General features: G+C 36.5%; 3 protein-coding genes across 8 annotated transcripts in view; 1 reads left to right on the forward strand and 2 right to left on the reverse strand.

Moving 5' to 3' along the window:
* The window catches only part of LOC134534886 (zinc finger protein jing), a 334,798-nt gene extending 318,545 nt beyond the window's left edge, over nt 1-16,253 (reverse strand). Inside the window, exon 1 of the mRNA XM_063373553.1 lies at nt 15,918-16,253. Within this exon, the coding sequence (XP_063229623.1) occupies nt 15,918-16,234 (317 nt within the window). The 5' untranslated portion in view covers nt 16,235-16,253. The remainder of the gene's footprint in view (nt 1-15,917) is intronic.
* Nucleotides 16,254-29,620: 13,367 nt separating this feature from the next.
* LOC134534887 (phospholipase D1) lies at nt 29,621-105,855 on the reverse strand. 4 transcript variants are annotated; one of them, XM_063373558.1, is made up of 23 exons: nt 105,565-105,855; nt 104,466-104,670; nt 84,907-85,057; nt 83,475-83,690; nt 82,014-82,134; nt 79,580-79,731; nt 78,084-78,281; nt 77,298-77,377; nt 73,535-73,776; nt 71,950-72,060; nt 66,009-66,148; nt 64,612-64,794; nt 61,311-61,709; nt 56,274-56,578; nt 53,141-53,259; nt 51,891-52,022; nt 44,350-44,561; nt 42,738-42,863; nt 40,487-40,595; nt 37,227-37,358; nt 35,642-35,863; nt 30,923-31,045; nt 29,621-30,688 (listed from the first exon to the last, which is right to left on the reverse strand). In XM_063373558.1, the coding sequence occupies exons 2-23, from the start codon at nt 104,632-104,634 to the stop codon at nt 30,587-30,589; spliced, it is 3,744 nt and encodes a 1,247-aa protein (XP_063229628.1). In that variant the 5' UTR covers nt 104,635-104,670; nt 105,565-105,855; the 3' UTR covers nt 29,621-30,586. The 4 variants fall into 4 exon arrangements, with proteins under 4 accessions (XP_063229628.1, XP_063229625.1, XP_063229626.1 ...); XM_063373555.1 differs by having other exon boundaries at nt 105,129-105,855; XM_063373556.1 differs by lacking the exon at nt 105,565-105,855 and adding an exon at nt 105,100-105,552.
* Nucleotides 105,856-106,433: 578 nt separating this feature from the next.
* LOC134534888 (uncharacterized) lies at nt 106,434-121,636 on the forward strand. 3 transcript variants are annotated; one of them, XM_063373561.1, is made up of 3 exons: nt 106,434-106,674; nt 111,078-114,043; nt 118,922-121,636. In XM_063373561.1, the coding sequence occupies exons 2-3, from the start codon at nt 111,090-111,092 to the stop codon at nt 118,959-118,961; spliced, it is 2,994 nt and encodes a 997-aa protein (XP_063229631.1). In that variant the 5' UTR covers nt 106,434-106,674; nt 111,078-111,089; the 3' UTR covers nt 118,962-121,636. The 3 variants fall into 3 exon arrangements, with proteins under 3 accessions (XP_063229631.1, XP_063229632.1, XP_063229630.1); XM_063373562.1 differs by having other exon boundaries at nt 111,078-113,841; XM_063373560.1 differs by having other exon boundaries at nt 111,078-121,636.
* The last annotated feature ends 13,781 nt before the right edge of the window (nt 121,637-135,417 follow it).

Consider the following 135,417-nt stretch of genomic DNA (forward strand, 5'->3'; position numbering starts at 1 on the left):
GGCTTCCCCCGGAACAAGCGCGGGAGCCGTAAATAACATCGCACAACGCGCACTACGGGCGAAAATGTTTGTTCTCTGAAAAAAAGTGGCGCGCCGAGAGATTCTCCCAGGATAAGGTAGGCAGGAAGGTGGGTGAAGGAGGGAGGGAGGGAATGATTTGGAATTAATGAATGAATTACCGTTGGACGTCCCGTCATCAACATCGAGTACATCACGGGAGGACGGCGGGGCGGGAATGCTCACGGGGATAACCCCGAGGAAACCCGCGCTCGCGAGGAGAATCCCGGAAATGAGCACCGTCCGCGACCTCAGAGGTTACAGGCACCGTGCACTGGTGGCGCTGCGTAGCGAGTGTTTCACTTACGAGCAACTTGCAGGACTGTCGCGACCCACCGAGCCCCGTGTGACTGACAAATACCTTTCTACAATCACGTTAATTACCATCCACGCGTGTTCACACACAGATGCATGCTTTAGCTAAGCCGCGAAATGATCATGCTAAGTAGTACCTAGGTGTACATTTTGCCGAGCTCGATGACTTTAGAATTACTTTAAAATATAACTATATATATATAACTATATATATATATATATATATATATATATATACCTTCCCAAACCACACGTTTACGAAATATGAACGACAGAGAAATAAACAAGTCACGTTATTTACGTTCAACTGTGCAATGCAAAAAACAATCTGGACATTTTTCTTTTCAAGGTAAAAAAAAGTAGGAATGACCATTTCCAGCTAGGGTGGGTTAGCCCTTCTGAACCACAATCAAATATCGATCGAATGCATGCATGTTACGTTAGCAACGACTATCTGCACACTTCCGAAATTCCTTTCCTGGACAGGAGTGTCCGATGTCCGAAAATGGTCAGGTATGTAGGTTCCAGTCGGCTTTAGTCTTTTTTTTTTTCGCACAAGCAACTGAACTGAGATCAGTGCACAGTTCTGTGTAAGTACATCAGCTAGCATCGCAATTCGTCCTGACGTCACGCGTAAACCTACGCACATTTCCGCCGTTCAAGTAGAAATGACATTCAGCGTGAAATATTGATTTAAGTCATAGTGTTGTCCAAGGTAGTTTTATGACGTGACAACGTCTAATGAATCGATGAACGCCGGCTGCACGCACGAAAAAGTGTCCCGTAACGCACATTGTCCCGTTACGCTGTGTCCCGTTACGCTCATTGTACTCTTGCGCCGCATCTATCTCTCTTCCACTCGATTGGAACAACCATCGATTTGACTTTTTCGAGGCACATTAAACTTGAAACACTCCCATTTGTTTCCTACTTTTCCTATCATCGCGCCCTATCCTTAACAGAATAACACAGATTGGAAGAAGTTAAATAGCAAACATGTATAAAAGTTATAGTTAAAATAATCTCTTCGTTAAAGTAATACAAATATTTGAATTAATGAGTGCAAATAAAAGTAAATTTATCAATTAAATTGTAGATTTCATTTCACTCCTTCTTTGTATCCATACGAAAGAGTGATAATTCAATAAAAATGATTCAATTTTATTCATAAAAGTGTGCAATCATTTCATCAATGTTTTGTTATGACGTTGTCACGTTAAACTATCGTCCGTAAACCGACTTTACAGACAACCAATTTTTTTTTGTTCGTATTAACTGTTCTCGCTGAAACTGGCTCGTCGTTGCCAAGCCCATTGCTTCTCGTCTGTGCCGTGATATTTTTAACTACTGCCTTCCACGGGATTATACACATATCGTCTATACATTGAACGTTTGTCATCGGCACATTTTGGCTCGTTTTCCTTTGTGTTTGTGTTACTCGTTTCTTTCTTCTTCTTTTCTTTTGTCATAATTCATTGGGTATTCTCTAATGACACGTAGTGTAAACCAGTAACGGCGTACGCCCAAATGGTTTTAAATCAATGAAGGATCTCGATTTTGAAAAGAAAAAAAACCTGCGCAGTGTCTGCAATATTCCTTAGTCATCTACATAGAACGCCCCACTCCTGAGAGTTGAACTTATCTTTACGCGCTAAGATGAGTCATCGCATGTTCACTCAGGAACATGTATTAAAAAAGGTGGCGGTTCTAACACCGCGGAGCTGGTCATCTCCATCGAACGCCCCACTCCTGAGAGTTAAACTTATCTTCACGCTAAGATGAGTCATCGCGTGTTCGCTCAGGAACGTGTATTAAGGGGCCCGCCTACCTGGGCACACATACGGTGTGCAGAGCTTCAGGAAAAACAACGCGATTTCAAAACTACTCATGATATCCGAGAGGGGCCTATTTACGAATAGCATTTAAGAGTTCGCTGAGGGCCGAAAAGTACTTTTAATTTCGGATTAAGTTTTTAAACTGTATTTTTATAAGCGTTAAAATGCCTAAAACGCGTGTTTTCAGAGTAATTTTTAGGCATAAAACAATCAGTACAGATTCTTGAAAGCACTTAAGGGGCTTGCATAACACCTTAATCTTCATTTCTCCGCCATATAATGTTACGGTCACCGCTCAAATTTCACAGTTATCCTGTGACGACGAGACGAATGCACCAGTTCTGAGCCTTGCGCTTAGAGGCTATACCGCGTTGGAAGCACCAGCGAGCGTCGCGCTTATCATCCCGCCTCACTAACACACATACACCCCTGACGAGGCGAGCGGTTCTAACACCGCGGAGCTGTCCCGGACAGCTGGGGCGGCGGCAGCCAACCCCCGGAGGCCCCCGCCAAACAACACGTCGTCTTCGTAAACGACGTCTCGCAGCACATGTCGGGGGGTCCCGCAGCTGGCGGGGAGAGAGGGTTGCGCGCGGCGGCAGGTGGTGCGCGTCGAACAAAGACACGCCGGCGAAAACCACGAAACCTCCCCGTGAGAGACCCCTTAACCACACGTAACATTATTTGTCCCCAACCGTGTTCGGACAAAAGGTAACGGAACGGCGATGCTGAACGAGGCACGGCTTCCAACTGTCTTACCGTCAAATTGAATCGGACAGATAACCTCAAACGTGTTTCATATCGTGCCAAAATATTAAAAGTTCATTTTTTTTTTTTGCCTGAGCTATGTCAAACGTTTTATTTCTGGTAACTTTTTAAAATTAAAAAAAAACTGTCAATTTCTTGCATTTTTAAAACATCTATGAATTTAACACACATTAATACTTGTCACATCAAAAAAAAAAAATGTTCCATGGATTTTCACATTTAAATTATTACAATCATGATGTACGAAACTAAGGCAGAGAGGCTTTCTCACTCTTGCGCGCACTTCACCGAGTCGTGGTTAAAGCGTGGCAGGGAGGGAAACATCAGACACACGACGGAAACTGCATCGGGGAGTTGTAAAGAGAGGGTCAGGAAGAGGAGAGGGGGGGGGGGGGGGGGGGGGGGGGAACGAGAGCCTTAATCGACGGTCATCAAGGACCATGTCGCCGAATTAAACACGCATTAGCGACCGGCGACAGATGTCACGTCATAACCCGCGAGGGTGGTACTCGCGCACTTAAGCCCACTAGGAAGTTCCTCCCTCCCTCCCATCCACCCCCCCCCCCCCCCACCTTTTTCAACTCCCGACCGATGCGTCATGAGAACCGGTAAACTCCGTACCAAACGAACCCGCGAACTCACCGCTGATACGAACACTTTTTAGAACTACACATTGAAAATAAAACTCCAGGACACTTATCACTCACCCCCCCCCCCCCAAAAAAAAAGAACCTTGATATCGCCTGATGTGCTTTTATATTTCAATACTTTCTCACATATTACGTAAAATGTAACCCTTAACAAAAATTTTCGCTAACAAAGCGAATCCTGGTGTAAAGCAGAATGATACATGCTCAAATTAATAAAGTAGGTCTTACACTCATTTACCATTTACCGAACACAGACGAATAACTCTCAGAAATGTTACGGAAAAATGAAAGGTCAAGGTTGAAGGCTATCGCAGCCATTTGTCTAATAAATTATCTTGGCTTTCAAGGGTGAGTTGCCTACTTGTGGTATATTGAACCGACGTTTCGCTAAGCATTGCAGCAAGCATCTTCAGGGTCGGGATATAAACTGTCCAGGTTAAGTTCCGTTAGCGATGCCACGCGCACTCATTCACAAACTATACGGTCCCATTCCCATCACACAATAGATTCTGTTAAAAATTATTGATGTGAAACCTTTTTTATTTTACAGCCGGTCGAATAATATCAGAATCACAGGGTAACGGAAGTAAGTAGATAACTGAGTTAACGAATATTGCTCAATGGCGCGGGGTTTTAAAAAGAAAGCTTCTTGAGTTGAAACAGCCGGTTAAAGATATGATTTCGTAAACTTTCCTAAACTTATGAAAACGTTTACATACTTTCACGACTCATAATTGTCAACTCTATTCTCAACTCTGAGGATGGGTCCAATGTTACCATCAGAAAGGTGGCAATTTGTATACAAATTTCAAATAGGGTTATGTATCATATTTGAGCTATCATAAACACATTAATTCATTCTTATATTCCATTGAAGACATGGACAGACAATAGTAAATTAAGGTCTATTATCAACACATGACCAAACAAATTCCTATCACTCTTATAATATCGTTTAATCATATCTTATCTTTTAATCAGATCTTATCTTTTCATTTTTAACGCGCATCATGTTGTTATTTATTTAAAGTTGTATATTGATACAGTAACGACATACGACATATCAAACATTTAAAACATTGAAATTGAAGTCATACGCAGTGATGTTATTTCATTCAGCAGTGCCCTGAAACAACGAGACATTTCTTTTTAAACTGGAAAAAAAATTTCAATTTCGGGGCATATAGATGTAAACATAAACACACGTATATATAGGCATGTGCTTACATTGAAAAGGAGGGGGGGGGGAATTAAGATGTCCCTTTCTGAGGGGGTCCGCTTGCGCTTGCAAAATCGTGACTGTGAAACGGGGTTGACAAAAGTTTTATCGAAAACTTTCTTTTAATTTTAACGTTTTCTGCTTATTGAGTGCATATAGGCCAACATAAGGGCAGTACACAACACAAAAACATCCTATCCAGGGGATGACTTGTGTTGGTTAAAACCCAACACGCGTAAATCTCGAACCCCCCCCCCCCCCCCCCGCGAAAATCCGCGTGCCCCTGCCGAATCCGACAGATTTGTGCCCCTGTACATGTATATGCATATATGTATATAAATATACTGCGCAACTTGTGTGCGCGAAGTCTGCCATATCATTAGTCTGCGGACGGACAGCTGCACACGGGTCCACACAAAGGCACAAGGCGAAGCACGCGCGCAAGACACACCTACCTAGCGGACGACGACGTGGACCACCTGTTAGGCCTAGTTTACAAACTACGCAAGAACGTAAGGTGTGAAATTGCATAGCTCACTCTGAAATCTATTCCTGCACAATATAGCTACTGTCCCTGCACTACCAATTCCATCGTCAACAGCCTGAAACCAACTTCGCTAGTCTGAAAAAAAGTAAACAAAATTTGTTTTCGTCAACTATTTTGAAACGATTCGTTATGGGACTAGCCGCGTGCCCGGTGGACTGAGTCGCGCTTATCATCCCGCCCGTCTAGTCAGGGGTGTATCTGTGTTAGTGAGGCGGGATGATAAGCGCGACGCTCGCTGGTGCTTCTAGCGCTTTATCGCCTCTAAGCGCGAGGCTTTGTTTGAACTGACGCGCAGTCTTATAGTCGTCCATAGGAAAACTGTGACATTTGAGCGGTGACCGTGCCATTATATGGCATAGAAATAAAGTTAAAGATGTAATTAAGTCCCTTAAGTACTTTCAAGAATCTGTTCCGGTTGTTTTTATGCCTATAAATTACTCTGAAAACACGCCTTTTAACCATATTTTAACTCTTATAAAAATACAGTTTAAAAACTTAATCCCGAAAAAAAAAAATCCGAAATCAAAAGTACTTTTCGGCCTTCAGCGAATTTTTAAATGTTATTAATAAACAGGCCCCACTCGGATAACATGAGTAGTTTTGAAAACGTGTTCCTTTTAGCACTGAGCACCCATAAAATTCTAACATTTTAATTTTTTTCTTGATAGGTAGGTTTGTTAAAGTTAGATCAGTTACGTTTAAAATACTCTAAATTTGTAATATATATAATATTTGTGCGTATACACACAATGTATATATTAGACTGCCACTTTTAGTTTGAAAAATACACAAAATATGACACCACAAAATATTAAATATCTTTGATGCCATGTTTGTTCCAACACATTTTTTTTTTTTTTGGCTAGTACGTTATTGGTATTTTTAAATTTGCGTTATGTCTTATGACTAATCAAGTTTACAAAGTGCATTACAGTTCCATTTGGCCCACCAGTACGCTTAGTACGTCCCCCGATGTTCACGAAGGAGAATACATACGGCTGCATGTTGCCACGCGCGGGTCCGCCATCTTGACGACTTCGGCTCGTGGCTAACAGCTGACACGCGCATTGGACTTTCAACTTGTTAAATTTCCGTTGTCTGACGCGCGAATATTTCACTGATTTTCCGTTGCACACCAAACAATTTCACCATCAACGCGCCTAAAGAAGTATAACTTTACAGTTATGACTTCTCGCAATTTTTTTTTTTAAAATTCCGATTGCGAAGTTTCACGAGCGAGCGGCAAACCTGAAATGTTAGGGAGACTGATCGGGGATCAATGAATAGTAGACTTCCCGTCAGTTCGATGCGTCATGTTTATAAATGTCAAATCAATTAGGCACAACGAAATTACTAGTTAACAAGTCTTGAAACAGGACTGGATCAACATTTTTAGAATCATAAAGCGGCACCCTATTCAGACATGCACAATATATCGTTTCTTATCGTTGTTTTACTAGTCGTACATGCGCTATTAAGAAAATACTGTGGTTTTAAGAGTTGACTACGATTAAAAACAATCCTGAAAAAAAGGTCTCCACGTACACTAACATTGGTTTCAACCCACTATAGTACACTACTACTTCCTTTGTTGTATACACGAAGAAGTAAATTAAATATTACGTTGGATTGCAAAATCATTTCCACTATCATGTAGGTAACAATATTTAGCTACTGTCCGCTATGATATTTAGACGGAAAGAAGCTCGCTCAGTTTTAACAAGAAATTAAACCATTTACATCATTCCTACTGTACTCCTAACAGGATTGAGACACAGTATAAAGAATTACTGATTTACGTTTTTTTTTTCTTTTGCTTATTTCATCAAAGACAAGTTTTTCTTTTACTTAGAAACATATTTAAAAAACATAAATTTTATAGAATGAAAAAATAATTAAAAATGAAGGGAACTGACAGGAAAAATTCAATCCATGAAGAGGGAGATAGGGAGAGAGGGGGAGAGATAGAGAGAGAGAGAGAGAGAGAGAGAGAGAGAACCTTGTCTGTTTATCGGATGTGGATCGGTGTGTTGACAAGTCAACCGATGACGTGAGTTAGGATCGACCCACACTCGCGACCTTGAAACATCCGTCCGGGTGTTCTCGGAACGAAGGTTACGAATATGTCTCCCCCCCCCCCCCTTCCCAATGAAACACACACCCAAAGACTGATGTGCTGGCGCTTCGGCGCCTACCTCAGCTGGGGTAGGATGTCAGTCCTAGAGGCGGCACGGAGACAGCGTGGCCCAAGGATCTTTTGGTTGCTACCTCGGCCATGGAGTGTTTCCCCGAACCAGTTTGGGGATACTTGAATAACACCAAACACACTGTGGACCTTATAATTGTGTTCGGCACGCAAGGACAACCATGCCCCTGTATGGTTTGGAAAAGGAAGATGGAGGGAAACAGGAGGGGGAATGTTAAAATGAGGCGCGTGTATGTGTGTGTGTATATATATATGTATGTATATATATGTATGTATATATACATATATATCTTATAAAAAAATTTTTATAAAATATAATTGCTTACAACTAATAATAACACTATTTTTTATGATTGGAAGAATGCAAATTCCTAAAATAAAAATAATTTAGGTGAATTATATTCTTTGAAATTTTTAACACACACTTATAAGTAGAAAATTAAAAATATGTTTGACTAATGTATTAGAGAGATTTTTTTTTCTATTTAATACAAATTATCTTACGAAATATAGTATGTATACATAATTCACATTGAGCTTTACTTTGAAAAAAGATCAATCTTTCCACTAGGAGATAATCCAGTTGCTGTTACCAATTATTTTTAACATATCTTCAGTACGTACATTGAGAGAAATTAAATTTCAAAGTCCAGTACAGTTGCGTGGGCTCAACGCATTTTAAAATTCACTGACATTTTTAAATATAATTTACCTATTTTGATATTTTCTAAAAGATATAACGAAAATAGAGCTACTAATATTATCACCCCAGATGTCCTAGCATTATAAAACAAAAATAACAATTCAAACAGAACTTATCGAGATCCATTTAATATTGCATATGATTATGCACTAAGGCAGATATTCCAAGATATTTTAGGTTTTGAATATGCTAAACCTTCACCCTAATCATATTCATAGTGGAAGAAATGACACGGCCAGTCTTTAGGCAACGAATTTTTGTGTCCTATCCGTTGCCGTTCTGTTGTTCAAATTCAACTCGTGTATAGTCATTTTTGTTATAATCGAGGGACGTACTAAGCGTGTTGGTGTGCCAAATGAAACTTTGTGTAAGCGAAACTATCCTGGAATACATTTTGTACACATTAATGGTCATAAAAGAAACAAATAATCGCAACTTAAAAAAATACACGAGAAAATTAAAAGCACACATTTTTAATTCGCGCGGTAGTGCAGCTACCTGTAGGATATTCGGCGTAGCAAATGTATCGGTGGTTGCCAAACGTCCGCTAGAATTCACTGATATCAGTTTCTAGCTTCGGGCAGGGCACAGTTTATTAAAACTGTTGCTTTTTCGTTAACAACAGGGATTGGGTTTGGAAACGTTCTGGAAAAAAGGTCTGCGAAGTTAGGTTACGGTTTTATCTCCAACATTATAGTGCTCATTTGCTGCATTTCCCCCCGAATGTCTTGGAATACAGCCTTAAAACACCATCTGGGGGGGGGGGGGGGATACTTTCTCGGTCTGGACGACGGCCGACGCGCATGAAATTTTTGTCAAAAAATACTAACACTGGCGAATTTGCATCGCTTTTCCAAGATTTTGAGCAAATTTCCTGACTTCCCAGAATGTGGACGCACTGCGGCAGAATACGGCGGCGACACGGGCTGTGTTGATTGTGCTGCGTGACGGTTAGCGAAGATAAGCCCGCTCTCAATGGGCCGGTATCTCCCATCTCTGCGGTCCGAAGTTCGCCTACCGGCAGCGGGGGAAAAATAATTCAGGCCCACGACTTGAGGTCAGAGTCAAGTTCAGGCGACACTTGTGTTAAGTTATCTGGCCCGATAAAAAAAAAATGCCACGAGTTGGCTCGTCAACGTCTTCCAAGAGGCAACCGCGAAGGCGAAATCTTTGTCGTCGCTCGAAGAATTAAAAACGCGTAACCCACAGGCGCAAAATGTTAAAAAGTATTCGCCGGGGATGTGGAAAGAGACGAATGTGCAGCCCAAGGGTTGTAGCACGTGAGGGTTAATGGACCCTCTATAGTCCTGGGTGTACGTGTGTCAGTGAGGCAGGACGGTAAGTGCGACGCTCGCTGGTGCTCCTAGCGCGGCGTCGCCTCTAAGAGCAAGACTGTGGACTGGCGCGCAGTCTTCTCGCCGCGAACACCAGCCCCGTCGTTTTAGACGCAAAAGTGGTCTGAATAATAATAATAAAAAATCTTAGGTTTCTGCAAATTGTTTCAAAATGTATTTTAGGTCTTCCAAACGAACACACTAAAAAAACCGGTGGTGGGAGATCGACAACATGCCGCCATTTTGGATTTTATTCCCATTTTTTCAGTTTTTTCTCAAAAATCCCCTCAAAAATATTTTTTGGGTACCACATAAAAAAAATATTAAATTTACAATTTTAGCGCCAACCATTTACGAGGTAATTGACGTTTATTTTGACAAAATATGGACTTGTAACTTCCGGAGCTTCAAACAGTTTCTAGTAGCTTGATAATTACTTGCGAGTGATATGGGTATCATTATTATAGTGGCATGATAAAAAAAAGGGGGGGGGGGAAGAGGTGTAAAGATCCAATATACATTTTGTTTAAATTCTAATGGAGGATTTATTTGTCGCGGTGAATGAAAATGGAAGAAACAAGTAATTTGAAGAGTTTTGTTTGTGCAGACGACGTTAAAACATAGGATGTGATGATGTGATGGATTTAACGTTGGCCTGAAAAATTGAAAGAGTGTGGCTTGTTAAGAAAGATGTACGAGAGAGGGAACTTTGAAGGGCTCACGAGTTAGCTCATGCACGCTTCCTGCAAAAATCTTACATCACGAAGACCTCTAAAAAGATCAGCAGTCAAAAAGTTTAATGGACCATCAATATCAGGGGCTCCAACTGCCCTTTTTATGGCGAGTCGATGTGCACTTGACTTCAAATTTAAATTCTTGCACTGTTTTGAGACTATCAACGTTCCGTTTTATGCAAAATAACGAGAGAGAGAAAAAGAACCTCGGAACAGGGATCGCAGTGGGTTACCAGAGGGTGAAGGAAGGGAAGTTACGTTTGGCTCACAAACGATTTAGTAGCAGGCGAGGAAATTTATCATCATGAGTGCTACCTCTCATTTTTACACACTTAAACCATGGAACTTCTAGAAAACAGAGGCCAACCTTCACCTGGCTATACTGAGGCCATGGAAGAGATATCTTTCTTTATTAGGAAACAGTAATGACTGCCAATTCTCACTTGCAAATTACACGAGAAAGACAGCATGAGCGTGCTGTTAAGTCCAAGTTACAAGAAAAATATGGGGATGGTAACCTATAACCATCACAGAAACTAAAAATTGAATTACTGTAGTCTTGTTCTGTGGAACTAGGAATAAAATGAGGATTTGGCTGTCTGCTTCAATTACGAGTTTCCCAAGTTTCTTTTTATGACTATGACACGAGGAAAACTAAATCCTCCCCCCTTCTCACTCTCCCTCTCTACGATGATAATTTCACTTACTTCAGAGTATTGTGGTATTGGCCGGATTTAACGTGTAAAGTGGACCGAGGCTACGATAGGTTCATAAAGCACACCAGGAAAACGCTATGGAAACAGGTGTATTGTAGTGTTTGATGATTACAAGGATTCTCACATACCGTTAAAAAAAATTTGTAAAACAAAACAGAAAAGCACCACTAAAAGATACACCACTTAGATATCTTGAGCAATTTTAAAATCGCGTGATTTTCCCTGAAGCTCTGCAAACCGTGCGTGTGTGCCCAAGTAGCCAACGGTGAGGAGGGGGACTTAACCGACACAAGGCATCTCACTAGGTGGTATATGCCTATACGAAAGCAATAAGCGGAAAACTATATAACCCCGTACATTCGTCCAAATTTGTATCGGGTAAAGTAAGTTAGCAAAGTTTGAAACTAACTGCGCCAGGCAACAATACAATTCAATAGCCCAGCTACGTTCAAACAAAGGCTGAAAAAAATACAACTGATAAAACCCAGGTCATAATAATTGGTTCTGCTCTTAACGATATCAAAAGCCATTTCTTACAAACCTAACAACTTATCACTTGGAGGAGTTGATATTTGTTCTCAAACGTGGTAAGAAATCCGGGAGCTCTGATAAACTCAACCTTAACTTGGAAGCAGCAGGTAATGCAAATTAGCAAGAAAGTCCAGTTCTCCGTACACTGCTTACGAAGATTTAAAAAATGTTCTCTCTCGCAGTATTAAAACCACCCTTGTTCAGACCTTAATTATGCCTCGTTCTGATTACTGCGATTTCCTGATATGACAGATAAAACTGGCAAATCGGCTTCAGATGCTCCAAAACTGTGAAAGATTTATATTTTCAAACTTAAGTCACGAGACAATCTAATTCAGAACTATTAGCAGTTGGGATGGTTGCAACTCGCCCAAAGACGAAATAAGCACACACTGGTTCCTACTTACAATGTGCACTGCAGTCGGGATTCCCTCGCTATCTGACGGGCGATTTAAATTAACCGCACAGCTACCATAGCCACGAGACACGATCCACAAACAACTCTATGCTGGACATTCCCGCACATTCGTCCCAAAGCTTATCAGGATCTCTTGCAGCCACGAGCAGCAGGCTCTGGAACGAATTGGACCAGGCGACAAAGCAATCTAATAGCCCATCAACCTTCACGCAACATCTCTGGAAAACCTCAGCATGATCACTTCGCGACTTACCTGCTGTAAGAATGTGTGTGTGTGTGTGGGACAATGGTAATGTAATACTATATCATATTGGCAACACATGACTCTTAACCTTTAATCACATTTCAGCAGGTGTGTATGCCAATCTCGAGTTAAATACAAATTAGTTTTCTGTTTATCTTTGTATATGTAGTTTACATTAAGTTAGTTTTGTATAACTATTATTTTGCTATGCTTAATTATTTTATTGTCAATATGCAATGTTCGTCTAGAGAAATGTAAATATTTTATGTGGTTAAGTGTAAGAAAAGGCGTACCCATAGCCTTAACTTCCCCACCAATAAGGACGATAAATAAATAAAGTAAGAATATCTAAGAAAAAATAAAATTCTTACAAATCTTTCAATAAAAAATTTCGAATAAAAATTATTATATACCCTTAAGGAATAGTTATGACTTTTGACATAAGCCCAAATCAAAATTATATATAATCTTATTGCATAGTTATGTCCATAACATGTGCCTTTTTATTCGCATATGTAACTGATTTTATTAAAATATTATCTTTGAAAGATTTGTGCAATGGGAGTGCATGACTTGATGTAAGCCTTAGACATACGTCATTGCATACATGTGCTTAGCAATAGCATATGTCCAAAAGCTTACATCAAGTTTATTAAAATACTTTAATAAAATGTTAATATAACTAATATCTCATGACATAGGTATGTCTTTAGGCTACGCCCCTTTACCCATAATGTAAATAACATAACAATAAAATAGTTTTAAAATGTTTTTAAATAAAATGCTAATGTAACTATATTATCTAAAACACAGACGTGTTTATCCTTAACATATTTCAAAACAACTGCTTTTAAAATGTTTTAAAACGTTTTTAAATAAAATGTTAATATAACTATAATCATATTACATTGGTATGTCTTCAACAATGGCCCTTTCTTCATTCGTGCCCAATCTAGTAAGATATGGTATAAATACTTTTAAAAAGTATTTCAATTATATATTTATATTCTTATGTATCCCATACCCTTTCGTTTGTTCCATATATAACACAATGGCTATAAAAGACATTAAATGCTCTGTAAATAAAACTTGAGTGCATTTTATGTTCATATATAGGTATACCTACAATAATAATACATACAATATATCATTATTTATGCTAAAAAAATACATAAGAAACTTTAAAGATAATTTAATATATATAAATTAAAAAAAAAAAAAACATCGCATGTCCTTGAACTTAAACACGATCTGCACTACAACTGTTCAAAAACTTCTCGAAGCGCATTAAGTGCACTAACTTTACTGCCTATAATGGCGGACCAAAATGAATCATAACTATTCTGAAACTACCTGAAGCACATAAAATACACAGACTTTGAGAAAAATCGTAGGCAATAAATAAAAATTAGCCTAGCCTACGCTGGGTTGGGTTCTTGTTAACAGAATTTAAGTTAGGTTTTAAAAAGAGGAAAAAATGTTAACGTTTTACCCTAAAATGAATACTTTTCGTATATTTAAGTTTATTTGACACATGAGAACACATGAACCTGTTCGTTGCTGAGTTCAGGTGTTTATAATTTTCAGGCGAGTAGGCTACTGAAAGACTAGCTCACTTGATTTTTTGTTATTTTCCACTTGTCTAAAACAAAATTCAGTTTAGAAAATCTGCATTTCGGCGTCTACTTTATTTTTTACAAGCCTTAGGATGATAATACAAATTCTGTGCGTCTATGCTGAGCGCGTGCTGTAGCGAATAAGTCTGATGGTCTAAATACCAACGCAGCTACACAATATGAGAATATTACGAACACTAAGGAATTATTACCAAATTAACAGCACTGATATTTTCCACAAAACAAGTTTGTTTAAAAAAAAAAAAAGGCTGCGAATGTGGTACGGCAGTTTTCTCGGCAAACAGTATCTATATACGAAAGGCTGTTATGTGATGTCAAAAACCACGAAGACCCAGGAAAATCTACAGAAGAAAAGTATATTTTAAATGTTTTATCGAAATTTGCCAGCAAAACATTTTTTTCAACAAAATGCGTCCGTTCACGCCAATAGTTAATAAACGCATGTTAACTACTATATATTAAAAAATAAAAATGAACCCGGTTAAAATTTAATACAAACTAATTGCATTAGCCTACAATTTTTTTTTTTTTTTGGTCACGTAAGACGAAAATTGTAATGTTAAAAACCAATGAAAAGTCAACAGTTTTAAAAAAAAAATTCCATTGTTCAGATTTTTAATATGCGGATTCCAACATTTTCAGTTTATTTTCTCTTGTCAATACCTCTTGTCTGTTACAAGCACATGTATTACATTAAAAACATATCAGATATCTGCATACGTGTATATTAAACAAAGAAAGATTTGCAATATTTAATTTCTTTTGTTATTACTGTGCTTCTTGAATAGTTACTACAGTAAAAACAGCAATTGTTGAATATTTTAGGGTAACAAAAACTCATAAAATAAATGTTATTGTTAATCAGCCAAGGACCACGCAAAACAGAACCAGTAATTGAAACCGACAGTTAATGACACATTAGCCACTTCACGAAAAGCGAGCATTCTTTTTTTGTCTTCAAATCCAACCCCCCGAAGGGACTGGGGCAAGCCAAAATGGTGGACGTGAAACGCGTTTGGGAGCAAGAGGTCGTCCTGTTTCCTTCGGGAAAAGGGCCGACTACCTTGAGAGGCCTGGAGGGAGGGGGAGACCCACCCCGGACAAAGGACGAAGGAAAAAGAAGAGAAGGGTGGAAGGGTACGTTTTGTGTGCAGAGAGATGACGGTGGAAAAGGAAGAAAGGAAGAAGGGGGGGCTGGCAGATGGCAGGCCCTGGGCAGCTGCCTCTGCCCTCGCTCATCAGCTGCACGCACGTCAGCCAGCCCCATCGGGGCCGGCCAATAGCTGTACACACAGCAAGGTGCCGCCTCACCGCAGCTAACGTACAGCTGGAAACTACGCTGGACAGGTACCCCCCTACCCAGCCCAGCGAACTGTACGATAAAACAAACAATCGTATCCAACCCCCACCAATACATTTCACAATTGATTTAAATCACAGTAAGGAAACAGTCGATAAAATACAAAACGAAAGCCAGATTTACTGTGGCTTTAACGTGAGAATTCAAAACCACTGTGTTTACTGAGTAACCTTGAAAAAAAACCTATATAATGGGCCGTACAAACGAACAAAACTCCCGCGCGGCAATTGAAAAACGAAAAGTGTCCCGCGAAAGTGACAAAACATTCCCCTCTCCCCTTCACGAAACATTTTCGCTTTCTATTGGCCGAATTCCCCGGGTGGGGCTGCCTGCCGGCCCCGACACTGGCTGGCCATGACATTCGGGCCCGACCGGATAAAGTTACATTGCTCTCTGGCCCAAGCGAAGGAAGGGAGAAACAGAGAGAAGAGGAAAAAAAACCCAGCCAAAGTGGGATTTAAAAAATTATTATCGTCTATGATTTTACTTTGTCCTTGAAAGAGGCAACTCAGCTGAGAAGACTAAAATATCGATAAAAGGATGCACGCGAGAGCATCCCTTTGTGTGCTCGTGCGTGCGTGCCGGGACGCAACGCACCATTTTACAAGAAAATCCTGAGTGAAACAACTACAGCACGGCTTACCTGTCAGAACTCTCGGAGCTGTCGTATCTGTCTGAGCATCTCTTCTTCCTGCAGTTGTCCTCGCCTTTCGCGCAAAGGGCCGAAAACTGAGTACCACCAAGCATTGCGGTCGCGGCGCGCACACCCAAGCCATTCACTCTGAAATTCGAACACAATTCCCCACTGTCGCCGCTAATGTAGAATGACGCCTTAACGGCTTTCAGTCCGTCGGCATCCCGGCTGCCTTCCTGCGAAATACTCCCCACATTCACGCCAACTTTCTGTAAGCTTTCCTCGCCGCCGTTTGCCGTCCCATCCACACACATACCGTCTGCCATTTTGTTTGGTACGCACAGCAACACTGCCCGTGACGTCACGGCCCTTCCCCTCCTCCGCCGGCGGTGGAGGGGAATGGCCGTGACGTCACACCTCCCCTCTGCTCTCGCCGTTCATTGGCCGAAGATCAATTACATAATTTACTAGGCAGGAGTAATTACTTGACGCTGACATATCAAATATGAATGGTTAACCCATTGACCCCATGCTAGGTTTTTAAGACGTTAATAGTTACTTGTCAGTTATTTATATGATTCTGGTTATTTAAGCACCTACCAAAATATGCCCGCCTCAAACACATAACTGAAATTAAATTTATACTTTAGGAACTACATAATAAATAATGGATAAAACATTACAAAAAAATTACACGTACAATTTGTACAAAATTTCAGTTAAAACTGAAGGAAAATTGTATTTTATAACACCTGTTTTGATTTACAAATGTACTTCTGAATTTTGCAACCTCAAATGCAAAGCTAGTTTATCATCTCACACTGAAGTTGTGAATTAAAGAGGAAAGAAGCCCCCCTTCATGGAATTATCAGTTTTTATCCCTACTACATTAAATAGGCATTGTTATTAATTTTTAAAAAAATTAACTTGGCAAAGTATAGCATCAAGAACTGTCCTGAAAATTTTAATAGGTAGTAATATTACTATTAGCAGTCTCAGAATTTGTATTAATTTGTGCCCTATGCCTCAAACTATATTTTTAAATATTTTTCTTTGATGAAAATTTCAGAAAAAAGATCTACATTCAAAATTACTAAAAAACTTTCACCTTCAAAATTGCTTATCTTCTCAGGTTGTAGGCAGCTTACATTTATCTCTTTGAGACAGCATAAGCAGATAAATTGGCATAGGTACCCATTACAACACTACAGTGGTTGATGGTTGATTCGATTCTTTATTTATTTTAAATAATAAAGTTGTTGGCTTCATTATGAACATGTGTACAGAAGGGCTTTACTTAATGGCAGAGTAACTATAGTTGGATTTGATTGCAATGAGACAATTTTCAATCCAGCATTCATTATCATTTATCTCAGAATGTCATTAAATATGCAATTAATAAAAAAGAAGAAAGAATAAGGCAAATAGCATAACCCCACCCTAAACAAGTTTTTGAATCCACTTAAGAGCTGCAGGTTTTTGAAATACCATCATACTAATGCACTGGTTATAAGTTATATTAGCAATGCTTGCCAACTTACGAAAAAAAAAATATATATATATTTACAGTGAATAGGTACTAGAATTAGGATTGATCAGCACAATCCTGTAAGAACACTTTAGTTACTTAACTGTCGAATATGTAACTGTTATAACGTTAAGTAGTACGTAGAAAGTGAAATGATAATGCCATCTGTCAATGTCTAAAGAAAATAACACTTGCTTACAGAGTATTCTAAACAAAATGTATGCATAAAATAGGTTTTTTTTAAAAATATATTTGTCAATACTGAGTTTATTATACAGATGAGGGTGAAAATATGACATGAATCAGTGATGTACCGGTAATGCATAGGTTTGAGGAAGGAGGGGGGGTAAGATTCCACACAGAGCAAATCCATCCACTTTCTGCAATGTTTCCCAACCTGCAAAAAATCAAGTTTTTACCCATCAAGAATCGAAGCCAGGTCATCCTTGGCAGGAGGCAAGTAATATTAGCACTCAACCCCTGTCACCCCTTATGTACATATTTAAGTCATGTTAGGGATCAAACCCACACCACTCATGACATGAGACAATGGGTTGACGAAGATGATCACATTGGTGTCATTGCAAGATAAAGAAATATGATGTAACAGAATGCAACTTGAATATAAGTGGAAGCAGTGGCCAACTCAGCTTAGAATTTTGGGAGGGATTCTAAAAGGCAGTGAATACCTCTCGCAAAAATGGAAAATAGATGTGTATGTGTGTGTGTGTATATATATATATATATATATATATATATATATATAAAATCCCATTATAAGACTATTTGAACTAATTTCTGACATTGCGTTAACAGACTTAAAATAAACCAGTAGGTAGCACTAACAAAATGTAAAATAATAATTTTTTACAATGAACTGACTTAAATCAGGTGCTACCTTAAGTATTTTTGTTATCACTCTAGTTTTTATGTTTTATTTTTAGTAGTTATTTGGGAGGGGGGGAGGCAATTACCCCCATCACATGCATGCCCAGTTCAACAAATAATTTGGGGGAGGGGGATAATTATTCAGAATCTAGCAGAATAAAAAGGGGGGAAGGGGAATTGTCGTGAATTCAACCTCTTTCATGGGGGAGGCGGATCTATGGGGCAATATAATAAAAAACTAAGAACATAAACTTCATTTATTGTAATTTATTTTTAAAGTTATTTTTTGTAAATTAGTAACAAAATTTTTTTTCTAACTAACTCCTAGTTTTATTTGTTTTACTCGCTTCAGGAGGTACCTTCCTTGATACATCCATGGGTGGAAGTACTGTGCACACACACTCACACACAAAGGCATACTAGCATAGAAAAAATGTCAATAATTATCACATATTGGTTGTTTCCAAACAGTGGTAAACTTGTAGGAAAAAAGAGGTGGTCAATATATTTTTTTAATAAATTTTGCAGTTGCATTGAACAAAATTTTTAAAATTGAGAGGGAATAATAGGCTAGTCTCTATTGCAATGAAACATCTGAACATTTGCTTTGTTAGTTTCTGGGGGGGGAAAAAACGGGTGCATCCGGAAACCCAGATCCTAACTAAGTAAAAGTCCAAAGTCTTTCCATTTAACCATATCCGTACATTGATGCAGTGCGTTAAAACACGCCTGCCCTGATAAGAAGTAGACCTAGAACTTTCAGCCTGCCAGAGTGGAGCAGCAATGAAAAGTAGAGTAGGGGGGAGAAAAGATAATGGAAGTAGCCTTAGAAAATGCACCGGCTTCCTCAGCTCCCACATTTTCCCACTGAGGTACAGCCAGGTCAGATCCAAGAAACATTTTTTTTTACATAGATCTCTTAGAGAAAAAAAAAAGAATGATTTAAATAAATAAACAAATGGGTGGTTTTTCATCTCTTCAACACAGAGGTCACATTAAACAGACACAAAGTAAAAACTATGAAATGAAGTTTTGGTGGAAAATGAGTGGCCTGGTTGCTCAGAGGTATAACACACATTATTTGAGTGTTGATGTGTTCAGCTCAATTTTGTGTGCATTAAATTATAAGCAATGCAATCCTCAGTAAGATATTATTTTCCAGCATTGCAAAATGTACGCATAAAAATGGCACTCTCGTACTTTGATGCAATGGTTAAGACGAACCGCCTCCGTTCCTCTGTATGTGATGAGCTCAAACTCTCCACACTGCTTATCTTCTATGCCGAGGCATTTATGGATTGACCAAAATCGAACATGACTTAGCTCGAGTGTTTGGTCCACCAAGCATCCCTGGTCATGCCCTAAAACCCTCGGCCAACTTCACTGGGGAAGGTGGTTTTCTCTTAAAGTAGTTGCCACCCTCGTTCAGGCAAATGCTGGTGCAGCTCCTTTGCATTAGCTTTCCCTCTTATCTACCCTTAGCTCCAATAAAAAAATGAGATCGCTTTAGAAAAAATTGGTAATATAATACAAAGAAAATGTGTAATGAAATGACTACCTAAAAATAATTTGCTACAGAGAAATTAAGTCTGTTATGTATGCCAGCAGTTATGTCATAGGCCTTAACACACAACACCAGATGAATGCAATAACTTGAAGAATTGAATTGTCAACTTTCAGGCACACAATCAGTAATCACACATGCATACTGTTCCAAGTGGAAAAAACCAGGTTTGAAAAAGATAGCCCAGTTAATTAAATACAGTTATATTTATTAACTATTTATACTATTAAATGAATTATGCCTGTCCACAAATTATTCACTCTTTCATTTAGTCCACGATTCACTTCCCCCACTAGAGCTAGGCTCTCCCTACTCCCCCCTTCTGGAATGGTCTCGCAACCCCTTTGAAGTGTCGCGTCATCATGGTCCCCCGAAGCTCCCAGAACAATGGCATCCTAGTTATTCTACTTCACGCAGACGGGGATCTGGAATTGTGCCGAACCCTCCAGAGCCGCAGTGTGTTCGATGAGACAGCTTCAAGTAGGAGAAAGAGGAGGGGGGGAAGATAGCAAGGCGACCTTGCTTATCTGTAGTGCTAATGGACTGGCCCCCACCCACAGGCTAACAGGTCAGCTGAATGGCTAGCCGGACTACTGGGCTGTCTCATGGCCTTGCCTCTATTATACTCAACATACATAAAGTATATATGATAAAGTTTATGCAAAATATTAGAAAACCACAAAATAATTAACACACTTGTACAGTAGTGAGCCAATCCAACCATTAGAAAGTTTTAAAAATAAGGTCTGAAAACAAGTAGGGATAAAAAATATGTAAGTATAAGAATATAATTTTATATACTTAACGAAGGTCTACCTTATAATTATCACCTGACAAACTTGGATTCTTGAATATCTTTAGGACTGAATTGTTTTTACAACACATTTAATAAGCTGAATTACATTTAACCAAACCAAATCATACTAAAATTGTGCCATTATGCAGCCTACACCCAACCGGCTGTGTATGCAAGAAACAGTATGAAATACTGATGAACATACTATTTCTGACGCACCATTAAGTTTCTGTTTCCATAATAATTAAATATATAAATAAAAATCTTAATTCCGTAACTGGATGCTTCAATCGGTACTAATTACAGAAGAACCCGCAATACTGGGCAACACTGCCATATTAATTGCTTAACTTACCTCCAAGAATAAAAATACTGAACAATTTTTTTTTTGTAACACAACATTACAAGTTTACTTTCACCTAAAATGAATTCAATGGTTCTTTTGAGACTGGTCATAGAACATTGTTGCAATGACAACAATAAGTTTTAATAGTCGGGTAATGTTATGGATATTAAACTTATTTAGTAGTAACTTGTAGCTTTGTAGCAATTGTCAATTAAAAGTTAGTGTGCTGAGAATGCGGGTCCCCAAACAAACTGGGGTCTCCCATGATAAAGCATGATTTGTATGTCAAGTGCATATTAAATCAAGAATATTTGTTTGCTATACATTTTGAAAAAGCTCTTTAAAGAATTTAAAATAGAGTTCTAGGTATATCTTCTTCACAATTTTTGTAGGTGTAGTCAGTGGCGTCACGCAGTGGTCACGCATAATCTGGCAATCTGCCGGCTTGGGTTCGATACCCACCGTTACTTTTTCATTTTTTTCTCTCGCAATATTAAAATTAATTATAGAATTTAAATATGTTTAAACAGTTAAATTACAGAATTGCGTGAGGTTTTGAATAAAATAAACATTTACGAAAATTCTAGCAAGTAATTATCAACTTAGCTTTTTATTTATCAGACAAAACATTACATTACTTTTTATTTATTTTCCAATAAAATAATACGCTTTTAAGCCAAATCACCGCAAAAACTTGGCGAGATGCTATTTACAACTGTGAAGACTGTTGCAGACTGTAGGAAAAAAAGGTGTAGTAATGGTAGACTATAGAGGATTTGAAACAGCTACCAGAGCCATGTGTTAACGCACAAAAAATAATTATGAAAAATAATCAAATGGGGATACAACAGAAACGTTGCTATTGAAGGACAAAAGTTAAAATCACAAATAACGCTCTACAGTAAATAAAATTCAAAAATGTATCATTAAAAACAGGTCCTGTTAAATATATTAACTAAATTACAGTAAACTTTACTAAATTAAATATATTAATTTTAAATTTATACAGGTAACTGTTTACATATATTAAATTCCCATAATTAATAGTTTAATAATATTGCAACAAATAAAAAAAACGGGTACTAGTCGGTAACCCAAGCCAGCAGATTGACAGGCCAAGCGTTTGACCACTGTACCACACAGCTTACTTGACAACTTGTAACAAATTTACTGTTAAATTATAATTTAAAATTTTTAAAAAGCTTTTTCTTGCTTCCTAGGGCCCACTCAGGCGAAATATTTCAGGACCTTGAAAGGAGCACCTGCCTGCTTCTACTCTCTCAGCTTAAGCCAAGTCGGTTAGCCTAGATTTGAACCCTCCTCTTAGCAATTTCAAATCTAAATTTTCCTGGTATTGCAGCTTGCCATTTTTTTCTTTTAACTGGGTCTTTAGGTAGGTATAAAAACAAAAAAACTCAACAATTTAAAGCCATAACCTTCAGTACAGCCAGGCGCAATACAAGAGCGAGGCATTCTCTCTCACCACTTTAACTTAACAAATGCAGAAAAATTTGAAGGCATTGGTACAGATTAGGCATTTACTAAGCACCCCCAACGAATAAAAATAAAAAATTCAAAAATTGAGACGGAATTTGGAATAATTTCATATTTTACACGAAACTCCCATTTAACACAATGTTAAAGATGGGTTCCACTGCTACTAGCGCCGTTAGTTCCCAGGCAGCCGTGAGCTTCACTAGCAGACGAGACATAAAAAGGTAAAAGATAGGAAGTTGCCAGACTTATTTATATGACTGTGGTTACTAGTAACAACACGACATTCCTTTCATTTAATCAAGTACTATGATCAAAATAAGCCAATATTTTTGATGTTGGATAATATAAAAAATTTGATGACAAATACAGTTGAAACCAAGATGGCATCTTTCAGTTACTTTTTTTATTTTATTAAAACTACAAATTGAATATTATCAGATGAAAAGCAAGCAAATTTATTTCCAAAATTCTCATTCCAAAATTTTCCTTGTTTAAAATAAATTTATTTGTACATTATTAGAATTATTTATTAAGTTATACAGCTGTATCTAAAAATTTGGTGAATGTGTTTATCTGGCGAATGTACACACAGAAACAAGGACAGTGCCAGTAGCAGATATTTTGCATTGGAAAAAGAGAGTACGCACATTAGGCTGAGCCCTGCACAACACGACGCAACATTTTGTCCGATAGTAGTAGACTTCCGTGTGTTTACATAAAAAGCATTGCACACAGAATGAAACGCAGCATGACGCCACAAAACTGTCGTGATCAGACAAGAGGCGACAACATTGAATGCCTGCTCCAACTTCGTCGCGAGTAGACTTTCTGATGGCTGCAGTGTACTGCGCATGCGCAAGTACTATCATTTTGTCAACAAAAGCATGTCGTAGTGTGCATAACCTTATTTAATACATGGTAGTGTGTTTCTAACTGACAAGTTGAATACTGTTTTTCAAATTTACTTAAATTTAAGTAAATAATCACTTGTAAAGTATTTTTGACATGACATCTAATAAATCAATGAACGCCGGCTGCACGCACGAAAAAGTGTCCCATTATGCTGTGTCCCGTTATGCTCATTGTATGCTCGCGCCGCATCTATCTCTCTTCCACTCGATTGGAACAACCATCGATTTGACTTTTTCGAGGCACATTAAACTTGAAACACTCCCATTCGTTTCCTACTTTTCCTATCATCGTCCTATCCTTAACAGAATAACACAGATTGGAAGAAGTTAAATAGCAAACATGTATAAAAGTTATTGTTAAAATAATCTCTTCATTAAAGTAATAAAAATATTTGAATTAATGAGTGCAAATAAAAGTAAATGTATCAATTAAATTGTAGATTTCATTTCACTCCTCCTTTGTATCCATTCAAAATAGTGATAATTCAATAAAAATGATTGAATTTTATTTATAAAAGTATACAATCATTTCATCAATGTTTTGTTATGACATCACGTTAAACTATCGTCCATAAACCGACTTTACTGATAACCAATTTTTTAATGTTTTTTTTTTCTCTCTCTATGGAGCTGGATACAGATTGATTAGTATGTTTATTAGAGGGATTCAGTAATCCATCCTTTAAGAAGTATAAAAACAATTTGAATTCCAGAATGAGGGAAATAAATTGTAACGAAAATACCATGTTTATCTGTCGCAACAAGGCTGTGTTAACCTGTCACAGTGCATCATGTGTGATGTGTTGCGTTTAACTGCGCCTTGTCCGATTCTATGTGTGCCCATCCTTAAAATGTACACTGCAATGTACAGACGAGACATCAATATCCACACAGTTTTCCACATTATTCAGTAACATAATATTTCTCGCAACATATCCAATTTGCTTGCCGCGTAAAAAAAAATTGTGGAAAACAGACAATTAGCTCTGTAGAAAACAGGACTGCTACAACATAAGAATCAACTGAAGAAAGAAAACTTGATAACGAAAACTGTAAATGAGAGAGCCAACGCAATGCCAGTTAGTGTGTGTACTTATTCTGCCAAATCCAAGTAGCCAATTACTTGAATTTTCTTCTTGTGTGGTAAACTTAAGCATGCTAATGCTATTGTTATTATTTATTTACTGAAATATGTTTAATTATGTAAATATTAACAATATTACTAAATGTTTTCTAATTGACCTTGAAAACACAGTACAATATAAACTGCATGCTCAGCATATTTGCAATTTTTTTTTTCCTTCCAAATTTAACATTGTTTCAAGTTAAAATAAAGTGGCTGTTGTATTAGTGTGTTACAATTATTTCTGCTTATTTTGACAATTTGTATTGATATATCCACATCTTGTAAACCAATGGCTGGTCATTATATTACCATTTAGTTTTCAAACATCAAATTTTTCTGTAATCATTTAAATTTTACCTACCCATCTCAAGAGGCACTGCATGTTTTTCCAATTCAATTTAACATTTTTTAATATTTTTTTACCAAATATTTATTTATAACATAACTCCTAGAATATAATACTATCTTTGATTTGAAGTAACTTAACTTTAAAGTAGCAGACAGTTTCAGTTAAAATAACATTTCTTTAGTAACCATGATAGCCAAGAGCAAAAACAGTGGCTTGTGAGCTTATCCAAGGTCGAATCGCAGCCCCCCCCCCTTTTTTTTTTTTTTACAAATTTTGACATACTTCTCTGCACTTACCTTATTTACTTAGAACATACCAGCACTTTAAATAAAATTATATTATGATCAATAAAACAATTAGTTTTTGTGCAGGAAAAAAATAAGTACAACTGTTTTAAATCTTAGAAAATAAATAACTCTATCAAGATTAAAATTTTGCACTTAATGGCCAAAATGGTTAAAAACATTTTAGTGTATCTAATAACTACTTTCATAAGTAAAAGTTATACTGTGTGGAGAAACTAGTCACACCAATTTTTAATAAATTAAATTTCTTAAAACATGGAATGGAGCTTTGATTGTTTAACCCATTGAACACAAACATTTGAAAATACAATACAATTCAATTTTTCTGAGTGATGTTTAAAAAGAGATAAATAGTCAAACACGAGAATTTGTTTTTGTTCAAGTTTACGGCTATTCAACATTATAGGTGCCAAAAACTCCTTTTTGTCAATAATTCATTTTATAGAGAATTACCAAAAATTTAACTTGAGTTTCTACTTGTTTGAATATAAATCACATAAAATTATAACTGAATAGTGTAAATAATTAATAGTATACAATATTTAATTTAAACATGCCTTGAATTTTTTTAAATTTTGCAGACAGAATCAAAATGCAACATGTTTAAAATTATATATTTTAAAATAATTACGTATCACAATATTTGACATAAATATGATATAATTGTGTGAAAAATACAAGACAGCAAGAATTTAACAGCACCTTAACAAAAATAAGTACAGTAAAAACAAAGCTACAGATTCTGGACATGTATACAACACAGAGTTAAAAAAAGAACTTACGAGGAACATCAGTATGCAAGTAGTAGGCCTACACTCAATGTTCCTCAAAATGCTAATGTGCTAATGGGAGGTTTCACAAAATATTTTTATATTAGTTTTGCTTTTGATATTGATTTTGAGTTCACATTACTGACTGTCTTATCATTTACTAACATGCATTACATTTGAAGGGTTACAGGATAAATCTAGTGTCGAAAGGGTATTTTCCCTTCGGTTATTTTCCACATGTACTTCACAAAAATACTGACACTGTGAGCAACCCACTTAGTTAAAGAAAGAAAGAATTTGGTTAAATTTAAATTTACTACCTGGAATAAAAATTATAAGTATTTTATAAGTATTACTATCATCATATATTAAATCATTTGTAAAATGTATGCCTCAAAATTCAACAAAAAAAGATTTCACTACAGCTTCTAATAATTGTAAAGAATAAATGTTTAGTAGCAGCATGCAGTTTTGGTGAATGCTGTACATGAGCTAGTGTACTACAGATTTGTTGTTGTCAGTGTAGTACGCGAGCAGTTTTTTTTTGTTGATGGAGTGGACCCAGCGCCTGACTGACGGATTCCTCAGCCCGGCTAGGGAAGAAAAAGTACAGCGACCATCAAGAGCAATCATACTGCAAACTTAGGCTGCAAAATGTTTTAAACAGTGAAGTTTAAGTGCTGTTCCAAGTGTCACGAGAGTCCAAAGTCAGTACATAAAACCAGTTAAAACATTCCCTTGGTGTCAATCATGCTTTTCGCACACCTCCCAACCTCTCTATCCAAAGAACTGTGGTATTTCCTTCATAGGATTCCATATGCAATTAATTAATTTTACTCACAAAGTTCCAAAGGTTTTTCAAGTATTCAATATATATGTTCTGTGAAAACTGGAACAATTGTTTTGCCAATAAATACTGAAAATAATATTTGATTTAAATTTAAGTCGTAACCAAAATATTTTGTTTAGTTTATGCGAAATAATTATAAAAGTTAGAAGTAAACTACATTCTAGGAATAAGAAATGAAAAGCCCTAATTGTAATACGTATACAAATGCCAATTTTTTTAAAATTTTAATTATTACATTACTCCAACCATATAGTGAAAGTCTGAATGTAAGACAGCCTCCTGTATAATTTTCTTGGATGAATAAATGTATTAAGAGCTTAACATCTCATTTAAATTGACGTCAATGAGGACAATGAACGGTAACGAGAATCGAGCGAGAAAACCAGCCGGATCACAGCACGTCAGTTGTGTTTCCCACTTGCGAAAAATCAATTTTCGACTCCAACGAGAATCAAACCCAGACCAACAAATCCGATTGCTCGACCATCAAGGTCAACTGATGTTCTTGAATACAGGACCACATCTAATATAAGGTAACCCTGCGTGTATATAACCACTTTGAATGCGAGATGATCTAGAATATGAAATGTTCTGGAATGTTAAACTTCTAGAATGTGAGAGGATCTGGAATGTGAAACAATCTGGAATAAGTGATGATCTCAAATGTGAATGTGAGACCATTTGAATGTGAAGATGACCTAGAACAGGGGTCTCCAAATTGCAGCCCAAGGGCTAACACCAGTCTCCAAGCACCACCGATGCCAGGTATCTGGCCGACCTTAGTTTTACAGTACAATGGAAAAGATGAGTTAGTTAGGTCTTGGCCCTTAGGACTTAGTGGAGGAGTCAGTGTGACACTTAGGCTAAAAAGTTTGGAGAACCCTGATATAGAATGTGAAGCAATTTCGAATGAAATAAAATTCCTAATGTAATAAAATCTGAAACGCAATTCTACCAATAACTCTGTAGGATACTGTAAATTTTAAAATTTTATTTTAAAAAATTGTAGCATATTCCAAGAATATAGGACTTTTCATAGTTCTGTACACAATTTTCGAAAAAAATAAAATTTTAACAAAGAATTTTAGTTTTCATTTTATTTTCACGTAAAGACAATATTAATGCTTTGTTTTCATTTCCTTAAAAAATTCAAACATTTGTAAAACCTATGAAAAACTCTTTCAATGGGCCCAACTAGTAGAGTGAAAAACATTTGGCCATTCAACCAGATTTAAATTTGAAGTTTCCAAGGTCCCCGGCTTTCCTTCCCCCCCCCCCCCCCCCCCAACCCAAAAAAAAAAAAAAAAAAAAAAATTAACGAGGCACATCCTTTCGTGTCTATATTATCGTGTGTTGTGTATAAAATATTTCAACCCTACATCACATTTTTTTTTAATTACCTCATATTGAGGCATTGTTCATGTATGATGCTAAATGTAATCTACAATTTAAATATGATGACTTAAGTTAAGTATGTAAATTTTAGGGTGTTGTATTAATGAAAATAGACTTAAGATGTGGATACTTATTTTTACTGTCTTGCCAGTAACGAATCCGGAGATGGCTCATGTGTGAAGCCACCTTCCAGATAATGCCCCCAGCAGCTACAGAGTCCAGAAATACGTTAATCACACAATGAATTCCACATCTATCAAACACTGCACTTAAGAAGCCCACCTCATTAGGGGTGTATCTGTGTTAGTGAGGCGGGATGATATCGATTGTTTTATGCCTAAAAATTAGTCTGAAAACACTCCTTTTTGCCAATTTAACTCTTCTAAACAGACAGTTAAAAAAACTTAATCTGGAAACAAAACTACTTATCGGCCCTCAGCGAACTCTTAAATGCTCTTTGTAAACAGACACCACTTGGGTATCGTGTAGTTTTTCCTGAAGCTTTGCACACCATTTGTGTGACCAGGTAGGTGGGGCCCTTAACGTTTCTAAGTCTTCATATTATTAGTACTTACTATTACAACCAAAATTCTAAATTAAATTACAAAATAAGTAACATAAGCATAATGAGTGATCGTGAATAAATATTTTAAGGAGGTCAAGCTTAAACCAAGACAATTCTTTTTCAATAACAAAGAGTTTGGTCTGCTTTAAATAACTGGACGTTTGCATTGTCATTATATCTATGTATCATATGGCACAGGGGTGAAGAAGGGTATAAGTGGACATCACTTTGGTTTAATATTTTTACAATCATACCCCCAGTTACGATATGCACCTTAAGAAGATTTGTATTAAGGGATCGTCCATTAATCACGTGAGGCTCGAAAAAGGGGGGGGGGGGGGGGGGGGGGGGAGAGTCGGGAAAAATCACGAAATATCACAAGGGGGGAGGGGGGGTGTAGAGAGATATCACGTGTATTTATTGTTTTCGCGCGATTTCTACTAAACCGAAAAGCGATGCGTGACCTTGACTCGCCGTAGCCAGGCAACAATATCCCCGCCCGCGAAACAATGCAACCACCCGCGTCGGCTTGCCAGTCGCCAGTAAGACTGTGATTTTGGCGCCGAATACATGCGTAAATCACATATAAGCCTTTCCTTTAATATTTTTTATGCCAGTGAGAATAAACTGCAACCTTAATGTGTGTCTGGACATTTTTATCACTGTGTTTAATTTTCCAGAATTAAATTAGATTATACCTATATATTTAAAGATAATATTCTTAAATTTTTAAAAAAAAATATTTTGTACCAAAAAATACACGTGATTTATTGGGTGGGGGGGGGGGGGGGGGGGGGGGGGGGGGGGGGGGGGTGTAGTCTGAAACCTCACCACAAATCACTAGGGGGGAGGAATGTTAAAAATTTGCTAAAAAAACATCACGTGATTAATGGACGACCCCTAAGTAGCATTTAAATTTTGTCAGTAAAATGTTCGCAGATGGTTCAACCTATATTTCTGGCTAATACACCAAAATCAATTCCAATTTTACATGAACAATGAACAAAAAAAAAAAAATAGTTCAAACACTCCAAGATAAAGTGAAACCTCCCTTCAGCTGTAATACTTATATAAATATTCTCTTCCTGCTATTTGTATTTACTCTAAAACACAATTGTTCATATCATAGATTTCACATCATACTTTCACGTACATGTAAATAATGCTACCAACAGCTCACATAAACCTTCAGTAAAATTACCTAATAAACTATCATAACATTAAAAACCATGTTCATTAACAATATTGAAACTGTTTAAAGATTTAAAAAAAATATCAAAATGTAATAACATTTATAAACGTTTTGTGAATAATTAAAACATAAACTGACATACTGATTGCCTTTCAGCCACATTAAAACACATTTTAAAAAGTGTTTCATGAAATATGGCAAGCAATGCATACTTACTTCTCTGTGTAAAGTTTGTCATATGAACAACAATTCTAGTTATACAGAATGAGTATTTAAAATCTGCAAGTGTACTACTTGATACCATGACAATAAAAAATATTCCTGTAAAAGAAGGCAGTTAAAATATATCACTAAAAAAAGTTTTCAAAGATTTTGGTTTGACTTAATAAAATACTTTGGTGTAGAATTACAACTCACTAACCACATAACAAAATACTTTTAAAATGTGTTTATAAAATACACATGATTCTTTGGACCACAACACATAAAACCAAATTCTATGAGCCGTCAACTTGGCCACGAGTTAACTTAAAAAAAAGTCTTTAGACTCTCTCGACATAACCCAAAAATCATCTCGGTGAACCGTAGGCACTGCACTATGTCCAGAGCACTGTTGGCATCATACCGTGGACCGAACTTGCGTGAGGTGTCAGAACTTCATCTCGCAGAAACTCCAATGGCAACTTCACCAAATGACCCTGAGAACATTATAAAGTGTGTTACATTTCCTTTTTCCCAACAAAAAAAATATATTTTCGATTTTTTTTATTTACATAATAAAAAATGCTTCATTGTTGTGGATATTATTTGCCTGCATGCTTTGACTATTTTCCGAGGTAAAAATAATACTAAATATATGTCTGAAAACTACATTTGTGAAAGTGCACTAATATGACACTGAAAAGATTGGTCATTAGCACTAGTTTACTTACCTTTATTTTGTCCAGCATTTTAGAAGCCAATACTGGGTCCGTGTAGGACATTGTTTCCTCCTGTTGATATTTCCTGAGTGATTGAAAATCCAGTACTTTGTCGGTGGGAATGCAATGGAACACCTGCAACAAGCATGTCATGCTACTAACTATGCGACAGGAAAACATGCTAGTATACCTAAAATCAATAACCAATTTTTATTTTATTTTACACTAAACCTTACAATAATTTTTTTAATCATCAAACTTTTACGACATCTGCTTAGTAGTAATTTTTTCTTCTTTCTACTATCTAGTGTTGCTTAAGAAATATAATTTCTTCTGCCTTATACTGCCTAACGTTACTTTAAAAATATTTTTTTTTTGCAGAGCTTTTGATGGGCAATATTTTGATTCAGCTCTGGAATCTTGAATAGAACACTATACAGACTCACAAATTATAATATTTATACAATTAAGTCACAGCAAAAATTTTGCCAGTAATTTTTAAACCTTCCAAAAAATACTGAAAGTTATTTTATTCATTACATAACAAAAATTACGGAGAATTTTATTTTGGGAGCATTTTGGCTGTCTTTTAAATCAGTAATTTGCGATGTATTTTTACCAATTTATTTTAAAATGATCCTGAAAGTTTTCAAAAACAAGTATAGCTTACTGTAAAATACTAAAAAATAACTACAGTAGACTCCAGACTATCCGGGTGCGGGTTACCCAGTTTTCGGATTAACCGTGCCATATTTCCACTTTCATTACTTTGAGGGGCAGGTGTTACAGTGTTTGTCTAAATAGTTGGAATGATAATACTTCAATCAGTTTTTTTTTGACATTGCTTTAACAGTATTTTTCAATTTATCGTTGGACCCCTTGCCATTCATTACCCCAGATAAACAGGAGTCCACTGTATTACCAAATAACCTGAAAGATAAACATTTAGATTGGTGTTTCTGTTTAATAATACTTGTTTAAAATAAATTTGTATTTTAATTGTTCCAATAGTCAGGCTTCAAAAGGAATGAATACTGTTACATTAAAAAATTTGGTTAGCTACTGATAAAGGAATTTTAAAACGCAATAAGAAAGATTTGATAAATCCGTAGATATTTTCAATACGCAAAAAAAATAATTGAAGTGTTTCTTTTTTGGTTTTTAATTTGATGGATGTGCGTGTGTGTATATATTTATACACACACACACACACATTATTTATATTATTATATATACATTCAGGGTGTCTACCAAATCTAGTAAATGAAATTCCCTGATTTTTCCAGGTTTTCCAGGTCTAAAACTGAATTTTTCCAGGTTTTCTTTAACACAATTACGACATTCCACGAAACTGAAAAACTGCATAACAATACATTGACAGGTTTCAAAGTATTTCAACTTACTTAAATTAGTAAAAAAATTACCTTCTTCCAGACGTGGCCAAAGTGACTCAATTGATGGAAAATAAAACATGCTGCTACAAATATTTCACACAATTACTTTTGCAAAAAGCATTAGTAAAAGGAAGCTCCGGTCAATTTCGCAGTGACTCAACTTTTGCGTCTATTGCACTTGCTTCAGAACGAGCCAAATCCAACACTCGAGCCTTCTTAAACTACAATGCCTTGATCTCCTCTTCAACTCTTCTTTTTTCTGCCTTCTTCCTGCCTACAGCTTCCTTTTCTTTTTGTTTTGTTTGCAGGGCTTCCTTACGCCTACAACTAGCATTTCTTACATACTGTAACATGGACTTGGTGATATCAACATGCTCTACACATCCAGAACGTTGAACAAAGTCGTACACTTGTCTTTGTGCAATCAGTGTTTCTTCCTGCAAGTTTTCAGTCAGCAGATTAGAATTCACTGAAAATCATCTTTCCAAAGATGCATTTCCATGGGAAAGTACCAACATCCCCCTTACAAACTTTATAAGGCCTGTTTTAGCAGCTACTGTATGTGCCTTAAGAATGAGCATCCACAAGTGATCAAGGTGCCTGTCTTCTCGAGAAAACGACGAGAACAGTGCTTCAGAATCTTGCGAGGAACATACCAACTGATATGATCACTCAATGTATCAGCTTCTTGTCCTGATAGCCACCTGTTTCGAAGACAACATTAAAAACTGTACTTCACACGCTGTTTCCTCACACCCGAATTTAAAGCCACAGACAGACTTTAAGCAGGAAATTTCCTCGGTATGTTTGTACTTCCGGGGAATTTTGTCTTGAAGTTTTTTTTACCATAACCTTTGGACAAGTCCTAACATCATTTTTCAGTAACAGGACAGCATTTTCTGGTACTTTCTCTTTCTTGATGGCATGGCGTACTGCATAACCCAACTTGATATTGTTAGCAGTCAATAGATTTTCCTGGTTATCTACATCCAATCGAGATACATTGCGTTTGTCCCTAAAGCTCTTCAGTACCTCTGGTTTCACAAACTTTCCTGCCAAAGTTAATAAAATGTCTACCAGTGAATCATAGAGAAAAAGTGCCATGGGTGCTTCACTTTGGAACATTGTAAGAAACAATTCCAGCTTTGATGCTAAAGAGTGGAAGAATGTCAATTTTACTTCTAGAAGACTATCTTCAAGAGCACTTTTCACTACATTGAAAGAGACAGATGAAATAGAAACTTCACTAACAAATTTCTTTGGGTGGGGTAACGTTTTCATGGCACGCTCAGCAACTGCAGTATTTTCTAACCATCTGATTGCACAAAATTTCTTGGGAAAAAGCTCTGATCCAGTTATTCTAATGTAATCTGCCCTCCATGCAGGTACATGCTTAAACAAAAAGTAACCGTGCCTCAAAAAACTAACAACGTCCCATTGTGTAACAGAAATTCCAGTTTTGAAAGAATCATGGACCGTATGAAGCCCACAGCTACCAATTTCTAGCAATTATGTCGAATCTTCACCAAAAGTGTCTGTAATACGTATTTTCAAAACTAACAAAAATGCCCAGTTTACGATGGGAGCATCCATAGATACTTAAAATTAAATACACCTGTCCGTATAATCCGAACATGGGAAGCATATGCCACAGCACGTCACGTCAGCAGGATAACAGACCGGCTTGAACCAGTTTGTATCACGTGATTTGACACCACTTCCGAATCCGAAAATGGATGTGGGAACTGTTCATTATTTGCCATTCAAAAATAAAAATGGGAGGGGATACACTTGATGCTACGTTAATGAAACCTGATCAATAAACAAAAAAAATTGCCAACTACAACCTACCAAACAAAAATTTCCTGATTTTTGGAAAAATTCCGTGATTTTTCCCTAATTACAATATTCCCTGATTTTTCCAGGTTTTCCAGGTTTTCCAGGGTCGGTAGACACCCTGTACATTGTTTATTAATGTTTCTATATATCTATATATGTATATATACTAGGAATGGGGCAACCGAATCCAATATCCGCCGAATCCGCCGAATCCTAGGGATTCGAAGCTTCGGCGGGTCTGATTTGGATTCGTCAAAGGATTCGGTTTTTTACTATTTACGGGAAAAAAATACAGTAAAACTCGTTTACGAGGTCCCGCATGATAGGTTTTTTTTTCTGCAAGTGTAAATTGAATGAAGTAAAATGCTTTTATTTTTATTACTTTCAATGATTAAAATTTAATGACCAGTTACAGATATTTGTGACACTAATTTTGAGGTTAAGCAATTTTACTAAAGCATTCCTGCCAAGTAGGTTGCCAGTGAGAGACGCTTCTCTTCTGCTGGAAACACTATCTCCAATCATAGAGCTAATTTAACTCCTGAACGTGAAGAACAAATTATTGTTCTACATGATAGATTAAAGAACAGAATTTAATACTCTGTGACAATCTCTCTCAGAATTATTGTGCTGACAAGTAGAAAAGTTGAAACAATGTGAATGTACTTTTCAAACAACATGATTTTTGGTGCTAAGTTTGTTGAAGCTCAGTAAGGACTCCAGAAAAATTGACAAGGATGAATTTTTTCCAAAGATATGATACATTTACACAAACATATACTTGATTATGTTAGTTGGATAATATCAGTTACTAATGAACCAATGGAAACAGGTAAGATTCAATGGAAAAAAATGTTATTTTTTTCTAGCAGTGCAAAATGTAAACACACACTGTAAATAGTTACCCAAAATTAATAAGCCCACTTCAATTTAATATTTTATTTAAACATTATACTAAGTTTAAGATAAAAATAATTTCCCAAAAGTGTAACTGTACCACAAAAGCTCGAGCTCGCTCGAGCTCGGCTCGAAGTAAAATTATTAGGCTCGCAGACCTCTAGCTTATTTATAGAAAAAATCCTAACCGCTAATCTGTACTAAAACTGAAATTTCTCAAGAAAAAATTTTTGTCTTTATATACACTTATACCAGAAATGTACCAAACTACATGTGATAAAGTCAAGGGACTTTTAGTGCAAGCAGAATACATCTCACTTACATTAGATATGTGGACATCATCTACTAAAAGATTCGGGTTTGGGTTCGAGATTCGGCAATTCCAGTCCAGGATTTGAGTTAGGATACGGATTCGAGGAAATCAGGACTCGCCCCATCCCTAATATATACACATATATATGTATATGTATGTGTATATATGCATATATAGATATATAGAAACATTAATAAATCATGTAAATATTGGCAAAGGAATGCCATGGTACAAGAATCCTGAAAACAATGAGATTCCTTGCTACCGGGAAACAAAACACGGGCTCACATCCTCGTAAATGGCGGTGTTCTCGGCTGCCCTCGCCATCCACACGTCCCGGTAGAAGTGGGCGCACACCGGGTCGCTGATGTCGGGGGCGTCGCCGTCCCCGCTCGCGGAGGCCAGCAGCAGCCCCAGGTGCTCCCGGAACAACTGTCGCCTGAGGCCCCCCGCGTAGCGGCCGCACTGGTACGCTCTGCCGTCCATCACGCCCTCCTCAAACTCCCTGTCCTGTCCCGTCCCGCAACACACGTGCATTTCACAACCCCTGAAATGTTACTCTCTCTCTATATCTATCTATACATGTATGTATGTATATACACGCACATATATACACACACACACATATATACACACACACACATATATATACACATACATATATATACACACATATATATATACAATATACATACATATATATATATACACACACATATATATATACACACACACATATATATACATATATATACACACACACATATATATACATATATATATACACACATATGGACGTAGTTATGCAAAAAGGAACCTACCCACAATTTTATTATATTTTATTTGAAAATAAATTAAAATAGTACAAGGTTGATCGTACCGTCGTTGCTATTATTATATCAGTATTTATACTAGACCATTAAAATTATACCCACATTATATTATCACTAGGAGAATTACAATTTATAATGAACTTTAACTTCAAAATACTCAGAATAGGTTTCATGTGGGTAGGTTCCTTTTTTGCATAACTACGTCCATATATAGACACACACACATATATACATACACACACACATGTGTGTGTGTGTGTGTGTGTGTGTGTGTGCACGTGTGCGTGGAGTCAACAAGCGAAAGAAGTGAAACTTCTTGCTTATTTGGTACAGATAGAGATAAATTAGTTACATTTTCAATCATACTATTCAACTAAAAATTAATGGAAAAAAAAAATGTTTAATAACTATTTTGTGTATATTAAATTAAAGTGTTTGTTACATTCATCACTTTCCAGTGTGTGCCTTAGGTGCCTAACAAACTAGTAATGGAGTAGTGATGATAAGAAAAACAAATAAAGGAAAGTATATTATGTGGTATTTTTTAATAAATAACTGAAAAGAATTGAGGTACAATAAATATCTTGAATAAATAACTACTTAAGTTGTTTTGGATAGAAGACTTCATTGAAAAAAATTAATAGCAAAAATCACACACAAGCTGTCTTAAATAACTAAGTGTTAAAAAAACACACTCACACCCAGATCATTCATTGTAAAAATATGAACCAACTCTTCCACTCATTCCTAACATAAATGGATTTAAAGTTACACATCGCCTCACCATTTGCAACAAGCATGGTTCACTTTAATATTACTTTAAATCTGCCTCCATCAACGAATAATCATAAACCAGAAAGAAGAAAAACAGCTATAGTAATATTTGGTTACTGCTGCCATTTAATTAAATAATTAATTGATCTTCACCACTAGTAAGTAAAGTGGCTTCATGAAGACAGCTTTAAACAAAGTTTTTTTTTTAATTATTATGTTTATAAACTTGAAAGAACACACATATTTTATGCTTTGGGATTGCTTACATGTATGATAACGGCTATCTCAGAGTCTCTTCGACCCAGCATGCTACGATCATTGATGTTAGCGGACCCACAGATAACTGTCACGTCATCCACAATCAGTAGCTTGGAGTGAACGTAGATCAACTCTGTTACCTTCGCATTTAGCCACAGGAAAGAAAAAAAAAATTAGTAACATCAACATGTCATTAAACAAAATAATGTCAATCTTTACATCATGCACAATTTCCTCTCACAAATTGGAGGAGGAAAAAAATTCTTACATTATATTTCAGTAGTCAACTATTGCATGGTTCGTACATTCTAGTGCAATAGAAAATTGAGAACTTTTAAGACCCCATTACATCATTGCCTCCACCACAATCAAGAGGAAGAAAACCCGTCAAGAAAATAACAATGTTAATTGTTAATGCACAAAAAATAATTTACTTGGTTACTGTAGTTCAATTCTTACACATATGCCCCTGTTGTCCATAATTATCTCTGGAACAAATATCTAACCCAAGCATAGAATCTAACTGAAATTGGAAGCCCTAACATTTAATTTTATCACATTAACATATACTTCATTAGTTCAAAGTAAGACAGTAAAACACACATTTTCAGTCTAAAAGTGCGATACAAAATACAAATAATGAATTCAGAATGTTTTTTTATACATATAATCTAATCACGTGGCCCAAAATTCACCTACTGTTTTGCGCATGCGTTAAGCACTGTTTTCTGCCGAGTCAGAAACAAAAGAACATTAAAATACCTGCATTTATCCATTACTTGCATGCTATCACTCTTTATTAAGGAATGTTTACGTATTTTTTGTGAAATTTAAGAACTTTTAAGGGCTCTTATACAAGACAAATAATGGACTTTTTTTTAAGGATATTGAGGCGTATGAAACCTGTATTGTAAGATAATTTTGTGCAGAATTTCTGCCCTATAAAAATTTTTGTCAACTTCTTGGAATACGGGTAACAAAAAACCCTTTTAAGGATCCGTCCCACACACCACGTTCATTTTTTTTTTAATTTTCTCATTATTACTTTTATTTAAGGGTTGTGCCGTTTATTGGTATGATTGGCACAGATTTTAATTTTTAGGCTCAAATTTTCATTTTTAAATTTTTTGCATTTTTATTCTTATTTAATTTTTGTCAGACTTCTGTACACTCATATCAAACCTTTTTTATCCTAGTTCTCTTTCCCTGGTTTTCGGCGCACACTAGTGGCCGTGTCCTTAAGTCTCTCCCTCTCTCTTTTCTTTGGCCGCCAGAGAGCACACTTGTCCCCCACCCCTTTAGCCCCATGCTGGTTGCAAGTCACCTAGCGCGAGATTTGCGAGTCGAAGTTAAACTTAGTTCAACTGCGCCTCCATAGAGCGCGCGGCGCTCGACGGCTATAGAGGTTTTTACCAAGCAACAGACCTTCGTTTTACCTTGCCTCGGACGTCTTCGGCTCCTTTCGGCGCTGAGCCATGTCTCCCCCCCCCCCCCCCCCCCCCCCCCCTTTTTCGGCCAACCGGGTCCCAGCGTCTTTTTTTTTTTTGACGATCTAGCCGCCATGATGAATTAATGCGCGGGCTGTTGGTCTGACTACATCGGCGTCTCTGTCGAACTGCTTCTTGAATAATAAATCGCGTGCAGATCTGCCTTCTTCTGCGCTATAGGATGTAATCGTCTTGGCCGAGGGAATTTTTCCCTAAAACTTTTCTTTGTCTTCTGTTAGTTAGTCAGTCAACCCGAATAGCTACGTTTTAGTATAATTATTTTAAATTCTTTTCTTTGTGCTTCCGCGACATCTCCGCGATGCGCGTCCTAACTGGCGATCGCACAACATGAATGGAATCATCTGTCATCACCCTGCTTCGGTGAGTCTTTTGCATTCAATATATCCCCCAATTCGCTCCCTTTTAGCGGGCTTTTGCCTGATTGATGGTCTGTCTGCTACTTGGTCTAATCTCTGTCGATATTGGACCTTGTTGCAGGCAGGGTGCAAGAGATACCTACCGATTGAAGAAACACCCCCGTCATCCGAGAGTCACCCCTCCACAAATGGTCTTGATTGAAAGTCAATTGAGTGAACCCCAACCAAATTTATTCTGCTCTTCCCGCCGAATTTTACCTGGTCGTGAGTTCTGAACGACCAAATTTCATTAATCTTGGTGTGCCAGTGTACAGGGGAGAAGTTTTTGTGAACTATGTAAAGTTATATCTTCAGTAATTATGACTCAAGAAGAATTAACCCTTATTGGACATGGTGATATTGTAATTTTTTTGCATAAGATTCAAAACCAAGGCAATATATTCTAACTATTTTTGTAAACATTTCACTATGGCTATAACCTTGTTAAATTTTCGCTAGATTCGCGGTCCGGACTCGCTAGCACTATAAATTGTGTTCATGTTTTCTTCATTAATGATTGCTAAGATGTTAAAATGCTAATTGGTTGATCAATGGTTAATCTGCCTTCATCTTTTCTGGTAAAATCTAATTAAAGAAAGATTATGCACTACATAAAAGAATATTAATATAAATAAACCAGCAAGCCTATAGATCACATGACTTATTTTGTTGTTTTTATTTAATTGAGTACCTATATGTATATTTCTACCGATCCACTGACTCCCAAATGGATTGTTTGTAGGGAGTTTCTAAATTATTTTGTTCCCCGCCTCGTGCCACCTCTGGTGATGTTCGAATTTTATGTGAATTTTGTAGCTTGTTGCTCAGCTGTTTCCTAGGACTTTTAAGAGGTGTTATAACACTAAAAATCAAGGGCACGAGGGGCGTTACAGGGTTAAGCCTAAAATTTTGAGCTCGATAACTCCTTTGCATTTGTTGTTATGCCACAAATATTTTCAACAGATATTCACTTAGTTTAATATCACGAGAGTAAAATGTCACAAAGTAATGATATTACGACTACTTGCACACCTTCTTACACTCGTCGTGGTATAACAATTATGTGGATATCTGTTAAAAATATTTGTGGCAGGACAACAAATGTAAGAGAGGTACAGAGTTAAATTTTTTTTATAAATAACTAGTAAACTTTATAATTTGATTAGAACTCAATAGCCAGTGGCAGTACATAATTTTGTAAAAACAAACAAATCAAATTAGGTTGTGAGACCAAGCCATAAGAAGTAAAGCGAGAAGCAAAATAAAAGAAATTATTTTTTAACAAAATCAAAACATCAATGCCAAATAAATACGTAGTCAAGTATGAATGTGAATGCATGTTAAGTTTGCCTGAAAGCTACTCACCAAGTCTCCATCAAGGACAGAATATGTGCGCAGGCCATAGAAGGATATGTACTCTGATGGATCTGACACACCTGCCTCTTTCAACCTGTTTAATACTGCATTCTTACCTCTGCAAACACATGGCCCAAGGTATACAAGCAACAGTTAGCATTTACCAGTGTATTACAATTCAGTGTTCATCAAGGTTGTTTGGAACATAAGTCATTGATAAGAAAAAAATTTTTATGGTGTTATTTTTAAGCCAATTACATTTTTTAAATATAAGATACCGATGATATGTTTTTTTATTTCTAATGTTTTATTTGCTTATAACGATAGTGATTTATTAAACAAATATAATACTCAAATGTTTCTTAGAGTTATTTTTATTGTGATAAGTGATGTATTTTAACAATAAAATAATTTGTGTTAAGGGTTTAAAGAAAGAATTACACAGAACAATAAAAATAAAGTAGCATGCATTTGTGTGGTTGAAAAATGTATCAACACTAGTAATTTAAAAACACAAGTTAATAAGAGATGCAAGATCAAACAAAGCAAAGTTTATTATTTACTTATCCATTTGGTCCCAAATTTTGATACAAATTTCAAGCTACAAAGATGATTCATTGACCTTAATATGAAACAGGATGAAGCAATTCACTATGAATTCCTTTCCTGTCCCTACTCATTCTTATGATTATTGTCCTCGATTCAAGGTACCAGGCATAACTAGATTCCACAAATTATGCATAGTCAAATGTAATTATTTGAAAAAAGATAAATCTGAATATGGCTAAAAGAATAATTTAATATAATAATTTACAAATTATTTTTGAAATACACTTTGTTTCACTAATTGAAACATGTACAGCAAAGTCCCTCAACATGTCGCCTTTCAACTGGTCAACACCACACCAAATCAGGAGCTAGACACTAGGGACCTGTCGGAACATGTCCGTGAGTCATCATATTATCGAAATCATTAAAAGGTGGCTGGTTAAGGAGTCAACTGTAGTTTATTTGTGTTTCTTAAAAAAATCTGAAACTTTTCTATTGAAAACATAACATTTTTCCCCCACATAAACTTCAAACCTTTGTCCCACTGAAAGTAGTTTGTGCACACATCATCCATATGGCCCAACAAACAGTATGCCAAGTAGTATATTACTTCCACGGTAGTTCTAAGTTAAGTCAGTTACGAAATAGTTATTCGAGGTACAGGCTACAAAGTGAAACACAGTGGAACCCTGTTATAAAATTACTCTTGTTTAAACACACAAAATTTTCCTGTTTAATATATCATTTTGTCCTCCAACCTAATTTGCAATGTAATTTTTACCCTGTTATGAAGTTTTCACTAACAATGTAAAACCTTTATTCCTTAGGAATGATATAACAATGTTTCACTGTACTAGCAACAAAAGAAAACACAGCTTTATCTAATCAAAGGTTACAAAGGCAAGAGGAAGCTTAAAAGTGTTTCTGATTTGACATGACTGTGTCCACTCCACCTGATCATCTCATAATATATTTTTCATCCTGGATGACTGACTAAGATGATGATGATGATGATGATGATGATGATGATGATGATGATGATGATGATGATGATGATGATGATGATGATGATGATGATGATGATGATGATGATGATGATATCCCACAGACTGGTTAAAATCCAGCCATTGTCATGGGGAGATGGCCATAGCATGAATGGAGCATATTAAGCGAGCTGAATATGCAGGGGTTCACCATTGCCTTCTGCATTATGGAGTTGAAGGCACAACACAACACCATAACTTTGCAACTTGGTCAGGAATTGACCCCAAGGAAGACCAACGATGCGGTGGAAAGAGCAGATAGTTAAAGAAGTTCAGAAGAAGGAGAGAGGATAGTGAAGGAGGAGGAATGGTTGAGGGACAGAGAAAGATGGAGGCATTCAACATTACTGACCCGACCACAAGCGGCAGCAGTTGATGGATTTTTTGTTTGTTTTGGGATTTGGTATTTGGGATTGATGATTGAAGAATGATGATTGATGGATGATAAATGATGGATGAAGCAAAATGATGAATGAAGATTGATGAAGAGTGGAGATAAAGAATGATGGTTGATGATCATGATGACTGTGATAACATATGATGACAAGTCAGATGATTTTGAACATTACTGAAATAAAATTGCTACTGTAGTAATTAGGCATTGGACAGCAGGGGAAAGGAAATTGAGCACAGTTAAACTGCTATGTCAAGAACGATAGTGCTTCTACCTAGATATTGAAGCGTAGTTCCAGTGAGTGATGGCGTGCAGAGCAGTTCCCGTCGCACTGCCCACCTCCCCTTCAAAGCCCGGTAGCAACGGCATCACCACGTAGACTCGAAACACAGCTCCTTCCCTGCGAAGCCACCACGTAAAGTCACCCCCGTTAGCATCTGCTACCTTTTAGCTCACTGGATTGTGTGTGAGCTGTAGGGACATTTTTTTTATTACAAAACATGTCTCTGAAATGTTATATTTTGAGTGCGGTTACTGATAATATACACATCATCCAAGTCACTGCAAAACCAAGTTGTTTTCCACTATTAAAAGTTATTGCTAAAGCAAAAAAAAAAAGGCATGAAATAATGTAGTAGTGTAAATACTGATATTCTTTAAGAAAATGAAAACAAAATGATAGTTACTCAACATTTTAGATGATGAATCACGAGTGAAATGGCTTTGAAAAGGTTCACTTATTAAAGATTTTTTTCAGAACTATTATAAGTTCTTTTTAGTATTAGAAAGAAAAAAAATTAAGTACATTCATAAAACACTTGCAGCAAAACATTACATAAAATGGAAACTAAAACACTATGTAATTTATAACAAATCTTTTCTTAACTATAATTTACAAATTATGAAATTTCACTAGAATGAAACAAAAAGTAAACTACAATTTAAATAAGATTTTTGATTATGATTGGTCTTATATTTATGACATTCTTTTATTTAAGGTTATCTTTCAATCGAGGTCACCTTGTTTTTGTTTGTGTTTAACATTAAATGTTCTAATAGAGATAAATTATATTCAAGATCCTTTTATTCCACATCTTCCTTATATTCAAAGTATTATATTTGAGATCATTTTACATTCCTGTTTGTCTTACATTCAAGGTCGTATTAATTGGTGGAAATATTATATTTCAGTTCGTTATATATCCTACAGAGCCTTAAATTCTAAGTCGTTCTTAATTCAAGAGCATCTTATATTTTAGGCCATTTTCACATTGGTGGAGGCAAGAACTCAACTAATCAACCACAATGGTGGCAGTGGTTTAACAATTTTTTGTACAGTCTGATGAAGGGGCTGCATAATATCCCCAAATAAAGTAGAGTCTCGTAAATGTGGCAACCTCGGATAAGTAAAACCTCTGATAAGGATGCAATGAGAAAATCATCTTGGTTTTCGCTAGTCCAGAAGTACTATAACCTTTCAGGTTTATATTTTTCCAGCTTTTCTTCAGTGTAGATTTGTCCAACAAGTAGATGTAATTTTTGAGGTTAACTTTCTTTAGGCTTTTGAAAATGGTTACATCACTTTTTTAGGTCCATAACCAAACATTTCAATAATCTTTCTAGGTCCTTAAGCAAAAATTTCAACAATTGCTATCGGTAATGGCAATTTAGGTCAGCTCAGATAATAAGGTAACTCCGTTAATCAAAACTCGGTTATGAAGACACTACTGTATTGGAAAAAATTTTTTGAAGGCATACTTGACTGGGGATCGAACCCAGAACCCTTTAAACTGTCAGTCTTCCTGACTGCCGGACGAAACAGCTGGGTCTGAAGCGACATTTTAGTTTAATTTAAAAAAAAAAGTTGAAAAGCAGATAGTACTCACCTGTGAGCACGCAATATTCGCTTGAAGAGAGCCTCGCCGATCTGGTTGCGGACGGTGTGGCTTTGCATGCCCAGCGTGATGAAGAACTGGTTCTCAATGTACACGTAGTGCTTGGCGTTGTTGATTGTGTTTATGTACGCTTCGTGTATGCTCTCCTCCCATATCTCGGGGTCCAGGAACCCAGCACTCCACGACGAGACACTGCGCAGCACCTACGGGGGCGGGGAAAAACCAATCACATTCATGCTTGAACGCCCAGGCACTAGCGCTAATGTAAACGGGCACACTGTCAACTATCTTTTGTAAAATATTGACGCATACCTGTAAAAATAACATTTTGAGAAATATATCAATAGTCGATACCCAACCTCTGATCGATGATGTGTGCGTTAAAAGACGTAACTTAAAAAAAATTTTTAAAGTTTTTCCACACTAACGTCAAGTTTCCAAGTAATTTGTTACTATTTTGGATTGTTTAGCCGGGCCAACCTGGAATGTATCAGTGTACTCTTAATAAAGATAAAACATTAGTGACATCCTTCAAAAGGAAATATTTTTAATAAGGTATGATTATAAGCTAGATAATAGAAATATAGAAAAAAATTATGTATTAAATACCTAGGCATTACACTTGTCTAAATATTATATTTCCATCAACATTTTAAAACTTTGGTATCTAGCTCACACATAACCCTAGCTTTGATTAATTACATTACTTACCTTGCATCAGAAAATTACTAATTACTTACACTTTACTTTTCATTAATTAGAACCAAACTATAATATGATTCCGCAATCTGGAATAACATCAACTCTTCTGACAGTGAAAAACTTCAAAATATACAAAGTGAAATTCTAAAAATTATAAAACAAAAGTATTGTCTAACACCCTTAATCAAAAGTAGAAAGCTATTTGTATTAATTCACTTTTTGTTCACAAATGCTATTGTTCCAAAAAAAGCTGTAATTATTTACTTGATAACTATGGGCTTAGTTACTCAATATAATTACTCTGTACTCTAGCAATATTAATTATATACAAAAATTGTAATATATGCCTATTTTTATATAAATGTTTACAACTTACCTCCATATTGTATCAAATATTAACCTAGTTGTCTTGCAATTATCTTTTATTCTTTTGTTCTAAGCCTTGTTCATTTCCCCCTCCTTGTTTTTTGTGATTTATGTCCTTTATTATGTATATTATATTTTGATAGTATATTAATTGCTTATATTTGTAACTGTAATTGTTTGTTCTTGTCTTTAAAGTACTGTACTTTGTGTCTTTTTTTTTGTGGTGTGACTTCTAGAGTCAGTTGGCTAGCTGCAGGTAGTACCTACCTGTTTTCTTCTTGCAAGTGGTACCTCCACTTAGTGCCTACCTAGGATCAGCATTTTGCATGCCTGTTGGGTCTACACAGTCCTGTGTGTCTTTTTTTTACGTCATGCCAACCTAAAAAGTTTAAACTTGTGCTGTTACATGACTGTCCCGTGCACAGAAAGTGTTTTGTTTTTATTATAAATAACATTTTTAATTATTTATTATTATTTGTTTACATTTTCATGTCTATGTTATATTGTTGTCCGTTGGACGTATCTACGAGTGCTAAACTCTATGGCGTAGCCCAAGTGACTTTGAGGCCTCAATTAGCAAGACCCCTCTAGGAGACAATTGACGTTAACAGCAAATTGAACTTTTTGCACGTATTTTTGCATAAAAGAATTTTCATTGTTGAAAACTCACATTTTGAATTTGAGACATTTTAGTGTTTTCAGATGTGTTGTTGAATGTCTGTATTTTGTTTTTATGTATTAATTAAGTCAACGATCTTTGTGTATCGGCCAATGAGAGGCCATGTTGCTTAAGTGAAGCGTTATTGTTGAAGTTAAGAAAAAGTTGGAATAATGACGGCGTCGGCTAGACAGCCTGGTATCAATCCCATTAAATATCTGAAATTTCTTCGAGCTAATGAGATCATCCAGTTGAAGGGATGTTTTAAATCACAGTATAAACATAATTATAAGTAATTTATATAGGGCACACCCTATATGGTGTGTAATTAGGAGTGAAATTAACGTGAGTAAAATTGACTCATAAGGCTGTTTTTGAACGGACCGTATTTCTACATAAACGTATTTGATCCTGCCAACATTTATATAAACATTGATTTTTGTGTTGAACTGAGTAAAGTCATGCCAAGATAAACAATTTATAAGCCAAATACTATTCTGACCTACACTTTCTTAGTTCTTACCCAGAAGTGAAATGAGACGGAGTTCTCATGATGTTCTACCATACATATATACTGAATTCAGCCGAGGTACACTAAATTTAAATTAAACGACGACGGTAATAAACTATATTTTAAAACACTAAATTTGATCTAAAGTGAGAGCAACAGAGACGATAATTTGAATTTGTGAACTTTTGTAGTATTTTCTCATGTGTGCAACATATATCCTGTTTGGTTAAAAACATAAGAGTATACCACTGGTCAAACCAATAATTATCTTTACATTTTGTTACGTTGTATGTTTTTGCCCGGCTAACCACACATAGAAACGTAACAATACAAAACAAACAATGTTCCTGAGGTTCTGCTTTATTTGGAAATAAAAGAGTTTATTAAATTATCTTTGTTTATTTCTTTAAAAAAAATGTTTTTTCTCATCGTTACATGGCTTCAATACACAATTTTACAAATGAATTTAATTAGAAAAACTTGGTTACTTGTACAGTTTTTGTCTTTTCTTATACGAATTTTAACGATATCTTTGAATTTTGATAGGATGAGGTCCAAATACATACCATACCAGACATTTTTCTGTTGATGGTCGTTGAGTCTTGTCGCTCACAAAAAAATAGAATTTATTACTGTCCCTTGGTTAGCGATGTAACTCAAGGTACGGTCGCGCACTGACCGAAGTCGCGCGAAGTTGGGCCGTTGCCGACGCCTAGGGCCTAAATTTCTAATACATTATTCCGGAAAAAAAAAATGAACTTAGTTTAAAAAATTACGGCCTGGCCCCAGCCCCTAGGCGTTAAATTGTCCCTTAGTGCAACTCCATAATATTGTGCGAGTTGCCGACGACGCGACCGGACTGGACGACAATCGAGCGACAACTGAGTTGGTAGACGAGATTACCTCCCTTGTATAGGTGAAGACAAGGGAAGCAACCCCGTGGGCCAACCGACCAATCACAGTACAGCATTCATCAACATGCCCAAATAAGGAATTTCGGCCGAGCGCATCACACCACGCCAGGACTCGCCCTGATTGGCTGGCTAGTGGTAGCCTCCAGAGACCCTTCCAGACGGTCGCTACAGCTGTGCGTACAACGTGACGCGTAAATCCCAAACACGCATTTACAAAGTGAAAAATAGCTTTCTGGCGCCAGAGTGTCGCGCCTGTCCGCTCTTCCTTCTGTACTTTCCAGACTATTCTCAAAATATTACACTAGCAATATCCAATAGAATACAAAATTACCCAAAAAATTCAAATACAATGTTAAAAATTTAGTAAACAAAGTTGAAATTCATATAAAAACTTTTGTTTAAAAATGATGTCCTGTAAAATTATAATATATACTGCTTTAATTACTGACATTAATTATCAAATGTCAACATTAATTATTATGAACTAGAGTTAACCCTCAAATTAATAATTAAGTATCTCAAGGAAATAAGTATTTTAAGGCTTTCCATGAAATTTAACCAAAGTAATTAATAACAATTCTTAACATATCTGAACTGTTTTCTATATCAACAAAAAAAAAAATATCCTTCACCTCAAATTTATTCTTAATATTCTTATGACCCATTTTGCAATGCTACAATTTGTCTGATTAAAGATTATTTATTTAATTGTATTTTATCCTGTTATTAATTCACAGTGAATATGTGTTTGTCTAATAACCCTAAACTACATGTTATCACTCTCATACCAATTCTAGATCTGCAGTGTTATATTATTTTATTTTTTTCTCTTATATATTACATAAGAGTGGCACCCAGAAACAATTCAAACTAATCAAAGAGTCTACACTTAACAGAGTGGTCATACTAAGGAGTAAAATAACTCAGTTTATTAATATTCTTATTCAGAGAATTATTTATATATATAATATAAATAAATCACATTACAACCACAAATAGATAGTACAAACTGTTGGTGAGCATGATACAAATTAAAAAAAAAACACTATTGTAAAAATGCCTCTGTTTTATTATAGCGATTTTATAATGGTTTATTTTATTTTGTTCCCAGCACACTTTTTGAATTGATCTGGAAATCACATATTATGGCAATCAAACTTTTTTTGGGCCATCGAGCGCTGCACTCACACCAGTCTCTTGAGGTCACCACTCAAGTTCAGTTGCACTCCTATGACTTCAACTCATCTTTTACTGAGCTGTTAGCATCCCCTGTACATTTTAATGATTCTAATCCTTTTCGTCTTCCCTCGGGATGTGCCTTGGTGGTAAACTGTTTCACCAAATGTATTTTTATTTCTGTATAAAGATTTTGAACTTAATCGATAACCACTGCAATTGGTCCCAGCCAAGTGGTGCCCTAGACCTCAATCAAAAGACACATCAAATTTTTATTTACACAATATTATTTATATAATTTTTTTATTTAGCTATAACAGCAAGGTGTTAAGAGATGGTTACACATAAATAATACTAAAAATATTGGGGACAAAATCGGACATGGTGAACAGAAAGGAACCGTCCCTGCATTTTCCTGGAGTGATTTTCGGGAGACCATGGAAACCCAAATTAGAATGACGACCAGAATTCGAACCCAGGTCCTCCGAGTACAGTCTCCTACCACTCAGGCACCTTGCTCCAGGTTAGATTAAAAAAAATAATGGCATAAAATTGGAATAATGCAGCATGGCTGTAAAAAATTAATATTTCTGATTTAAATTTAAACACCCTAATGTACCATAGCATGTTTTCATAGTTAATTTGCAGTTTGCATTTAAATGGGCATTTATTCTCTTTTTCCAATGCACAATTTCTGCCATAAGTGCTGTCTTTGTTTCCGTATGCTCTGTTGCCTTATCTATGCAATAGAGCAAAACAGTTTGAGACACAACTTTCTATTATGAAAATATTTTTAGCGTATCCGAAACATTGTATTATGTAAAGGAAAATTTGGAATGAAAATTCTGTAAATACATTTTCTTGTATTTTCTCACGAGCATCATCTGATAATAGTAAATTTTTACTTCTAAGGAGATATGATACAACTGAAAGACAGCATCTTGGTTTCAACCGTATACATCAACAAATTTATTTACATAATTTTATAATACATATTTTGGCTCCGATTGAGCATACTATATAATTTAATGGAATGCCTTGTTATTAATAGTGACTGACTGCAACAAAGGGTGAAATAATCATTTGTGTTCAGCATTGAGAAATATTTTCTTTCCGAATGACTACAACTGTAATAATACTGTCAATTAGACACTTTTTGCATCTTAGAAAGCTCAACAAATAGAATTTTTTTTAAAAATTATAAGTCTTATAGTTAATGATATAAAAAACAAGATTTTTAATGGTAACAAGCCTGGTAGTAGCAAAAATGGGTGCCATTTATTCTATGCTAGTTAATGACTGGCATGTGTAGCAATGCCTTTTTATAAATATACATATATATATTTTTAAAGTTCTTTCACACATACAAAGCACATAATCTCTATCTCTCTCCTTATCTCTGTAACTCTATATATTACTTAATACATCTTTATCTCTCTTACTCTTATTCATCTCTCCATATCATTTCATCTCTCTCAATCTCCCTATCTCTATCTATATATCTCTATATCTCACTATATATATATATATATATGTATCTTCATATATCTCTATATAAATATAGCCTTATAATTCTCTTTATCTCTAACCATTTATTTTTATTTCTTTATATATCTATCTCCTCTCCGCACGCACACACGTTCACACACACACACACACACACACACTATATCTCTCTCGCTTTATACTGTATATCTATATTAATATATCTCTCTCCATCACTCTGCCTCTCTTTATATCTATCTCTCTTTATATCTATCTCTCTTTATATCTATCTCTCTTTATCTCTCTCCCAACATATGCTACCATTATTATTTTGACCATAGAAACGAGCAACTGACAAAGTATTTAATGGTAATTATCCGATACTACTCACGCGCCACCTTAATTTTTGCTTTAAGGGTTGATATTATCAAAATATCACCTGAACAGTGACCTTCCTTGAGTTTTAAACAAGGAGGTAACAAGTAAGGGAGTTAGTGTATACAATCTTTGCCATTTGAATACTTGGAAGTCTGCATAGCAAAACAATTTTTGGTTATAATGAAGTTTAACCCTAATTCCTTGCATATGTGTTGGTATTGTTTTTTTTTTAGCAATATTCATGACATGATGGCATATTAACAATTCTTCCTAGCGAGTTCTTTTCAAGCTATTAAACAAATTTATAGAATATTAGCCTTTATACAGCTACTATATCAGGTACTTCAGAACAGACAACTATTCCACAGACTAACACTTCCATGGTTTCAAAGGTCAAGCGTGCAAAATTTCATAGAGATCGGATGAACAATGAGTTAATACATTATTTAATCAAGTTTAAGATGTTGCACATAAACTTCTTTTCCTGTATAAAACAATTAACTTTAAAGTTGAAAACCATTATTTGTTAGGATATTACCAGTTACTTATTTAATTAGCAAAAATACGAAGTTGGTGATGTGTAAAATTTCTTTCAAAGACGTTTTCAATCTTAAGTTTTTACCTGCAGCGCATTCATATTTGGTTAAGTTGATTACTGTATAAAGATTGCTTGCATAGTCCAATATCAGTATCGATAGCTTGCCGATTGCACCCAACACGCACGCTCTGTCTAGTGCCGAGTGAACTACATTTAATAGCTGACATTCTTTCATGGTTAGTCTGTACTACAACGATGGAATGGCAAGATTTTACCAAGAATAATTAAACTTTGCTTTAGGTTTTGTTTTATCAAAATCTCACCTAGACAGTGATCTTCCTTTTACTTCGAAGGTCAGGTGTGCAAAGTTTCAACTCAATCAGAAGAACGATGCGTGAGCGTATAGAAGACGAACACACAAAACATTCACTTTTATATACAAGATTGCAAAACAAGAGTAATAAACACTATATAGCAGCTGTAAATTCATTTAAATCTTTTTTTTGAGACACAAAACAAATTGATAGTTAATAAACTATACATTAAAAAAATGCAACAGATATTTTTTTTCTTTCATGGAAGTTAATTTCCTTGAAAAATCTATACATTTAATATTGTTTCACGAAAATATTAAACATTTTGTTTAAAAGTTAATGCACTCTCTTTAAACATGTTACAAACTCAAATTTAATTTACTTTAACTAACTAAATTACATTTAACATGATAAAACACAAAAAATGACGGTAATAAAAAAAACCACAGCTAAGTTTCCCAAATTTAAATACAACAATAAAGCTACTGACCTGGCAATTGACATTGTTCACAAACAGTTGTTCAATGATTGGAGGTAAATTGACACTACCACAGTCCAGGACATCTTTATAAGACTTGGGCAGGAGATATGGATACCCCGAATTCAATTTTGCTTTTTGCAACTAAAAGGAAAAACAAAATATTGATTAAACATTTTCATAAGTCCCAAATTAAATCACCTACACACATTGACAATTTGTAAGTAATAATGGTTCATTTTTAAGTTTATTTTGCACTACACAAAACATTTAAAACACCAGCATCATTCTCTTAATGACTAAACTCAATCAATACTTGAGAGCTGAAATAAAATGTGTGAACAGAAGACAAACCCCACAGCCAGATACCAATAGCACTGCCTTGCACAAAAGAGGAATTACAATTTGGCTACCAAAAAAAAAAAACCCACAGAATTTATTACAGTTCAGATATTAACGCATACTTACAGGCCTCTTGTATGCAAACAATGCACATTTTGCACACTAAAAATCCATTAGAATAAAATGCAAACTGATGGGTTTGCATGCTAACACCTGTTTGTTCTTAGATGGATTCCCCTTTTTGTTTTGTGGGAGCCAACTTAACATTGTGACAAGAATCAAATTATTATAATAAATTAAATAAGATATCAATTTATTACTTTACAACTAAAATGTATAAAAAACAGAATTCATTAGAGTTAAGACTAATGCATACTTACAGGCCTCTTGTATGGTAACAGTATGCATCAGCATGCATACTTATGCTTATTTAGCACACTAAAAATTTGCTAGAATGCAAATTGAATGATTCTCCTGATAAGACCTCTCTGTTTGTTCTTAGGGTATGGGTTTCACATTTTGTCTCATGTGAGCTTAACTTAACAATATGGTCAATGGAATGGCTACAAAAACCAACTGGTATGCTTAGCGATTAAGCAACAAATACATTGTACAGTTCAACTTATAAGTTTTTGTAACAAGAACATGTTTCCAAAATTTATGGATGTTTCCAAAAGATATGAGAGGGGGAAGATAGGGGTGGTGGAAGATAGGGGGAGGGAAAGATAGCGGTGGTGGAATATAGAGGGGGAATGTAAGGGAGGGGGAATGTAAGGTAGGGGGAATGTAAGGGAGGGAGAAAAACAGGGGAGTGAAAAGGCTGATGAGGGGGAGGAAGGGTAGGACAAAGGGGAAAAGGTAGTGAAGGGGGAAGGTGGGGGAGGGGTAAGGTAAGGGGAAGAAAGGAAATGACTATTCACCTTAACGGCATTCCAACGGTGTATAAAATGTCTAGCAACATCCCTCGCTGCAGCACCCTGGACCATTACACCGACATCATGCCACGGCATTCGTGGTGTGGTGTACCGGTCAACCAGATCTGTGAACATTTTAAGATGTTCTGCTATCTCCAACATACATAACGTACCTACCTTCCTGAAACATCCCTATTTCGATTAAGTTGCCCCTCATCATTTGGTGGGAATGGAGAGGACAACTTTCAAAATAATACTGTTGAACAATGAAACTAAATGAGCGAAACATTCTGACACTATTGCACCATAGCCTATGGTCCATAGGCAATGGTAGCAGCATCTTTTATACTAACGCCAAACAACAACGTCATCCCCTCATCACACGTACACAAAATGGTCACACCACAACTTCCCTTGAGCTAGCCAATGATATGAAACATCATTCCTCATGTATCACCACTGTCTCGTCTACAAAAATAATGTGAGAAACTGTGTTGCAATTTTCTTTTAATAATGTCACTTCCCAACATCAAAAGATGCTAACACTGTATAACACTTTTTACCATCAGCTTTACAATGCAGTTCCTGTGATCAAAGACTATTAATAGTAATGGCTGTTAAGTGATGTTTTCATCCTTAAATCACCCCCTTTCCTGTTATTCATCATTTAGCTCTGCACCAGATTATACATAAAACTTTTTTGTTTAATTTATTAAAAGTCTGAAATAACTCATTTTAAATGCAAGAAAAATGTTGTCACAAGTTTTTTCTCTGGTTCACAACAGAAGGTACATTTTGTCATTGGTAAACAAAAAATCCCTTACAGCACAGTCTACAGGCATAGGTAGATTTTGAAGTATGTACCAATTTCTTCTGGAATATTTTAAGAACTTTTTATAGGTCTAACAGGGATTAACTATATTTATTAAATTTACCACAAATCTTTCTTTTAAATTAAAAAAAAAGTTTAAAAAAGAAAATATGTACTTAAATAATCTATAGAAAATAATTAATATTCAGGTTTAGACTGAATGAAAAACACTTCATAACCAATGCTATTAGGTATTCGGGCAGAGTTGGCTGGTTTAAACCCAGGCATGGTTTTTGAAAATAAAATAAAAAACTAATTTTTTATAACATATTTTTTTAAATAGAATATCTTAATTTTTTTAATGAAATGAAGGTTTCCACTCTAATAGCAACCAAAGTTAGCTCAATAATGTTTCTTGTGATTTACAGGAACAAAAAATTATATACTATTCAAAATCTTTTCAATTGAATTATCTGAATAAGATGTAAATTATACCCAGCTAAACCTGTAAAATTAAATTAATTAGTGAATTATAGACAGCATGTAAAAAAAAAAAAATTATTAATTAAAAAAAATCCTATTCTGTGGGAAACACCCATCCTATGGAAAATACTCTTCCTGTGGGGGAATACCCATTATGTGGTATAGAGTCCCCGTCAAATGTATAGATTTGCTGGACTTCAGTTCTTTAATCTCTTAACTTATCAGATTTAACATTAGTGGCAGAAAGCAGGATGTTGTATGGCTAGAGATGGTGATTTATAGCATTTAAAATAATGACATTTAGCATTTTGAATTTGAAATTTAGCATTTTGTAGCATTTAAAAAACACAATTTAGCCAATTCTCTCATTTTACATTACTGAAGAAAAGTATATTTTTAAAAAAGAAACTGTTGCTTGCCGTTTTACCGACTTTTTTTCTTCAACCGACTTCTCAGTGAATTTTTTTTTTTTGCAGTCTGATGTCACTCAGATTTAATGTGCTTTTCAAGTAAATCTTTTTTTTCCATTCCAGATGGCGATTACATAAATTAAAATTGTGCATTAAAATATTCGTATCACTTTCCTATAACTGTTCACTTTTGTATTCATTTATGCGATTGCGAATGGAAATGACGTTTGGTCCCATTTTTACCACGAGAAATAACAGTATACAACCCATTCACGAGTATGCACGTATTTGTAAACACCACGGGATGTGCACTCATTAGAGAGATGCTTGAACAACGTTTTGTTTGTGTGCACGGCCATAAGAGCGCTAGTGTGCTCACTGCTCAATGTTTGTTTACGATTCGTTGCCAAGGCTCATTTGTAATGGCAGCAATTTTTCTTTCGTATTTTTGTTTAGGACTTTAGGTTATTTGCGTGCTACTTGCTTATTGCTTCGTATGTGGAAACTGGAAAATATCTGGCGTTTATTTATTCAATTATTTAGTGGCCATATTTTCATTGAGGTACATTGTTAAATTGAGTATAAAGTTACGTATTAAGTAAAATACAATGCCGCCACGTGTAAGAAAATGCTAGCTTGTGACATAGGTGGTTTTAACATAAATAGCTACTTAGGTCATTCTTCCACCAATGTTTATACAGTTAGTGCTGTGCACGGCCACAACAGCGCTGCAAATAGCGTTCTAGCGGTTATTCAGAGAGTGGCCTTTCTATCCCTCCCTCTCTTTTCTATGGTAAACACGCAACATTCCACATACTACACAAGAACGCGGCTTTCACGTGAAACACAGCCAGAAAATGGGACTTACAATTGTTAGCGCAACGAAGCAGAGATGTCGCAATATGGTGGCCTAAAAACTTGTACTCTGCAAGATGACGGACAATCTTCCAGCTAGTTGTTCTTTGCTTTGTTTACAATCGCGAGGCACGGATGGCCATTCTACATTCAATATTTACGAACAATAGTATTTGTGAATGACGTGACAATAAGATACTTGTGCTGAATATGCCATAAAATGATGGTTTCTTTTAATACTGAACTGAAACAAAATACAATCGGTAAATAAATTGTGTAGAGTGAAGACGAATCTACGTTTTTTACCTTGATTTCACATTTATCTCGGAATAGTCTAAATTTAGCATTTTATAGCGGAAAAAATATAATTTAGCATATTTTAGCATCTATTTAGCAAAAACTAAAAATCACCATCCCTATGTATGGCTTTCATTTGAACATGCTGAGAGCCAAAATAATGTAATAAAAGAGGCTGATTTAAACTTTTTTTTTGTTTAAACAAAGAAACAAACTTTTTTTATTTAAAAAAAACCCTTTTTTTTTTTTTTGCAACTCTGTATTTGGGAAATCAACCACTCACCTATGTATGGGCAATCAAGGTTATTGAAGTCCTTCACAATGAAGTTTGTGTAATCTTTTCCCAGCCAGTACTTCGGCACACCCGACAGGTCTGGTAAGGGAGTGTCTGTTCTGGAAGAGGTTGTGCTGTTGTCGTCACCATCATAGTGGACCTTTTTCTTCTCGCCCGGCGCAAACACTCGAATTTTAGGTTCTCCTGCAAAGTTCGCAGTTCTCTTGTCCTTCGAGGCCTTGGGCTTGACCTCTTTTACTGAGATGCCCACCAACGGCCCCGGATTCTTGAGGCCGTTCGTCACTGCTGATGAGCTAAGAGGAATTAACAAAATGATTGCAAGCTGAATTGCAGGTTCCATAAAACTATTTAAGTGAATAGAGTTACTTATGATTCTGGTACCAATTAAAAATTACATACGAAGCATTTATCATATTTAGATACTAGATACACAATAATTCCAAAATCCAAACACATGCCATCAAAAATATACCTACAATTTGTAAATACTAAAGGAAATTTTTTAACAGTTTAATCTGTTTTAAAAGCGAAATTTCCTTAGGTCTAAAGTCATCCGGATTACCGTTAAAATTCACTAAGTAAAAAACTAGCCTTAAAATTTCCAGTAATCAATGTAAAAGATACTAGAAAAACCAACTAACTCAAAGTTACACTGATTGAAGAAGAAAATATAAACTACCGGTAACTCCAGTTTGCCAAAGAGTGAATTATTCATCTCTTGTTTAAAATCATATCAGATTTGATTATAAAAACTCAATTCACCACTGACTCTTTATCCAAACAAAAGTTGTTTTAATCAAAATAATATGTTGGAAATTCTTACTGCAATGGAAAACCTCTTTAGGCACACATTTTTATAAATAGCTTTTTTTTTCTGCAATCATACTGCATCAGAAGGGGAGGAGGTGAAAAATGAAGGAGGGGGAGGGAGAAAATAGCACTACAGTGAGGGAAGATTTAAGAGGGGAAGGGGAGATTGAGGTGGTGTAGAGGGAGTAGGGGGAAGGAATGAGGAGGAGTAACAGGGACAAAGATTATAAAGGAGTACGAGGAAGAAAAGAAAAAGTGAAGATTAGGAGTAAAAGTGATTAGGAGAAAGAGTGAAAATGAGAAGGGGAGGAAAGGGGATGAGAAAATGGTAGAGGGAGAAGTAGAAGGAAAAGAAAGGAGGGAGAGGAAGGAGTAAGAGGAAAGGAAGGAAAGGAAAGAGAGGAAGGAAAGGAATAAGAGAGGGAACAGAAAGAGGGAATAGAAAGAGGTAGGAGAGGGAGGTTCCACAGCAAACAGGAAAATTTCAAATAGTAAATTACTGGTAGTTTAAATTACTCATAGGTCATTGTAGTAGTCATTACTAGCCTTTACCCCAATGCCTTTTGTGGCATGGGCCTACTACTGTATTTATTTCTTAATTATTGTACTTATTCTTCAAATATTAAGAAATATTAGTTTTATTTAATTACATTCATAATTTAGTTTATTCACTTAATTTGTTAATAATTTTATTTTATTTACTTAGGTAAATTTGGCTATTAATATATTGTTGGCAATGACTTTGAAAAGACTTTGGAATGAGCTGGAAGCTTGGAGAAACAGACACTTTATTTTAGCTTAAGTTTATAGATAATCTTATGTAACTTTTAAATGGTCATGTTATTTATGAGTTATTTTAGGTGAGCATAAATATTTATTCTTATTTATATTAGTATTTATGTATTGTTACGAGACACCTGCAGCGACGTGCGGGCCGGCCTTGTTGCGGCAACAGCGGAGTCAGCGCGAAATACTAGGACAGCGCTTCGGAACGAGGCTGGCCACCGTTGCAGAAAGCGAACGGGGTCGAGAGCAGGGGCGCAACAACAAGGGGCGGGGGGGGGGGGGGGGGGCAAGGGTATTTTGCCCCCCTCTGAAACCTTGAAGTGGGGGCAAACGGGGGCAAAGAAAGTGATGTGTAATAAATTTTTAGATAATAAAATTGCTTAAATAGCACCATTTTCCACCTTGAAATACAAATTATCCCGGGGAAGGAACCCCGGACCCCCCCCCCCCCCCCCCCCTTCAATCGATGCTTCTTTATTAGGGATGTGCGAAAGTGACTTTTTCCACACGAAATGAAAGTGAAAGAAAATTTATCAAGTTTCGCGAAAGTGAAACGAAAATGAATTTTTCTATGAGATAAATATATTCTTAACGAAAGTTAAGCGAAATTTTTTAATTAACAAAGAAAAAAGTGCCCCAAAGTTTGCTCTTCAGTAATAAATTCTATTACATAAATCATTTTGGTACCTTTTGATATATATATATATAAATATTATTATTTAATATAATCAACATCCGCCCTAGACCACACAACACAGCCCCATGTCACTCGTAAATTTCAAGAATCAATCCAGATCTTTCAGCGCACAGACTATTTCCTTTACAGTCGTAATGTCGCAGTCTATGATAATATATTTATCATGTGCATGGTACTGATGAAAAAATACGTGAATACTGCGGAACGGCCGCCATCTTGCACCACTGTCACACATGGCTAGCTCAGGAAGCTGTAGACCAGGCAAGGGACATGGTCAAAACAAAACATAACAAATGGTTGCTGCCAAGTGGTCATTACACGCAGTGACTTGTTGACCCTTTTGTCTAATTGGCTGTATATTATGAGGATTTTATATGCCAGTCAGAGTATGTAAAATTTAAATAAAGCAGACGACAATGTTTTTGTTTGGCTGTGCGCGAATAAAAGTAGGTACGTTCTTTGTTTATGTGTATACGGTAAATACTAAATACTGTACTAACAGTTCTGGAATGTATGTTTTACGAATATAGTACCTACACTACTGTTTGAAAGCAAATGAATCAGGTAATTTTTCAAATATTGCATGATTTTGTTTTGATACCTAGGCCTACTGTAATCACGGTTGAATTTTGTTTACTTTATCTGCCATGTTTGTTCAAATTATGATTTTACCGTATTTTCATTAACGTGAGTTTTTTTCATCACCACGTAAATTAATCTTAATGGAAATCTTTTTTCTAATTAATGTCTTTATATGATTTGCATATGTTATTACATTATTAGTAATAACAAGCAAATCATATAAATATGATTTGCATATGTTATTACATTATTAGTAATAACAAGCAAATCATATAAAGACATTACAGTAGAATCTCAGTGCTAAGTACTTACAGGTACCTCAAGTTTTTGTACTTAGTACTGAAACATGCATACATATCTTTACAAAGAGAAAAAAAATATATAAAAAATTGCTACAGGAGAGCCGCAATGCCATATGTATTAGCAACTGCGACTTGCTTTTATCCCCTTGTCTAGTTCTCTGAGTATATCCACTTTTTCCTTAAGCGTGAATTGCTTTCGTTTCTTTTTATCTCCAGGATCATTCATATTGTAGCACAAATACAATGCGGTGTCTAAATAACGTAACCTGAAAATAAACTCAACAATAACAATAAACAATCCCGGCACAGACATCAAACAATATTTTTAGCGTAGCGTAACACTTTTGTCTAAATAATTAATACTTCTCTCAAACTTCCGTCTTTCGATGTATCGAATGGTGTTGTGTTGCTTCCGTCGCATACTACGTACGGTATAATCTATGGTTGTGCGCGCAACTGTTTGTTAACTTTGTTTTGAGAATTTAGAGGTTAGAAAATACGTTGCGGTGGTATTTGTGTATCTTTGTTCTACTACATTAATCATTTAGCTGGAAATTTATTTACCAGTTTAAGTAAATTTTGGTGTAGTAATGCCACGCTACTAGTAGAATTTTTACGTTATAGTGAAAATATGATACTTTAAACTGAAACCGTTTTGCATGGCGAAGATACGATTTTTGGCGGGGAGTTAAAAAAAATTCGTTAAGTGAAATATACTTTATAATAAGGTACGTTATTGTACCGGTATTCTACTGTACATTTTTATTAAATTACGAGTTCTTTTTCAACTAGAACAAACGGAACTTCGGTAAGCTATTGAACTTTCGTTTGGCTCGAAATATTTCGCTAAAAACTAACTTCGACAGATGAAATTCTTACCGAAATCGAAAATGAAAGTAGCAAAATTTCGATTTCGGTATCGGTATACCGAACATTCGCACAACCCTATTCTTTATAAAAAGGTATATTGCCCCCCCCTTTGGAAATTTAGTTGTTGCGCCCCTGGTCGAGAAGGGGTAGGAACGAGGACTGTCAACGATGCCGCGGACCCAAGGTCTCAAATACGGCAGCCACGCCCGAAAGGGGGCTCTTTGGGGGTGGCTGTGCCGAGACAGAGCCCGGTGCGCGTCGTGCCACTCTCGTCGCCGCTTCCCGCCTTGCCGAGAGGTCTGCCGCGAGCGCGTCACAAGAGAGCGGAGGTAAGAGACTCACAGGTGTGATAGCGAGGCACGTAGATTGAATTAAGTATATTTTAAAGATTTAACTCAATGAGTGACGGCGGTGACAATTGAAATAGTTAGTAGTAAATTGAAGTGGAATTGAAGTTAATGTCGAGACCTTATTTTATAACCCCTTATTCCCTTCAAGCCCCATTTAAGAGAGAAGGTAATAAGGCTTTCCTTAGGAGAGAACTCGTTATAACAGTACGTGAATATAAACTCTAGAAAGTGTGAGTGACTATGGCGTGAGCGTACGAAGCAGAAGAGGGGAAGTAGGATAGCGTGTTGACGCCCCACTGTCTAGTGGAGAGACAAGAAGAGGCCACCATTGCGGTAGGTAGCAGGAGCCACGCGACATGATTGTTGAAGGCATATTCGGCGCGATGCAGTGAATGGAACTTTTGTAAAGACGATTGTGTCTACGAAGATGTGTGCGACACCTGTAATGAACTCAAAAGTAAAATGAATACTGGAGTAAAGTTAAATGGTGTGTTATGAAGCCGCTGACAGACGCAGCCCCTATCCGGGAATGGTAACGGAAGTTAGTCCCTCGAAGTTACAGCACGGACATTCACTTTTAAATTACCTTGATTTAATAAGAGTGCTATCATTGGTTTTTATTACTTACTCCTCTTTATCAGGTTTCTGCGAGTCCGATTTAGATTGGTTTTCCTCCATCCGGTGGGTCCTGCCCACACACGACCTGGTCCTCCGCCTCGTCAGCTCCTCCATCTTGGCGAAGAAGTTCTCGCCGGGGGTCCACGTCTTGCCCGTGTCGTAGCTCTCGTCGCCGTCGCCGTCGTCGCTGTCCGAGTGGTAGAACCGGCTCATCCACTCGTGGGTCTTGCGGTTGGTGGTGTCCCGCATCTTGTCGAGGAAGTGCTTCCTCTCCGGCGGCGGCGTGTTGCCCTTCACGTGCTCCTGGATGGCGTCGAGGCCGGCAGGGTCACGCTGCCGGCGCTCCGCGGCTATCAGGGCGTGGCTCGGGTGCAGCGGCCCGCCGGGGGCTTCGGGCTCCTTCTCGGGCCTGCGAACAGGACTCTCAAAGTCACATGCACGTAAGGATAGGTAGTGGACAATTTAACACACAGCAGATACCAGAACACAGGCAGGAAATGTGGCATGCAAGAGAAAAATTCCAAAAAAACCAAAGAACTGAACCAAACAGACGCTTTAATGATGATCATGTTAGACTATCTAAACCAGAAATACGATTAGTTACCAAAAAAAAACTTGTTTCAAAATATGTAATCTATAAATTTAATAATTGGTGTGTGGTAAATATACAGATGCCTTTAAATGTTTACCTTGTTACATAAAAAGAAGATTTATTTCAGAAACACAATTATTAAATGTGCCATTTGTAAGATGAACATTGCTACAAAGAAAAGCCCTATTATTCTGCTAACCAAACAAAACATGTTTTTAGAACTCTGCTATAAAATATGTATTTGATTTTAGACAGCTATTATAAACTAAAAATGTTTTTCCTTCATTTTTTTTAAAAGAGAGAGAGAGCTTGACTATTCCATTAATTTAGGATTGTGCAAATACTGCCATTCTTAAATTAGATGAAAAAATATTTAAATGACTTTCCAGAATGTGGGAGAAAAAATAAATTTAAAAAAATACATGCAAAAATCTTGGTTAAAATCCTTTCTTTGATATTAAGAAGTCCTACAATCATTTGGATTATGAAATGTAATATAACTTCAAAATACACAAATCAGCTACTGAACAAAATTAATAATCGGGAGAGCTGACGACGAATTTAGAGTATGTATTTTAGGCAAGTCAAAATAATAAAAAAAAAAACAGTATTTTATCAATGGGTAGATCTGGAATCGTAAGTCAGGCAGAGGATTTGCGGTTATTTCGCTATTGCGCAGCCTATGACATTTGTAAGAAAATAAAACAAAAAAATATCTTTTAGGCAACTTGAAATTTTTTAAATCTTTTATTTTAGTATGTACATAATCCAGAAATAAAAATCTTAGTCTTTTTTTGTTTTTAAAGTATAACCTGACCCCTCCGAATATATTTAATTAATATACCCAAAAAATATACTTTAGGCATTCTAAAAATTTTATAGCATGTTTATTAATTAATATTGAAAATACTTGTCAATCGCCAGACAAATTGAACTGTTTTTAATAACTCCCTGACGCGAATAAAGATTTTAAATGGTTGCGACAAAAAATTCTTATGCGTAGCCATAGGTGCGAGAGAGAGAGAGAGAGTTTATCGAGACTTGCCGGCAGCTGCCGAGGCCATGACTCCTCAGGCTGTGATTGGTCGCTGAAAGACCACGTGACTGGAGTTTACCATTTAGCTCAGACTCTGCAGACGCAACAGAGTATTTTGGAGTACATAGTTAATTTTTCATAACAAATGTAGCCAGTGCCAGGGAACTTGCACCAACAAACACAAAGCAACATCTGTCCATTTGTCTGCCGGTAACTGTACATGCGCAAGCACCTGCAGTTAGAATCATAGTGAAATCATGGCTTCCAAGTGAGAGCATCATGCATCGAGTTCAAGTATTTTAGACAAAACTAGAAGTATTACAATGTGCAGGTCACGCTTATGTTGGTTGCACTTTAGTTTTAAGCAAGTAAACTGTGCTCACAATCATGAAATAAGAACTATCAAACGTTTACATAGTCTGATGCTGGTGGTTGTACTAGCAGGTATATATTTATACATTTGACATTAGATACCGGAACAGAAATGAACTGATTATTCACATGGAGCAATGCAAAAAAAAATCACGGACCTGACAGGATTGATGTGAACCTAGCGGTGATACGGAAATAAGCACTTTAATTTTTGAAACATTCAAATGTAATATCCGGACAATAATATCGGTTTCACCGCCAGTAAAGAATGGTTGGAAAGTTCGTGGAAAGGTACGTAACGTGAGTTGAAGGTCACCCCAGGCGGGCCAGCCAATCAGCTGACTGATGATGAATACATAACCACATGTCTCCTGTTATGCAATGTCGTATGTTTTATACAAAGATAAATGGTGTGTGCATATTTATCGGTGAATGTTATAAGCATTTATATTACGTAAAGAATATTTCCCTACATAGCCTTGCTATTTATGGAGACCAATGCTTCAGAATATGCGATTTCAAATTACACTAACATTTTTTGGAACGTATTAGTCATGCTAAGTGACACAACATAAATAATGTAAATTAAAGATTTAAATGTTACAGGATTTTTAAATGCTGTCTACAAGATATAGAAACTAAATTTGGTAGCAGGCATTATCTAATATATACAATTAACGATTTAACTATCAATAGGGACAAAATTTATATGGTGAATTGCAATCAAGGCAAAAAACATTGAAAAACATGCCATACATCATGTAACACAGAAATACAAGTTAATACACCATAAAGCACTGAAATGCAATGAGAAATCATGAAGTTATTCAGCATAACTAATCATAACTCAAATCAGATAACAAAAACGTAATCCTTTAATATATTAAATTCAATGACTGTAAATTATTCAGCATGGCGTTAGTACCAAAATGTATGTACTAAATATAATGGACTTTTTTTGTTGCTTTTTTTATATGGCATATGTTATTAGTAACTAATTTTGACATTATGACATTGGTACATTTATCAAACTTATATACGTATATTGCTGATTTATTTTTAATGTTCCAAATATTCATAAATGCTTATTACAAATTATTATATTGTAAAAATTACACTGTTTTAGCGAAGTATCGTATTTATTAAAAATTGTCCTGTCTTTATGAATAAAGAAGAGTTCATAAAAAATAAAAAAAAATCAATACCAAAACCTCTTGTTTTAAAAATGAAATTGGCCTAAAAATGAAAGCATACAATCTTGTCCCCAAGTATGAAATAAGCAGTCACATGAGCAGAAGCACGTAAACTCACACGTTCACCGCCTGCTGAGATGCCTGCAGCAAGCCCATGCCTATGACGTTGCTGCTCACGGCGAGGTGTCTGACCACGCTCACGCTGTGCGTCGACGCAGCCAGCGGGTGGCTGGAGGTTAGCTTCCTCCGCAGGGGCTGGTGCACCCCCATCACCTGAGACATGCCCCCGAGGTCCGTCAGCCTGGCGACAATCCACCAGCCACATCAACGGTTGCAGTCACACGCTTCAAACCCCATTCACACTACTAGGCTTTGCATGCTTGTTGGTATTGAGAACGGCACTTACAGACCCGTCTGGAAACCACATGCAAGCTGTTGGAGAAAGAACATACTACATTAGTCGACAAAATACATATTTACTAAATATTAAAAAATATTATTTCAGAGAAAACTAATACACACCATTGCAATCATGATCAGCAAATACCTAAAAGGTTTCATTTACACTTTCTTACTTTAGACAGTTTCCCAGATTTCACTGACCAACAAAATATTTGCCCCCTGTCTCATTAAAATATTGTAAGATAACTACATACGAATATATATCGAAACACACGTCAATCACACATAACATTTCAAATTGACGACTATAACATGTTTCCCCCACAATTCACTGTTTGCACTGTTATTTCCATCACTGCTATGCAACCAACATTGCTAGCCTGAAATATAAAACACTACATGTGATCAAACTTAAGATACAATTGTGACAAAGTGAATGACTAGCGACATATGACTGAGTTTCTAATAATTTAAAAAAATACACAGTTGATTTATTTATAGCATCTGTTAAATTTAATTATCACAAGAACAAATGGGTTTTCAACTATGCATGAGTTAGTGATTAAAATTCAGCCTGGTTTTAAGACAAACAGGAAATCATTGGTATTAAAAATTACAAATTCAGTCTGGTATCTCACAGTTTTTCGATTTTCCTGTGATTTTCCAGGTTTTTTAGGCACCTTTCAATTCCGTGAGTTTTTCCAGGTACAACAAAACACCACTGTAGCACAGTAGGATGTGTTCTCAACCATTAGCTTTGATATTCTTTACCAACAACAGGTGGGCAGAATCAAAAAAACTATTTTCACCAGATGTACTGTTTGGGTACATGTTACACGAGGAAAAGCTATAATTTTCACTACACTGGAGACTTGGTGCTGTTTGCAATTACAGTCATCACCAATTTATTTCAAGCTTCTACTGCTGGAAGAAAAAGGTCTGATAAACTCACATGATAAAATTTACTATTGACCTACTTAGCCAGAGTAAGTGCCCTCTTCAATGCTAATTAGCTGTATGATTTTAAATTAAATCCTTTTTCTTTTACCTAAATATGGTAATGCACATGTCCCACACATATTTCAAATTGCCATTTGCCAAATTTATCCATACCTGTGTTCGTGATCATCCCACCGTCCGTAGCAGAGATCAATCCCACCGAGAAAAGCATACGTCTGGTCGATGACTACCAACTTCTCATGGTGGGCCCAAAGGAACACTCCGGCCTTGGCGTGATCTGGATGCCTCAACACCTGCCATAAAAAAAATAAAACTGCTGTCAAAATAGTAATTTTTTTTGTTGTAGAATGCAAGTGCCATATTTCCCTGTTGAAATAACAAGACACACACATACACTATTATCTGCAGCAACTCACAAGCGAGTGGAATCTATTAAGAGTTTGAAACCTCGTTGACATGAAGTCATTAGACAAACGAGAGGTGATGAAATAATGGAGTAGTGATAAGATGCATTGGTGGGGGGAAACTGAAATACCTCGAAAATATTCACCACTTTTCCCAACTGAGAAAATTTCAGTTTTGATGCTACCAGGAATCGAACCCAGATCACTTTGATGCTCTTATGTAAGTGAAGATTAGACTATATATTATAAAAAAAATAGAGAGAGATTGATACCACAGTGTAACAAGCAACGGCTCAATTCTAGATCGCGATACCGGCCAAGCGCGGAAGGTTATTACAATTAAAAAAAAGTAAGGGAAAAGAATGACCTCATGGAAGTTGGCCAATGATAGTTATTGAATGGTGGAACGATGGAAATATAGTATGCAGCAACAGCGAAAGACAAAATATCACAGTGGAAAAAAAAGACAAATGACATTGTGAGTTTTGGAACAATAGTAGTGGTCACTTATATACGGAAGAGTTAATTAATGAGTTCAATTGAATACTATTATAAATTGAATAAATAAGTACACAATAAACATTAAGTAATACGAGTGAGTGTAGTAGTGACGAGAGAAGGTTAGGTTTATTTATAATGTATCAATATAATGGTACAGAGTATACAGGAAAGCACCAGTACAACGAACTTCAGTTAAACGAACACTTCACTTAACCGAACTCATTGTTTGGTCCCGCCAAAAACGTATATAATAACCTTGAATTTTATTTCATCTTAACGAATTTTACGACAGTCTGTTTCTTCCTGAAACAAAAATATTCACTTGAACGAACAGCCTTGAGGCAAATTTTGAAAAAAATTACCATCCAAAAACTTGTACTTTATTTTTAGTTTTCTTATTCAAACGTAACAGAGTGTACGTAAACAAAAACAATAACGGAACTAGTATGTGTGCGCATGTACTGTCGAAATTAGTAGATTAGTTGTCGTGTTTTGAAATAATAATGGGATGGTATTACGTCCGTTGTACGATACAACTAGTACATATTCTCGGACTTTTCGTTTTTTGGCTACTTACATCATGATAATTTTTGTTCGGTACTTTGGCTAACCTGCGTTGTTTTAATTTATTTCTTGAAAGTCATTTTTTCATCATAGTGTTTTTGTCATGTCTACAGACGTGAATTTTTTTTACGTTTTTCAATAGTGTTGTGTTCTTCAGTGCCGGTTGTAGAAATGAAGCGTGTGAAAGAACAAAAGTGTATCTGGGGGAGAAAAAAAAGAATGCAATTCTTCAAAACTTTCGACCTAAGACCTAACTATTCAAAAGAATGGCCATGCTTGTCTTCAAATGTTTTGGAACACCACACGTTTTGTAATGTATGCACGTGTGACTTTTCGATTGCACATGGTGGAAGGGATGACTGTATACGGCACATTGAATTAAAGAAACATGCGGAACATTTTATAGTCATGACGAGCAATAAATTCATATTGTAGTTTTTTCGCTACATCACTGAAGAAACGAAAGTAACGAACGCAGTTTTATTGTTTACAAGTTCTTTTGTTTGTTTTCTGTTGTTTGTTTATAAGACAGTTCTTATCCAACCAGGATAAAAGAATCAAATAAAAAGACAATTGTTCGAAAGTATAACTTTGAATACTTTGAATTGAAGGTTGAAAATTTCCTGTAAAATTATTGACATTTCTTACATATTCAGATGATTGTATTGTTCAAATAGTTTTTTTCTTCGATTCATTAATTTTTTTGTATTCATATACAGTAGAATCTCAGTACTAAGTACTTACAGGGACCTCCAGTTTTTATACTTAGTACTGAAAGTACTTAGTACTGAAAAATACATACATATAATCACTTCAAATAAAAAATTACAAAATGAATCAAAAATAGCAGTATTATAACACACTGCATTAATATTGATGACTTAGTACAGAAAAATACATACATATTATCACTTTTAAAGAAAAAAAAACATAATTATAACACATGGCATTAACATTTATGACTAAGTACTGATAAATACATACATATTATCACTTCAAAGAAAAAAATCATAAAATTAATCAAAAATAGTTATAACAACACATGGCATTAACATTGGCGAATACATTACATCAGTTTCTGCAAAACAAAAGTTCATTTATTTTTTAAAAAATTTTGTTATTTCAGTTTGTTTTTGATTTTTAATGATGCTCTGTTGAACAAAATGTTCTATGTTGTGCAAAGATTTCCTGATCTCTTCTGTGACCTTTTCATGTTTAGAGATAAATTTGTTTAGTTTTTCTACACTCAGAACAGCTTCCGTTGCAGTCACAGGTAGCTCTTCACAGTCAGAATCATCATCTGATTCAGCTTTTGATGACTGTGATTGAATGACTTCACTGATGATATCACTGTCGGTCAACCCTGGTGTTGTTTCTATTTCGTTATCAGCAGAGGCATAGTCTGTGAATGATACAGCATCAAACTGCATGGAGGCTGATACTTCCTGCCATACTTGGGGGTCAATATCATTGGTTTCACATGTTTGTGCTGCAGCTGCAGTCTGGCTTGCATCCTGGTCTGATGATGTTGCAGTGATCTCATCAGCATTACAGTTTACAATGCCAGACTTCCTCCAGCAGTTAGCAATTGTCTCTTTCTGGACATTCCACCAGCCACCGGTGATCATCTCAATAGCCTGACGAACATTGATGTTGGTGGGCAATTTCAATCTCAAATTGATGAGCAGCCTTTCGACCAGGCGTTTTCGAAAATTGACCTTGGCATTTTGAATAATGCCTTGGTCAAGTGGCTGCAACTGAGAAGTGCAGTTTGGAGGCAAAAACATAATTTTGATGTTTTCCAATCTAACATCAACACTGTGTGCTGCGCAGTTGTCAATCAACAAAAGAATTTTTCTTCCTTCTTTTTGCATCTCTTTATCGGTTTTAACCAACCAATTGGAGAAAAGTTCTCTTGTCATCCATGCACGAGTGTTATTTGCATAATCTGCAGGAAGACAAGAAACTCCCTTGAAGCACCTGGGATTCTTGTGTTTGCCAATGATTAGGGGCCGCAGTTTTTTTGTGCCAGTGGCATTGCAACAGAACAAGACAGAAAACCTTTCCTTTGCTTTTTTTCCTCCAGTGCACTTCTCACCTTTATACGCCATTGTTCTGTTTGGCAAAAGCTTGTAAAAAAAAGCAGTTTCATCAGCGTTGAAAATATCATCCATTGAGTAAGACTTAAAAATTATTTCCAGCTTTTCTTCCTTCCACTGGTTTGCCGCCTCTGTGTCTGCATCCTTATCCTCCCCACACACAACTTTCCATGATATGCCATGTCGTTCCCGGAAGCGATGCAACCACCCTGAACTGGCTTGGAAGTCCGTTATGTCCATAAGCAAAGCAAATTGCTTTGCTTTTGCTTGTAGCATGGGACCATTTACTGGAACATTTTTTGAACGAGTTTCTTTCAACCATTTGTTCAAAGCTTCTTCTAGACCTTAAGGTGATCTCAGGAACGAAGCCTTTTGCGGTCACAATCAAACAAAGATTCGTCGTACATTTTTTCAATTTTTGCACGGTCTTTCACAATTGTACTTACAGTCGTCGCCGCAACGCCGTATGACTTCGCAACTTCAACCTGCTTTTTACCTTTATCCAGTTCTTTAAGCATTTCTACTTTTTCTTTAAGCGTGAATTGTTTTCTTTTTCTTTTATTTCCAGATTCACTCATTGTAGCACTAACACGTGGCGTCTAAAAACAGTAACATGAAAATGAATTCCAAACAACACTCAACAGTAATCACGGCACGGATTTAACCATACGTACATTAGCGGGACACTTTCCACTGAATTAAATACACTTTTACCTCGCGCTTTGTGTTTCGATGTATCGAATGCCGATGTGTTGTATACATTACGTGTTGCGTACGTATGTATATTCATCTATGGTACAGGCGCACAAACGTTTGTTTTGATTATTTTTAGAGGTTATATTTTACGGTGCGGTGGTGTAAGTGGTTTCTGTTTATTCTTTCGATCACATTCGCTATTTAGCTCGACGTTTGTTTACTATTTTATGTAAGTTTTGTGGCAGCAGTGCCAAGCTGCCAGTGAAAATTATACGTTATAGTGAACATTAAGATACTTTAAACTGAAACAATTTTGCATTGTAAACATACACTTTTTGGCGGGGATTTGAAAAAAATACGTTAAAGTGAAAAATACGTTAAAGTGAGGTACGTTGTACCGGTATTCCACTGTACATAGGCCTATATTTTTCATTTTTTTTTGTATATTATTGTCCTTGTTTTATCATGTCATAATTCCTCAGGAAAAATTTATCGTGCATGATTCACGCATACTTTTTTCATATAATTGTCATTACTGATGGGTGTGATTTGAGGTTGGCAGCTCTGTCTACAATGTGTCTCCTGACCATAGACAAAGCATCAGCAGAGAGTAGGTGAACAAGTTCTTCAAGCGGCCATAGACTAATGACTGAGATACTGAACCTTAGTACACTTAAGGTGTTTCATGTGTTTATCGGTATACATATTTATAACAATGCTTATGTTTCAGTATAAAGAACTTCAGTATAACAAACTCAACTATTTTTTGGTCCCTTCATGTTCTTTATAGTGAAGCTTTCCTGTATATATATAGAGAGAGAAAGAGAGACAGAGAGAATGAGAAAGAGAGATAGAGAGAGGAGAGAGAGAGAGAGAGAGAGAGAGAGAGAGAGAGAGAGGGAGGGAGGGAAAAAGAGAGAAAGAAAAAGAGAAAGAGAGAAAGAAAAAGATAGAGAGAGAGAAAGAAAAAGAGAGAGAAAGAAAGAAAGAGAGAGAGAGAAAGAAAGAGAGAGAGAGAAAGAAAAAGAGAGAGAAAGAAAGAGAGAGAGAAAGAAAGAGAGAGAGAAAGAAAGAGAGAGAGAAAGACAAAAGAGAAAAAGAGAGAAAGAGAGAGAGAAAAAGAGAAGAAAGAGAGAAAAGAAAGAGAGAGTGATTCTGATTGCAGAAGTGACCATGGAAGTGACAGTTTGTGTTTCATGACATCGAAGAAATTAAAAGGAGGAATGACAAATGGTTTTTGGATAAAATTTAATATCAACAAGTGAAATAATAACAGAAAACAATTATTGTCATAATGCTAAGAAAGCTGTTTTTTTATGGCTTTTAAATGTCTAGAATAGTCTCCAAGCAACTCCTCCAAGCTAGGCTCATCTCCAACAGCAAGGGCACGATAGCGAGTTCAAAAAAAAGACTCACTTATTATGTAATGTTACACTTAATCTAAGTTTGCCAGGGGCCATTGTAAGGGTAGTGTGACTACACTCATTCCAGGAGCATGCATACCGTACATTACAACATATTTATGTCAGTTATTTATGTACAGTTGTGGTCTAATTAATGTTTTAAATTTTCTATTAATTCTTTTTTAAAGTTTTTATTAACACACACTTGCTGTGCTGAAGTTTGAAAATGTAAGTTTGACAATAAATTAGTGGCAAACAAAATGCAATCAAAGAAATTCCAGTTGGCAAGGTTTGCTATCTTTGAATTTTTACACTTCTGCACATCTCAGCTTATGCTTTTGGAACATTTTAATTTGTGATCATGAGCAAAGACGAAATGGAGAGAATCAAGTCTCTGGCGAGGCTGCGTGGAAACACATCGGCCCACCTTGATATCAGGATGACTGAGAACAAGCCGCTGCTTGCTGTAGAAGCTGTTAATCCCGAGCGCCATCTCAACCTCCTTGAACAGCAGCACAAAGACCTTGACTCCGGAGCTCTGGAACAAGCAGAGCCGAAACGCAGTTGACCACTGACAGCGCACCATCAACCACAAACACCTTCGTGAGGTTTTTTGCAACTGGGAATGTTATAAATAGAAACAAGTTTTTTTTTTAAATTTTATTTTTATAGGTTATCTTTATTTCTAAAGAAAGATACCCTGCGGGATTTAGCAAAAACAATATTAAGCAAGAGTAAAACCGAGTGAACAATAGTCAATACTAATAACGGACATATAATGTGATAATGCTTAATACAGTGCACAATTGTAGCTAATTAGATTTAATTATATGTATTTCTACTGTTGTTTATAATACTGTGATGTATTGTATTAATACCATGTTGGTTATGGCTGAGCCTTAAGTGGTACATACATAAAGTTAGAGAGAGAGAGAGCAAGATTCTTCTTACCAAAATTTAAGACTTTTTATGTTTATTGAGTGTTGCATACTTACACATTTAAAAAAAAAAAAAAAAAAAAAAATTAATTCCTCGACGCCCCGCGTGCTGTTCACGTTCTCCTAGCAGTGGAGAACACAGCAATCCATCAAACACAGCCTGCCAGTCGGCACACACTTACATAATAAACTAGCTAGCGCAGATAAAAATATAGGAAATGAAATGGGCTGTTGAAATTTCTAATCTACATTATTCAGATCCACATGTGCTACCCAATATATTCATATATATTTTTTTTATAAATAAAATTATTAAGGCTTACATAAAGACACTAAATTAATCCACAGCACTAGGCTTACTTTTGATGAATTTATAATTATTTTGACATTTTCACAAATTAAAGAGTTCCTACTTGTAAATAATAGCCAAATAGTGTAAAACTTCTTACATAGAAACTATATTTTTTTTACAGCAATACAGCATTGTGGTGAGAGAAAAAAAATCACTAATCGATTCTCGCAAACGCTGATCTGAAGGGAAAAAATTACCTTTACACGGTAGTGTTTGTAAACATGCGCTTTGTACATGATACTGCGGGTTTTGGTACTGTGACAGTGTTATTTACCACTCTGCAGTGGCTATATGATGAGACTGGTAGAGCTGAAGATCTGTTTCACAGGGTGATATCAAAGCACCACCATGTTAGAGTCTTTTCAGCAGTTTTTCTTTCGTAAACTATACTTATTTTTCAGTGTAAATTTTTTTAGACATAAGTTGTAATCAGTAACAATGATAGAAGAATGTAATAAAATAATAAAAATCCCCATTACAGCATTTGAAAGGCTTCAGTAAGTCTTAAAATCATACTTAAGTCAAAATAACCACTTAAAGTATTTATTAGCTACCAACAACCCCAAGCAAATACTAAATGTTAGGGTTTCTCAATACATTACGGCTAGAAGCCCACATAAATAAAACAAAACGGTCTACACCAGTTGCCCGCCCAAGCAAACCCCCTACTTCCCCCAACACACAGCAACCTCACAACACGTATAACGTATTCTCATACTAACTGCCTTCCTGGCCAGAATCTTGTCCAAACGCCAGTAGTCACCTTCCTCCTGGTTCACCGGCCTTTTCAAGAAGATCTCCGGGCTCAGCCACCAGTCCGCGATGAAGATCTCCTCCTGAGCGCCTTCCAGCGCATCGGCCAGGGCAGACATGTAGCTGCAGCCGTCCACAAACCACGCTGCTCCCGTTTCCATGCGCTCCGGGGCGAAGGAGTTGTGCCGGTTCTTCTGCGTGAAGTCGCGAGCTACAACCATTTGTGATTATGTTCAAAAATTATCCCGTGGAACCAGGGTAACCTTCGGTTCGCCTAATTGTATCAAGAAACAAAACGTCTCTTTAATTAGATTCTGGTTTTGTAATAAATTCAAATACACCCACCCCTTCGAAGTAATGCTCTAATTCGTCCCAGGAAAACAGAGCACTAATCGAAACAGCACTAATCAAGTACATTTTTCCCATAATTGTGTATTTAATCAAAATACGTAGTTTGTTTTCCAATTAGGTAAGTGTGCCTGCTGACTACTATTTTAATAAAGACACTGTTCCGATTAAAATTAATTTACAGTACAAAAATATACCTAAATACATTTGTAGTACATTTAAATAAATGTTGAACAACATTTTGAGACTAAACCACCTAAAATTTAATGTAAAAAATTTTGCATTCCAAATTGTTTGCATACTCGGGCGCTAATAACATATCCGAGTTACAAAATAATAGTTTAATTAATATAGGAGATATATTTTAGTTCTATTAAGAATTTAAAAAGCATGAACTTAACATTTTTCTATTATTAGAAAGATTATTTAGCCTGTTATCGTAACTCCTCTGACTCTGCAGTTTACTAAATGAATGTCTGCCATTGTTTGATTTGCCACTGGTGCATCCTAGTAGGCACGAGGTAAACTAAATCAGAAAACTTCTGGTTTTTTTCTCCAGAGCTGCTGCTGACATGCAGGATGGCATAAAATAAACGTCACCTAAACGATGAACACACAGGTGTCGAATGTCGTCTCAGATAAATACAAAATGAAGGAGGCGAATAACTATTAAGGAAAAGAGCAGAATAATGTTTGTTGATTAGTCACATTAATTTGTTGTATTGTACTTAATGCTACACTAGTGCTATTTACATTGTGCACGCAAGGAAAAAAATTCACGTAAAAGAAAATAAGGCTAGTTCAAATCACACAGTAATTTATTGGCGTCTTTACTTCAAAATGGCACTAATCAAGGGGCGGGTACATTTATCAGTAGAATTACAAGTTTTCAAACAACACACACTAAATTTTTGAGAAAATATACTCTATTCACCCGGTTCTTACATATAAAAAATCTATTGTCAGTTATTCACGTCTTACACTGAAACTGAGAGCTCTGCTATTTTCGCGTAGTGCGATTGTACCAGAAGCCACGCGGCCGGACTGGGGAACCCGGCCAGCAATGAACATGTGTGCACTAATAATTAATCTTTTGATAGATTGGTGTGTTGTAAACACATTAACTTTATAATAACAACTTATTACAGAAGAAATCTTTAAGGTTCTCAATAACGTGAAATGAATTGTTGGAAAGCAGTGAAAAAAGCACTGCCACCCTTCGGCATGTCCAGGCCATATGGAATACACACTGCAAGGGAACCGGGCTGTTTTCTTCCTCCAGCCATCCAAGCAGTGGAGAGGAAGTCGAGAAGTGAACATCAGGAGGGTGAGGGGGAGAACAGTGCATGCGGGAAGGTGGAAAAGAGATAGGCGTCTGTAGACAAAGACATCGGTCAGTGCGGCTGTAGCTGTGTTAGAAAAGTTGCTCTTTAAATCTTATGTCAGCAAGATATTTGAAGATGAAATTTGTTTTATGAATATGACCACCTCCTAGTATAACGCATGTGTTTACTAATGCTAAATTTAAATCAGGGGTTTCAAAAAACACATTTCAAAATAAGATTATACAAATCTTACTTGATGATTGTAAAAATTACACTTTTGTAAATTCATATTTTTTTGGCCTTTTAAATAACGAAGAAGGATAATCGTTCAACAACAATAAATTTAGGTGTATTAAAACTCTCTAAGAGCATTTACAGGTGTGAAAATTCGTGATTACTTTAAATTTTGGTTACATTACATTGAAATCCATACCTTCCCCACTGCTTGCTACATATGAGTTATACAAATTCTGTTTTATTTGTTTTCGAATTGAATATCAAACGATTCATGAATACGGAATATAAACATGCATAAAAAACATTTTTCACACTTCTAAGAAGTCAATGAAATATTTATACCTAATACATAAAAACAAAAAAACAAAAGAAAAGTAAATTTGGAAAAAAAATAGAGTTGTGTAAAATGTCAATAAAAAAACCTATGAAAATTTTTTTATGCAACTAATTATATACATAAATTTTTTTTATATATGTTAATCATAATCACAGATTATTTTATACATATAAAACCATGTATTAATAATGTAGAAAACAAATTAAATTTCTGAACAATTTTTTTTATTCATGCATATTAAAATATTTTCTTTAATTTTTTTTTACAGTAGAACCTCATTTTTACGTACCAGCAATAAACGAATTCCCGCGATTAACGTATTTTTTTACATGCACTGTCAATTTCCCTATACTAATAATGTAATAATGCATTCTTTTCCCGCCCTGTGCAAAAGCATTTCCCACTGTTTACGTAGAATTAGTGCTGTATTTCGCGGCAAACCATCGGAAAATTTAGAGAAAACAATAAATTCTCAAAATGAATAGCGTGAAGTTTAATTATTAAGCGTTACTGCATGAGTGTATGGTCACCACAGCTTCGTTCGCCATTGTAAACAACTTACTTTTTTTTTGTGCCACGTGCTATTGTACACCATATGGCCATGAACCAAACGTATGGTGACATAAACATGAAAATTAATAAGTACTTTTCTTAGCGTTACCCTTTAATCTTAAATGTATTATGCATGAAAATAAAGGTGAAAACTCGCATTTAAATACACAAAAGAGTGGATTACTGTTCCATTATTAAAATACATTTTAAGCAACGTACGAGTTTCCTATAAATATGGCATCTTCGTGCATATTCGGCGATGTTCATTTTAACACATTAGAAACATTCTGAAAAGTCAAATGGCTGCAATGAATATCCAAACAATGCAATGGCAATTTAACTTTTATTCCTCAACATAAACAATTATATTGATGGTGGTAGCTATCGTTTTATAGTATTATTTCTCAAAAAATCTGAAATTAATAAAACTTTAACACGTAATTAAATAAAAAGTTCAAAAATCAATTGTGTTACAAAATTTCAGCACCAAGTGGCTATATCAAGAGGCTTCAACATTCTTATCTCTTACACAAGAACAGCAAATTTCACGTTTAACTTTCGGCAATAATGAAGAACGGCGATATTGACATATTGACATATTATTTAGTGTGGTATATATTTTCTTATTGTTTCCCATATAGTGAGATGATAAAAAAAAATTTGAACATTTCCCTCATTTTGCGTTTTCCCGGATTTACATATTTTTTTTCCTGGTCCCTTGAAATATGTAAAAATGAGGTTCTACTGTAATTTTTTTGTTATAGCTATTGGTAATGAATAACCAAAAATTATTTGATTTTAAATGTTTATTGAATATCAAATTATTCATATATAATTTGAACATTTTGAATACTCACAGACCGCCTACTACGTACAATTCATTTTGAGGTCAAACCCAATAAATATACGTATTTGTATAAAACACATACACACCATATTCAGAAACAGTATCCTTTATGGCGGCCATCCACTCTTTTCTCTTCCTTCGAGTCCAGCACTTGATTAGAAGTTGCCTGTAAAATGTTATGCAACACTTCAAAACACTTTTTTTTAGCAAGTGTATTATTATAACATCATGAAATCCTTTTACACTAAGCTCATCACATACGTATGAAAATAATGATTAAAAAAAAACTTAAAGAAATATTCACTATAGTGAAATGATAAATTTGTTATCAACCTATCAACTGTCATTTTATACAGTCTACGGTTGATAAAAAAAAATTCTGTATGGCAAAATATAAATAAAATAATGAAGCAATAATTTCAATAAAGACCTTAGGAAATGGATTCAATCTGCCAAGTTCGCACGTGCTGACAACAGTGCAATCTCTGCTTGGCCCAAAGGCCGAGCGGTGGAGGATCGCACGGGAAGCCTACAACTCGCGTAGTTTTGGTTCCCTACCACATTCGTGCAACTTCCAATTCCTCTCAAAAAAATGAAATTAAAAAAAATCGAACGGTTGGGTTAGGTTAGGTCAGGTCGGTCACAACATGCTTTGTTTTCATTGGAAACTTCCGATTTAGCGGCTGAAGTGGCGTTAATGCCAAAAAATGCAAAACTTTCGGAAATCTTCGTAAATTCTCGCATGGAACCGAAACTACGTGAGTTGTAGGCTTCCCAGGATCGCAACGGCGGCGCTGCGGCAGACGAGTCACGCGTAGCCTCGTCGCGGCTGCAGCGGAGTAGGAGGAGAAGGGGGAGGGGGGGGGACGAACCTGGACAGGTTGAGGATCTGCAGGCCGTGGTGCAGGCCCGTCGCGTACATGCCGGAGGAGATCTCGAAGCCCAGGTCGAACAGCAGGACGCACTTCACCCGCCCGTTCTGCGGTTCCACGTACCCCATGCACGTCTCCTTGAGGAACAGCCAGCGCTTCCTCCACGTGCCACACAGGTCGCTGCACAGGTAGCTGCACCTGAATGGGATCAGCGATTCAATTAATCAGGACTTACCGTCTCGTAGACATCAGGGCCATCAGAGATGGAAGCGAGGTGACGAGATGAGAATGGAGCGTTGACGGGACGATCGAGTGGAAACGCTGGAGCATCGTGCGGAGTGGGCTTTATCAATTGAGGAACATAAGGAATCAGCTCAGTCTGAATATTTTTGTTACGAACATGCCAAAACAGTAACATTCATTACAATTGGGATGTTAAAAAAATATATATAATTTTTATTTTTAAGGTAAAATTTTGTTCAAATTCTGTTTCATTTCACAAACTAGCGTTTCTGTGTTAAATGGTGCACTGACACACATTTTTGTTTTATCGCAATTCACCATACAATACAATGCATACATCCATAAAAACCAGATTTAATTTGTTCATTAGTGATTATAGCTGCTGGCTGATGCAACAGGTACGGATTTCAAATCCCAGCCGGATCAGGGGTTTTAAACTTCTGGAAAATTTCCTTCCTAAGGGTTGGGTTGTCCTTTCCACTTCAAACCACAGAAGGCATTGAAGAACTACAGCAAATCATCTTGCCTAGTCTACACCAGTACAGCTGGATTCACATTGATCCATCGCATCCATCCGTTTCCCATCCGTCCGTCAATCATGTGACCTCAAGCCAAACAGAAGGCCACAAAAATTCCATCCGTCTATCCTTCAAAAGCTTCCCAAGCACTTTAAATTTCTAGGGACAGACGGATGGAATTATAACCTCCAAAATGTTAGCAAAATATTGCCGGTAACCTCTACTATCTTAAAAGGTTTTGAAGTTTATTTGTTTAGCTGCTTCCATTCAATGTTTTACACTCATGTTTAATCACATTTTAAAGTTTGATGTTTGATAAAAAAAATTTACACAGGTGTAGAACTGTAATTAATTATATATGGTGAAACTGAAAATATATTAATAAATGTCAGAGCAAAAAAAAAAAAAAAAAAAGTTAAAAAATTTATAAGTGCTTAACTTCAATGATTTCACCACTATATAAGCCTTCTAGTCTGTTGGCAGCATCAAAACGGAAAAGTATTTGAGGGACGTGCGGACCATTGTGAATCGCTCGGCTTGTCGACGGGCAGATGCGATGGATCATTGGAAGTCCACCGTAACACCAAGGCCATCTCCTGGTGGCGATTGCTGGCGGGGTCCGAGCCAGCCCCTGGGCAGCCTCACAACATAATACCGATTTCACGCGCAAAAACGACCACTTGAGAGCGGCGCACAGGCCCACAAGGATGGGGGGTGGGGGGGGAGGGGACCCACCTGACGCACACCACGGAGTTGAAGAGGCCGCAGAAGTTGCAGCCCGCACGGCCGGGCTGGGTGGACCCAGTCCTCTTCAGCACCAGGCCTTCCTTGCCCTTCAGGCCGAGCCCCGACACGAACGACAGCCGGGAGACCTCCAAGAAGGTCAGCTGCAACAACAACCAACAGCCTCGTGGAGCACGTCCCGTCACCCTCAAACACAGTAACGCACACACTTATCTTCATTTTGCAGCCATTTTTACATGATAAAACAGAATCTACTTGTTTCGTTTGCAACTTACTGTTAAAAAAGTTCCACAGCAGCAAGCCGCGTACAAGCAAAGGCCTCGTTCCCCGTCCCAACCTCGATCATCCACTCAAATAACCAACTGGGTCCGAAATGCTTCTCAGCTTAGTCTCGTACCACCATGTTTTTTTAATCACAAACAACAAACGCTCCACACCCCCAGGTGACCGCACAACCTTGAACGCCAGTTTGTAAGTCCTACCGATCAAACATTTCAGCAAGCAAATTCAAAAGCATACATATTGGGCTGTAACGTGGCTCAGTATTTTTTAAATCTCTAGGAAAATGAAGTTCTTTGCCACACTCAAATATTTTCAATACCTGTGGTGGCCCTAGTTATTATGGGGCCCTGGGGAGTTTACTTTTGTGGGTCTTAATATTTTTGAAGAAGGTTCTTACCGTGGTGAAGAGGGGGGGGGGGGGGATTGCATAGACCCCAGTAAACAGGGGGGTTTGGGTGTCCCCCCGGAATATCTTAAACATTAACGCTTTAAATCAATATGTTTTTAAGCCAACTTGGAACTCAAAAATTTGATGACAGTTTTGCTAATTTTTCTTAAATTTTGATAATCTTACATAAATTCTATCATTATGTAATGAAAAGAGGTATAAAATTTAACGACAAACGTTTTCCGTTACAGGTGCTTCGTAACAAGGCGCCAGCGTGGGGCTCGGCTAGTCGCGGGCTTGCCTGGCCCTTGAGCAGCCCTTGTCCAATAAAAGTGTGCGGCAATAAAGTAGTAAGATTCTATAGTTTCTTGTCTTCAGCTTGATACCTCAGCATAACTGATTAAGTCCAGATTCTTTTTTTACATTTAAAATATTTAATATAGCCAAGCCAAACCTGGTATTAATACTGCATTATTTTTTTACAATAAAGCAAATTTAATAAGACATAGAATTACGTAAATGAAGTTAATGACTACCATAATAATAAAAAGAGAACACTAATATACAGCACACATACATAATACTAATAATCCATCACAAAACAAAACTGCTTAAAAGTCCAAGATATTAATATGTAACATAGTCAGTTTTAATTTAAAATTACCTTGTATTGGAGGTTATCATAAATCACGAAGGTCCTAATCTATATACATTAAATAGGATGATGTTACGCATATATGACTTCGATGAACTTGACACCATTTGACCGATCGCCATGAAAGTTGGCATATCGAAGTGTTTTTTCATAGAGAATTCTATCCATTTTTTTGTAACTTGCCGCTAGATGGCGCTGCAGTGCATCAACTTCTAAACCGTTCAACCGATCTCAGTGGGTAAATAGAAAATCATAGGTCATAGACATACGAACAATTGTGTGTCATTTCTCTATGTCCACCACACTGTCATATAGTGCTATCCATTTTGCTTTAACTCGCGACAATATATCACCCTGTGTTCGGCTCGGGGCAACGCTGGGTACTGCAGCTAGTATATTATATTTGTAGTCGTAGTAAAATTACAAGTTAAAATCCACATAATGTTCCTGCCAGAGGCAAGACTGCGAAATCAGTACACTTGCTTCCCACAAGATATTTCAGGTTAGGCCCCCAGAGTAATCGAACAGATTTTTTTTTGTCAGAAGGAATCATGGATGTTGCAGTGCATCAACCATTTTCCTCAGGGTGTGTGTGTTTCCCCCTTCAAATTCACTCCATTACTTCCTCCCTCCTCACAAAACTCATTCCACCTATTCCACCTCACAATTTTGTAAGTTACAAGTATGAATTTTGAATTCCTGGTGGTATGATACTCTAGTAAATATGAAATACGACTTGGCGGTCACAAATTTTAATTCATAACTTCAAATTTTTTAATGGAAAGATTATTAAAAATAATTAGTACTAAGACTTCAAAACTTGCTACTTATTATGGCATGGATAAAATTACGTAGTACGTTGACCTTTTTATCTGGTATTTATGCCGTGCCGAGATAACAGACACCACAAAAATATTTTAACAGTAATATGTATACATTCAGTATATACAATAACTAACATGTGAAATGAATAAAACTTATGTAATAAAAACATAGGTACAATTCTGTCCCAAAAATAAATTTTACCAAAGAAATTTTCAAGGAGAGTTTAATTATTTGTTACAAAAATTAATATATATTTAATTAAATGGTTAACTAACCGTTTCATGATGATTTCTGTAGATCTTGATCTTCAAGAGATTTTGAAGGTAACTTTCTAGCTGCAAGATGCGATGGTCAATTCCTTCGTATGGTACCAGACTCTCTGGTTTGTTGGGAAACCTGCATGAAAATAAAAATAAGAGTATGTTAAAGTGTGGCACAGAAATGAATTTAAAACATAATAAGTTTATTTTATTTATTTGCAATTTTAACATGTCTACCTACGGCAAGATGCCTTAGATGGTAGGCACAAAAAAAAAACACACTAATATTATCACCAAAAATTTCACACAAAACTACACAAAAACAAATACAAACAGGTATAAAGACATGAATGCTAAAACAATACTGCACAAACTGGACAATCAAAAACAATACTGGAAAATATATATAACTAAACACACATTAACTAGATCATAGATTGTATACAACTGAAATATGATAGAGAATTAAGGGATAATACTATTTTATTTATTTTATTTATTGTTTGGTAAGAGAATAATTAAGCTGTTATATTTGTTGAAAATTTTTGACGATACTATATAATATATCATTCATATGGTTTAATGTGCATAACAGTGATTGAATTGACTAGTGAAAGAGTGGAAATAAGGCACGGAACAAAATATGGAGTAATATTATTGTAAGAATGAACATATTATACAATTTAAAAAAAACACACAATAGCAGGATGGTTAAGAGGGAAGGGCAGGGGGAAAAATCCTCTGGGCCCAGTCACCATAGGGGCCGCAGCTGAGTTTCGGGATTTTTTTTATTGCTTGGGTTTACCCTGACTGGATGAAAATTACAAGCCTGTTGTTAGAATTCACAAGAAACCTTACAAATCACAAGTAATGCGATATGCACAGTTATGGCCACAGTAATAATTACAGTTTTGAATTGTGGGGTTCGGAAAGTTGTAGATTAAGTAATAATGGGGAGGCCCGATGTAATCATTTGTCCCGGGCCTTTAGATTCTCTCGATGGCCCTGTATAATAATAAATGTCTAGAAAGAATAAAAGGTACTGTAAATTACAACACTTGTGTAAAGAAGTTTCTACGTTAAGCTACATGTAATTTTCAAACACAACACATGAAAATGCATTTCAGTTATTTCATTATTACATTTTATAGTAAATGGTGGTAAAGCAGTCACACAATTTCTCTGGGTAAAACAATCTATATTCAAAATCTTGTCCACCCACAGATTTCCAGCAAGTGATAAATATGGTAAATTTTTCCACTGGATTTCTCTGAGTGCTCCCATTTCCTCAACCACTTCATTCTGATGCAACTCATGCTGGCCACAGATGGATGGTCCGTTACTTTTGAAGGGCATGTAGCTTTGATAACTTTCACAAGTATGGCCAATGCTCTGGTGGAAAATGATTTTGGGAGAAGCGAAATAATGAAACGATGACTGGACAAAAAAAAACTGCAAACTACTCTGCGCGATTACCTGGGCAGCGCTCCTTTCCGTTTCTTGCTGTCGCCGCCCGACGCAGTGGTGAGCTCCATGCGGAAACTGGAGCGCCTGTTCCGGTGCGCCTTCGTGGGGAAAGGGATCGCCAGGCTGGTGCGGTACATCTTCAGCTGCTGATGCAGATGCTGGATGTGACTGTACCGCTTCTTCACTGTCCACTTGTAGCTACCGTGTGTCAGCTCTATCGTGTACCTGAACGATAAAAAGCACAAAACAAAATTGTTGCTGCAAAGATAATTTCAACAACCCTGGAAAATCCAAAATGCATAACAGTTGTTTTGCTGAAAAGGTTAATATTAAATCAAAATTAAAAATGGTTTCAGTAATGTGAACAGATTCAGCATTAGCTGCCAAAACAACATAGCAACAATTATAAAATCTAATACCAATATGAAAATAATTTTACAAACTATTAAAGAATATGCCTATAGACAAACAGGGCACAATATAACATAAAAATTATTTTGGACATATTAAAATGAAGAAACATTAAAAATCATCAAATGAATAATGGTTTTTGTCCATTTAAAACAAAACCAACTCAGCAAAACTTCACCTAACATATTTGTAAGGCTGGCTGACTAACTGCAAAGAGCTTTCTAAAACAATGATAGTCATATTAGTGCTATTGATAAATCTCACTTCATATATGACATTGTAATAAATAGTCTGAACATGGTTTAAGTTCTCAGTACTAGCTACAAGTATGCTTCGCAGCAAAACATTTTCTTTCAAGCTGTGATGTATTTTAAGGAGCACTCACAGCTAATAACAAATAAATTAAATGAGCTCCCACTGATATTTTTTTCTCTCTGAGAATCACTATTTTCACTTGTGATATTATTAATAGAGTTTATGGACCATTCTATTGTGGTACCTGCATGAAATGCAAAGTGCATGATAAAATTCCATTTCACGAAACCAAAATAAGCATCCACTCCATTAAATTAAAAAGAAAAAGTTTGGTCATCACTTTAAATTTTGAGAAAAATCTTACTTCCTGGATGTCCTGTTCATAAGGCTGAGTACTTATGAACATGCCAGGGATGGTTCACCTTATCCCTTCACCTACTAACACACATGGACCTTTTGCAAGGCTATCACAACTATTTTATTTTAAATAATGGACATAAAGGTACAAGTTAACCAAATTTAAATGCATTTAATGTTTACAATATTGGTGAACAATGAAGGTTATCATTCTTTCAATACAGATATGTATAATGTAGCTCTTCATTTGTTAGCTTCAAGCATACATTACTAATTTTCAATGGAAGCTACAGCAATTTCCAAAGACAGCTAGGATTCACCTGTTCATACACTCAACTAATTTTTACACAAGACAATTTGTTTTCACAATGGATTACAAGCTGGACAAAGAAGCTCAAACTCTCGATATCATACTCACAAGTTGGGATTTAGCAAATGCGTAGTAACGCTCCTGTCGTAATCTGTTATCTTGACCTCAATGTCTGTGTTAGGGATGAATACTGAAGGCTGGTGATCTCGCAACTTCTGCAGGGGAGCGTGGATGGCAGAGAACGGAATGAACGGTGGGTCTGCAAACAACAGGTTCCAAATTCCCCAGAGTTGCACACTTCAACGTAACTACAGTATACACAATTTACATACGACCAGAAACAACAGACAATTCAAAAGAAAAGGGTGCACTAAATACTCTTTTTCTTCATTTAAATTTCTTATCTTTAAGGTCTAGCTGAGTCAGATGCTACACTTTTACAATTAATTCTCATTAAATGACTGTTGGCTAGATAACATAACATACTGAACAATATCTCATCAACTGCTATCTCTCCTTTCATTTTTTTTATCATTAATTCTCCTTTATTTACCATTAAAGTATTTACAGAAAATAAACATATTCATAAAAAATATTTAGGATGAGCCAAAATAAACAATACAGTTATGTACTTAACACTTCAAGATAAGGATCTGCTGGTTCCTCCCCCCTCCCTTTTCCAAATTAGTTTCTGAAATTCGGAAAAATAAAAATTTATACCGTAGTATATACATGAGAAATTCTACCGCATGCTTAAATTGCAGTACATTTCAATCCTGGCAACATTTTAATAAATGAAAGTTAAGTTTCAGAAAAGCAACGTTATTCTTCGGTTGGGAGTGCATACTTTCAGTTATTATATACGGTTCAAATACAAAATGGTAATGACAAAAATTACTATGAGTGTTAATTATGTGTACCTCCTAAACTATTGACAGCAATATTTTAACATTCTTAAAGGCAATCATATATTATACCATTTTAATGTCTTTCTGCCCTGCTCTTCAAAATTCTAAATAGGTTCTTTAAAATGTAAGATCATTACCACTAATTTCAGTTCACATAAAATTATTTTGCCAAAAATGTTTTAGGTAACTCTCAAACAAGAAAGATTTTTTTTCCCAAGAAGGTACAATCTGGCCTGTCAAGCATTTGGAGAGCCCAACTACTGTTATATGTTTAAAAAAATATATTATGTTTCACAGATTATAACAAATAAAAACAAATATTGCAAAACATCAACATTCTGATGGAGTAATATTTACACCCAGGATGCTGACATAACATACTGCTGGTAGCAGAAACAGTCATTTTATAACTTGAGTGGACATTCAATTTTCTGAATGTAACTTTGATCTAAACCACAGTTAAAATTGCGACATTGAAAGAAACATATTTTACACTTGAATTCATAAAGCTCAAAGCTTAAATTTATCTTAAAATCTGAATTTGACCTGAAGCACAGCACTAGAAAATCCTAAAAGTAACCCTTTTTTGACCACCACCACAAAAAGCAGGCAATCATTTTATGTTAATACACAATATACATCTTTGACATGCAAGTGTTATTACAGTTTATAATATGCAAATAAGAAAATCAGAATAGAATAAACACCACCTTCAAGACTGTTAATACACAAATATGGGCTAAAAAATAGTCAAATGAAACAAAATACTAATTTACAAAAGAAACATACCATTCACTACAATCCAAATGGTGAATGCAGTTATACATTGTGGCAAACGACAGTAGCTTACCTACCACTTTATCTCCACCAACCATTGACAATAAGGTGCAAGACTAATGCTGGATTTAATGCAATAAATGTAAAATTGCAAGTGCAAGATGTAACAAGTTAAATAACCACATTTAATAATACTCGTTTATAAATTACGCAACCTGCAAAAATGCAATGCAAGCATTGCCCAACTTTCAAGTTCTTGCATTTTGTGTTGTGTTTCTGCCTTCTATATTTGACGTGAAGGATACCTAAGCTTTGAAATATACAGAACTTATATACATAGATGGCTATGATTTTCTTCTAATTAAAAGCATGACATTTTCATTTTAAGCCTTTGCACAAAGAGAGAAAATAACATATTTGAAACAAATTATTGAGAATTTCATAAGTCTTTATGGTAAACGTGAAAAATGCACGAGGAAGTAATTTTTTTATACAGTTCTACAATTTTTAATTGTGTTGGTGATGTCTTATGACTTTCGTGCTTTATGGATGACTGTGGTTATCTTCTTGCTTTAGTGCTTGTACTATTGTTTCTAGCAAAGTTTATAAAACTGGCTTAAAGCACATTTCTTATCACTTTCCACATGTTTTGTTTTTCTACTTCAGCAAGTAATGACTCATGGCACACTCAAAATTTGAACAAACACACTTTCTCCGTAGAAACTATATAGAGAACACTAGTAAATCATCAAACATTAGTGTATTTAAATGTAATTAAACTGTGCACTTTTACTTTCCTTTAATTTTTTTTTTTAACATTATTCAGTCAACATACAAGATAATTTGTCTTCCTTCAGAGAAAGTTTATAATATGATTCACCAGAGTTATCTGTTATCAGTGCTCACAAACACCACCAACAAACAATTCGTGATTCATCATATACCTTAATGCAAAAAGAAATATTACAAAAACATTTTGAGAACTTTACCAGCCATATCTTATTTACTAGGAACACTTGTTCTTGATTCACGAGTACATACTAATGTAAGACACTGAGTTCTTCCAAGTTAGTACTGTTCCCCTCAACACTTGGATGGACAGCATATAATTATTATAATTATGCATTAATTATTTTTAAAAAATTTTCATTGATAAATACTTTTGCAGACAATGAAAAATTATTCTACCACCAATTATTATTTATCTGGAAAGAAAAATACTCTCTACAATATTGCAAATAAAACTAAGCATTCAATCAACATAAGAATTTGAAAAAAATAATATTTGAAAAAAAAAAAAAAAAAAACCTTACGACATTAAGGAACCTACAAACTGTTATTTTGCACACAAGATATGTGAGGAATCTGGACTAAACTATGACAAAACATTGTCATATACATACTCCTAGCATTTCATTCTATTTACATGAAAACTTTGGAATAACTAATGTGCTTCAAGCACATCAAAAAACTCACACTGTGCGAGTTCAGCCAGTCACTCCTAAATGTCGGTAATAAATACTGACAAGGAGTTTAGTATAAATATAACACAAAATATTATCAAAATGTGTAAGCTGAATTTACAATGTCATTTAAGACCTATATACATATTTACCATAGTCATATTTCTATATAACTCCAGGTAGTAACAAACTGATTAGTATTGTAAGATAGAAAGTTCTTGATATGACTTAATATTCCAAAAATATTCTCATACCTTCAAACTTTCTTCATACTCTTTAAAAAATTTCAAAGTAAAATTCTATTGCACAACGTAACAGCTTGCAATTTCTGCCGAAGGCACAAGCAACTCAATGTGTTCTGTTGCCCCTGTGCTTCAGTAGAGAAAGAGGATTAAGAATGGTCAAATACTATATCTTTAAATATGATTCAGTTCAAAATCATTCATTTCCTATCACAATCAGTAGTGGTTCTATAGATTCCACCAGATTAATTGTGCAACCGACTGGTCTCATTGATACCCACAGTTCTAATACACGCTTGAAATCGGACCTTAATGCTTGTATCCCTGCTTACCAGACGCAGATGTTTTCACTGTTTCTACAGTGTGCTACTGGAATAGGCTCTCTGCGAGGCTCAGAAACCTTTCAAAATTTAAAAGTAAGGTTATGAAATACATAGGTCAATGTCGCCAATGATTTTACAACCATAGCGTGCATCTGCACGTGTTTTTTTTGTAACCACATATCTTCTGTATTCGTGTTTTAAGTTTTTTTAAAATTTTTAAAGTTATTAACTTATGTTTGTTTATGTTCTTTAGCAAAATGTCAGGATTTTAGTTCTTAAGCTATTGGGTTAGTTTAGAATTATAAGTTTATGAAGTATGATTTTTATGTAGTTGTGTAGCATTGTGGTTCAGTGTAACAGAAGGCTTAAAGCCTTAACTTTACCATCAAGTCAATACATAAATAAATAATAAAGTTACGATGATAACTTAAACTAATCCATAGAATAAATAAGAAAGTAGTCCGTTTAGGCATCATCTCTAAACTCTACCCCAAATGTTATGGTATACAACACAAGATATTACACCTAAGACTCCATAAGCTCTTCTTTGAAAGTTAATCTCGCTGGTACCAACAAACATGACTTAGGACTCAACATCTTCAGTATTTCCCAACATATGAACAAGGGAAGAAAATAACACCGAGAAGCGAGCACCTGTGAACAGTTATCTTGGCAAACTGCAAATGTGCATTGTCTCACTGACACAAAACGGCTACAAACAAAAGTTATAATGTTAACCAAAACAATTACCAAACAGTCAAAGAGAAGTTATTAAAATATTTGCAACTTTCACTGTGTTGTATTCTAATTACCATTCTTACTTGAACCATCTTGTATACTAGCAGTAAAATCAACATAATTATCAGCAAATACAGACAACATAAAATATACTTATTTCGGTATGTGTAATTTAAAACAAACTATACTGTACGTTATATCAAAAAGTCTTAGGTTCAGTAAATTGTTGTGACCAATTATTTTCCCCTCAGACATTCTGTCATTCAACGTATCAAGATAAGATATCACATCAAGATATCACGTTATCTCAAACAATGAGACTAAACAATAAATACACAAAAACACCCAGCTCCGGCACAAAACCCAAAATACCATTTCTGACTATTACTGCAAAAGACTACAATTACACATTACATAAAAAATACTATACATTTTAGAAGTAATCAATAAAAATTCTGTCTGGGAATTTATAAAAATTACTCTGTATGACATGAATCATAAAAATTTAAATTCTAAAAGTTATTAGCAAACAAAACACAAAAACCAACTAAGCACACTACTTGAGATAAAAAATTACAGGTTTACCCAAATTTTACTTTAAAAATAACAATAATTTATAGTTTTTTGCAAAGTGTTTATCAAAAAAAATTTAATTTGAAAAAAATTATATTTTATGCTTTTTTAAAAATGTTTGGTAAAAAGAACAGAACTGTGATTTTATACAATCACGGAAAACGTATCATACATAAAGTTTATCGTAAATAGTAAATCAAATCAGGGCCAACAAATAACTTGCAAATTAAAAAGTATATAATTATTAAATTTCTGCCATGCATCATTTTTTTTTTATTATTCAAAAGAAAGAATGTCTTGTATTTAAATTTAAAAAAAAAATCCTTTCTAACAATTATTCTGCATCACCTCAGCATGTGAATTTTAATGTGGTAACGTGCAAGTTTCTCAACTTTGTTACATTTATTTCTGGTGGCACACTTGGCTATGGCAGTGCTATAATTTTAAGTTCTGCCCCCCAAGCCTCATGAAAAAAACTTGCACTGTAAAATTATACCTTTTCTAACATGGAGTCTGACACAGGAATGACGCAACGCTTGGCAGTATTTCTTAAGCTGTTCAACTAATTACTCATTATTATGAGTGATATCAACTTGGAATAAGGGTAACCTGTATTTGTGTCTTCGGAGAGGTCGCTTCTTACCGTCAGCATTGGTTCCGTATCTTCTGTGGGTTTCATTATCTCTGGGGAGTAGCAACCACTCATACTTGTAAAAAACAAAAAACCCTCCAGGTTACATCCAGCATCTAAAAGCCATTCTGATACTAATATTTTTGGCTTATTTCCAATGGACGTTTCCAGAATAAAATCATCTGATCTATTACTCGAGTATCTGCATTAAATCTGTACCAAATAATGCCTCATTGCAATGGGTTCAGTGGTTTTGGTGTGATGCTTTAAAAATTATCCAAACATTTTCACTTTTGTATTTATAATAGGCTAGTAAAGATCATAGCATGGATAATAATAATGGCTATACAGAGTGTTCACACCATTCTGTAATGAAATTTCCCCGACTTTCACCTGGGCAAAATTTTAAATTTTATTAAAAAATTATTTTGTAAAAACTAACATATATTTCAATTTTCTAAAAGAAATGAAGAAAACCTAGCCTCCACCATCCCTATGTCTGACCTTATATAAAAAAAAAACTTTCACAGTTTGGATGATGGCAGACTGTAGCATTACATCCCCCCCCCCCCCCCCCCCCCAATCCAATTACTACCACAGGAAGATTTCCAAACCTTTTCCTGGACTTCAAGTGAATTCCCTGACTTCACCTGACCAATTAAAACTTCCCTGACGTTTCCAGAATGAGGAAACCCTGTTATACAGAGTTAATTTAGACTATTTACAACAAATCATACATCAAACTGAAGGTTATAAATGTTCAACATGTGCACCTTTAGTTATATGGCACACATCCAATCTAAAGTCCAATTCTTCCCACACTTTGGTTAATACGTCCAGAGTAATGGAAGCAATAGCCTCTTCAATTCTGTGCCTCAACTCTGGCAAATCATGAGGTAACGGCGGAACGTAGACATCGTTTTTTAAAGCCCCAAAGGAAAAAATTTCACTAAGTCATGTGAGGTGATCTTGAAGGCCAGCGAAAGAGCTCTGTCGTCTCAATCATTACGACCAGTCCAACGGTCAGGGACTTCAACGTTCAACCACTCTCGCACCAAGAGATTCTGGTGGGGAGGGGCTCCATCCTGTTGCCAAATATATTTACAGGTTCGACCTCTACTTATTGGGGAAAGAGCCATTCTTTTAACATAGGTGGTGCTGAAAGTAAGAAAACAACAACACAGTATTCACGCATGCACTTATCTAAAACTGTTGAGTTACTCTTTAATTATGATCTTGAACCACGGCTTACAGTTGATACTATCAAAATTTACAACTGGGACATTCTATTATGTACTTACTGTATATCATAATGAAAATTTATAGAAACAACTCCTCAAATATTGGGATGTTAGAAAAAAAACTAATGGAACAATGTAAAATAAAATCCAGGTCAGCAATGTAATAAATTCCACGTTTGTTACATGTGAACAGTAAGCAGCACACAAAGTTCAGGATTTACCAGCGAAACGCACAAACAGAATCCCTATACTCTTCCCAAACTTAAATAATTAATTTTTGCCGGTGGAAACATGTAATATTTTTGCAGAAAACAACCAATCACATTTTTTCAATGATTTCTAAGATTGCCACATTCACTTTCGGATTCTTCGACGCCATGAAAAAAACTGTTTACACAGTACCATAAAGTCCAGAAACACTACCCACAAAGCATTATTTCTCACATTCTACTCTAAGGCACCATCACAGAAGGAATTCATCCTCAAGTGACAAAAAATGCACCAGCACTGCAATAAACAAGGAGTGAACACAAATACCACATGCATTGCACTATTGATGGTTTAGTGATAAGGGCTTAAACCTTTGCAATACCAGTTCAATAAATTCCATGAACAAGTACATTTTTTCTTGACTATTCTCTGGTTTTTATAGAAATTCAAAATTCCCAGACTATTCCAGGATTTCCGGTTTTCCATTATGCTGGACACCTGTACGTGCATTACTACTCGAAGAGATGAAAACACCTGGCATATTTATAAATGGACATTTCATATAAATACCATTTACACATCATATGTTGAACTTATCTTTTTTTTTTAGGAATAAAATATAATGCCTACAAAAATATATATTCCAAAGTTTCAAGTAACTATAAATAAAACTAGGGACTATTATAATTATATTACAAAACAATTATCTCTTCCACAATTTAAATTTAGGACACTATATTCACCAGCACTTACTCATCGCAAGATACACTAATTTTTTTTTATGAAACACGTTTATATAGGTTTATCAAAAATTTTGTGAACTTACATGCCAACAGTAAAAAAAAATATCACAATGGTGCAAAGTTATGTTTTGTGATTTTGTGAACACACAATTATATAGAAATTGCAATGTAGTAAGAAGCATATGCATGTGCATCCCTCGAGAGAAGTCAGAATCTAAGCTAAAGTAGCACATTCAATACAGAACTTTAAATACCAGTTATTACAGCACTTTAAATACCCACACTCACTCAGGTAACCAAGAAAAATAAACCAGCCTGTTTGTCCATTAAACTAACAAAATTTACTTTTTTGACAGCTTGTGATGAACCATATAATAACTGGCCTGTTAATGCAAATACATATTAGAAGCATTAAAGAAACATGCAAATGCACAAAACATGCACACACAGTTGGTAGTTATTAGTAAAAAAATCCACAACAATATAAATAGTTTTTCACCTTTATATTCATAACTCTCAACATACTGCTCTGATTCCATTCTGGTTCCTTTCTCAGACATTTTATGCCACTATCACTTTAATGCTCCTCTATAATACAAACAAAAACACAAACAATTACATTACCTACACGCAGTCTAAGTGAAACAGCACACAAAATATTGCAAGAAAGGTAAAAGTAATTAAATAATGCAGGAATTTGAGCTTAGGGGATTATGGGAACAAACTGTGAAATACAGCACTTAAAATAAAAATTTAAAAAAAGGTAGTTTAGGCATCAATAATATTTTACCACCAATAATAATAACAAAAAACTTACATTATTAAGGATGCAATGTGTAAAATTTACTTTATAGTTATTGGAAAATTATGTTGGCAAAAAAAGTAAAGGAATTGTTCATTACCATTATTAGTAAATTATTACCTAAATCAAGATCTGTTATGTTACCTGTAATTAAAATGTTACTTTTTTTAACTTAATCAGATTATCACCTATTCCATACGATACTTTATAATAGACTGGCAGGTTAAGCGTCACCAGCGATGGCAGAATGATTTTCAACATTCAACCCATCTATTGTGAATTGTGTCAGATGGGAAAATGATACTCTTGCAAATACAACTCTAATAATTTTTTTTTTAATCCTTCCAGTAACACTTTGTTGATTCCTAAGATATACCTAAATTAAATTGTTTATTGTAACAAAACTATTTTTTTTATTTTTTTTGTGTGGTAATAATCTTGTACTATAATTGTAATATTAAAGTATAATTTTTTTTTAATAATTAATAAAAGTAAAATACAATTTATTTATTTCTTAGCCATAAAGTATGATGTTCACTAAAGTGTAGGCACACCTTAACCCACACATTCAAGGTTTGATAAACTCCATGTATTAGCAGTTGTTATGTGTGTCTGAAAAATGCATAGTACATTGACCGCAAGTAGCAAAGCTATTTCAAGGCTTCATAAAAGTGTGAATGTACAGCTTTAACACAGATAAGGTAAACATAGAGAGCGTAATTAAATAATCAAGACATAATCAACTACAACCCTGATACTGATATGGGGGGTCCAAGTGTCCGTGCAGTCTTCATGCTATCTTTGTACAGTTCCCATCTGGGTTTGATTCAGAGCACATCCTACCTGAATTTCTGCTAACGAGAAGTACAGAAAATGTTGCAATCACCCGGTGGGTTTCCTCACCTATTTCTCTCTATGTGTGTGATCCCATCACACTGCTTTGCTTTAGCTTCTCACTTGGTGTCAGTATTCAGTGGACAGCGGACGCCGCGTCTTCTAGATTACCCCCTCCCCCCTTCTGGCACTATCATCATCATCCTGCCCCACGGAGCGGGGTCGCGCAGGGGTAATACACGACTTGCATTCCTACTGCCGAGGCCACGCAGAAAGCTAGGCCATGATCGCAATGTATGCCATGTTCACTGTACCAAGTGGCCAGACCTATCAGTCCAGTTCGCGATGTCTGAGAGACGCATGCCGTGGGGTTTTAGTGATGATTCCGACGATTATGATTTTCTGCTGGCTCTCCAAGTTTAAAACGTAAAAAAAGAAATGGGTTCATGAAGTTAATCTTAAAAGAAAAGAATCTGAAGAATTTTATCATTTGATGAAGCAGTTGCATGTGAGGATGAAGCCACAAATTGATGGATTATTTCAAAATAAATACAACTCAAGTTTCATAGCATTTCCTTGAAATCAAATCCTAGGTATTGCCCCGCATATCCTGCCTCCTACATTCTTTAATTGATTTATTCCATAGACATAGATATTTTCGTACTTCTTCAAATGAACTTTTCCGCCGACATGACTGTATAAAGCAAAATACTGAGAGAAACAAAACTTCATGAAAAGCAAACGCATAAGTACAGTCCAATTCCAAGCGAAAACAGATTTTTCGTTTTATTATCTGGTCATGCGCGAAGTCAGCAACGTTTAGAAAAACCAGCCCAGAAACAAACACCCGACGAAACTTCCAGGATCACCAACATAACAGACATAACGTACACAGCTTGGTGTGCCCAGTGATACCCGAGATGCAACTGGCTGTACTTTACTCACATAGCGAACATCACAAACTTAGCCAGCATAATGCTCTGTGTGGCTGAAGATTAAGATGATCTGGGTTTGAATCTTGGCCTGGCTATCAAGATTTAGGTTTTTTAAGTTTACCAGGTTTCACTTCATGCAAATGCTGGGAAGGTTCCTTACTACAGTCTTCGACAGATACCTTTAAGGTGCCCACACAAATCTTTTATTAAGTTCACTTTCTTTTCCCTGACAAAAACTTATAAGTTACCCGACAATTTTTTTTAACAATTTACGTATGATTGCAATTATATGAACAACATAAAGAATCTAGCCTCCACCATCCACACAGCTAGCTTAGATGTCTCTAAACTTTTTTTTATCTCAAACATAAACTTGCATAAATTGACGAAACGTTTCCAGGATTTAAAGTATATTCTCTGACTTTCCCTGAAAAATTTTAACTTCCCTGACTTTCCAGAATGTAGACACCCTGTTTGCCAAACTGGGTTGGCTGGTTTAAACCAAGTGGCTTTAATAAATAACCAAATGTTCTTTTTTTAAATAATGTATTTTTAAATTGAATATCTTAATTTGTTTTTAATGAAAGGTCTGATTACACTTTAATAGCAACAAGAGTTAGCTCAATAATGTTTCTTGTGAATTACTGGAACACAAAATTATATACTATTCAAGATATTATCATTTAAATTATCTGAATAAGATGTACATTATACCCAGCTAAATACTCCTGGAAAATTAAATTAATTAGTAAATTGTAGAAAAAGTGTAAAAAAAAAAAAAAAGTAGGAAACAAATAAATTTATTATTAAAAAAATTCCTATTCTGTGGGAAATCCCAGATTGTACCATAAATCCCTATTCTGGGGAAACACCCATTTTATGGAGAATACTTGTAGGGAAATACCCTTTCAGTGGTTAAGTCCCAGTTCAGTTCTTTATGTTATAACTTTTCTGGTTCAACATGAGTGTCAGAAACCAGGATGTTGTATGGCTTTCATTTGTACATCCTGATAACCAAAATAACTAATGAAACAAAAAAAACTGGTTTAAACAAAAAAAACTCTGCTTCAAACAAAAAATAACAAAGGTTTTTTTTTTTTTTTTTAAAAATTGGTTCCCTATTACCAATATTTATCTGGTCTTTGTTGTGTTTTTACCAACTCAATGACCTGCTTTTGACAAAACGTTAAACCAAAATAAATTTTAAAAAACAAGTTTCTACCCTGATGACCTGACCCTTATGCCTGTCCCTTAGGCTCCCTGCAATAACCTTACATTACATATTCATGGTTACAGTTTACCACACAGGTAAGTCTTGTAATGCTCATTGTATGCCCGTCACCAAACCCCTCGGCAGCGACTGGTGTACAACAGGATAATGAGAGCTCGTTCTGCACAGGGCACAACTAGGAAATTCATCTTCGGACAAACAACCACCGCGTTACCTAGCCCTCACAATAACAGCAGCTAGTAAAATAAAACCAAGCTAAACACAGTAAACTCTTATCAAGAAACCATCCAATCAGAGGGCACAAAGCTACAAAATTGAGATTTAAAGAATGCATGTACTGGTACACACATTTTTTTCATAACAGATCTTTTTTTTTGTCTGGTTCAGCTTTTTTACCCACTGCATGGAATATTACTATTGAATTAAAAGATATACCTAACAGGTAAATCCCTTCCATAACATCAAGCATATATTTAGTGTCAGTGTGGATTGGAAAGAGAAAAGTGGTAAGAGGGGAGAGGGAACAGGGGACAGGGAAGCAAGAAGAAGTAAGGGGAGAGGGCACAGCTAAGCAAGATGAAGTAAGGGGAGAATTAAATTAGAAGAGAGGAGAGGGAAGATGGGAGAGGTGAAAGGGAAGAATGGAGATGGAAGATGGGAGAGAAGTAAGAGAAGAGGGGTAAGGGGAGAGGGTAAGGGGAGGGGGTAAGGAGGGTGAGATAAGGGAGGAGAGGGTAAGAGGAGGGGGTAAGGAGGGAGAGATAAGGGGGAAAATAGGTAGGGGGAGAGGTAAGCAAGAGAGATAAGTGGGAGTGTGATAAGGGGGAGAAAGAGAAGGGGAGAGAAAGAAGGGGAGAGAGAGAAGGGGAGAGAGAGAGAAGGGAGAAAGAGAGGGGGAGAGAGAGAAGGGAGAAAGAGAGGGGGAGAGAGAGAAGGGAGAAAGAGAGGGGGAGAGAGAGAAGGGAGAAAGAGAGGGGGAGAGAGAGAAGGGGGAGAGAAGGTGAGAGTTAAGGTGGAGAGAGAGAGAGAAAAGAGAAGAGGTAAGTGGGGAGAGGGGTAAGGGGAGAGGGGTAAGGGGAGAGGGGTAAGGGGTGAGAGGTAAGGGTGAGTGGAAGGGGGAGAGAGGTAAGGGTGAGTGGAAGGGGGAGAGAGGTAAGGGGGGAGAGGAAGGGGGAGAGGGTTAAGCTGAGAGAGAGAAGGGCGAGAGGGGTAAGCGGAGAGAGAGAAGGGCGAGAGGGGTAAGCGGAGAGAGAGAAGGGCGAGAGGGGTAAGCAGAGAGAGAGAAGGGCGAGAGGGGTAAGCGGAGAGAGAGAAGGGGCAGAGAAAGAAGTGGCAGAGAGAATGGGGAGAGGGTGAAGGGGGAGAAAGAGAAGAGGGAGAAAGAGAAGGGGGAGAGTGAGAAGGGGGAGAAAGAGAAGGGGGAGAAAGAGAAGGGGGAGAAAGAGAAGGGGGAGAGAGAGAAGGGGGAGAGAGAGAAGGGGGAGAGAGAGAAGGGGGAGAGAGAGAAGGGGGAGAGAGAGAAGGGGGAGAGAGAAGGGGAGAGAGAAGGGGAGAGAGAAGGGGAGAGAGAAGGGGAGAGAGAAGGGGAGAGAGAAGGGGAGAGAGAAGGGGAGAGAGAAGGGGAGAGAGAAGGGGAGAGAGAAGGGGAGAGAGAAGGGGAGAGAGAAGGGGAGAGAGAAGGGGAGAGAGAAGGGGAGAGAGAAGGGGAGAGAGAAGGGGAGAGAGAAGGGGAGAGAGAAGGGGAGAGAAGGGGGAGAGTGAGAAGTGGGAGAAAGAGGGGGAGAGTGAGAAGGGGGAGAGTGAGAAGGGGGAGAGTGAGAAAGGGGGAGACTGAGAAAGGGGGAGAGTGAGAAAGGGGGAGAGTGATCAAGGGGGAGAGTGATCAAGGGGGAGAGTGATCAAGGGGGAGAGTGATCAAGGGGGAGAGTGATCAAGGGGGAGAGTGATCAAGGGGGAGAGTGAGAAAGGGAGAGAGTGAGAAAGGGGGAGAGTGAGAAGGGAGAGAGAAAGGGGGAGTTAGGTAAGTGTGGAGAGTGGTAATGGTAAACAGGTAAAGGGGGGAGGTATGGGGAAGAGGGAAAAATGAAGAGGGAAGAAAGATGGAAGGGGGAAAGGGAAAGGGGAAATAGGTACCACTATCCCTTTCCCAATCAATTTGCAGGTTGAACAGCAGCTCTGTCAATTCACTTATTAATATAAACTATTTTTTAAAAATGCTACACTCAATAACAAGCATGAATACTGAAGATTCAACATAGGCCTACATCTAAGTTCTAAGCAATGAAAAGAGACCCGAAATAGATTACCACCTGTCACATCGATTTATACACACTTAACAGCAATGTGACAGAACTTGATAGCGTGTGTCAACTGATAAGTAGTAGAGGGGAAAATCCAATCCAAACATTACAAGGCGAACACTTTGCTAAAGCAACAAAATGTCCTCTATAGACTCACATATTTTAGACACTGACCCAATAAAAGCCACAATCTAGTGTCATGGTCTGAAAAATATTAAACCAACTAGGTCCAGCTAGTAAAACATATTTGATGAAAAAGTCACGTTTCTAGCTTCATAAAAATAATTATTCAATCACATAGGAAGCACTACATTAAAAAGAATTTTTTCCAGTAGTTGCAAAATTTTATTTCATTTATTAATTATTTTTTGTTGGACTTTGCATGTAATTTATTGACATATATTTTGTTTCTTAAATATATGAAATAAGAACATGCATCTTTTGGTGGTGTATCAAATTCTATGTTTCATTCCGCCTACCTTTATTTAATTTAACTGTGGAATTTTTTTTAAACTAAACATATCGCTCATTAAATACATCATAATAAATCACAAACAGCCCATTTTGAGTTACGTACGTATACCTGTGTAGTAGTTATGGCATGATATTAAAACTGGTAGAACATTAATCTGAAGTTCTAATATGTGGCGAAAGAGAGCCACTGGTCTTTCTTTCCTGTCCTTACTTTGTTTCTTGTGCACGCTCGGTGCGAAGATACGTCAAGATAGTACTTTATTTAATGTCCAATGAAACACTTATTTTTTTAGTCTTTGTAGACCATGACGACTTCCCGTGGTAAAGTGCCGGTCAGCTAGCCCTGGCTAATATAAAATTGGAGGCAGCAGACCTCCAAAGCAACATAATGGATTTTATTTTTGCCTTAATGGTGCAGTTCGAATTTGTAAAACATTTTTTTAAAAACATCCTTGATAGTACTTCAACAGAGTTTATAGATGGAAGCAGATCACTTTCTGATATTCACTGGAATTACATATATTGCCATCTATGAACAAACAAATAGTACAATAATTGTTTCCTTGGGCCCAAGAAGAGTTACTTGCAACATGTGTTGCCTACGAAAATGCTGATTTTCAAGAAAAGGAACATCTGAAAGCAAAATATGATGAACATTTGGTTGAAAAGAAATTGTCCCGAGCAGAAACGAGACGTGATAAAGATAACTCCAACAGTCTAGTGGCAATTTAGGACCTTCACACTGTTGTACAGTTACCAAAGAGTGATATATCCACATTTCATTATAAATCAAAACTAAATGTATTAAATTTTACTATTTCTGACCTCAAGACAAATGCATGTGATTGCTATGTATGTGTAGGATGAGTCAAATGGTCATCAGTGAGTGAATAACTCATGCGTGTTAATGTACTTAAAGCAGAGAACTAACACGACCGATAGTGAAGCTTCTACTCTGATAACTGCGCTGGCCAACAAAAAAAAATTATGATGGGCCTGTATTTCTATGCTGTTCGTTCTCTTGAAATAAAATCCATTGCCCAAAAATATCTGATCAAAGGCCACAACCAGAATGAAGGAGACAGCTCATTCCCTGATTGAAAGGCAGGTTAAACACCAACTGAGAGGAGGACCTATCTATTCCACTGAAGAGTTTATTACCGCTATTCTATCTGCTAATAAACAAGGTGAACTTTTTATGTGCATAAATTATTCCATTAAGATTTTTAATGATGTGAAACAAATTGCTTCCGACCATTTTTTTTAAACTCTACTAGATGGTGCTACAGTGTATCAATTTCTATATCGTTCAAACGATCGCCATGGGTAAATTCATTTTTATAATAAAAATCATAGGTCATAGACATATGAACAGTGGGTGTGTGCCATTTCTCTATGTCCACCACACGGTCATATAGTAAGGTTTGGCAACTTTCTATCCTTTTTCTTGACAAGACCCGTCCGCTTGTTGGAATGGGCGGCGACTAGTGAACTAACGGCACTAATAACAGGTTAGTTTTTAACTTCATCAATAAATGGCCTTCAGTGAGGATTATAAGGAGTTGGCCAAATTGTAATTATGAAAAGGAAGATAATTGAATACCTGCACCTAAGGGCAGGTTTTCTTTCCAAACAAGGCCTAGCCCCTTAAGAAGAAAGAAGACCTTCACGATTTACTGGCAAATAATTTTATCCCAATGACTTACACATACTTTGTATGTCTTTGTAATCTCAGTCATATGTTAACAAGCATGAAAATCATCTTCAGTTTAGTTATGATAACCCACATGACACCTACGTTTTGTGGTACTACATAATACTATTTCAGTATGCTAGGCGAGATGGACAACAGTGACATAACTATCACCAATATGATTCTAATTTTGTCAAGAATGTCACATTTTAATTTGTGTCATACTTTGAGCATAATTTTTGTAACAACAATGACATAAGTGTGCATGGTGGTTATTTTAAGGCTAAAATAATAAAATAGCTAAATTAAATTTGATTCACTCATTTAATTTACATGATTATTTTGTCAAATAATAAAAAAATGGTGTTTGTAAATATTTGTTTGTAAGCGGCAGCTCTTTAAAAAGTTTCACCTGAAAAATGACAGTTTTTGAGTCATGAAGTCATTGTATTTAATGAGCGATATATACCTTACAGATATATTTTTTTAAGAGATTAAACTAAATAATAATTTTCTATCAATTTTTGTATAATTTTTTAAGACAGATAAAACATAGGCAGCAAAACCATGAAGCAAGAGGGAGCGAATGTTTCCCTCTTAAATTGTCCCAGTGTAGCAAGGGACAACTTGTGCTCACCCTGAAAATTAAACACAGCAAAGGAAAATAAATTCATGGAAATGTTGACAGATACATGTAAAAAGTGTTTCGAAAGTGTTTGAAACAAACTGATTGCTAACCAATTACTGTTACCAGCAATTCTAATAGGCCTACTCTTTGAAAACTTTATGCAACATATGCACCACTTGCATATTATCTATAAAAAGTGTCCTTTCAAATAAGTATACTTAATGAAAAAAACCATTACCACTTTGGCAGGTTAAAATTATAATTATGGTAAACCACCTAGTTGTTTCCAAATAGAAATATGTATATTCCTCACTGGACCTAAACAAGGATAACCTAATGATTTTTAGTCCACCAAAAACTACGAGGCATTTTTTTACACTTATATGCTACATACACATATGAATCAAAATGCCTAGCATTAAGTCAGCCTACTGAACCCACAGATTAAATTTGAATCAAACAATTATGTATATAAATGTATTAAAATATTTTTTCTACATTATTTTAAAAAAATTTTTTGACATTATGTCTTTAAAATCAATGAACGCTGGCTACACGCACGAAAAATTGTTACATTCCACCTGAGCCAAGTGTGCAAGAACCGGCCAATCACCATGCGAGAAAATCTTCCATAATATCAAACAGGTTAAGGCGGGCTTTTTAACTAATTGTTCGGTATTATATTTAAACAAATTATTTAAATTAAATTTGCAAAAACTGTCAATAATATTTGAAAATTAAAAAGTATGCAATTTTTCATCAATGTTTTCTTATGACGTTATCACGTAAAATTATTGTCCATAAACAGACTTTACAGACAAACCCCTTTTTTTATTTTAAATATACAATATATAAGTAAATATAAATAAATATATCTGCAAACACTCGTAAATATGTATTGTACGGATTAGCGCCAAAAAAAATCGTACAAATATGAAATAACTTTCATTATATGCTCTTTTACGTCCTCTTTTCAAAACCGCCTGCGGAGATTAAAAATTCCAATTACTTTTGGAGATATCGCCGTTCTTATTTTGCAATACAAGCCCTATGTAATCATTCAACAGACGCCATTTTATATTTTGCTGTGTGTGCGTGAATGCCTAAATAACAGAAATTTTCCATTAGGTAAGGTTAGTTACATGATAAATACTTCAAAATAAACGGAAATTAAAAATAATATCAATTAATTTTACTTGTATAGTTTTAAGTATTTATAATGTAACTGACCTGACCTAACAAAACGGGACAAAGGTAGATTAGGTCAGGTCAGCTACAGTATAAATACTTTGAAACTGAACGGACATTAAAAATAATAAAAATTAATTTTAATGGTTGTTTAGTTTTAAAGTATTTATAATGTAGCTGACCTGACCTAACAAACCGGGAAAAAGGATGAACAGTAGGAACTCACGTAATTTTCTTTTTACGTGATGTAGTCGTTCAACTACGTCGCGAAAAAAAAAAAAATCATACTTGTAAACAAGCAATAATGGTGAAACGCGGGAAGCCTACGATTCACTCATCTTTCTGGACATACCCGAATACTCACGTTGGCAAGCCTTCTTTCAACAGACGAGAGGCAAACGCCCAATCGTGCATCTTCAGTTTTTTTTTATTTTTTTATTGTAAATAAATATGCAACTCATGAAAACTAATGGTCAATTAGGTTATGTTAGCTACATTATAAATACTTCAAAACATTGTGGATGGTTGATTTGGTTAGGATAGCTACATTAAAAATACTGTGAAATCATGTAAACGGTTTCCTAGCGCTGGATAGCTACATATTAAAAAGTTATTTGCTAAGCAACCATAAAATGATTTTACAGTTTTTTTAATGTACCTATACTTACCTAATATAACCAACCATCCACAGTGTTTTCAAGTATTTTTAATTACTTCTTGCTAATTTTAAGAAAAGAAGGCTTGCCAACGTGAGTATTCGGGTATGTCCAGAAGGATGTGTGAATCGTAGGCTTCCCACTTAACGCCGCATCAGTGCACAACATGAAAATTAAAAAATTCCTTATCTCCTAAAGTATTTGGAATTTCTGATCTCCGCCGGGTTTAATGAAAAGAGGAAGTTAAAGAGCACAGAATAAAGGTATTTTCGGATTTTTAAAATTTTTTTTTAAAAAAATCTCCAAAAAATGAATATTAAAAAATTCGATATCTCCAAAAGTAATTGGAATTTTTTTATCTCCGCAGGCGGTTCTGAAAAGAGGATGTAAGATAGCATATAATGAAAGTTATTTCATATTTGTACGATTTTTTTTGGCGCTAATCCGTACAATACATATTTACCCAAACGCTCTCTGCCAATTCCTTCTTCCTTAATACATAATTTAATTTCCCCACAGGATGTCTACAAATACTCATGAACCAATTTCAGGCCTTTTCCAAAAGCTTTTTACAAATTTTATTTCAAAGCTGTTTTTTTTTTTATCAAAAGGGTGATTTTTAAATCTACAGGCTTTACCAAAATTAAACATGAGCCAATGCAATACAAAATTTCCTACAATTTGCAGAAAAGAGCAGATTTTTAACTTAAAAAAAATTATTTACAAACAGCTAGAAATTTTGAAATTTCACTTGTAAGCATAGGAAATGTGATATGTAGCTATGATCTAAAAAATATAATTGGGGCTGATACTTACAAAAAATGACATTTTTTGGCAACTATAAATATTTTCGGCTCTCTTCAGCCATGTGATATTAAATGTATTATTTCCCGATTTTTTTTTCTCAAGGAAAACTACTTGTCAAAAATTTGAGCACTCAATCCAACCTTTTATTCAAAGGTTTTTAACAAATTTTACAATTGGCAAAAGGAGAAAAATTATTTAGAATTAAAGCCATGTACAGGGTTTCCTTACCAGCGTAAGAGTTTAGGCTGCACATAAATCTTACAAACTCACCAGAATCATGAAGTTCCCCTTGGCTCTCCAGCGATGCTGGTCCATCCACAATGGCATCAACATCGTCTGGGAAGGAAAAGAGGTCATCATAGTCAGAGTCAGGGGTGGGTGGCTCCCTGTCATCCGACATATCCAAAGCTGGATTGCTGTGTCCTGTAGCTTCAACCATTGCTCATGTTGGCTGCGAGGAACTGCACCACATTCTCTGAATAACATACAGCCATGGTTAATTTTCAAAAAAAAAAACAATGTTGTTCACACCTATGCCAACATCATTTTGTAACACCCGGAACGGAACTATCCTAGGTACTTCATGAATTCTCTACTAAAGTATTTCACAATTTTCCTGGCATACAGTGGCATATCATACTAAATACAATTATAAAATAAAGTATTCCTAAGGGAATTATGAATCTTAAATCCAATCCTCACAATAGCATTCAAAAAAAGAATGCTTCTTTAAGTTAACCATGCACTGCAAGCCTATTTGTCATTTTGCCCATCACAAAGTTTTGTTTAGAGGAAAAATTAGTAGCTAAATAGGCAAAATAAAAAATAATAACATTCTTAGTCAGGGCCCTAATTAGTTAAATAAGAATGCGATATAAGTCTGAATTATTATATACATACGCACACTATTATAAAAATATATCCTGAACACACCATTCTAGCAGCCACATGAAGGCAGGCTCCAACACAACTGTTGTAAATCGGTCCAATTTTACAGTCTCTTTGAGGCTTTATCTACATCACGCCTACAGATAACAAGTGTTTCGTTAGCCAATTGGTTGGAAGAACAAACTGAGTTGCGTTTTACACGTCAGCTGTGAGCGTTGTGTCAGTACGTTAGTCTGCATGAATCACTGCGTCACACTACGCAATACGCACGTTTATTGTAAATGTGATGCCCAACCCGTCCTGTAAGATCCCACCGTTTGATCTAATAGAGCGCTGTATCGCGTACATCGTCTTCCAAACACTGTCAGCTGTCAGTTAACAAGATTAATAAAACTAACGTTATTTAAATCGAGAAAGCATTGCAACGTACTCGTTGCATCATGGACTAGAAGAGGCATAGCAAAATCTAATGCACATGTACCGTTGGTATTCGTATATTCTCCTTCCCAATATCCGAGGATAGCAGTCACTTTGTTCCAATTTTACGCCTTGACATACTCTGATGAACCCTAAAGCTGAAGGCCTTGACCTGTATAGTGAAAAGTTTTATTTTTAAATCTTTAAAATAAAATAAAAAACTGTTCTGGTACTCCACAAGCTTTAATCATACAAATAATAAGTGAAAACATAACAGTGAGAACATAGTAGTTTTATGGTTTATTTGGAAGTGCGTGATGTAGTATATTTGTCCAAAAGAACGCATTGAGTGGGATACATCATCGCCATATTGGAAAGAAAAACTTAACATTTGTTGCTTGGCAAAGGTCCAGTATATTAGCTTCTCTTTCGTTAGCATATTTACCATATGAGAGACCTTTGAACGTAATACTCTTTACTGATTAATACTTTCCTTTTTCATTCCAATCAGCTAATTTAATAAATAATAGAACATCCATATATCATACCAACCAGACATTAAATTTTGAGCATTAGGCCACCAAGCACTCTAGGACGTATGGAGACATCCTAAAAAATCTATCATTCTCATTCCTACCATAAAATGGAAATAATTTGTAAGCAAACAGATGGCAAAGTGGTGCTATCACCCTCTTCATTTTCACCAAAAGAATTTGTGCATACTTTCATGACACTATCATGTGGGCTTTCCTGAATTTTCAGACCCTGAGAGCCCAATTTGAATTTATATCAACGAAGATATAATTATTATAGTGACATTTTTTTTTTAAATCATAAACATTTTTTTGTATTTGAAGTATTGTGTTCGCCTTATTGGCTTGGCCTCACATGTCATGTGCATCAGTGTATTGTATTGTACACGGTCTTATGTTACCGTGGTATTGTACTATCTTCTTTGTATGTACATCATGTTATCTTTGGTTTGTTTATAAATTTTGAAAACCCACGTTGTTAGGGAAAGATGGAAAAACAAAAAACAACATTATATAATTTAAATTTATTAGCATGTATGTTGTTTCATTTAAAACAACAGCTGTTCCCATGAACATACATATTGGTGTATGTGGGAAGTAGAAAATCTGGATTTATTATATTTATTTATTTTTCTCTTTTGGTGAGTAGTGACTTGGGTCATGCAGATTATCGAACGATGTACGGCTTTACTAATTAATATTTTTGTTTCTGTTAATGCTTACATTTTATAAGTGTAGTGTTTTTAAATACTCTTATGTAATGATTGTGGGTAGCTCTTATTTAAGTATACACACTGACATGCATTTTAAGTTTTGAATAATTTCTAGTTGGGCGGCTGATGCCAAAAAGCAATAGTAGAATTCCGAAAGTGTTGTTTTCCAACATTGTAGACTTTCCTCTATTTTCCCTGGAAACAGGGTTGGAGAATTCTTACTGAATGATAATAAATTAATGTTTTTAGATAAAGTGGTGTATCAATGTCAGTATATCAGTAGCACTATGTTAACAATGTAGGAAATGGAGTGGAGGCAAGGATGAAAATGTTTGCAAATTTTGCATTGTGTACGAGGTGGGGGAAGGGGTACACCTGCAGGGGATCTGAGCTGGCTAGAACGATGGACAGAGACAAACAGGATGTCTCTAAATGTTGGGAAGACTAAGGTGGGTATGGTAATAATCTTATGTCGCGGCTTTCTCAGAAATTATTAATATAATTCATAAAACAAAACTTTTTTTTTAAATACAAAAGACATTCCTCTAGCAATCCCGAAAAAAAAGGTCTTTAAATTCCTACTTGTTTTGTGAGAATTCACAATTTATATCTTACATTACAATATCTATCCATTGACGCAGCCGTCACCATTTTTTTTTAACGTTTTTATATATGGAGAATTACAATGGAGAATCACAGGATCGGCAAACCTGACATTCAAAACAGTCCATTCCAAGGCCGTGTTTGTGTATGCTCAGTATAGATATCACAAATTTGTTACAATGTAAAATGGTCATTTAGATTAGGTTACTTAGCTCATTTAAAAATACTGTAAAAATTATTGTGAATTGTTGGTTAGGTTAGTATAGCTACATCAAAAATACTGTAAAATATTTTTAATGGTTTGTTTAGAAATTGTAACGTAGTATAGAAACTAGTTCACACAAGTCCATTCCGAGGCCCGAACAGTTCCGAAGTTTACAGAAAATTATCGAAGTTCGTAACTAGCATGAGCAACTTTAGAAGTGGATAAAAACACACATGAAATATGTCCATTTCATCTTTCATAGACTTAGGTGATGGAGAAATTAGAAAATAGGCAGCTACATTTAAAATACTTAAAAAAGGATGTAGGGTTGATTAGGTTAGGTTAGCTACATTAAAATTACTGTTAAATAGTGTGAACAGTTAGTTATGTTAGGATATTTAAATCTTAAATTGGTAATTCCTAAGAAACCATAAAAATATTGGGACAATTCTAGTTGGCGATACCTTAACATTATTAATGACGTCACTAAAATAGTGTCGCCTTTATCTTTACCACCCCTACTTTCTTTAGGGACAAGTGCAGGAATATGGGGTTTTGGGCGGGAACATTAAAAACACTATTTTTCACGTGTTTCATTTTTTCACTTTTATGCTTTTTCGGTATCGTAAACTAAACTATAATCCCCTCACTTTAGTCTATTTTGTGATACCGCGGTATCACAAAACAATATACCAGGCGGGACTTTGTTCTACTTCACGATACCAATAAAATATTTTTAAACGTCTCACTTTCAGAAAATTAAATACCAGTATCGCAAAAGAGAATAGACCAGGTAGAACTGTATTCTACGTCACGATACCAAGAAAATATTATTTCTTTCGCTTGTGACTACTACACTCATTACCCCACATATCCAATAAATTTCTTATTACCTACTTAACAATATACTTATAACAATATTCAGTTATACTTATTCACTCCTGTACAACCAACCGCTACTATCTTCAAAACTCACACTATCATTTGTCCTTTTTTCCATGGTGCTATTTTGTCTTTCGCTGTTGCCGATACTATGTACTATATTTCCTTCGTTTCACCATTCAATTTATTATCATTGGCCAACTTCCATGACATTAATTTCTCCTCCGTGATTCTCAACCAATAGTAATCCGGTATTGAATATTAGAATTGACCCAAAATATTTTAATGTAGCTATAATAACCTAACAAACCGTCCACAATGTTTTAAAGTATTTTTAAGGTAGCTAACCTAACCAAATAGACCATTCTCACATTTTGACTATATTTCTCCCAAACATAAACACAGACGGTGGCCGCGACAGTGCACATGTATTGTATTGTAAGCCATAAACTGTGGTTTTTCTTTTCCAAAACCATTTTGAATTTATCAACGTTGTTTTCAGGGTAAATACAGGAACGCATCAAGTATTTAAATGTATATTGAAGTATTTTCGGAATATTATTAATTTAGGAAAAAACCTCCATATAAGGATTTTATCATGGTTAGATTCATGAGGAAGAGGAAGGAAATGAAGGGAAGGGGCAGGAGATAAAGGATAAAGGGGTGTATAAGTACCTGGGGGTGACCCTGCAAAATAACCTGGAACGAACTAAGGTTCAGCGTGTGGTGACTAAGGGTAGGAGGGTGCTGGGGTTGCTTGGCAGAACCCTACATGCGCAGGGAGTAGGGTGAGGGGGAAAAGGTATAGTCTGTGATGGAGTATGCGGCAGTGATCTGGGATCCCTACCTAGTGACTGTGGTAAGGGAGCTGAAGAGGTGTAGCGTGGAGCAGCGAGGTGGGTGATGGGTATGTGGTGGAGAAGGGAATAACAAAAGGGGAGGAAATGCATAAACTGTCTAAGATAGGCCTAATTGAGTTGGGGTGGGAAGCATTCAGGTGAGGAGGGGAGTGGAACGGTTGGTCAGGCTGTTTTAAGATGATAAAGGGAGATGGGGCTTGGGAAAGCAGGGAACTAGGGTGCACAGATGTGGATATAGAGGGCAGAGAGATCACAGGAGGGTATGGATGCAAACAGAAAGAGAAAGGCACATCTCATAGTAAGTACAGGGAATGAGTGGAATGGGCTAGAGGAAGGAATGTGGGGGGTGAGAGACAAGGGTGTCGCCAGGGGGGGTAGGGGGGGCAGTTGCCCCCCCCCCCCCCCCCCAGGCCATCGGCTGGCTACGCCCTTGGTGAGAGATGCAAGGGACTTGAGGAGATGACTAATGGGATTAGGGTTGGGGGAAAAAAAATAAAAGGACTCCTTGTCTCCGGTTGAAAGCCGTAGTGTAAGTTTAACAAATAAAATCAATTATGTGTGTTTATCTGTTTTGCTACTACTTGTGTGATGCGTGCTATTTGTTTAATAATGAAAATAGTTTTGTACATAATGGAATAGGTGTTTCATTAAGACAGGTTAATTTAGGTAGCCTGTGCAGTAATGCGACAGTCGCCATACGTGAGTTTCTGCTGTGCTTACTGTGACATATTTTTACATTGTGCTTTAATAGCATAGCAGAGACTGCTTTCCATGTCAAGTGCCCTGATTGTTGTTGCCACTCTTCTGTTTTCGTGATGCTATCTGCAACTTGATCCTGTGGTTTTCAACAGATCCTGAGGCATATAGCATAGCCAAGACTGTTTTCACTTGAAATGGAAAACAAATACAGGTTTGGAAAACAAATATGTACAGGTTTGGAAAACAATGGTGGCTACATTATATTCCTGATGAACTCTGGAGAACAACAGGATCAAGTTGAAGCTAGTATCAAGAAAACAGTAGTGCAGTGACAAGAATCAGGGCAATCTCTTATGGAAAATAGTCTTGGCTACGCTATTAAAGAAACACCTAGATTTATGTCACTATATTTATACTATAGGATTTGAAAATTGCAGCAAATATTTTGGTTACACATCATTTGATACCTATTTCTTTTATTAATAAAATACCACACTTGATGCAGTAGCAAAACAGAACCACACACAATTAACATGATGCTATTGATATAGTGACATTGATACACCACATTTATAAAAATTTTGCATATCAATTCCTGTTTAAAAAAAAAAAAAAAAAACACACACAGGTTAGTAGAACTAAAACAAAATTTATTTAAGAACATGTTTATTTTTTCATCAGCCACTATACTTTCTTAAACAAAAGTTTTTTACTGTTTTAAATGTAACTTTATATAACTTTGTTCACATTATAAACACATATTGATGGTTATTGAACACCTTTGTTAAGAATTGCAATTTTTTTAGGTCCAGTAACTTCAGCTATAAATATTGGTTAAAAGAATGTTATGACAAGAAAGAAATATTTTATCACACATTTTTGTTTTACATGTCAAGTTATTTCACTACTTATTTCATTTTGTTGGCACATTGGAAATTTATACAGTATTTTTACTTTATGCAGGTATTTATTATGAACTTCAGGATATTTTTCTATTCATAGGGTTATTTACTACAAAGTGTTAAAAAAAAAAAAAAGGTTTGTGTTGTAGTTGCTCTTACACTGTTTACTGTACTTTGCAGGTGGGTTCAAAGATGTGTGACTCAGCGATGGATAATCGTAAGAGGTCCTTCCAGGTAAAACTGGATTTGCTCATACTCGAGTGTAACATGGTCAGCAACAATATAAATGCTGTTCTGCAATGCTGGTCCAGCTTGGTAGCACACCTTTTGAATGAGACAGATTACGCGCAGTTCAGCAAAAACTGGCCAGATGTTGCAGTGCTTCTCGATGCCTTCATCCATCCGATTACGGAATTCAACAGTGTACTGGACAAACAGCTGCGTGCTCTTCCTAGTGTGGAAGCTATGTTTCCTCCCGAACCTCAGCTACCAAGTAAGAAAGCTATTGATTCTGCTAGCAAGGAAGATGGTGTAAGTTCCTCAGAGACTAACAGCTCTGCAAGCACCCAGTTTCAGAGTTTGAATGGTGCGAGCTCAGACAGTCCAAGCGTGCAAAAACCTGCTTACCCGAGCGATGCGGTGAGGGTGCCATCATTGGTTGTACAATCAACCATGTGCTCCAGGGGTGTGACAAGTGTGCCTTCACCTCTGATAAGACCATTTGAGTGCTCAAGCAACGTGCCAGTTGTACAACCTACAAGCTCGACCAGTGTGACGTCTGCCCAGCTGCCGGTCGTGAAGCAAGCAGACATCGGTGTTGGGTCAGTGCTGAGAATGTCATTTTTGCACGGGGACACTCCCGAAAGCTTCTGGCTCAGATTTGAGAACTGTGAGGAAGTAAACAAAGCCAAGAAGGAAATGCTGAAGAAGATAAAAACATCTGTGGTATCGGCCCTCGACTTCTGCCCCCGGGTGGGCGATCACGTGTGCACTGTGGTGGGAAAGTCGACCGTGGTGCGTGGCGAGGTACGCACCATGAAGAAGTGTGGGGCGGACGGAGTCAAGTTCGTGTTGTTTGACGTGGACGATGGAACCACGCACGTTGTTGGCTCCAGAAATCTGTGGAAACAGGAGCCGGAACTGGCAGCAGTTCCAGCTCAAGCGATCCACTGCAGATTGAAAGGGACGCTCGGAAACGTACCGCCTCGTGCTTTTGTGGACATGTGTACAGACCGACATTTAGAAGTTAAGATCTGTAGCCTGCTGAAAGGAAGTTACCCGTTCTATGCAGTACAGCTCTTTAGTTGTGACCCTGCGAACGGTAATAAAGTTAATGTAAATAATTGGGTCACAAAGTTCTTCAGTTCACGCAGCACTTCTGTTAGTAGTAAATCAAGTATCAGTAGTAAAGAAACTTTGGCGCCACTTAGCACTAGTACGAAGGTACTGAAAAATGTAGATACAACCAAAAATAGCAATGAAAGAACTGCCGTAAATCTAGCTGCAGAGTCACTGAAAGTGGACACACATCACGTAGAAGAAGAACATGGTAATTATAATTCAAGTGTAAAAAAGGAACCATCGTCTGATTTAGTTTATTTTTCAAATAATAAAAATAATAATCAAAATGACATTTCTAGCTCGCCAGTTTCTAATTTTGCGGTGTGTATAGAACCAGATGTTTTTCCTGTTCATGTTAAATTAGTTGGAGAAGTAACACATTGTGTCTCACCATCAGAATTTTTCGTACATGTGGGAAGTAATAAAATGAAAGCCCATAAGCTGGGTGAAATCATGATGTCACACTATATGCAAACTATCAAAACTAGCAACAGTAAAATGGACTTAAAAAAAAGAGTAGGTACAAATTGTGTGTGTAAATTTGAAGGTTTTTTTTTTAGAGCCAAAATTTTGAACTGGATGCTAGAAGACCAAGAAAATGTTTTGGTGCAGTTCATAGATTATGGGCATACAGGCTGTGTATCTTTTACAAGTATACAACCATTATATCATAAATTTGCAGAGTGTCCAGGACTAGCAAATAAATGCCACTTGTCTAACATCCTCCCTGCAGATTCACACGGGAAAGTAAGCAATGAGTGGTCTGCTGATGCAATTAAGTGCTTCTGTGAACTGGTACAGCAGGAAGTCCAGTTTGGAGTTTATGTTGCAAGCAAGAGGATAAACGATCCACCAGATTCTTTACCGGTGATTCTCGTCGACGAGCGCAGTGACACAAACACAATTTTGAATGACAAATTGTTGAGTTGCGGGTATGCCATTGCAGTTACCTTGGATTTAAGTGTTGAAAGCGAGGAGGTTAAGAATGGATTCGTAATCGATGCACCTTCTCCTGATTCAGGGGCTGACTTTGAGCATTTTGACCCCATGACCGAAGACCATGAATCCAACATGAACACGTACGATCATGACGTAGAAGACGCACGTTTTGTGGTGTCTGGGTGGAAGAGTGCAGACGAGGAGCAAGTGTGTCCCCTTTTCCGCCGTTTTGGGTACTGCCGCCGACCCCATGGGACTTGTTTCAAGAAACACATCCACCTAGACCCGAACGGAATAGTTACGGACAAGGAACCAGTATTTTTCCGGGCTTTCTCCGATTTGGTCTTGCCGGCGTCTAGAAGTTTTCGTGTCATGCTCACGGAGGCACACAGCCTCACTGTCCTGTACTTCGTGCTCGTGAAAGAAGCGACAAACTCGGGCGAGGCTGCAGAGGCCGAAGATGAAGAGACACTCGCCTCGCTCACCGCGTACATGAACGAAGCGAGCAACGTGCGCAAAATGAAACGCCTTCTGGTTCCTCCTGCTCTGGGTCAGGTGGTGCTAGCTAAAGACTGTCACGGACTGTGGTGTCGGGCCACCGTGATAGACTGGATGGGCGAGAAGGGCGGTGCGGAGGAGTTCAAGGTGCAGTTGGTGGACTCAGGTGTGAAGCTCAACGTCATAGAGCGGGACTTGCGTAGCATTGAGCCAAAGTATCTCCATCTGCCATTCCAGGCAGAGGAGTTTCTGCTGGGGAACCTGGAATTGGATGCACTGAGCGACATGGAGGGAGAGATGTATTTGAAAATTCTGCGTCAAATGATAGGTTTGGAGTTCACTGCCACGGTGGTTTCCTGGAGACCGAGGTTAGAACTTAAGCTTAACTCTGATGCTGGAGAAATCGTTAGGTTACTGGAAGACCAGGTATTGGCTACTAAATTAAACATACATGAGGACAGGTAGTGTTATGGTATATCATATTATTTTAATTATATAGAGTACTAAACTGTAGTACTCCAAACCATGCAGTTTGGATAGTGGTCTGTGTGTGTGTCACTAAAACTGTTGGCCTTTAAGAATAAAAGAGCCCACTAGGATTTTATGTTCCACTCGAGAGATTTTACAAGAATTTTATATACATCCTTTATGACTTAAAATCGTTTAAGGATTGATTGCATTTTTTTTTTTTTTTTTTTTTTGCTGTAAGTAATTAACTTGAAATGTGCAGAATGTAATATGTACTGTCATTTTTTACTCTGTAAATATTTTATACATATTGTAACAATTTTCAGAAATCTTGAATTTAGTACATTAGTATTAATGATGGTTGCTACAAAACAGAAAAAAGTAATTTGTTCAAAATAGCAAGCATGAGGCAAATTGATTATTCACTAGAGCAGCAGTATCATGTGAGTCTAATGAAAGACTTCTCTACGTGTGATGTCACATGAACATTATAAAATTTGAATGTGCTTTAACTTGAGCCGCTTGTCGCCTTCAATGTAAAATTAAATTGAATAATACTTTACACTTTACCAAATTATCTAAATTTTAAGGTGAAACTCCATGATTCTATTCATGGCCACTGGAGATTAATAGTGTAGCATCTCAGTTGCAAATTTTTGACACTCAGAAATGATATAATTTGTCAATTTTTATTCGGAAACTATTCCTGTTCATAAAACATATTTTTTGTGTGTTAGGTTTTATGTTGAAATAATATAACACTTAATTTGTCTTTAAATTAACTCTGAAGGTTTTATCAATTGTTATGAATCTTGACCAATGTTTTTCAAGTTAGTTATGTAGAATAACTATGGAGACAATTCTTTTTAAAGTAAATTTGTATCCTACAGTTTTTTTTGACATTAGTTTTACCAATTTTACAGTCTTTGGCTTTGATAGTAAATTTTCATTCCCTAGCCTTATTAGGTCATGAAGTTGTGATTTGTTATTCGGTGTCTTTCATAGAACGATCTCATCCACAAAAGCCAAATATTGTGTGTGTGGTTCATTAAAGCGAGGTCGAACAATTCAATGTTATTAATAAAATTTCATTTTGCAAAGTATTAAATCCAGCAAAAATCCAAAGCTTTTTAATATTAACAAATATATTTTAGGTAATGTTCAAATTTACTGGCTTAATAGTTTTTGTAGCTGAAATTATTTCAGACACTAATGTCTAGGCCACACAGAAATCTAGGCCATGTTCACGATGTTCGCTATGTTTGCCGCGCTAGGTGGCCAGACAGATCAGTCAGCTTCGCGATGCTGGAGAGGCGGATGCGGTGGGATTTGAGTAATGATTCTGACGTTTATGGTTTTCTGCTGGCTCTCACAGGATGTAAACATAAAACAAAATTTTTCATGAAGTTAATCAAAAAGAAAATAAATTTGATGAATTTCATCATTTGGCAAAGCAGTTGCGTTTGTGGACAAAGCCAAATTTATGGATTAGTTCAGAATAAATATAACTCAGTTTATTCACATTTCGTTTAACTCAAATCCCAGGTATTGCCATAGGTGTCCGGCCTTCTATGTTCTTCCATAAATTTATTTCATAAACATGGATATTATTATTATTATTATTATTTCTTCAATGAACTATTCCATCGACATGAATTTTTAAAGCACAATCCTGAGCGAAACAAAACTTCATAAAAAAACGTATACAGAAGTACAGCCCAATTCCACGTTAAAACAGATGTTGGTTTTATTATCTGTGCATGCGAGAAGTCATCAACGTTTAGAAAAATAGCCGGGAACTAAACACCTGGCGATGTCGCCAGGTTCGCCAATATAGCAAACACAACGAACTCAGCTTGTTGTGGCTGGCAGTACCTGAGATGAAGCGGGCTGTATTTTAGGGCGCGGTTACACGGGAGTCTGAACTACTTCAGGTGAACATTTTCAGCTGTTGAGTGCGGTTACACACAGTCTGAACATGTTTCGTTCGAGGACATTTCTCATTTAACTTAAACAGGTTGGCAAAGTAGTTCAGATCGACATATCTTCTACATTAGCCTCTGATTGGCTGGTTAGAATATAAACAGTCTTTTGCAGAAATTCTAGATGGAAAGTGTTTCTGGCACAAGTTTGAGTAATATTTTACCGAATGCAACAAAAAAACCAACAGATAATTATACATATTTTTTAATTTATCCTGACCTTAATTTTCTTAAAACTGAGATAGGTACTCTCGCTCAAAAAATAATAAAAAATAAGTTTAAAAATTTTACTGTGCATGTTTGAATTCCCGATTTGTAAAAAAATATTGAGTAATATGTAAACACATTTCATTTCTGCTGATAATGCTGTATAAACAAGTGAGAAAATCCCGCGTTTTCTGGATGCAATTAAAAAATAGAGATCAACAACACAGTCATTCGTTGACAGTAGACAATCGGTTTTAGAGCTAAACACACTTTTCAGCAACTACCGTGTAACCGCACACTTTCGCGTTTGTAAACGTGTTTACTTAAACATGTTCACCTGAAGTAGTTCAGGGTCCCGTGTAACTGCGCCCTTACTCGCGTAGCAAACATCACGAGCATAGATAGCACTCTGTGTGGCCAAAGCTTAATGAAGAATGCATGTTTGACTTAGGTATGTAAGAAATATTATCCAAATGTTATTTTTTTTTTTTATATTTTAACCCAATGGACCATACAAAATATGTGGTTCAGTAGTTTTATCTTCGAATGTAATTCAGCCTCGTTTTATTTTCTCTGTAAAAAAATTTGTTTTAACATGGCTGTCTAGCCACAAATACTTATATTTTTCTCATGAAACTGTGGAGAGTAACACGTTATTACACAAATTTTATCGCTTAGGTATGTATACAGTAGTGTCTTGTTCATCCAGCCTTTGCTTATCCGACATTCCATATTATCTGACTTGGCAGTGAAGAAACAGCATTTGTCAGGAAAGCATACTATAATCTCAAATTTCTTTAAACCATCAAAGGACTGAACTTTTAATTAATTGTTATGTGTTTAGTGTAAGGCACTCCTGTAACCGTAAGATTATTTTTCAGTTAAGTTTTACTATTGTAGTTATTTTTTCAGTTAATTTGTTCTGTTGTTTCCTCGTAAAACAGTATTATTAGGTTCATAATGTGAAAAATTATAATTGTTTTTTTTATATATTTTTCATAACATCGCCTTATAATTTATTTTCTTTTAACCAACATTCTGCCAGCTCATTTATAACGTCAGATGATCAAGACATTACTGTAGTATATAAAATACAAATGCAACATATTTTGTCACTCTTGGAAAATATAAATTTTTTTCTTGTAAGATGTTACTAAGATGAGGAACTGCCATAGAACGTGAGCTGTAACTTTTTTTAAACTTTAAAATTGACCTAAGAATGTCATGATGTGTTGGTAGTGATAAATGTAACTTTGCAAGTGTGTAGGTGTTTTTTTTTTAAATTAATGTGAGTGGAGTTGTTAAGAGTCTTCCCTTTTTTTTTCAATTTTAAAATAATTGAGTTTTTTTTAAATTTTTTTACTTAAATTGTTTGCTCCCTGCCATTTTATTCAGCCCAGTGTACGGCCGGGTCAATTCTTTTTCAGAGTATTTTTTTTTCTCTCTCCCCCCCCCCCCCCCTCCCCACACACACACCATCCAGTTCACAGCTTCGCCAATGCTAAGTTTCGACTTGGAGTGCTGCTTGAAGCGCCCCGGTCCCATAACCCCCGCTTGCTGTCATGTACTAAGTCTCGTTACACGAAGCCATTTTGCAGACATTCAGCCCCTGGTGACTTCCCCGAAGTCTCGCAATCAGCAAGCTTGGACAACCAGCCTGGTCAAATTCTCGGTGCGGCAGACAATCCCGGTGTTTCGTCGCCTTGGTTCTCACGAACCTTGCAGAATTTCCCCCACACTCGCCAGTCCCCTCGTCCAGAACCCAGGCCGGGTCAGTCACCGGTCATAACCTACCCCCCTCCTCTCTGGTCCATGGAGGTCATAACCCACAGCCACTCTCACACTCTCGTCCGCACACCCTGCCGGCGACGAGAGGAATTAAGATGCGCCGGACTGCTAAAAGACGTATCCGCGATCCATCTAGCGGAAGCGAGAGACACTAACCCCTCCCTACCATCCTGGCTGTCCACCTGAGGGCAGCACTGTCGCGCCCATAAGAACAATGTTCAAGTTGAATCGACCCTCGACCTGACCGCTCGCCGGGCGAGTTGAGTTCCCCACTTCTCCGTCCGGAGCGCGCTGGCCAAGGATGCCAACTTCGAGTGTCTGGCGACGAGCGCCGATTAATACCGAAGGCTCCTCTTGCAAGGGAGACTTGGCCTTTTAATTTAATGCCCCGACCGCACCCTGAGGTCAGGGCAGCCAACCGCGAACGTCTCCAGTCAGCGACTCTCCTGACTTACGCGAGAATTAGAAGATCGCCGATCAATCAATTGGAATGTATTCTACTACAGTTAAGGCCTCAAGTGCCGAGTTACTATTTTTTAGCTTTTAGTCTGCCCAAATAGTCGCAAGTTAAAAAATTGTTTTTCTTCTTCCAACTTTCTTCGTATCCATCATGGTTTCCAAAGCCAACTGTGTGCTACCGCGTCGGTCTACGAGGCGGCAGCCAGGCAGCTGAATTCTCTCTGCAGTGATGAGTTTTTTTTTTATGTTTTACCACATTTCCACCAATCCCAGTGACGAATTCCGCCACCCTACCTAACGCCTGCATCCGAGGTAATTCGTACCGAATGGCATTTGTTGCAGTGCGGGTTCGAGAACACCCCTGGAACCCAGTTCGTCCTAGAACATCCCACATCAAGATTTTGGCCCACCAGTTTCACAACACTCGGTGAAACGCCTTCGTCATTTTGCTATCTCTCTCTTCTCTTCGTCTGCGGCTCACTATGCTTGACCGCCGACATATATATCAAGTCTACCTACCACCTGTGCCAGTTTATAGATGTTTTTATTTTTTTATTTTGTTGTTTTATTTCATATTTCAGAACTGTAAATTTATAATTTCAAGTGCGAGCCAATGCAACGAAACAATTTTGTGTAATTATATGTTAACCTTCATAAGTAACCCCGTTGAGGCCCGGGCCGATTGTCAATTGTTTTTCACCTTTTTTAAATAATGTTGTCTTAATTTTGTAATATGCAAACCATATAAAAATTATGAAAGTACTGTCAAAATAAACTAGAAAATCAATCTTTTAATCAGAATAAATCGAATAGCTCGCCAACCAAACCTCGACTTCTCATTTATAAGCCTTACGATGTCTTGGCATAAAGAGAACTGTGAAAATCTCTCTCATGTTAGGGAGAAAAGTGCTAGCTTGGCCAAAGCATTTATTTATCGCATTTGGACACACACAAATCCTCATGCAAGTTTTCATTGCTACTCTGTCAATGTGTGGTGACACCCAATGTTCTTCCACCAAGGCTTGATGGAAGAACGTAGCATGCTTTCTCAAGGTTGCCCGCCCTGTTAGAAGACGTCCTGTTAACAAAACCACAAGACATACTCCTGCCCATTAAGGTCCCTGTATTTTGGCGTTTCTTGTTCAACTGTTGGTCAATCACTGGATGGATAAAATATGTGTGGCATTGCAAGACTCCTGGCCTCCCCGTATTTTTTTAGAAGAATAAATGTTTTTGTCATTCAGATGGATTAGCTGCTTATATTTAGTTCAAGATTATGGAGACCTGATTTTGTATTGGTATTTTATTGACATGAAATAAAATACAAAGTCATTTTGAAATTGTTATTTTATTCAAAAAGTTATTTAACTATATTTTTACTTGTTTTCACTTTGTTTGCTAGGTTAATATTTATTTACTTTCAAAATTCTTTTTATGCCTATTATTAAGTTTGTATTTATTTGGAAGCTATAATTGTATTTATAGAACATTGTGTATTGTGTTGATATAAGGAAGGATGAGGGACAGGTGTGCATCACAGCGGCACTAGTGTTTTAGACATTTTGGTTAATATCGAGACATTTTGGTTCATTCTGTATGTATTTCTTATGATGGGAAAACTAGCTGCAGTACCCAGTGTTGCCCGGGCTGAACACAGGGTGAAGGGGAACTGTTTAGAGATCAGATGTAGTTAGTAATTGTCTTCTTAATTTGAATGCCAAGTGTGCAAAATAATTTATATCACTTTCAGATGCCGACAGACGTTGTTCTGCCAGTTTATAGTTATTTACCTGGTCTGTATGTAATCTAGACTCTATAAAGCAATATAGAAAAAAACTGAAAAATAAGGGATTACTAATATTGAAAAGATTCCATTATCTAGCTAATGCTCGGCATGCATTGCAATGCCTCATGCAGTTTTGTTTTGTAATATGTTTGAAGTAGTTACACATATACAAATAATATATCCATGTCTCTAAATATATATTTATCTCTATCTACATCTATAGTCCTATATATCTATGTATCTATCTGTATTTATCTCTTTATATCTACATATATACCTCACACTATCTGTATGTATTCTATATGAGGGTACTGATTGCTTCGTTGTTAATACCACACGGGTGTTTTTTACTTGTATGGGAAAATTAAGAATGATAAGGCATCTAGTGCGTGGCAACAATGTTAATAGGCAATAGGAAATAAACTTCTAGCTCCTGCGGCATTGTCAACACACACTTCGTACGTGTACTGCATGTTGTATCTAACCCCCTCCAACGCATTTGATTCTAAATTGGTCTTTTAGTAAGGATCCCTAATGTTATTGATAATATAATTTAGCCTATAGCCTTCCTCGATAAATGTACTATCCAACACTGAAAGAATTTTTCAAATCGGACCAGTGGTTCCTGAGATTAGCGCGTTCAAACAAACAAACAAACAAACAAACAAACAAACAAACTCTTCAGCTTTATAATATTAGTATAGATTGGCAGATGTTCACTCTGATGGGAGAAGGTTAAATTATCACATTGTTGGTGGTTTATTTTTTTGCAGGAAAGCCTCGTTGCAAAAGGAAGGAAATTTGTATATTGCTGTGTCCTTTGACTGTACAGTATTGTATTGTGATTGGTGGGTGAGGTTACGCACCTGCCTTTTCCCTGCATGGTGAATACAGTTGTGTGTAGCCTCTCCAGTCGTTGTTTGAGTGCTGTGCTGACAGGTCATGCCGTGTGGCGGCTCGCGAAAAACATTTCACGAGTGCTTAAGGGCGGACAATTTCATGTCTGGGTGCCAGGGTCATTCTTCTGCAAGTTTTGAATGTTTTACTTAAAAATTTAGGCCTCAGACATGTGGCACAGGCCTTTGTGGTCCGTTGTCCACTGGAACATAGTTCCCGTGGTTTTCGTACCCAAACAAAAAAGTCGCTAGGGATATTATTTTGTAAAGGCACAGGACTGAGAGTAGCAATTGGCGAAAGTGAGTGTATTCTTTCGGAAATGACATGTAAAGGACGTGTATTTTCGTCGGAAGAAGAATAAAGTTCAAAATTCAGTTCAAACTCTTTTTATTTACAGTCAGTCAGTAAAAGTTTTGAATAATGGAATAATCATTAACATAATTTTAAACCCAACTACCTGCAACATCTGATAAAATATTTTTCCCAAGTGTTTATGTATATGCAAGGAACAGTTGTCGTCTTAGCCGGGCATGTCTGTGACTTGTTACATGTGTAACAATACCTTGGCCTCCATGTAACCCTGATAAAAATCTGCTCAAGTTATATTCATGGGTACATTTGAAAAATGAAATGTTCTATAGGCTATGCAACCTCAGTGCAAGTTGTAAGACATGTTCTTCATTGTGCTGTGGACGGCTGTGAAACAGACAGCTCTTCTCTGGGTTACATGAGCACATCCAGCAGTCATTACAACAGTGGACATTTTTAGCACGTGTTATGAGACACGTACTGGTTAAGTCTGCTGTTTCCTGTACTATGCTTACATTCATTTCACATGTTACTTGTCCCGGTATGGATATGTATGTACCTCGCTGATATGGCAGTCCACATAAAGTATTGGTTCAGTGTATCTCATACACATTATAGTGGTAAACAGAAGCATTTCCGGTCCTATTATGTTGACATTACTGCTTCATTTGCATGTCTAGGCTTAACCACAGATTTGAAATGCATTTTGGATATATCCTGTAATTATTATTTTTGCTACATTTAATAATGTATGTGACTATAATGTATTCCAGTTAATCAGAACATTTTGGGATCTAAGTAAAAAATGTTGAATGGTCAAAAATATATTATTTATTCTAGTCAGATGTTTTGATTCTAACGTAATGAATTTTATTGTAAGCTGATGGATAAATTTGTTTATTAATTATGTATTTTAATTCGTATTTAAGAAGAACGAAGTCACTAGGATGTTGTGAATTTAAAAGCACAGCTATTAAGTCATATTCTAAAGATGTGCAAGTAGAAAACAAAGTTCTAAACAAGGTGGTCAGTGTCAACAATTCCAAGAGAAAATATGTTAAGCTCTCAACCCTATAAATATTATGACACCAAGGGAGAAGGGTCTCACCTGAGGGAGTGAGTGACGTGTATGTCTCGGATGGAATAATGGAACAACATTGACTTTGGTAATTTACATTTTCTACGTGTGCACTGTGAGTTCTGTGATGTGATCCATTTCCTCTGTCGTTGAGAGTACTATCATCACTGTCATACTGTTAATACTATTACTTTGTCCATCTCAAAAGTTGAAATGCACATCTGTGTTGTGAAAGTTGCGGACGTCAATTATACTAAATGCTTAAAAACTGCATTAATGTTCCTTTCGGCTTCAGCTATTATAAACAAAACTTTGCAACAAATTAAAGATTTTAAACTTTTTTTCTTTTGGCTAATAGGAACACCTAACTAGTAATAAAAGTGGCAATCGTTAACATTTTTTTGACTGTCCAATCTCTCTCTTCTCTCTCTCTCTCTCTCTCTCTCTCTCTCTCTCTGTGTGTGTGGTTTGTGTGTTGGTGTGGGTTGCTGTGTGTGTGGTGTGTTGTGTTGTGTGTGTGAGAGAGAGAATGAGTGAGTGAGACTTTTGGTTAAAATATTTTCAATTCCAGTATGTATTTTTCCTTTGGAACTTGAAAATATTTCAAATATTGGGACTTTTTCTATAAACAGTAAGAATTTTCTTTTCTTGCCCCTCTTCCCCCCCTGCCAACTCCCCCCTGATTAATGTTGTTAGGCGGGGGGGGGGGGGGGGGGTCGGAGGAACGATACAGGAGGTGGAAGTTGTTCGACAGGTTGAGAGAGCGTGTCTGTGGGTTTTAGGACCTTGGTTGTGGGAGGGAGGGAGAAAGAGGAAAAGGGGGGAACTGTGCCAAGCACCGGGCTGTTTGCTAATCCGTGTCAAGTGGCTGCTGGTGGTGTCGTGACTCGCAGTCGGTGCCAGGTGCTCGCCTGCCAGAAGTTGGACAGCCATGTCTCGCGCCGTCGCGTTGCTGTTGGTGGCGGCTGTGGCGGGCCCGTTCTTCGTGATCGCTCAGCAGCAGCAGCAGCAGGTACAACTTACCAGCGCGCGTAGCGGCTCTTCTGCACAGTCGACGGATATTTTGATATTACGAAGCCTTCTTATGGAAATAGGTGGCGCAGTTCGACAATGGCACAGAAACGGAGACGTATTTCCCGGAACATTTATTTCACTATCGCGTCTGCTGCTTCCACAATGCACGGAAACGTAAAAATGGCAACAAATGAGATTGCATTTGTAGCTTACGAAAACTTCAGTGAATTTTAAAGTAAATTACGCTTCAAGATCATAGCACGGCCAGAATTTTCATATATAATAAAAATAAAAGACAAAGTTCAAAATATAACACTAGATATGCTTGTACATGAAACCATTTTTAACTTTAGAACATAAACAAACATGATAACGCCGCAGACAAGTACTCGGCTTATATCGGTCGCACGGAGAAACGTAAAAGGAAAGGCTAATCCGTAATAAAATCGAAAACTCCTACCGAAATAAATTCCTGTATTCACTATTGGAACCCAGGTTCGTATCCGGATCGGTCTTTATTTGTATTTCTCCTGTGAACGCTAGGATGGTCCGTTAGCATCTCAATGTGTAACCACAATGGCACAGAAACGAAAGAAAAAAAAAAAAAAGAAAAAAAAAGGAAACGGATCACGGACACGCAATATATTATCGTTTCACTATCCGTCTGCCGCTGTCGCTGATAAAATAGTATGTATACTTGAATTTATTCTCTGTGTGTTTAAGACGTAAACGAACATGGCTACCAAGTATACTCTGCTTCTATTGGTTGCACGGAACAACATAAACGAACGGTGACATTGCAGATACTCCGTTTACATTATACGTGTCCGCTCCCGTGTCATTGTAAAAAGGGCCTAATGATCTCGTCGACGAGATGAAAAACAAATAAAATTTTGCGCTGTCTTCGCCGAAGGAAACAAAAAAACACTGCAAGAATTAAAATTTTATTCTGATTAGCTGTAAAATAGAGCTTCTCGGTAACGAATTGGAAAGCGTGGGTGCTAGCCGCCCGCCGTTAATGTATTATTAATGGGGTTCGCATCCAGGAGTAAAGTGTTCGGATGTATTTTCACGAGGTTCAGTGGGCAAAAGTTCCCTTCAGTAGCTTATGGTCAAAAGACCGAAATTATCACGAACTGACTTAGCTTACTTCCAATAAAAGTGCCCCGCCATTACTTTTTTTTTTTTATGTATGCACAACAGTTAATTTAAAAGGGATTGCCTACCTGACTGCATGACGTCGCATCGGTGGACGCACGGTGGAGATTATCTCTACCTCCCTGAAGTTACGAAGGAAAAAAAAATTATGTGAGACCTCACCTCGGTAGGGCAGTATGTTATATTGGGGTGTGCCTTCCCGTTTGTCTCTGAACTACAGCGCGCAGTCTTTGTCGGTAACACGTCTTTTTGGGTCTTAGGGTAGTGATCCTTGAATAATTTACTCGTCTACACCACTTGACAGTGATGCGTAGCAAATTTATCACACGGGTGTACGTTAGCGTCCTAGTATACTCTCCTAAACCAGTGTGACATATTGTTATCAGAAATTTTTACATTCTCTGAATGATTCTTGCGATGGGAAAAACTAATTTAATTTTTTTTTTTTCGTCGCACGCCATAGAGAAACCTCAACGTCTTGGAATGCCTACTTGTGTTCGTCTGTACTGTCATCGTTGTGTTGTGAAGGATATTTGTTTAACGTCATCCTGTGTTTTGGTGTTGTCCGGATTATCTGTTTGGTACATCATCGTTGGGTTCGTCTGTTTGTCGCTGTTTTTTTTTTTTGCCTGTATTTGCTGTCCTTGTTGCAACTGTCTCGTCGTTTTCAGCCAATCTGTGTTCGTCTGCGTTGTGATAATTTGTCCGACTAGTTCCTTCCACGGAATTCTCTGTGCTGTATGTGCATTTAACTCGGGCATCGTCTGATTTTGGGTTGTTTCCTCTGTGTTTATGTTTATTCATCTCTTTGTCCGCTGTTGAGGTTTCTCTATAACATAGAGTGTAAACCAAACAAAAAATAAGGTTTCGAAATCAAGCCAGCCAGCCGCACTGCGGGGTGACTTCTGCGACCGAAGTAGAAGCAGGGCGCTGCTTGAGCGCATGTAACGTCCGGACAGACAGCATTCTCCAACGGTAAGGTGCGGCGGCGCGTGTTTATTCCCGACTCAAGGACTCGCGGCAGAACAGGTCACGCGCACAAACACTTCCCGTTGTTGTCGTCTGGACTGCTGCGTGACCGTTACACGAAGATAAAAAAAAAGTATCGCTGGAGAGATTTGTACAGTTTTGTCAAGGGAGGGGGGGGGGGAGATGTGGAATATAATATATCCCTTCCTCCCCGAAATCCTAAAACAAAATCAGTATCATTCCCATCAACAAAAAGGAAGAATTTTAAAGCAAAAGCGGTCATATTCACGAATTGAAGTTTTGCGTTCTCTCTTGGTCTTCCCAGGAAACCAGGCTCCAACCCCCGTATTTCATTAAATAGAGGGGAAAAAATCCCCCCCCCCCCCCCCCGGGTCAAGCCGTTTTATTTTTTGGTATGAATCCTCTATACTAATAAAATAATTAACACTACACGAGCCCCCTAAAAATGAAACTATTGAGAATCAGTGTAACTTTTACAGTGATGAAGAAAATTTGAAACATATCCAAATTATTTAAAATAGAGGATTTTCGACAGTTTTTTTTTTCCAGTTGGATTTCACTGAACCGCTACTTTCGAGAACTGTCATATTTGAGACATGTTACATGACAGATCATGCAAGGCTAAAACAAAATTTGAATCATTTTTTATCAGAACCTGCGTCGACTCGAAATTAACGTCAATTAAAGCGCTTATGTGCCGGTGGCGGTACTTACCCCTACACATTAAGATCGCAAGAATGTCTTCCAAGACCGGTAGTTTGTAGCGCGCATCGATAGCTTCTCGCGGAACCAGTATTCTTGCCCGGGGTCCTCGATTGAAGCAACTCGTGACGTAATCCAGGAAGTACTGTAGAAGGCTTATGGAGAAAGCTAATATCGTGACATGAAGAAACGCGGAAGACAGTCCTTTGATGGACATTTGCGAGGCTTGATGCTCTCTAGTGTGAGTCGTCCATTTCAATTGCCAGGTTTACCCCGTGCTGCTTTCACCCGTCTGCCGTGCGTTTTGCAGCGTCGCCATCACCTCTTGTCACTCGCCGCTCGACCAAAGCCGATCAGGGTTCGACTCCCGGCGGGGGTACACATCCGGTTTTTTTTTTTTTTTTTAATGGGAAACGTTACGAATTTCGCGGCGAGCCGACGGGTGTGTTTGTATTGGTGAGACGGGATGATAAGTGCGACGCTCGCTGATGCTTCTAGCGCGGTGTTGCCTCTAAGAGCAAGGCTCTGAACTGGCGCGCAGTCTTCTCTCATCGTCCACTGTACAACTATGAGATGCTAGTCACTTGAGAGCTTTCAAGTATCTGTACCCGGTGTTTCTTGCCTATAAATTATTATTCTGGAAACACGCGTTTTAGCTATTATCACTCTTCTGAAAATAAATTTTAAAAACTTAACTACACAACCGCCCTCGGCGTATTATTTAATGGTTTTCGTAAACAGATCCCACCAGGATTCGAATAGTGTTTTTTTTTTTTCGGAAGCTCTGCAAAACCGCATGTGCATGTCCGAGTTAAATTTATTTTTTCCTAGCCTAAGTTAATCTAAAAGTGTGTGGTTAGGTGAGGACATAGGCGTGTCTCAGGCTTTAAGCCTATACACCTTAAACATTCTGGGTTTAAACCATGGGATAAGGTCACGTGCATCTGTGCTACTGGCTTAAAAACGTTTTTTATTTTTAAGGGGCTTATTTTTTCCAATTTCCTGGCGTACGGTCACCGAAACTTCTTTTTCTCTGACTGTTATTCCATCCCCTCTCAGCGGCGTAGCAAGCGGGTGGCAGGAATGGCCCCCGCCAGGGGCGCCGGAGCATTCGCGGTGGAGGGGGGGGGGGGGGCAACTGCCGCGACGGTTTCGCGGTTACTGAACCCTCCCCCCTCTCTTTTAATCCAAGAGGGGTGGCCATTTTCAAATTCGGCCAGAGGCACCAGTCACCTTAGCTACGCCACTGTCCCCTCTCCCCTCTTCACCCCTCCCTGGTAAGTACCCTCTCCAAACTATTAGGGCCCCTCAAAGTCTAAGCTCAACACGCCTCCGTTTTGGTTTCTGCAGTCGGCGCCGTTGTTTGCTGCTCATGTTTCGAGCAATCGTGTTCGCCTCATTCCTGGCCGTGGGTGTGCGGTGCAGCGGCCGTTTGACGATTTCGGGACAAAAAATAAGTATACCGTCATTCGTAGACACCTGCAAGATTGCCAGGCTAGAATCCACGTATGTTTGCGTAATCAAGTCGATTACATGCCGCTGCCTCATTTCACCTCTCCGGGCCGCACAGGATTCGGTCAGATGTGCTCGTCAAATAACTCGCAGTCCACGAGATGTGGACGCGTGTGCTTCGGCATCGGCGTCATCTGTGGTGCATACGTACTTCGTATTTGCCTGTAAGTTTATTGAATGTTAATATTATTGTATTTCTTGACTTTACCGCCATATGTAATCACTTTCCGCAATAAAATATTTTTTGGAAACGGAAAAACCTCGCAGTCCAATGACCAGACACGTTCAAATACACAGACGTTTGCATTTGAGACTGTTGTTAGACTATAACGCTAATTTTTTTGCAGGTGTATGCGTACTGGTTGTAAATCTAAGGCATTACGCAGCACGTTAACAGGGCCTACCTTGGTCCACGAAAGATCGCCAGTCTTCCACGGTATCAGAGGACATGAGAGAAATGATCGCACCACTTTGTGGAGTGTACCTACCCGTGTGTGCTATACACTGACAGTGTGTACAATTGTCACATAATTCAAGATAGTTAACACAACACAGCTTGATAAGCTCGGTGGAGGCGCCAGTAAGTATTGATGCAGTAGTAGGCCTACACGTAGCTGCTCCGGCAGTGAATTCTAGCGGCGTGTGCAGAAATTACGTGTGATTCACTTCCATAAATGTAGTTTGAAACAAAATTTGCGTTTTTTTCCGGCATTATTTTAAAGAGTTCTACGTTAAATTTCGTATCCGGGTTTTGTATTATAAGTGTATTTGCAACATGAAAACACATGCATTTACTCGTTACCGATGTTAGTTAGTGCCTACATATCTCTGGCGAGTACTGAAAAACTCGTTCACTTTTTTTTTAAATTCAGGATGTGTGGCTTGTCATCAGCACTTTAGAGGAAATTTAAAATACACTTAATTTAATTCAGAGAAATGACATTACACTATTTATACAACCGTCTTCATTATTGTCTCTCAAGTTTAGTCCGTTTTGCCATATCACACAAATTAAAAGAATTAGCTAAATAACTACCACGCAAATTTAAAAAAAAAAAAAAAATAGTATATGGTATTTCTGCCTTGCCTTTAATTTTGACGGTTCCCACTTTATGTGCTTTGAAACAATCCAATTGGTAACATTTTGTAATATTCTTTACATATAGTTGCTTTGAGAATGGTATGCATATCAACCTTTCTATCTGTGCACCTAGTCCAGAGTTCCAGACCCGTCATTTAGAAAGGTGCGTTGGAAATCGCTTCAAGGTTGAAGTGAAAGTTACAAGTAAATTTCACCTTGCAGTGTCTCACTTTTATTAGCTTGACTGCTTGACTCATTATAATTTATGTCCCATTTATAAGTAGTCTACAATATACTACCAAGCACATGTATGTTTATGGTTACACATCACATTGCACGGACATGCACATTAATATTTTTTCAAGACTCGCATTTATGCAGGTGGTCTGTACTTTTCAGAGAGAGATTTTAGTTGGTTCGGAGTTTACTTATTTATGGGTGCAACAGTGTGAAATACAACAGAAGTATAGACCTAGATTCTGAACAAAACTTCATATTCTGAGAATATAAAATAATTTATCGTTTATTATGAATACTGCAAATAATTAACCCCAAAAATTAAATCCCGTAACCTGGAAAGACCACCCTGGAATAATATTAAATGCTTATATGTACATATTTATAAACAATTTTATTCTGATAGGTAATTCCCAATCCTACCACACAGGTTGATTGCCACGTAACTGAATCCAATGCCTAATTCAATTTAATAACACACCTTTAAAAAAACTGCTCTTGAAAGTGTATGTGGCATCTGAAAAATATGTTTGAAGAGTGATAAAGAGAACGATAGATAGATGTAGATAGAAAGATAAATATAGGGAGATCGTGTCCGTGTCTGTTACATGATGCAGGAAATAGACGTTGGGCATTATTTATTATAGTCTGTTTCTTTTTGTATATATATTTTTAATTTCCTTAGTGTTGAGCAATGTCCCATAAAAATACTTACAAATTATTCAGCAGATGATATCTGAAAATTTTACTGTGCAAAGGAAGAATTAAAAAAAAATTGATTGTCTGTAAAGTCGGTTTACGGACGATAGTTTAACGTGACAACGTCATAACAAAACATTGATGAAATGATTGATCCAGAAGAAAAGGAAATATCATATTCGGCCTGAGACTGAGCCGGAAATAGGTTTCTGCAACCAAACCATTTAGGCATTTAAAATATTATATTCTTTGAGGAAGAATTTTTTTTAAATTTTTCTATCTTTTGCATGATAAAATCTACCTGTGCATACTTTTATGAATAAAATTGAATCATTTTTATTGAATTATCACTATTTTTTATGGATACAAAGGAGTGAAATGAAATGTGCAATTGAATTAATAAATTTACTTTTATTTGCATTCATTCATTAATTCAAATATATTTATTACTTTTGAAATGTGGCGTGCGCCGTATTTATTTTTACAAGTACAAAAAAAAATTCCGCAGCAGCTTTGTCGAACCCACTACTTTTAGCTCAAGAGTTAGGTACGCTAACCACACGCCCACGATGCCATACTAAAGAAATGTAGTTTCAGATATTATATATATGTTTATAAAAATTTTGTTCACGGTAGGGGAATAATATTAACACGATTTTATAACAAACACGCATCCCAAATACACCAAACTTATTTATAATGTGTTACAATATTTTTTAAAACATTGTGCAAAAGATCCCGGGTGTAATTTGAATTATTATGTGTAACTGTAAAGCACCATTGTTGGTTCAAAACGTATTTGAATTTTCAACATTACTTTTAAATTACCGTACCGATTGTGCTGAAAATCGGTGGACGATCGATAAATTACATAATATTAATAATTCAAACGACGAAAATATGATTTAAAAGTCAAATCGATGGTTGTTCCAATCGAGTGGAAGAGAGATGCGACGCATGCGTACAATGAGAATGAAGAGAGATGCCACGCATGCGTACAATGAGCAAACAGGATACATCCGTAGTGGGACATCCGTAGTGGGACACTTTTTCGTGCGTGCAGCCGGCGTTCATCGATTTATTAGACGTCACGTCAAAAAAAAAAACAAAGTAAGTGCATGTATAAGTAGTGTATAACAGGCGAACGCTTAGTCCTAGAGTTAAAAGTCAGAGGTAAGTTAAAAGAGAGGAATATGCGCACACTATTTGTTGGTCGAGTTGAAGTGATGTAGGATGGCAAAAGTTGAGAAGGGGGGGGGGGGGGATACTTATTAATCATTACATGTGTCACAGGGATGAATTGTGTGGAAGGGGGGAGGGGAGGCGCAGATAATAACTTTTCATTGGTGTCTTAAAGAAAAGGTATAAAAACGTGCGTGTTTTGCCTATCAATTATGTCGGGATAATTTATGTTTCCCGTCAGTCACATTTTACCTGTAATCTGTTATGAATATTTTTTTAAATAAATATTACAAATTACTCCTCAAAAATTATTACAAAACCCAACGATAAGCCTTAGTGCGCCTTCTTCTAAATTATTGTATATAAAAAATAACTCTTTTAAATTACAGCTGCAATTACATCAATACACCATATGCAATATGTAATAAACATATATATATACCTATATATATATATATATATATTTTTTAACTGAGAAATTTAACATTAAATTTTAAGCACATTCTTTTTTCTTTCTTCTTAAAACATTTTCTTCTGTCCCTTAGGTTTCTTTAATGAGGTTGTGTGTATGTTGTAAAACTTAACAGTTATGTATATAGTTGATAATTTTGTTGTAACATTTTACAGGTTGATGTGAGCGTTTTCTACGAATCCTTGTGTCCTGATAGCATTGCTTTCATCACCAAACAACTTTACCCGACATGGAAACTCCTAGGCAACTACATGAATGTGAAGTTCATACCATTTGGCAAATCCTCGGTAAGAATAAAAGTTATAATATGGAATTGTATGATACTAAAACAAGTTTTTATAAATTAATTCTCAATCCTGTTTATGTTGCGTGTAATTTAAATGGTAAATTTTTTTAGAAAAGTATTCCCTAAAAAAAAGTACATGGTAGGAGCATGTATGTGATTATGCTCACAACAATGATGAGAAACAATGTAAAATTACTCCTGGGAAATAAAAGTTAAAAATCTAGTGATCATGGATGCATTTACCTGCGAGCCATTTTCCAACAACAATTCTGCAGTTAGACGTTTGAGTTCCTCGCGGAAAGCCTAGATTTTGACTTGTAACCATAGGTATATGCAGAGAGGGTAAATCCTAAATAAAAAAAACCTATCATTTTCACTAAGAAAAGGGAAATAATTTGAAAGCAAACAGCGGGCGTACGCTCCCTCTTGTAACCACTTTAAGTAATACATTTCTCGAACCAGGACCAAGCTGTGGAAGCCTTCATTTCACAGACGAGAGAGCCACACCCGAAGTTCCCCGAAGTTCATGCTAGCTTTTTTTTTTTTCCGTTCTATCTCATTGTATAAAACGGTGTGGCATTAAATTTTGCTGTCGATTAGGATAGGTTATCTACATTATAAATAGGTACTTTAAAACATTATGGATGGTTGGTTATATTAGGTAAGTATAGCTACATTAAAAATACTGTAAAATCATTTTATGGTTGCTTAGCAAATAACTTTTTAATATGTAGCTATCCAGGGCTAATAAACCGTTTACATGATTTCACAGTATCTTTAATGTAGCTATCCTAACCAAATCAACCGTCCACAATGTTTTAAAGTATTTATAATGTAGCTAACCTAGCCTTTTACAATGAACCAAAAAAAAAAAAAAAAACCATGATGCACGATCGGGCCTTTGACTCTCTCGTCTGTGAAAAGAAGGCTTCCCACCAAGCTGTAGTCATTCATTGGCTTTGACCTGCTGCTGTTGGAGACAGTGTGGGAACCACTGGAGGAAGCTGGAGCAGCTATCCTCTTGTGTCAACGTCCACACTGGACTTTTCCCCAGTGCAAACTGGTAGAAACATAGAAACGCGAGCTCTCCACTCCCTTCCTTCAGGGTCCACCTTTGCTAGTAAAATGGTGACGACAGTGGAACAGGGGAAATGCGGCAAGGGAAGGGAAGTATAGTGTTCAGCTTCTCTCTCTCTCTCTCTCTCTCTCTCCCCCCCCCCCCCCCCCCCCCCCCCCAACTACTCATGCACTTGCACCTGGAGTGATTGCAGCACGCAACGCCAAGGGCGTGCACAGAATTTCATTTTGTGGCGAATAAAAGGGGAGAGGGGTTCGGAAAGAAGTGCAAAACAAGTAATCTACCAATTGTTGTTAGTTTCATGATTGAGGAGCACAAATCTCACAAGTAAAACCGTAGGTCTAATCCCAAAGAAAATTTTGATTTAAAGATTTGAAAATTTTGAGAAAAAATGTTTTTCAAACCATTTTGCAGATACAATTAACATAGATAATTGGAGCCTTGCCCAGTTAAAAAAATATTTATTTTAATATCAGGAGAAGTTTTAATGTCACGCACAGCAATTTAAATAATAATTTGCACTTATGTTAAGGCTATATCAGAAAAAATAACTTAAATTTACTCAAATATCGGTCACTCAATATAAATAAACTACGACAGCAGAACCTGTAGTGCTACACATGGCCTGCTATTTGCTTTCAATTTATATCCTTTCGTTGAGTGAGAATTAGGTTTGCGCGAAGCTTCGACTAAGCGAATCAATTGAAGCTTTTTTGTTTTAATATTAGATTTGACTTCGCCAGGAAATATTACTATTCAATCTTATTTGAAGCTTGGTTCTGATGCAGAGCTTCGCGTTTGTTGCAAAGCTTTAAAGCATTGGAAGCCTAAGATTCACTCATGAAAATATTAAAATTTTTTTTTGCTCTATATGTGTTGCTTGAACAAAGTTGGTTGCTTAAAATTTAACCTTTTTTTACTCTTATCCTTTTTTTTTAAATACGTGCAGGTAATAGGTACAGCTTTTTGCCGAGGGCAATATTCGCAATTCGATATGATTTCGCGAATATTTCAAACATTTAATTTTATATTCACTTCACATAAACAAAATGGGGTGTGACTGTGTCATGGACATGGCCGTATGTTGTACGTGAATACTTGTACGTAACAGGTAATATTTTCCATACAAAATATAAAAAAAACGCTATTTTTTATTTAACACCATATATATTCACTGTAACTATTTTACACTAATATTTTATATGTGCAATCGATATATTTTTACGAGAGCTGTCTATTGAAACTGAAACGAACGTTGTAGCTTCTCCGAGCCAAAAGTTACACTAAATGGAAATCTCGAACGCAGAAAAATGATTTCAAAATGACGGCGCTTCCCCCTCACCGCGCGCGATGCGTCACAGTCCTCACTTAGCGTAACGAATTCTTTGATCCTTTGACATCAAGTGATGTAATTAAATTTTGGATGGAGATGATAGATATGTAACTGCAACACCAAACTGTATCCCCCGATTTTGTTAACAGTCTTTTTTTTTTATTAATTGTTTCCCCACTATGAAAGTAATTTTAAAGACGTATTCACGTTTAAAAAAAAAAAAAAAGGATTGTCTATAAAGTCGGTTTACGGACGATAATTTTACATGATAACTTCATAAGTAAACATTGATGAAAAATTGCATACCTACTTTTTAATTTTCAAATATTATTTACAGTTTTTGCAAATTTATTTTAAATAATTTGTTTAAATATAAACACGAACAATTAGTTAAAAAGGCCCGCCTTAACCCCTGTTTGATATTATAGAAGATTTTCTCGTACGGTGGTTGGCCGTTCTTACACGCTTAGGGCCGGTACAAGGTAAATTGGCGCCCTAGACGAAAGACCTTAACCCCCCCCCCTCGACCCCGGCGGAAACCCCCCTAAAAAATTTCCTTGCCTCAAAATACATCACGTAAGCCTAAGATTTTGTCAACAATCTAATGTAAGCAGGTTTTTTTTTTACTTTTTTACTAATTATAAATCATAAAAAAAAGTCACCGTGGACTTTAAATAATTACTTGTATCAATATAAACATTCCAAACTGTTACAAAAATCCATTTTCATCTAGTTTCAATAATCGTTAAACATATAATATGAGCTGTTATGTGTAGTGCTGCGCTGCCCCCAGCTACTTGGCGCCCTAGGCGGTTGCCTAGTTCGCCTATATGGACGCGCCAGCCCTGTAGCACGCTCGGCTCAGGCGGAACGTGACAATTTTTTCGTGCGTGCAGCCGGCGTTCATCGATTTACAAGACGTTATCACGTCAAAAAAAAAAAAACTACTAGGTGCTAGCCCAGGCCATAGTGCCGCGACGCTGTCCTGTCTGCAGAGGAACAGCCAGGGGTCGCTGGAGTGCCA

This window comes from Bacillus rossius, chromosome 8 (genome assembly GCF_032445375.1).
Source record: "Bacillus rossius redtenbacheri isolate Brsri chromosome 8, Brsri_v3, whole genome shotgun sequence".
Classification (NCBI taxonomy): Eukaryota; Metazoa; Arthropoda; class Insecta; order Phasmatodea; family Bacillidae; genus Bacillus; species Bacillus rossius.

What these genes read in the sequence shown, in the direction of transcription:
- LOC134534888 (XM_063373560.1), top strand. Translation starts at nt 111,090, where the DNA reads ATGTGTGACTCAGCGATGGATAATCGTAAGAGGTCCTTCCAGGTAAAA.
- LOC134534887 (XM_063373558.1), bottom strand. Translation starts at nt 104,634, where the DNA reads ATGGTTGAAGCTACAGGACACAGCAATCCAGCTTTGGATATGTCGGAT. An exon ending in ACAGAAATCATCATGAAACG is followed by an intron (nt 79,732 to 82,013) that starts GTTAGTTAACCA and finishes TTGTTGTTGCAG; the next exon opens with CTGACCTTCTTGGAGGTCTC. An exon ending in CTGTCCTTGATGGAGACTTG is followed by an intron (nt 37,359 to 40,486) that starts GTGAGTAGCTTT and finishes CTAAATGCGAAG; the next exon opens with GTAACAGAGTTGATCTACGT.